Source organism: Balaenoptera musculus, chromosome 1, assembly GCF_009873245.2.
Source record: "Balaenoptera musculus isolate JJ_BM4_2016_0621 chromosome 1, mBalMus1.pri.v3, whole genome shotgun sequence".
NCBI classification, from domain to species: Eukaryota; Metazoa; Chordata; class Mammalia; order Artiodactyla; family Balaenopteridae; genus Balaenoptera; species Balaenoptera musculus.
The window spans coordinates 175,783,010-175,927,188 of record NC_045785.1 but is presented as its reverse complement, the minus strand read 5'-3'; the positions used below and the strand labels follow the sequence as shown (position 1 = coordinate 175,927,188).

General features: G+C 39.0%; 2 protein-coding genes and 1 non-coding gene across 3 annotated transcripts; 2 read left to right on the top strand and 1 right to left on the bottom strand.

The window, feature by feature from the left end:
• The first annotated feature begins 33,406 nt into the window (after positions 1 to 33,406).
• LOC118886999 lies at positions 33,407 to 33,513 on the top strand. Its single transcript, XR_005017849.1, has one exon. It is a non-coding gene; the product is annotated as a U6 spliceosomal RNA (small nuclear RNA).
• Positions 33,514 to 53,276: 19,763 nt separating this feature from the next.
• Positions 53,277 to 85,092, top strand: LOC118883316 (serine/threonine-protein kinase MARK2-like). The gene is made up of 2 exons (XM_036830069.1): positions 53,277 to 54,057; positions 84,953 to 85,092. Exons 1-2 carry the CDS (start codon positions 53,277 to 53,279, stop codon positions 85,090 to 85,092), a joined length of 921 nt encoding a protein of 306 aa, XP_036685964.1.
• A 4,272-nt stretch (positions 85,093 to 89,364) lies between these two features.
• On the bottom strand, positions 89,365 to 105,065 carry RGS13 (regulator of G protein signaling 13). The gene is made up of 4 exons (XM_036832281.1): positions 105,001 to 105,065; positions 101,705 to 101,766; positions 89,983 to 90,149; positions 89,365 to 89,550 (listed from the first exon to the last, which is right to left on the bottom strand). Exons 1-4 carry the CDS (start codon positions 105,063 to 105,065, stop codon positions 89,365 to 89,367), a joined length of 480 nt encoding a protein of 159 aa, XP_036688176.1.
• Between the last annotated feature and the right edge of the window lie 39,114 nt (positions 105,066 to 144,179).

Genomic DNA, 144,179 nt, shown 5'->3' with positions numbered 1-144,179 from the left:
TTTAGCCTCAGGCAGTGCTGACCTGCCTGGTAGGATGACTGGGTCGTCTGAATGAGTTGATTCGAGGGGATTCTGTTAGAGAGCATCTCTCCCCAAGTGCCCTCCTGGCTTTTAGAGTCAGCACTTAAGTTCTTTCACTAATGGTTAAAGCAGTTCGTCTGAAAACATATCTATTAAAATACGGATCCCTCAGTCCCCATGCCCTCCCAAGGTGTATTGATAACTTATGTTATCATCGCTCCTTTGAATCTTGTATTATTTAATTCATCAGATTGCCTTCAGTTAATTTACAGAGACTCTGATAACTAGGACTGATTGAAAGAAAGGCAGAAATGTGCTTCCCGAACACAAGGCTCTCTGCATTGAAGATCTAAGATGCTGTAAAATGTAGCCTTGTTCCTTCAGGAGGCTGATGCGTGGAATTAGAGGTATTAAAAAACACCCCAAACCCCAAACTGTTTCTTCCACGGTTTTGTCTCTTGCCAGTTCTAACGTTCAGTGTTACAGTTCCCAGCTGCAAGACTGGGCACTGGAGTTGAAAGCTGTTTTCATTGGTAAAAGATGATAAATGCTTTCCCATATCTATATTTAGGTACGCTTCATATAAATTTTTAGATTTGCAAAGGGTATGCAAAGGGTATGCTTCATATAAATTTTCAGATTTGGTCCTGAGCCATATCTATACTGAAGGAAAAGAAAATAATGAATGCAGGTCAGAGAGGACCCATAATTCTGTACATCTACTACTGAACTTTTAGTTTAGAATAATAGAGGAATTTCTACCGAGACCCCAGATGACTCATTTATCTCAGTATGATGTCTGAAGAAGGACATATATGCCATACTTTAATATTTATTGTTAATCACAATCAAAAAGAATATATTTTAAAATCTGAAATGCTCTACATGGAAGCTTGTATTAGGTTTTGGATTTGAAATTTTTAAGAGTTCTGGAATTTTAAAACTGAAAACTTCCATTAGTTTATTTTTTAAAATATTTCAAAAGATATAAACTATACATTGGAATCTTTGGTATACCCTAAAATCACCTTGAGTTAAGTATTGTGAAATTTAATTTGGTCTGCTTATCTAATTAATGAGATCTGATGATAGCTGGCTTGTGTTCAGAGTGATGTAACGCTGAAGACATTTTTTTCAAGACTAGGCACACAATTGACTCACTAAGCAATTTCTATTTACCGTTGTGTTATTCTCCTCTACTTAGAGACCTCAGTAGGCCAGACATGTTTAGTTTCTTAGGTAAAAGTAGGGTAACTATCATATTTTCCATTGAAAGTCAAAGAGCCCTGTGCATCTATCTGAAATGGAATGAGACACAGCAGAGACATGACTGATTTATGGTTTAGAAAATCTAAACAAGCTTCTAAACAGGTCAGTTATTCTAATTACCATCTTGGATTTTATTTTTGGAAGTTTGTTGTCAAAGGATAAATTTCATAAATTTACGTGAATTACTTTTGATAAATATGCAAAGTCAGCAACCTCTGATTACTCCCTGTTATCGATAAAGTCCAGATTATTTTGCCTTTCATTCAAAGTTCCTCATAATGTGGCCTCTGCTTTCTTTTCCAGTATTACATCCTAGTAAACTTCAGTGCACACCTTCACTCTCGTTGCACTGGTCCAGCACACGACATGTTTGTCCTTCCTCTATTGCTCCATCCCCCCGGACTGTGACGGTACCCCGTCACCTCTGCCCACTCATATCCTAACCATCTTTCAAGTTCCTGTTGAAGTCTTCCCTCATGTCTGAAGTTCTCTTTGAACTGCTCTGTTCCAGTGTACCTCTACTCCATTTCCAAGTTCTTATGACCTTGTCTACATTAGTGCCCACTAAGTGCCAAGCATTGTGCTAAGAGCTTGTCTACATTAGTGCCCACTAAGTGCCAAGCATTGTGCTAAGAGCTTTTTCTTACTTAATCCTCGAACTCCATGGGAAAGGTACTCTTCTTATCCTCATTTTGCAGGTGAGGAAGCATCTCAGGAAATTTAAATGAAAGCCACCAGCTAAAATTGGTGAAGCCCGAATTCAAATACATATTCTTATCTACTAAATAATGTTATGTTACATTAATAATTAACCTTTCATCCATTTTAATCTCTCCCCCACCCCAGACTGTAAATTATTTTGGAATTTTTCAGTGTTACAATGATATTTTCAACCTCTCTGACGCTGACCTTCTCCTGCACGTGGTTCCTAGCATAATGATCTACATTTGGTTGAATCTCGATAAATACTTTTTCATTAAAGAAAGAAAAACATATATTAATGTACTTTTACCATAGATTTATATCGTTTCCTTACCTTTTTTGCAAACATATACTTTTCTCTGTAATAAACAATGATTTATTAAGATACCTCAGTGATGTGAGATATTCAGTGTATAAGTGCCTTAGAAATGTTACCGAATTTTTAACCCCAGGAACATTGAGGTATTCTCAACTCTGGGGCACTTTATTGATATAGTCATATGATAGACTTTGAATGTATACAACAAACCTTGGACAAAATTTTGTTTACATTGTCGTATGCCAACCAATGTTTGTTGAGAAAAAAAAAAAAAAAGAAACCGTTTCCATGGAGAAGAACTAGGAATCAGCACAAGGGGAAGAAATGTCCATGGAGTCCTCAATACCTTGAATATTTCTCTCAGTCTCTGTGGTTATGATTTCATCACTTTAGTGTTGAGACATGGAGGGGTGAGTGAGTGGGCAAAGCTGAAGGTGAAGAGAAAGAAGAAATGGACATTAAAGATGTCTATATACTATAAGTTTACTGTGTTTTTTCATTAAAAGGTCTTAGTTTTTCTCTAGTAGAAAAAGAAAATTGAATAAATGAATGAATGAGAACTAAATCTACAACAGGGCCTTGCTGCCAAAGATATTAAACATGGGATAATGTCTGTGCATGTAACTATTTTTAGTGTCCATTGCTAAATAAAACCTTGATACCATGCTTATTATATCATCCCTTTAAAACCTATTAGGAACAAAATGTAGGAACAAAATGTATTCATCTGAAAGTTAAGATGGTTATAGCTATGGTATCACTGAAATACTCTATAACAGCATGTCAGCATATCATCACACGTGGTTAATCTTATTTCCCCAGAGGACAGTGTGGCTTCCTGAGTTCCAGGGTAACTATCAACAAAAAGGTGTGTGTAAACAATAGCACATAGCATTACCTTGGCAGATAGAATAATCTTCCCTCGTGGGTCTGATTTCTAAACAATTTTACTTTGAGGCTTGGTTATAAATTGGGTGGGTGGGGAGAACTTTTTGCCAAGATACATTTCCAAATTGAATGAATGTGTTAGGCTATTTAGAAGGTCTAGGGGAGGGGTGGGGAGAATCAGTTTTTAAAAGCTATCATGAAAATAAATAAATAGATAGATAGATATAAAAGCTACCATGGCAAGGCGTTTCACGCACACACAAACATGCTTAGTGTCTTAATTTCAGCTCCAGAGTTAAAACATTAAAGTCTCTTAAAAGATTCTCATATAACAATTTGTGTTGAAAATGCTTTCTGGCTAGTAATACATTATTTGTGGATGCATCATTAATTCACACATGGACTACTAACTCTACTCAAATGCCAGAGATTTCTGTTGGATTACTTCTAGGTCGTACACATCATTGTCAATAATTTTAGAGGTAAAAACTAGCGTGTCATCTGGCTAGATATGAGTTAAATTGATAAACCCATGGTAGTGAAGGAAATCATATGCTCGAAGAAACAAGGTGTAGGTCTCATTTATATTCACTGGGAGTGGTTAAGCTCAGACCCTTATCTCTGGTTCCTGTTCTTAATCCTCTCTGTTTGCACCATCAGATAGAAAATCTTCATTGTTAGTCCTCCTGCTGAGATGACTAGAAACTTCCTCATTGAGGGCACTAGAGTGAAACCTTACTTGATTATGGGAATGCCACCTGACTTCCCTTGGAAAGACATTATGATAAAGCAAAAATTCAGAATTCATTAATAAAATGAAATTGGATATGTATTCTTATTCAAATGCTTTCCTCTCTTAAATAATATTTAAAACTAATGTTTCCTTAAATATCTGTTCAAACTGCTTTTTGAAAAGGAGGGTCCAAATATGTTCAATGAATTCTATTTTTATTTTCACTGAACAGGCCCACTGTAAATAGAAATTGTATGTGATTGTGATTAGCTATTTCTTAATTCATGTAGAAGAAAAACTTTTCAATTACCAATACATATATATTCAATTCTTTGAACTTGAGTCATATACCTAAGAATTAAACTCATAATTATCTGTCATTACTTTTGTTTTAGATTAATATTCCAAGGGTTTTTCCTAAACATATTTACCACAGTTGAAATTTACAGGCCCCTTGTTTTTGTTTTTTTTTTTTTAAGTTGATTTTAATTTTTTACTGAAGTATAATTGACTTACAATATTAGTTTCAGGTGTACAACATAGTGATGCAGTATTTTTATAGATTACAAAATGATTATGATAAGTCTAGTTAACATCTGTCACCAAAGTTATTACAGTATTATTGACTATATTTCTTATGCTGTACATTACCTTCAGTGACTTATTTGATAGCTGGAAGTCTGTAACCTCTTAATCTTCCTTGAATACTTCATTTATCCCTCACACCCTCCCCTCTGGCAACTACCAGTTTGTTCTCTGTATCTATGAGTCTGTTTCTGTTTTATAATGTTTGTTCATTTATTTTGTTTTTTAGATTCCACATATGAGTGAAATCATATGGTATTTGTCTTTCTTTGTCTGACATTTCATTTAGCATAATACCCTCTAGGTCCATCCATGTTATTGCAAATGGCGAGATTTCCTTCTTTTTTATGGCTGAGTAATATTCCATTATGTGTGTCTATCTCATATCTTCTTTATCCATTCATCCATTGATGGACACTTAAGTTGCTTCCATATCTTGGCTAGTGTAAATAATGCTGCAGTGAACATAGGAGTGCATGTATCTTTTTGAATTAGTGTTTTTGTTTTCTTCAGGTAAATACCCAGAAGTGAAATTGGTGAATAATATAGTAGTTGTATTTTCAATTGTTTTGGGACTCTCCATATTGTTTTTTGTAGTGGCTGTACTAATTTACAGTCCCACCAACAGTGTATGAGGGTTCCCTTTTCTCCACATCCAATCAGCACTTGTCACTTGTTTTTTTAATAATAGACAGCCAGCTGTTCAGACACATGTGAAGTAATATCTCATTGTGGTTTTGATTTGCATTTCCCTTATGATTAGTGATGTTGAGCATCTTGTCATGTGTCTGTTGGACATCTGTATGTCTTCTTTGGAAAAATGTCTATTCAGGTCCTCTGCTCATTTTTCAGTTGGGTTGTTTTTTGATGTTGAGTTGTATGAGTTTTTTGTCTATTTTGGGTATTAACCCCTTATCGAATATATCATATGCATGTATTTTCTCCTATTCAGTAGGCTGCATTTTCATTTTATTATGTTGAGGTATGTTTCTTCTATACCCATTTTGTTGAGAGTTTTTACCCTACATGGGTTGAATTTTGTCAAAAGCTTTTTTTGCATCTTTTGAGATGATAATACGATTTTTTCTTCAGTTATTTAATGTGGTGTATCACATTGATTGATTTGCAGATAAAGCCATCTTGATCATGGTGTATTATTCTTTCAATGTATTATTGAATTCAGTTTGCTAATATTTTGTTGAGAATTTTTGCATCTATGTTCGTCAGTGTTATTGGCCTATAATTTTCTTTTTTTGTGATATCTTTGTCTGGTTTTGGTGTCAGGGTGATCCTGGCCTCATAGAATGAGTATGGAAGTATTCCTTCCTCTTCAATTTTTTTGGAATAGTTAAAGAAGAATAGATGTTAACTCCTTTTTAAATGTTTGGTGGAATTCACCTGTGAAACTGTCTAGTCCTGGACGTTTTTTGGTGGGAGTTTTCTTTTTTTTTAACTGATTAAATTTCATTAGGGTAATTGGTCTGTTCCTGATTCAGTCTTGGAAGAAGGTCCATTTTTACGAATTTGTCCATTTCCTTTAGTTGTCCATTTTATTGGAGTATAATTGTTCATAGTAATCTCTTATGCTCCTTTGTATTTCTGGTATTGATTGTAAGGTTTCCTTTTTCATTTCTGATTTTATTTATTTGGGCCCTCTCTTTGTTTTTTTATTCTTGAGTCTAGTTAAAGGTTTATCAATTTTTTAGATTTTTTTCTAAGAAGCAGTTTTTAGTGTCATTGATCTTTTGTTTTTGTAGTCTCTGTTTCATTTAGTTCTGCTCTGATCTTTGTTAGTTCTTTCCTTCTACTAACTTTGGGTTTTGTTTGTTTTTTTTTAGTTCCTTTAGATATAAGGTTATTTATTTGAGACTTTTCTTGTTTCCCGAGGTAGGCTTGTATTGCTATAAACCTCCCTCTTAGAGCTACTTGCCCTGCATCCCATAGATTTTGGAACATTATGTTTCATTTTCATTTTTCTAAAGATATTTTAAAATTTCCTCTTTGATTTTTTCATTGACCCATTGGTTGGTTTGTAGCATATTGTTTAGACTCCATGTGTTTGTGTTTTTTGCAATTTGTTTCTTGTAGTTGATTTCTAATCTCATATTGTTCTGGTTGGAAAAGATGCTTTATGAGATTTCAATATTCTTAAATTTGTTAAGACTTGTTTTGTGGCCTCACAAGTGATCTATCCTGGAGAGTATTCCATTTGCACTTGAAAAGAATGTATTTTACTGCTTTTTAATGGAATGTTTTATATATATATATATATATATATATATAAAATTACTTGGTCTAATGCATCATTTAAGGCCAGTGTTTCCTTCCTGATTTTCTGTCTGGATGATGTGTTCATTGATGTAAATGGAGTGTTAAAGTTCCCTACTCTTGTAGATTTTGCTTGTTTGTAAAACTTTTTATCTCTTCTTCAGATCTGAATGATAGCCTTGCTGGGTAGAGTACTGTTGGTTGTAGTTTTTTCCCTTTCATGACTTTGAATATATTGTGCTACTCCCTTCTGGCCTGCAAAATTTCTGCTGAAAAGTCAGCTAGCAGCCTTGTGGAAGTTCCCTTGTATGTAACTAGTGCTTTCCCTCTTGCTGCTTTTAAGATTTTATCTTTCTCTTTAATTTTTGCCATTTTAGTTATAATGTGTCTCGGTATGGACCACTTTGGATTCATCTTATTTGGGACTCTTTGTTCCTCTTGGACTTGGATGTCTGTTTCCTTCCCCAGATTGGGGACGTTTTCAGCTATTATTTCTTTAAATAATAATAAATTTCTTCTGCCCTTTTTTTCTGTCTCTTCCTGCTGGGATCCCCATAACGTGAATTTTGTTAGGCTTGATGTTGTCTCACAGGTGTCTGAAACTATCCTCATTTTTAAAAATTCTTTTTTCTTTTTTCTGTTCAGCTTGGGTGATTTCCACTACTCTGTCTTCTGGTTCGCTTATCTGTTCCTCTGTTATCAGTCTACTGTTGATTCCTTGTAGTGTATTTTTTATATCAGTTATTGTTTTCTTCAGCTCTGTTTAGTTCTTCTTTACATTTTCTAACTCTTTGTTAAACTTTTCACTTCGTTCATCCATTCTTCTCCGAGTTTGTTGAGCATCTTGATGATCATTACCCCAGACTCTTTATCAGGTAGATTGCTTACCTCCACTTCACATAGTTCTTCTTCTGGGGTTATGTCTTGTTCCTTTCTTTAGAACCTATTTCTCTGTCTCCTCATTTTGCCTAATTCTGTGTGTTTATTTCTGTGTGTTAGGTCAGTCAGTTACATGTCCCAATCTTGGAGAAATGACCTTATGTAGGAGATGTCCTGTGGGGCTCAGCGGCACACTCCCCTCTTGTCACCAGAGCTGTACACTCTTGGGGTGCCCCCTGTGTGGACTGCATGGGTCCTTCTGTTGTGTTGGGACTGACTACTATGGGTGTGCTGGTAGGTGAGGCTGTCCCCTGGCCCAGTTGACTGCCAGGCCCTCCCTTGTGCAGTGGCTGCATGCCCACTGGTGGGCAGGGTTGAATCCCATCCAGCTTGGTGTGCAGCCCCGGGGGGGTGGATCTCATGGCTGGTGCTGGCCCATTGGTGGGTGGGGCCAGGTCCTACCACAACCCTTGTCTTTGAAATTTCATCCCAGGATCATTCAACAAATATCTGTGACCATTAAAGGCCGTGGTGGATAGGCAGATTTTCACATTTTGGCTTTGTTATGAGTGACTTTGCCATATTTGGTAAGAAAGAAGTAAAAAGAAACCTTGAGTTTGCCCTTCATTTAATTCATAAAACAAAGAAAAAAATTTTAAAAACCCATCCAAACTGCCTTTTACTGAGTACGAGGCTATCCTTCAGGATTTAAAGCAGTTTCAGGTTTGATCATTCATCCTCAGATATCCTGTGTTAAGGTTAGGTGGTATCCAACTCACTTAAAAGCTGATGAAAGTCATATGACCCAGCAAGTAAGCTGGCAGGAAAGAGCCGTTTTTAGACCTCATCTGGTGCTTCCATATACTTCATATACTTTAAATGCTGACATTTTTTTACCTATGAGTTACATAAACAAAACCTTAGATCAACGTGTTTCATTTGACGCAATCCTTAAGAAAAATGTCAGTGGGATAGATTTTGTGAAAGAAGAGTAATGCAAGTATGTATGGTGATGGTAGAAAGATATTATTTTGTAGAACAGATTTATTACAGCAGAGTTGGCTGACAGAAGTATTTCAATGAAGCAAACTAGTAGGATTTCCGTACTGACTTCTATTTTTCCTTGAAATGTGATGAGATAAAAACTGAGCATCTGGTAACATGCTGGTGACACAGTGCCTAGTGTGGCTTTTGTTTACTGGAGCACCAGTGGGAGTTTTATCTGTGGGATATTGTCATTCCAATTTAGCAGTTTGTTTTGTTTTTACAGTATGTTCCACCATCTCATTTCGACCACCAGCTGTTTCTGGGTTCCTCCTTCCTGTCTCCTTTTGTTTATATTCTATCTCAGAAGAAGTCAAAACTCTGAAGCTTTCCTTCCTTGAGTGAGAATGAAGTGACAAATAGGTCCAAAGCAAAAACAGACCTCACCAGAGTAGGTCCTGTGTCAGCCAGGTTAGGGAGCCGATAAATTAGAGAGTCACCCACATTGTGTGATTGGAGAAACTACTGAGCAATACCCTCTGCTCAGAAAAGACACCTAACTCATTGTTCTGTCATAGTGCCTACATCCCAGACATGAGATCTATTTCTTTAAATCGAACTTCACATTCAAGAGTCTGTTATTGAAATGTAGTTACTCCTGGAAGGAGTTGTTTGTTTGTTTGTTGCTTAACCAACTAGCTTTGGCCTAGTGGAGACCTGAGAGCTCTTTGAGAGTAAAACATTCTAGGAAAAGGGAGGTGATTGCCTTGAGGGACTATTTTCATGATTCTTCTATGAATACTGTAACTGTTTTTAATTAGAATTTTTTCAGTGGCTCTGAGAAACACCTTGAAGTCCTTCTACTCTGTTTTTTTTTTAAAGTGTTGCTTGATTTTTTTTTAAAGCAATTACTTTTCCAAGAATGAAAGATATGATATGTGACAGAAAATGAAATGGGAGTAGTCAAAATAATTTCACCTAATTCACAGTTTAAGGAAGTCTTACCCATTGTATTGCCTTTTAAATGTCATGTCACAAAATGAAAAATTAGAGCTACTTTACTTGGAGAAAATGTCCTTATTAATTTGATTTGGATTTACTTATAGATAGGAATGACTAGAGTTGATTTCTTCAGAGGATTGACTGCTTTGATTTTTGTATTGGCATCTGCCAGGCCAAGAAGCTTAACTAATACTTTCCTGGTGTGTTAAATGCTTTGTATTTCTGTTACTAGTTCCCTCAGTCATTTCCTTACTGGAAATCAAAAGTGTTTGGCAATTACAGAAATAACTTATCTGATCACAGTCTGCCTCATGGGCTTGGGTAGGACAAAGGAAACAGTGACCGTTTTCCATTTAATTTTGGGAAACCCACATATGATAGCTGTTGCTATGTGTACATTAGGAAAATAGTTACCTGAAGCAGACAACTCACCTTGGAGAGTTTCTAAACTTACCCAAAGAGCCTATTCTAAGAGATCAAAAATTTAGCAGTTGCCTTAAGATAGTTGTCACTTCCCTAGTTTTAAGTAAATTACTACCTCTTCCAAAAGTTGATTTCACGTAGCTTTACTGCCTAAAATTTGCTTTCTCAAAAGTGACTACAGTTTATTTTTTAAATGAAATTGTTACATGACATTAATCATTTTCAATATTATCATAGCTTCTAAAGTGACTCATGATTAATAGTGGAATTTAAATATCCAACTGAAAAATCAAAGTGTGAAATTCTGGATGAAAAACAAGTTTTAAAAAGAATGCTGTGGTACTACCCTGGTGGTGCAGTGGTTAAGAATCTGCCTGCCAATGCAGGGGACGGGTTCAAGCCCTGGTCCGGGAAGATCCCACATGCTGCAGAGCAGCTAAGCCCATGCGCCATAATTTCTGAGCCTGCGCTCTAGAGCTCGCGAGCCACAACTACTGAGCCCATGTGCCACAACTACTGAAGCCCGCACGCCTAGAGCCCATGCTCCACAACAAGAGAAGCCACCTCAATGACAAGCCTGCGCACCGCAATGAAGAGTAGCCCCTGCTCACTGCAACTAGAGAAAGCCTGAGTACAGCAATGAAGACCCAGTGCAGCCAAAAATAAATAAATAAATGAATAAATTAAAAAAAAAAAAAAGAATGCTGTAGTTGTAATGGTAATGATCATGGTGGTGCTCATGTTTGGAAAAACTATATATAGAAGCAACATTTAAATCATTGATATTTTTGGTATATACTTAAGAAAGTGTTTAGTTTTTGTAAAAGTACATCATTTGGATTTAAAATAAAACTATTTTTAAGAAAGTTCTACTTGTTATAGATTTAAAAACCCAGCTCTTTAGCCAATGTTCTAAGGTATACTTATTTGAATAAATGAATTATAAAGTTTTTGAAAAGTCTATCGATTGATATTAATATCAGTATATTAATAGGGCTAGACATTCTATTATTTTATAATGCTCCTGATTTTAATACCGATTTCTTAATGATACAGGACAGATGTCATTTTTATGACAATTCACAGTTTAGGAAGTTATAGCCAATTATCTTTATAGGTATATATACTATATTTTGTTTCATTTCTAGAAAGTGTAATTGGTTCCTGAGTCTAGAGTAAGTTTATCTACATTTGAATCTGGGCTGTTGCACTTAACCTAAGTGTCACTTCAAACAAGCTAAACTGTGGCTAAGTTTTCTCATCTGTAAAATGGGTTGACAATAGTACCCATTTGATAGGCTTACTGTGAGGAATAAATGTATTAATTGGCAATAATGAATTACCCTAAGCTCTTCCTGTTGTGCCAGATACATAGTAAGAGGGCATTAAACAATTATCATTATTACTTGGTTATAAAGACTGTATTACCCAATAATGCTGGAGTCATAGAGATCTGGGTTTAATTCCTAATCCTAGACTTATCAGTTAAGTGACCTTGGACAAGTTAGTTAACCTTTTTGATCTCAGTGTTAGCATAAATAAAATAGGATTGTTGTACCTGGTAAGTTTATCTCATGTAACTTAGCACATCTTTTGGATAGATTAGATATGATAAATGGCAGCTCAAAAAGGAATGTAGTTTTCTCCTTTTTTCGTTTCTAATTTTACTGATTTGCGTCCTCTCTCTTTTTTTCTTGATGAGTCTGGCTAAAGGTTTATCAATTTTGTTATCTTCTCAAAGAACCAACTTCTAGTTTTATTGATCTTTGCTATCGTTTTCTTCATTTCTGTTTCATTTATTTCTGGTCTGATCTTTATGATTTCGTTCCTTCTACTGACTTTGCGTTTTCTTTGTTCTTCTTTCCATCGTTGCTTTAGGTATAAGGTTAGATAGTTTACTTGAGATTTTTCTTGTTTCTTGAGGTGAGATTGAATTGCTATAAACTTCCCTCTTAGAACTGCTTTTGTGGCATCCCATAGGTTTTGGGTTGTGGTGTTTTTGTTGTCATTTGTTTCTATGTTTTTTTAAATTTCTTCTTTGTTTTCTTCAATGATCTCTTGGTTATTTAGTAGTGCACTGTTTAGCCTCCATGTATTTGTGTTTTTTACAGTTTTCTTCCTGTAATTGATTTCCAGTCTCATAGTGTTGTGGTAAGAAAAGATGCTTGATATGATTTCAGTTTTCTTAAATTTTCCAAAGCTTGATTTGTAGCCCAAGATGTGATCTATCCTGGAGAATGTTCCGTGTGCACTTGAGAAGAAAGTGTATTCTGCCCCTTTTGGGTGGAATGTCCTATAAATATCAATTAAATCTAACTGGTCTATTGTGTCATTTAAAACTTGTGTTTCCTTATTTATCTTCTGTTTGGATGATCTGTTCATTGGCGTAAGTGGGGTGTTAAAAGTCCCCTACTATTGTGTTACTGTCGATTTCCCCTTTTATAGTTGTTAGCATTTGTCTTACATATTGAAGTGCTCCTATGTTGGGTTCATAAATACTTAAAATTGCTATATCTTCTTCTTGGGTTGATCCCTTGATCATTATGTAGTGTCCTTCCTTATCTCTTGTAACAGTCTTTATTTTAAAGTCTATTTTATCTGATACGAGTATTGCTGCATTCCTATACACTAACAACAAAAAATCAGAAGGAGAAATCAAGGAAAGAATCCCATTTACCATTGCAACAAAAGGAATAAAATATCTAGGAATAAACCTACCTAAGGAGGCAAAAGACTTGTACTTAGAACTAACTGTGAAACACTGATGAAAGAAATAAAAGATGACATAAACAGATTGTGAAATATATCATATTCTTGGATTGCAAGAATCAGTATTGTGAAAATGACTATACTACCCAAAGCAATCTGCAGATTCAGTGCAGTCCCTATCAAACTACCAATGACATTCTTCACAGAATTAGAACAAAAAATTTTACAATTTGTATGGAAACACAAAAGACCCCAAATAGCCAAGGTAATCTTGAGAAAGTAAAACGGAGCTGGAGGAATAAGGCTCCCTGACTTCAGACTATACTACAAAGCTACAGTCATCAAGACAGTATGGTATTGACAGAAAAACAGAAATATAGATCAGTGGTACAGGATAGAACGCCAAGAGATAAACCCACGTACATATGGTCACCTAATCTATGACAAAGGAGGCAAGAACATAGAATGGAGAAAAGACGGCCTCTTTAATAAGTGGTGCTGGGATAACTGGACAGCTACATGTAAAAGAATGAAATTAGAACACTCCCTAGCACCATACAAAAATAAACTTCAAATGGATTAAAGACCTAAATGTAAGACTAGACACTATAAAACTCTTAGAAGAAAACATAGGCAGAACACTCTTTGACATGAATTGCAGCAAGATCTCTTTTGTCCACCACCTAGAGTAATGAAAATAAAAATAAAAATAAACAAATGGAACCTAATTAAACTTAAAATTTTTGCACAGCAAAGGAAACTATAAACAAAACAAAAAGACAACTTACATAATGGAAGAAAATATTTGTAAGTGAAGCAATGGGCAAAGGATTAATCTCCAAATATACAAACAGCTCATGGAGCTCAATATCAAAAAAACAACCCAATCCAAAAATGGGCAGAAGATCTAAATAGACATTTCACCAAAGAAGACGTACAGATGTCCAAGAGGCACATGAGGGGATGCTCGACATCACTAATTATTGGAGAAATGCAAATTAAAACTACAATGAGGTATCACCTCACACCAGTCAGAATGGCCATCATCAAAAAATCTACAAACAATAAATGCTGGAGAGGGTGTGGAGAAAAGGGAACCCTTTTGCATTGTTGGTAGGACTGTAAATTGGTACAGCTACTATGGAGAACAGTATGGAGGTTCCTTAAAAATCTAAAAATAGAACTACCATATGACCCAGCAGTCCCACTACTGGGCATATACCCTGAGAAAACCATAATTCAAAAAGACACATGTACCCCAATATTCATTGCAGCTCTATTTACAGTAGCTAGGACATGGAAGCAACCTAAATGTCCAACGACAGATGAATGGATAAAGAAGATGTGGTACATATATACAATGGAATATTACTCAGCCATAAAAGGGAACGATACTGGGTCATTTGTAGAGATGTGGATGGAACTAGAGTCTGTCATACAGAGTGAAGTAAGCCAGAAGGAGAAAAAGGAACATCATATATTAACACATATATGTTGAATCTAGAAAAATGGTATAGATGAACCTATTTGTAGGGCAGGAATAGAGACGTAGACATATAGAATGGACATGTGGACACAGTTGGGGAAGGGGAGGGTGGGACGAATAGGGAGATTAGGCTTGACATAAATACACTACCATGTGTAAAACAGATAGCTAGTGGGAATCTGCTGTAAAGCACAGGGAGCTCAACTTGGTGCTCTGTGATGACCTAGATGGGGGGGGGGAGGGGGAGAGGGACGTCCAAGAGGGAGGGGATATAGCTATACATATAGCTGATTCACTTCATTGTACAGCAGAAACTAACACAACGTTGTAAAGCAATTTTACTCCAATTAAAAAAAAAAATGTAGTTAATGGCAGAGAGTAAAATAGTTGCAGATGACACCTATAAAATACTGGATTAAAAAAATCTATAGAAAGACACTGCAAATCATTAAAAAGTAAACAAAAACATGTAACTGTAAGAGTTTTTGAAAACCTGTAGCTGAAATGGCTAAGAATTGTGAGTTTGCAGCTTGTAGTCCAAGGGCAATGGCCACCTCCCACAGATACGGTTGTGGAAAATGGTGCTGGAAATAAACTGCAGACTTACCAGCTAAATATACCAAGATTAGAATTTGGAATTGGGGAAGCAGCTAGAAATTTAAAGGAAAATCCTGGTAGCATAAGACCCACAGAAGCGAGACACAAATTCAGAGCATAAACTGTCTAAATCCATGGTTGACTGCTGAGCTACATATGTACAGACACGGGCTTAGTGAAAATTAAGCAGACACTAGAGAGAAATCTACTTCTGAAAAATATAAGTATATAGATCCAGATCTGTGAATTGGACACTTTTCTTAACTGAGTGCATTTTTCTACTCTGCACAGCACGGGTGGCAGAAAGCTGAAACTGGATGGATTTGGAATATCATGATACAAAGTCCAAAGGTTAGCAGAGCTGCTGGAAAATAAGGAGGGATCCCTAGAGTCAAGAATTCACAGAGAGAATGAGCCCCATCCCTGCCTAAATCTTCGGTTTATTAGAGAGTTTTATAGAAACAGGGAGACTTAAAGGGATCAGGCTTAAAAAAATAAGCTGTAAGAAACTACAGGTGTGTAGGGGAAGCAATATTTTTGGTTAGAAACCAGGAAAGTTAACTGTCTGGTAGAATAAAACTTCAGTAATTCTCAGAAGAACAAATCAGAACTCTGAGTAGCTACAACATATTAGCTACAATATCAATTTTCAACCAAGAATTTACAAGACATGCAAAAAGACGAGAAATTGTGACCCATACTTGGGAATAAAAGGCGGTCAATAGAAACTTACTCTGAGTTGGCCCAGGTGTTGGATTTACTAGATAAAGCCTTCCAAGTAACTGTTTACGTTTTGAAAATTAAAAGAATGTTCAAAATATTTAAAGGAATATTTATTTATTTAACAGAGGAATGATGACTATGTAAAATTATGCAAGTTCTAGAGCTGAAAAATAAAGTAACTGAAATTTGAAAAATGCTAGATGGGCTTAACAGAAGATTAAAAATAGAGTAAAAAAGAATTAGTGAATTTATAAAAAGATCAATACAAATAAAATAATCCAAGAACAAAGGGAAAAAAAGATTAAAGAAAACTGAACAGAATCTCAGAAACCTCTGAGACATTATGAAGCAGTCTAACATATGGAATTGGAATTCCAGAAGGAGAGGAAGGAGAGAAGAACCAGAAAAATTGAGGAGATGGCCCAAACTTCTCCCAATTTAATGAAAAACGTTAATTTAATTTACATTTCAAAAAACTTAAACCCAAAGCAAGGTAAACACAGCATGTTACTCCTGAACACATCATAGTCATGTTTTATAGGGGACAACAGTAGTAGTAAGAATAGAGGGTACACGGGGAAAAAAAAGGAAAGATGAGTGTAGATGTCTGCCTGCCCTCCTCTAGTTTCCTTGGTGTCCAAGCTGATTGACACTTGTGAGCTACTTAATAATATTTAGGGTGGAATACCAGGAGGATAGTTACTTTGGATTCATTACCTCATTTACATCATATATTAATTAGCTGAAGTCAATTAACTTCAGTCATAGCTGAAGTCAACTCCTCTCTCTCTGCACATGTACACATATGTGTGTACATACATCTGTGTATGTGTGCGTTTGTATATTATTGGTAGACTTTCGGAATTGTGATAATTCCTTAAATTGTGGAGAAAATTTATATATGTATTTAATATATAAATATGCTTATATATTTATATACATTTCCTCTATAATTTAAGAAATCATCATATTGATCTCGGAGAGGCAGCAGTGAGCAGTGGCGTGAAGCGAGACCTTAATTCTGTGCCCAGGTATTGAACTTGGGTAGCCTGGATGAAGACCAGGAGTCCTAGCCACTAGACCACCAAGGACTAGTGGCTAGAAGCTATTTTTCCCTGGCTCTTGCCTCCAGTGAAAAATGCATTTCTCATGTAGGCAAAAACTGTAAAAACAGGTACAAAGTTTATTATTAGAGACATAGCACAACAACAAGTGGGAGAGCACACAGAGAAACAGTTTGTTTAGTTAAGACAGAAGCAAGGCAGAGATGCACCCCCAGAGAGGAAGGGTGTGGGCACCCTCCCTAATGAGGAGAAACATGGTAAAGAGGCGGTTAAGTCGTTTATGTAGGGAGTCCTTCTGGGTCTTTGTCTTCCTTCTGGCCAATTGTCTTGTTTTGTCCCCGCTGGCCAATTTGTTTCAGGACCCTCCCCCTAGGTGCGCACACACCTCTCAGCCAAGATGGATCTCCAGGCAAAGGTGTCTGGGAGAAGCAAGACTCATTATGGCCTGGTGTTGTCCCCTGACTTTTGACCCCCCAAGGAGCCTTTCTGCATATGTGCAGTGTCTCCCTTGCCTCAAGGAGGGGGAGGATATGTGATCTCTTGATCCTTTACTCAAACAAGGTTTTGCCCCTCTCTGTTCCTGCCATGACTGTTATCTTAAGGTGTCTACAAGCGACAAAGCCTGGCTATTTATCCTGTTTCTGTTGTTACTTCCATTTGAGAGGGCAAACAGGAGGCTGATTGTAAATGCCTAACCTGGAGCCCACCTATCTCCTGTCTCAGGAAATGCTTACAGGAGGCGAGTTGTAAGTGTCCGGCCTGAAGCCCATCTTTCTCTTGCTCCAAGAAATGTAAACAGGAGGCCATTTGTAAATGCCTAGCCTGGAGCCCATCTACCTCCTGCCTCAATATTTTCTAAAGTTTACTGAAAATATAACATTTTTAAAAGAAAAATTGACATTATTAGTAAAAACTAAAATCTGTGAAAGGCTGATTAGTCATTATTTAAGCTATAACTATATGATTTTGTATCAAAAAGCCACAAAAGTACAAACACTGACAGTAATAGAATAGTCTATGTTATAAAGTTATTGTGTGTTTAAAGTTAATTGTGTGTGTGTATGTGTGTGTATGTGTAAATCTAGGGGTATTAGTACAGCAACTTTAAATATTTTTAAAAAATCAACTAGGACAATATTTAAAGAAATGTAAATATTTAGGAACAATTAGAATTTCTTACTCAACCTTTTTTCTAACAAATATTTAATGTTGCTTTATATGTAGAGGATGCTGTGTTGCGATCTTTGTTTTTAAGGTTACTAAATCTATAGTGGAAAAAACATGTATTCAAAACAATTAGGAAGGTTCAAAAGTATGCCTAGACAAATATTTGTTTCAACTTGAAGTCCTTAGAGCACTTGTATCAGAGAGAGTTACCTGGACCCTTATTAAAAATACAGATTTCTTGGCTCCAGTCACTACCTGTTTTTTGAATCCCAATCTCTTGAAGTGTGATTTTGGGGTTGTGGATGTTGAAAGACACCCGAGATGGTTCCAGTACTCACCAAAGTCTTGACCCCATGATTCTAGAATAGTAGAGCAGTCTTAGGTTACTTGTAGCTGGGACTGTTTTGTCTGCATGATTCTTCACCTGGACCTTCAGTGGAAGATTGGATCTTAAGAGGTTGAGATGAGAGTAAAGGATATTCCAAGAGGATAGAGGGATGTGAATAGCCTGAAATTTTATCATTTTGAGAAAGAGTGAGTATTCTGATTTGTCTCGGGTATGATGTATCAGAAGGATAAAAGTTTAAAAAATACTGGGAAATCAAGTTGGTGTCATTTTAAAAGGGCCTTTAGTTTTTTCCGTAGATAAAAAGGAAAGCGTGTATGTTACACCTGCTGACAATAAACCTCCAAGATCATAGACTAGTTTTAGAACTACTTAATCACCTTTATTGTCTGAGGCATTGTTAAAGAGGAAAACCATAGGCCCAAAATGGCATCACTTGTGCTAAAGCCCATGCCAACCCTAAGTTTAATACCTATACTAATTACAGTTTCAACCTTCACCAGAAATGTAATCTTAATCGGCCAGTCTGGAATTTTCTGCTCAGCCCCAATGAGGTCATCTGTCATGTGGGTCTTCTCCATCCCTCCCTCCCTCCCAGGAAGAAGAGGTAATCTGCATGATAAAACCCTTGTCATTTACTTCCCCCAAAAAAGAAGTTGCCCTGGCTCAATATAACCCTTTCTTTTCTTTTGCTAATGACTTCCTTGCCCCACCCTCATTTCTAAAAAATCTTCCATTTCCTACCATGCCTTGGAGGGCCCTTCTGTTTCCTAGATGGGATGCTGCCCGATTCATGAATCACCTAATAAAGCCAATTAGATCTTTAAATTTACTAGGTTGAAATTTTTTTTTAACACCATATATACATGTACCACAACCTTTTGCTATCTTTGCTCCCTCTTTTTTTTTTTTGTTAAGGTATTTTAAAATAAATACTGAATATTGTATTTATCCCAAATGCTTCACTGTACATATCAAAGAAGGAAGGATATTTTCTTACATAACCATAGTACTGTTAAAAATTAATGTACTTGTCTCATATTATCAACAATTTCCCCAGTTATACCAGATTGTTTTATTCAGCTGCCTTTTTCTCCCCCAAAACAAGATCCAGTTAAGCACCACTCATGGCATTTGGTTCTGAAGTTGCTTTTAATCTAGAAGACTACTTCTCCCTGACCAAGTGCCCTTCTTTTTCCTCTGCATGACAACTTCTGAACTGTAACAGGATTGAAGAGATCTTACCTCCTTTTCCATTTTTCCAATCATTTAATTCATTCACTCATTTACTTTCTAAAAATTTTATTTATTTTTATTGAAATATAGTTAACATACAATAATATGTTCAAGTATACTACATAGTGATTTGATATTTGCATATGTTATGAAATGATCACCACCATAAGTCTAGTAACCATTTGTCCCCATACGAAGTTATCACAGTATTATTGACCATATTCCTTATGCTGTCTATTATAGCCCCATGGCTTATTTATTTTATAACTGGGGTTTGTACTTCTTAATCCCCTTTACCTATTTCGCCCCCACCCCCTAAGGCCATTCCCTCTGGCAACCCCCAGTTTGTTCTCTGTATCTGTGCAGCTGTTTGTTTTGTTATGTTTGTTCATTTGTTTTGTTATTTAGATTCCACATGTGAGATCGTAAGGTATTTGTCTTTCTTTGTCTGACATTTCACTTAGCCTAATACCCTCAAGATGCATTCACATTGTCACAAATGGCAAGGTTTTATTTCATTTTATCTTTTTCTGGCTCAGTAATGTTTTATTATATACATATACCACACCTTCTTTGTCCATTCATCCTTCAGTGGACACTTAGGTTGCTTCCATATCTTGGCTGTTGTAAACAGTGCTGCAGTGAACACCGGTGTGTATCTCTTTTCGAACATGGGTGTGTATTTTCATTTCCTTTGGATGAATACCCAGAAGTGAAATTGCTGGGTCATGTGGCAATTCTATTTTAAAATTTTTGAGGGAGCATACTGTTTTCCATAGTGGCTGCACCAATTTACATTCCCACCAACAGTATATTAGGATTCCCTTTTCTCCACATCTTTTTATTTGTTGTCTTTTTGATGTTAGCCATTCTCATTGTGATTTTGAGTTGTATTTCCTTGATGATTAGTGATGTTGAGCATCTTTACATGTGTCTGTTGGCCATCTGTATGTCTTTGTTGGAAAAATGTCTATTCAGCTCCTCTGTCCATTTATTAATTGGGTTATTTGTTTTTTTTGATGTTGCATTATATGAATTCTTTGTACATTTTGGACATTAACCCCTTATCGGATATATTGTTTGCAAATATCTTCTCCCATTCAGTAGGTTGCCTTTTCATTTTGTTGACCGTATCCTTTGCTGTGCAAAATCATTTTATTTTGATGTAGTCCAATTTGCTTATTTTTGCTTTTGTTTCCTTTGCCTGAGAAGTCAGATCCAAAAAAAATTGCTTAGGCCAATGTCATAGAGCCTACTGCCTTTGTTTTCTTCCAGGAGTTTTATGGTTTTGGGTCTTTAATCCATTTTCAGTTTATTTTCGTATATGGTGTGAGAAAGTAGTCCAGTTTGATTCTTTTGCATGTAGCTGTTCAGTTTTCCAAGCACCATTTATGGAAGAGGTTGTCTTTCCCCCATTGTATATTCTTGCCTCCTTTGCCATAGAGTAATTGATCATATAAGTGTGGGTTTATTTATGGGTTCTCTATTTCATGCCATTGATCTACATGTCTGTTTTTGATTACTGTAGCTTTGTAGTATAGTTTGAAATCAAGGAGCATGACAACTCCAGCTTTGTTCTTTCTCAAGATTGCTTTGACTATTCAGGGTCTTTTGTGTTTCCATACAAATTTTAGAATTTTTTGTTCTAGTTCTGTGGAAAATGCCTTTGGTATTTTGATAAGGAGTGCATTGAATCTGTAGGTTGCCTTGGGTAATGTGGTCATTTTAGCAATATTAATTCTTCCAATCCATGAGCATGGTATATCTTTACACTTGTGTCATTTTCTTTTCTTTTTTTCTTTTTTTTTTTTTACATTTGTGTCATTTTCAACTTCTTTCATCAGTGTCTTATAGTTTTCAGAGTATAAGTGTTTCACCTCGTTGGTTAGGTCTATTCCTAGGTATTTTATTCTTTCTGATGCAGTTGTAAGTGGGATTGTTTTCTTCATTTGTCTTTCTGATAGTTTGTTATTAGTGTATAGAAATATAACAGATTTCTGTATATTGATTTTGTATCCTGAAACTTCTTATTTCACTTATTCTAGTAGTTTTTTGGTGGCATCTGTAGGATTTTCTATATATAGTATCATGTCATCTTCAAACAGTGACAGTTTTACTTTTTCCTTTCCAATTTGGATTATTTTTATTTCTTTTACTAGTCTGATTGCTGTGGCTAAGATTTCCAATGCCATGCTAAATAAGAGTGATGAGAGTCGACATTCTTGATCTTAGAGGAAAAGCTTTTGACTTTTCATCATTAAGTATGATTGTAGCTGTGGATTTTTCATATATGGCCTTTATTATGTTGAGGTATGTTCCCTCTATACTTACATTGTTGAGATTCTTATCATGGATGGATGTTGAATTTTGTCAAAAGCTTTTTCTGCATCTATTGAGATGATCATATGATTTTTATTCTTCAGTGCTTTAACATGGTCTATCATGTTGATTGATTTGCGGATTTGAATTTTCCTTGCTTCCCTGGCGTAAATCCCACCTGATTATGGTGTGCGATCCTTTTAATGTCTTGTTGAATTCAGTTTGCTAATATTTTGTTGAGGATTTTTGCATCTAGGTTCATTAGTGATACTGGTCTGTAATTTTCTTTTTTTGTGGTGTCTTCGTCTGGTTTTGGTATCAGGATGATGCTGGCCTTATAGTTTGAGTTTGGAAGCACTCCTTTCTGTTCAGTTTTTTTGAATAGTTGGAGAAGGATAAGTGTTAACTCTTCTTTAAATGTTTGGTAAAATTCCCCTGTGAAGCCATCTGGATCTGGCCTGTACTTTTGTTTTGGGAGGTTTTTTTGTTGTTGTTTTTAACTGATTCAGTTTCATTACTGGTAATTGGTATGTTCATATTTTCTATTTCTTCCCGGTTCATTCTTGGGAGATTTTTTGTTTCTAGTAATTTATTGATTTCTTGTCATTTGACCATTTCATTTCCGTATAATTCTTTGTAGTACTTTCTTATGGTACTTTGTATTTCTGTGGTGTTGGTTGTAAGGTTTCCACTTTCATTTCTGCTTTTGTATGGGCCCTCTCTCTTTTTTTTCTTTTTTTTCATTCTTGATGAGTCTGTCTAAACTTTTATCAATTTTTAAAATTTTTTCTAAGAACCAGTTTTTGGTTTTATTGATCTTTTCTACTGCTTTTTTAGTCTCTATTTCATTTATTTCTGCTCTGACCTTTTAATTTGTTTTCTGCTATTCATTTTGGGTTTTATTTGTTTTTCTTTTTCTAGTTCCTTTAGGTTTAACTTAAGTTAAACCTAAATCTTAAGATTAGATTGTTTGAGATTTTTCTTATTTTCTGAGGTAGGCCTGTATTGCTATAAACTTCCTTCTTAGAACTGTTTTTTTTGTGTTTTACAGATTTTGGTATGTTTTGTTTCCATTTTCATTTGTCTCAAGATATTTTTTGATTTCCTCTTTTATTTGTTGACCATTAGTTGTTCAGTAGCATGTTGTTTAGACTCCACATGAATGTGTTTTTTTCTAGTTTGCTTTTTGTACTTTGATTGGACTATTTGGTCCAGTACATTTAAAGTAATTATTGATAGGTATGTACTTATTGCCATTTTATTAATTGTTTTTTGGTTGTTTTTGTAATTCTTTTTTGTTCCTTACTTCTTTGCTTTCTTCCCTTTGTGATTTGATGACTATCTTAGTGTTATGTTTGGATACCTTTCTTTCTCTCTTTTTTTTTTCCTTATCTATTATAGGTTTTTAGTTTGTGGTTGCCATGTTGTGACTCACATATAACAACATGTATAGTTAATATTTTTGTTTTGTGTATCTCTTAACTACTTTTTGTGGATAAAGATGATTTTACTACTCTTTGTCTTTAATCTTCCTACTAGCTTTATGAGTAGTTGATCTATTACTTTTACTGTATATTTGCCTTTATCTGTGAGATTTTTCCTTTCGTAATTTTTATATTTCTAGTTGTGACCTTTTCTTTTCTGCTTAGTGAAGTCCCTTTAACACTTCTTGTAAAGCCAGTAGTGTGCTGAACTCTTTTAGCTTTTGTTTCTCTATAAAATTCTTTACTTCTCCTTGAAATCTGAATGATAACCTTGCCAGGTAGAGTATTTTAGGTTGTAGGTTTTTTCCTTTCATCACTTTGAATGTATTATGCTACTTCCTTCTGGCCTGCCAGGTTTCTGCTGAAAAGTCAGCTGATGGTCCTGTGTGTCTTTGTATAGGACTTGCTACTTTTCTCTTGCTGCTTTTAAGATTCTCTCTTTATCTTTAATTTTTGCCATTTTAATTATAATGTGTCTTGGTATGGACCTCTTTTGGTTCATCTGTTTGGGACTCTGCTTTCTGGACATTAATGTCTGTTTCCTTCTCCAGGTTAGGGAAGTTTTCAGCTATTATTTTTTCAAATAAGTTCTCTGTCCCTTCCCCTCTCTCTTTCCCTTTTGTGATTCCTATAATGTGAATGTTAGTAGGCTTTATATTATCCGAGAGGTCTCTTAAACTATCCTCATTTTTATTAATTCTTTTGTTTTTCTGTTCCGCTTGGGTGGTTTCCCCTACTCTGTTTCCCAGTCCTCTGATCAAGTCCTCTGCCATCTAATCTACTGTTGATTCCTTCTCGTGTATTTTTTGTTTCAGTTGTTGTATTCATCAGTCCTTTTGGTTTATCTTCATATTTTCTAACTTTCTATTGAAATTTTCACTGTGTTCATTTATTCTTCCGAGTTTAGTGAGCGTCTTTATGATCATTATGATGACTTCTTTATCAGGTAGATTGCTTATTTCAACTTTGTATCTTTTTTCTTTTTTTTTCCTGAGGTCATATCTTGTTCCTTTGTTGGAACACATTCCCCTGTCTCCTCATGTTCCTGATTCTCTGTGTTTGTTTCTATGTGTTAGGTGGGTAAGTTGCATTTCGCAGTCTTGGAGAAGCGGTCTTATGTAGGAGACCTCCTTTGGGGCCCAGGAGCACACTCCGCTCTGGTCACCAGATCCGTATGCTCTAGTGTTGCCCGCTGTGTGGGCTGCTTGTGCCCTTCTGTTGTGAGGCCAGCTGCTGTGGTTGCAGTGGTAGGTTGGGCTGAAAGCCCCGGCCCAGTTGGATGTAAGGCCCTGCCTCCTGGAGTGACTGTGGTCCCACTGGAAAGCGAGGTAGGCTTTCTTTGTGGTTGGCTGTGTGCCTGGGAAGCATGGGGCTGCTGGTGGGTGGAACTGGTTCCCTGAACAGCTCTCTGTGTGGCCCATGTGAGCCTGGGGCTTCTGCTGGCCCACTGATGAGCAGGTAAACTCCCTGTGCCAATAGGCAAGAGGGAGCATTCCAAAATGTGCTTGACAGTGTCAGTGTTGTCATGGTAAAACAAGCTCTTAAAAATGGCTCTGCCAGCATCTGTGTCCCCAGGGAGAGTCCCAGTTGCCTCTTGCCTCTCTGGGAGGCTCTCCACCATCAGCATGTGGGTCTGACCCAGGAGCTCTTTTCAGACTGTTGCCTCTCCACTGGGACTTGGGGCATGTGAGATTTTGCATGTGCTCTTTAAGAGTGGAGTGTCTGTTTTCTGTAGCCCTCCAGCCCTTCCAAGTATAAGTCTCTTTGGTTTTCAAAGCCAGATGTTCTGGGGGCTCGTCTTCCCGGTGCAAGACCCCTGGGCTGAGGAGCCTGATATGGGCCCAACACTTGGCTCCTTGGGGAGGACGTCTTGGGTTGTGATATTCCTCCCATTTGTGGGTCACCGACCCAGGGGGTGTCGCTCCTGACTATACTATGTCTCTGCCCCTCCTGCCCTCCTTGTTGTAGTTCTTTCTTTATGTCTTTAGTTGTGGAAAATCTTTTCTGCCAGTCCTCAGGTCGTTTTCATAGATAATTGCTCCGTAAGTAGTTGTAATTTTGCTATGCCTGTAAGAAGGTGAGTTCAGGGTCCTCCTACTCTGACATCTTGGCCACTCTTCCTCATTCAGTTTTTAAAGAATTATTTGTTGAGCCACTTCTGTGTGCCAGGCACTGCACTTAAAGCTGCACCTATAAGAGGATAACAGTGTCTTCCTTATGGTGTATCAGGAGTTATTTTAAAGGAAGCATATCATTTTATTAATGAAAATAAAAGTTCTGAAAATGTTATTTAAAAAAATACACAGACACAGGCACACACATACCCACATGCTAAACAGATTGCAACAAACTTTTTTTTTTAATAGATCTTTATTGGAGCATAATTGCTTCACAATACTGTGTTAGTTTCTGTTGCACAACAAAGTGAATCAGCCATATGAGTACACGTGTCCCCACATCCCCTCCCTCTTGAGCCTCCTTCCCATCCTCCCTATCGCACCCCTCTAGGTCATCCCAAAGCACCGAGCCGATCTCCCTGTGCTATGCTGATGCTTCCCATCGGCCAACTATTTTACATTCGGTAGTGTATATATGTCAGTGCTACTCTCACTTCACCCCAGCTTCGCCCTCCCACCCCGTGTCTTCAAGTCCATTCTCTATGTCTACCTCTTTATTCCTGCCCTGCAACTAGGTTCATCAGTACCATTTTTTTTTTTAGACTCCATATATATGTGTTAGCATACGGTATTTATTTTTCTCTTTCTGACTTACTTCACTCTGTATGACAGACTCTAGGTCCATCCACCTCACTACAAATAACTCAATTTCGTCTCTTTTTATGGCTGAGTAATATTCCATTGTATATATGTGGCACATCTTCTTTATCTGTTGCAACAAACAGAATATAAAGTGGTTTGTATTTCCTAAAACTCTGTTTCAGAGTTTATGATACATAGCCGCAACATTTCAACTACATGAATCAAATGGCAGGATTTTCTAAGTTGAAACTTAAAAACAGAAACCTGTGGTTAGGACCCAGAATGAGATTCCTCTAACTAATTTAGGCATCAACAGTTGGAATTTAGACCAAACAAATAATACAGCAAGCAAGACCCATTCAGAAATGAGTATCATACAAACACAGTTCTGTTCCAAGTGTGGGAAAGTATCAGGGCGTTGGGAGATTTCCTTTTGTTCCTGGAGTCTTACTGAGCTTGAGAAGAAAAGCCAGTTGAGGAAACCTGCTAGAGAAGAAGGCAGGCGCTGATTCAGAGGAGGAACTCTATTTTTGCCCTCGTATCATCTCCTTTTCATGTAGAGACCTCTTAGAAGAAGTTCCAGTGTGCTCAGGAGTGCCCCGCAGCCTCACCGCACAGGGAGCTCTTCCTCCCCTCATCTGTCTGGACCTTTCGGGGGCTGCCTGGGGAATGGGCAGTAGGACGCCTTCCCTGGGAAGGTTTTTAAAACTGGAACTGAGAAAAGTAAACCCGTCTCTGAGTTCCTAAAATGTAGCATGTGCGGCCTATGGTGTGTCAGCAGCGTGTTTCCCAGCACGGTTTCAGAGGGGAGGAAGCCGCTCTGCAAAGAGAAGGAGAAGAGGGAAGCTGTCGTGGAGAAGAGCGAGGGGGCAGGCTGGGGGTGTTCGAGGGGGCAGGCTGGGGGTGTTCGAGGGGGCAGGCTGGGGGTGTTCGAGGGGGCAGGCTGGGGGTGTTCGAGGGGGCAGGCTGGGGGTGTTCGAGGGGGCAGGCTGCGGGTGTTCGAGGGGGCAGGCTGCGGGTGTTCGACTTGTCTGTGGTTCTGCTGTGGACGAGGCTCACCAGGCACCGTCCCGTCCACGTGTTCCTGAGAGGCACACCTTCCTTAAGTTCTCTTAGCATAAGTCCTGTTAAAAAATCCAATCTGAGCTGGGTTTGTATCCCCTGCAACCTAGGATCCAAATTATTTTATTTTCACCTATTTCTCTCCAGTAATTTGGATGTTAAATTCAAATTAACATGAAAGAAATACTGGAACAATAATAGCAATGAATCGTGCTTATAGTATGCCTGGCACTGTTTTTTGCACTTTACTTATATTAACTTATTTAATCCTCAGAATGATCCAGTGAAGATCCTGTGGTAATATCTCCCTTTTATACATGAAGCACAGTGAGATTAAAGAATTTTTCCAACTTTATATGTATATATTAGCGCCAACATTCAAACCCAAATGGCCTGGCCCTGCCACGCTGTAACCACTACTGCCTCTGCCTCTGACTGGTGTGCTTCTTTCCTTCCCTCCCAGCCTTCTGTCTGTCCCACTCTGGCTGCAGTGTCATCTCACAATTATTAAATGAGCAGACGGAACAGAAGTGCCTGTTTTGAAAGCAATAGCCCTATTTCGTCAGTTCATGTGTTTGTGATCACAGCTGGGCTTATTCTCCTCTGCATTTATGAATTCTGTCACTCCTCACCCAATGGCGTCTGGATACAGACTGTTCAGTCTGGGAGGTACAAGATAAGTTGGGCACAGAACTTACTCTGAAAGCAGTGCCAAGTAGCTGTGTGACTATTCTCAGATTTTAAGGTCAGCTCATCATCTAGGAATTAAATTTCACTGGGAAGATAATGTTCTCAGAACGTCTGGGACTGGTCTGTTCTAGATTAAGACATTTTCCCCATTGTTTACAGATATTTTAGCCTCGCAGAAAGCTCATCAGTCACACACACAGACACATGCACACATTTATCCACCCGCCTCCCTCCATCAACAACTGGAAATTGTCACAGTTCGCGCATCACCAGAGATTTGCGGTGATGTCCCTGCCATCTTCCAGTCAAATCTGCGTGCTCTCGTCTGCATCTTGTGGCCTGGCCTTCTGTTGCCTGATGAATTTCATCGTTATCATGTGGTGCTCTCTGTGCTCACCATTCTTCACTTTGTATAAGGTCATCATTTTAAAAATATATGATCATAAAAGGTTTGTTTCAAACAGTTCTGTTCCTTGAATATTAAAGTGTTCAATCTCTAGGTAGGTATTCTGGTATTCACAGTGTCGTTGAAGATGTAATGGCTGAGAAGGTTTCTTTGGAAGTGATCTTCAAGGATGGGTGTGTGTGAGGTGGCTAATAGGGTGGGGTTAATGCTTGTTGAGTGAGTTATTTTGTGAACCATCAATGGGCCTGATTTTCCTGGGAACTTCTGTTTCTTTAAATACTTGTCAGATTATTAGTGCCTCTTGTTCCAAAATGTCATGATCATAGTATAGTGATTGCTTATGCGTGAGTGTTTTATAAAGAGTTGCTTTTTATTTTTAAAGACTGTCTGTGTGGAAAAATCTGCTGAAACCCTTCTCTCAGTTAAGCCATATACAAGACTAAGGATTTTGACCATAAGGCTGTGTTAGAATCACTCCCCATAATGAGAAGAGTCACTGATAGGATTGGTTGCGTTGGAAAAAAGGTTGAAAAACAGTGCTTCAGGAAATAAGATGATTCTTAGTCAAAGCTGGAAGATGAGGGCCAAGCTGAAATTTAATTAAGGCAACCAAGGTTAAGTCTGAGGTAGTTAAATATCATTTACATACAAAAGAATCTGTAATTATATAGCCACCTAATTGAAGGAAGAAATTTTGAATAAAAGGTATGCAAAAGAGGACAAGGAAGCTTTTGGGGGTGGTGGATATATATGTTCATTGTCTCGATTGGGCTGATGGTCTCTCTGTTGCATAAATGTGTGAGAACACACGTATGAACGCATTTAAGTGTAAATTTTACACTGTAAACGCATGCAGGTTGTTGTATGTCAGTCACACCTCGATAAAGCTGTTAAAAAGAAAAAAATCGTAAGGATCCAAATCACAGGGAGGCTTTCAAGAAAAGTGCTCACCAGCGAGTCCTTCCCTCCGCCTCCGCCCTCTAGCCTGGGAGGTGAGCCAGGTTCTATCCCACAGGGGAGACTTGTATTAGCCCCACAAAGAGGAACGTGTGATAAATGCAGCGGAGGGTCCACCAAGAGGGAGCGTTTTTAGAGCCACCGCACATTGGGGACTGGGGGGAAATTGAGAGATTCTCTAATACTCTAGGAAAATAGATGTACAGTTTCTAGTGACTTGTCCAAGAGAGCGCAGCTATTGATTGGAAAACTAAAGAAAGCAAGTGATTTTGGAGAGGGGGTCAGTGAGCTGCTCTTGAAGGCAAGCTGAGCTTGGACATGTGTTGCCGTGGGGACGTGCCTCGCAGCCAGAAGAGGAAGGTCGCGAGGCATAGAAGCAAAAAGAACAAAAAGCATATGGACAAGACTTTTAGTGACAATACAGAACATTGAGAACAGCAGTGAGAGATACAGTTGGAACTGTTTCCTTTTTAAGGAAAGTAATGAATTGAGTGAACTTTCCATGACCAGCTTCTACAGGGAGGATGATTGTTTTCTTATGTGACACAGATCACTTTCTACTCAAAAGTTCTTATTATTAAATAACATGTGGTACCCCTCAATTCTTATTAATACTTTTGGAAATGCAGAGTTATAAATACAACCTAAGACAAAAAAAATCTTACAAAAATTTGACTGTAATGAAGATACATTTCTAGTTATTTTAAAATTCATTTCAGAATTTTATTAGTAAAAGTACAGACTCTGTCCTAATTATAAATTATAACATAATACTTTCAGCTGAATAACAAAGGATTAAAATGTTTTTTGAAAAACATTTCAAAATAAAAATAAATAACATATGTATGGGGTATCTGTATATATGAGGAATTTGTCTTTTTAACTTGAATAAACCAAGTTGCAACACATTATGTAATACTTGCATAAATATTTCATATAAAAACCTAAATATATCTCCATTTGCATTTATATGACTATAAATGTATCTTTAAAAGGACTGAAAAGATTCACATCAAACCATTTACTTCTGAGGAAGACAATGGGATTGGATGGGCCACCTACAAAATCTGATTCAAAACGTTTCAACATGGAGAATGTCTCCAGGTGTTAACTGTGTATTTAAAAATATGTTTCAAAAAGATGCAAAAACAAATATAGTCAGTAACAGACTAAATATTTTAGTGTCTTGAAGCCTAGAAATGGAAAATTAGAAGTGACTATTCTAAAAATCTATTATAAATGGATTAGTTAGTAAGTGGAATTGTAAATATATTTATATATATATCTCTTCACATAGTGGAGAGTAAGCTTATAGATCTCATTTTTCCCAGCGGCAGCACAGGCTAACAATACAAATGAGTGAACAAAGTGAACAAAGAATTTAGATAAATGCATAGATGGAAGACCCGTACTGCCTTATAAAGGAAAGTCATGAGATCTGGGCTGTATTCCTAAATCATAGAAGATTATATTTTCAGGGCTGAAACACTGAGTCGCATGATAACTGCATATTTCCCAGGACAGGTGTATCCATGTTCTTCAGGTGTGACCTTCTCAGGCTTTTCCTGGAGCACCTGGTGTCCTGTCTCTTGTGCCCTGAAAGAGTAGGAGGTCAGTTTCACCCTCTGGGAGTTCTGAGCTTGGCACTCTTGCCATCCCTTCTCTCTCTGATGATCAGATCACCTGGGAGGGAACCTGCCCTTCCTGTGATTGTAGTGTATTTGGTCCTTATTGTCCCCATAGGTCTTCAGTGTCTTTAAAGGTATGCTTTTTGGTAATTTATTTGGCTTTTTCTAGTTGTTGCAAGAGATGCCTTGCCGTGACCTACCACATCTTTCATGGAAGGGAAATCCTGCAGGCTGTGCTTAAAACCTCACCTTGATGTCGTGTGTAATTACCGACAGCGTATCTGACAGGAAGTATTTCACCCATAATTTTTCTTTGCCTGCAGCTGGGAGCACACGGCCTATGGGTTGGATTTCCTCGGAAAGAGGGTGTTGTCTGTGCCCTTCCTTCCGGGCGGGTGTGTACTCTCTGCGGGGCTGCCTTCTCACTGTCTGCCGCAGGCTCCGGCACACCCCGGCTGTGCCGTGCCCAGCTGCACCACAGCCTCTGTCCACTGCCTGGATCCTGGAGCCGCCTCAGTCTGTGCCGTTCACCTGTTCTAGCCCCGAGAAAGTAGTGTCCATCCTGCCTTTGTTTCAGCATCTCTGGGGGGGGTGATCCCATCATCTTGGAATTCCTGGAATGTTGTCATCGTGGTCCAGCTCCATAGAGACTTCTAGTTTATGTTTTGAAGGTTATTCAAAGGGACTCTAATAACGTATTTCTTTTTTATTCACCACTTCTCTTCCCTTAACCTATAAACTCTTGGTTTGAATCTAGTGCCAGGAAAAATTCTGTTTCTTTAAAGAGTTGGCATGTTTTTTACTGTGCAATTATGGCATAATGGCAGCCGCACAATTTATTATTCTCTCTCTGTCTATCTGTCTGCCTGTCTGTCTGTCTATCTATCTACCTATCTATCTCTCATCTATCATGTATTAGACCTTAGTACGAGGGTATGCAGAACCTCGGTGGCAGCAATGATGTTATCTTGTAGTCAGAATGTTTACATCTTCTTTTTAGTCCTCGACTTAAACATATTTTACTTTTCTTAGTTATATCTTTCATTGTAATCTATTTTAAATCCTTTTGGGAATAGGAGGGATATAAGTCATTTGACACATAAAAGTAATTTGTGTAAGAATTAAACATTACACTTCTTAATATAAATTTGAGTTTGCTTAATTAGCATGCAGAGCAACAATAATTATGAATATTTTAGAATGCTAATCAATAGAACATTTTCTTAAGGCTTATTTGATTATACTATTGAATTCTGCTCACACATATAAATCCTTTGTAATTCATGAGGCAGACTATTCTTACACCAAAACAAATAGAGCCAACATTTATCATCTGTTTATCTCTGAATGCATCATTCCCCTTATTGTTTAGAATAATCTTGGGAGATAGAAAGTATCCTTAGGAAAATTGAGAGAAAATTGAACAGCGTGTCTTTGAGCTCAGGGTTCCACAGTTTGTTGCATTACATTTTAAATGGAGCCAAGATTACTCACTATTTATACCTTTGTTGTTAGACAGAGATTGCTTTCTATCATCATTTGTTCAGAAACAGAAGACATCTGGTAGTAGATTGTGCTGAAATCATTTGGCTGGGAAAAAAAGGAAAAAAGTATCCGTTTAACAGCCTGCCAGATGGTTGACAAAGAATGCCTTCACTAATTTGTGGGACAATTTTTCTTAAGTACTGGGCTGTTCCTGAGAACAAAATGCTCAAATGAGCAGAGAGCTTCAGACAAAAAATGTAGCCATACTGTGATGATTCCATAGGCATTACCCAACTTTTCATTCCTCGATTAATTCACTTTAGAGCAGAGGTTTTCTGAGTGAAGGGAGAAAGGAGTACGTTGGATTTCAAATCCAAAATCTTGATAATACTATATTGTTACTAAATTTTAAGCATCAAATCCTTCCCAGTTTTCACACTTACCTGAAAGGGAATGTGATCTAAGATTGACACAAGCACATGGTTATCCAGATCAGACAAAGTCCCTTTTAGGATATTTTGAGATTGATCATATGGTCTCCATGTGCATCTTTGGCTGATGCTATCTTTTTATTCACCCTGGATTAATTTAAAAGGGAGAATCATATTACAGATAAGAAGCTGCTCTTTTCCTTTGTCTTGGCAGGAGCTAAAAAGAAGTACCTTGTTGTTTTTTTTGAGAGCCTTAATTCTAGATATTGTTTGCTGGGTTTCTACCCTCGTGGATTTTAGCTGCTCTGGAAGCTTTGTCGTAAAAACCCAGACCTGTCCTGCCACCTTCTGCATGATGCAAGGCAGAGTCAGGGGCTTTGGTGTCAGAGCCAGCCAGGATCCCGTCTTTGTCCTGACAATATTGCTATAGGCTCTGGGGAAATGACCTAGTCCCTCTAAATTTCAGTTTCACATAGGGTTGTTTTTGAGGATTAAATGGGAAAGTATGTTAAATGTTCGGTAAGTGGTAGCAAGAGTAAGGATGATAATAATTATCTGCCACCATGATAAACACCCATCCTTCCCTGTTTACCTTCTTTATTAAAATGCATAAATATTTCTTCTAGTAAACCTCTAAACATGGTTTCTCGCTCCTGTCTCTCTTCCATGAACACAGATTTAAGTGTCTATCCTGTCTTTGTCATTAAACGCTGTCTATGTCTATCTCAGCTTGGGCTGCCATAACCAAATACCACGGACTGCATGGCTTTAACAACAGGCATCTGAGCTCGCTTCGGCAGCACATATACTAAAATCGAAATGATACAGAGAAGGTTAGCATGGCCCCTGCGCAAGGTGGACATGCAAATTCGTGAAGCGTTCCATATTTTTGAACTGCTTTGTAATTAATCAAGATTAATTAATAGTTAATTAATATCAGCACTTCCGTTTTTACCCATAAAATAACATTGTGCCCCGCAAACTGACATTTGGGGTTTCAGCTGAGAATGTGAGCCTTTTTAAAGCAGGAAAGAAGAAGATGTTGATGTAAAAGGAAGTACAAAATGAATTGAGCTTTTTTTTCTTTATAAATTAAAAAATACAGAAAAACAAACCCCCCAAAACTCAGAAATTTATTTTCTCATAGTTCTAGAGACTAGATGTCCAAGATCAAGGTGCCAGCGTGATTGGTTTCTAGTGAAGGCTCCCTCCTTGGGTTGAGAAACTGCCACCTTCTTGCTGTGTCCTCATATGACAGAGAGAGTGAGAGCAAGCTTTCTAGTGTCTCTCCTTATAAGGGCACTCTTCCCAGCATGAGGGTCCCACCCTCAGGACCTCTCCTAAACCTAATTACCTCCCAAAGGCCCGTTCTCTAATACTGTCACGTTAGGTTGGGCCTCAGCAGGGCCATCCTCCCTTTACCTTGTAAGTTCTCAGTGCCCGGTGCAGGGCTGCTCAGGGGACAGGAAGTCACATTGTACTGTTGCCTAATTAAGTGACTGGTTCAATCTCTGAACTTCTCAAAGTGACACAGGAGCTCCACTAGTGTGAACTGCAGACATGCTAAGTCAGAAAAATCCTAAGGTTCCAGGATCACCTGAAAAACTAGGAGACAGCAGCACCACCACTGTTCTCAGAAAGAATAACACTTTCTCTGGTGGCACTTCCGGGGAAATGATTCCACTCTAGGCAGTAGAGCGTGGTGGTTAAAAACACAGACTACAGAGTTCAGATGGCCTGAGTTTAAATGCCAGCTCTGCCACTTTGGAGCTGTGTGAACTTGGGCCTCAATTTTCCCATCTTTAAAGTGAGGATAAGTAGCTTTCTCATAGAGTGGTTGTGAAGATTAAATGATGCACGCACACACACACACGCACACACACACAGTCTCACACACTCGGTGAGTGCTTAGAGCAGTCTCTGGCACACAGTAAGTGCTATGTAAATGTAAGCTGTTGTTATTATTCATTTGGGGAGACAGGCCTGTGAATGTGTGACCCTGTCATCTGCTTTTCTGTATATCTACAGGTGGACCAGAGCCCAGGATACTGATGCCAGCATGACTCCCACTGATTAAGCACATTCCTTTTTCTTTTTTTCTAAATTGAAGTATAGTTGATTTACAATGTTGTGTTAATTTCTGCTGTACTGCAAAGTGATTCAGTTATACATATATACATTCTTTTTTATATTCTTGTCCATTATGGTTTATCACAGGATATTGAATATAGTTCCCTGTGCTATACAGTAGGACCTTGTTGTTCATCCATCCTATATATACTAGTTTGCATCTGTTAATCCCAAACTCCCAATCCTTCCTTCCCCCACATTCCTCCCCCTTGGCAACCACAGATCTGTTCTCTATGTCTGTGAGTCTGTTTCTGTTTCATAGATAGGTTCTTTGTGTCATATTTTAGATTCCACATATAAATGATATCATATGGTATTTGTCTTTCTCTTTCTGACTTACTTCACTTAGTATGAAAATCTCTAGGTCTGTCCATGTTGCTGCAAATGGCATTATTTCATTCTTTTTTCATGGATGAGTAGTATTCTATTGTATATATGTACCACATTTTCTTCATCCATTCATCTGTCAGTGGACATTTAGGTTGTTTCCATGTCTTGGCTATTGGGAATAGAAGCACATTCCATTCTTGAGCATCTCTCATCTTCAGTCTCTTCGGACAAATGAAAAGGAGTTAGTATTCATCTCTAGGCTCTCGGCTTAAAAGGAACGTGTGTTTATCTGTTTTACTTGTCTGTGAAGTGGTGAGGGCATACACACAATTAAGGAATTTATCCAGGGGACGATATTTGATTTCAATTTATCCTACTTTTATGAGTTTTGCCTTTTTTCTTTCTTTTTCAAGAATCTATACAGCCAAGCCAATTTTAGTTATTGATGAAAATACATACTGTTATCATTTTAGGTTGTTAGTCAACACACTCTGGTCATTTACTTGCAAATGTAAAATTTAGGGATGGGGAAAAAAAAGAGTTTGATCTGGACTGTTACAAAAGTCTGTGTTTTATTGACCTCAGCTCTAATTTTGAAGTGAATATGTGGATGACTAAGAAAGTGGAATTAAATGCTGTTTGCCATTCCATGTGGTTTTTCCAGTTGAGAAGTGGCCCAGCAGAATCTGTGCATTGTGTGATTATGTTTTTAATAACAATAGCTACCTTTCATTGAACACGAAAGGTACCTTTTGTTGATAAATAGTTATCATGTGCAAGGCATTTTATATATATATATATATATATATATATATATGTTGTTTTTGAAAAAGACATTTTAGCCATGCCAGGGTATCTGCTTAGGATGTAGGGAGTAGACTTTACCCCTTTTCTCTTATATCTGTTGGAGTTTACTTGCTACCCTAGGGGCAGAGGGAGAAACCCTCCATTATGAATCCATCTGTAACTGTAAATTTGCATAGAAGTAGAGGAGTTTCCTCTGAGGAAAGGGGCCCATAATGATGCCTTTCTTTTGGAATCCAAAGTTGTTAAACATTTTTAATTAACTTACGTAGCCTTCATTTTTTCTTGCCTGCAGGGAAGAACAGTGACACTCTTGAGAGTGAATCCATCCCTACCAGAGTATATGTGTCTAGTGGGTGAGGTTCTGTCTCAGGGCTGGAGGCTAAAGGGAAGCTCTGGTTGTGAGACCGTGAATTAGCTGACTTCGGAAGCACATAATTTCAGTCCAGACGCTCTCACCAAGAGCAGTGTGTGTGTTATTGAATAAGAGACTTTATCCCATTTGGCACCCAGGCCAGTTTTGTCACAAAGTACTCCAGTCTGAGCTTGTCTTTTAAACAAGGTACATTTATCAAACCTTAAGGAATGATGACAGTCTAAGGATGTTGCTAGGAGTTGTACCCCAGCTGTGGTGGAGGCACCCAGGACCCCAGTTTCAGTGACTGTGGCACCAAAGGCAACAGGAGCTGTTGCTCTTTAATCTTTAAGAAGAAGAGTGCTCTCATTCTTACTTGGGTTAATGTTTTGGGCATGTTAAAATTTTGGAAGAGGGTCAGGCATGTGATTGTGCGGTCCCTTATGGGGAGTTTGGCCAGCCTCAATTCTCAGTCATGAAGCTACAATGACCCAGGGATCTGCTGGAGCAGTGATATGACATTTACCGATCAATAGGCCATGAAGAATTGGACAAATTGTTGATATTTTGACATATTTGTTGTAGGTTGTCGGTATACAGTATTTTCCTCAATTTTATGATTGTTTCAATTCAGTAACATTTAAGTATCATAACTGAGGTAAAGGAGAAAGAACTTTTATTGATTTAGTGCCAGAATAATTATGATGTTGAAATTAAACTGATGTTCCCTAAGAGAATGATTGTCTGGGTAGGCACACCTCTCATATTGTCTATTTATTAAGACACAGAGTGCTCTTTGAAACATTTAAAAATGCATTACACCCAACAAACAGAAGTTCAGGACCAGATGGCTTCACTGATGAATTCTAACAAACATTTAAAGAAGAATTAATACTAATCCTCCTCAAACACTTCTAAATAATAGAAGAGAAGGGAACATTTTCAAACTCATTTTTCAAGGCCAGCATTACCCTGACAGCAAAACTAGACACTACAAGAAAATAAAATTATAGGCCAATATCCCTGATGAACATTGTTGCAAAAAAATCTTCAACAAAATATCAGCAGACTGAATTCAACAGTACATTAAAAGGATCATACACTATGATCAAACTGGATTTATTCCAGGGACATGAGGATCGTTCAACATCTGCAAATCAGTGTGATATACCACGTTAACAAAATGAAGGATAAAAATCATATTGGGCTGGCCAAAAAGTTTGTAACATCTTACAGAAAAACCCAAATGAACTTTCTGGCCAACCCAATACAGTCATCACCATAGATGCAGAAAAAAAATTTGACAAAATTCAACATCCATTCATGACAAAAATTCTCAACAAAGAGGTATAGAGGTAATGTACCTCAGCATAATAAAAACCATATATAACAAGCCCACAGGTAACATCATACTCAATAGTGAAAAGCTGAAAGTATTTCCTCTAAGATCAGGAACAAGACAAGGATGCTCACTCTTACTACTTTTATTCAACATAATATTGGAAGCCTTACCACAGCAATTAGACAAGAAAAAGAAATAGAAGTCGTCCAAATTGGAAAGGAAGAAGTAAAACTGTCTCTCTTTGTAGCTGACATGGTATTATACATAGAAAACCCTAAAGACTCCACCAAAAAACCTGTTGGAACTAATAAACAAATTTGGTAAAGTTGGAAGATACAAAATCAATATACAAAAATTAGTTGCATTTCTATATACTAATAACGAACTATCAGAAAGGGAAATTAAGAAATCAGTCCCATTTACAATTGCATCAAAAAGAATAAAATACTGGGTGTAAAGTTAACCAAGGAAACGTAAGACATCAATGAAAGAAATTGGAGGAGACACACATAAATGAAAAGATACTCTGTGCCCATGGATTGAAAGAATATTGTTAAAATGCCCATACTGCCCAAAGTAATCTACAGATTCAGTGCAATCCCCCTCAAAATTCCAATGACATTTTTCACAGAAATAGGACTAAGAACCCCAAAATTTGTGTGGAACCACAAAAGACCCTGAATAGCTAAAGTAATCTTGAAAAAGAACAAACTTGGACATATCATGATCCCTGATTTCAGACTATACCACAAAGCTACAGTAATCTAAACAGTATGGTACTGGCACAAAAATAGACACATAGATCAATGGAACAGAATAGAGAGCCCAGAAATAGACCCATGCCTGTATGGTCAACTAATTTATAACAAAGGACCCAAGGATATACAGTGGGAAAAGGACAGTCTCTTCAATAAATGGTGTTGGGAAAACTGAACAGCCACATGCAAAAGCATGAAACTGGACCACTATGTTACCCCTGTTGACCTGAAACGAATAACTGCCAGATATTGCTCTAGCAAAGATGGGTTTATTTGGGATCACCAGAGAATTGTAATTTGGCTTCTGCAACCATGGTGAGCCATATGCAAGTCCCCACACAGCAAGGGAGGAAGAACACTTTTATAGAAGGGAAAAGGAAGTAAGGAGGGTGATAGTAAACAAAGAGTTCATGGCTTTTCACTGGCTGCCAGGAAAGAATAGGGGTCTTTCTTCCTGTTGGGCTCTGCTCTCATTGCAGGCCATGAGAGCTCCCCATTCTAGTCTCCCAACTCTATTTAATTGAGGTTTCTGTTTATTCATTTTGTATACTCCATACACAAAACTGAACTTGAAATAGATTAAAGACTTGGATGTAAGACCTGAAACCATAAAACTTCTAGAAGAAAACATAGGGGATAGGCTCCTTGGCATCTGTCTTGACAATGAGTTTTTCGGATTTGACACCAAAAGCAAAGGCAACAAAAGCAAAGGTAAACAAGTGGGACTACATCAAACTAAAAAGCTTCTATACAGCAAAGGAAACCATCAACAAAATGAAAAGACAACCTACTGAATGAGAGAAAAGAATTACAAATCATACATCTGATAAGAAGCTAATATCCAAAATATACAAAGAACTTATACAGCTCAATAGCAAAAAAAAAAAAAAAAAAAACCAAAACAAACACCCCCAAACCCAGACAATCTGATTTTAAGAAGGGCAGAGGACTCGAATAGACATTTTTCCAAAGAAGACATGCAGATGGACAACAGGTACATGAAAAAGAGGTCAATATCACTAATCATCAGGGAAATGCAAATCAAAACAACAATGAAATATCACTTCTCACATGTTAGAATGGCTATTATCAAAAAGAGAAGAAGTAGCAAATGTTGACAAGGGCTTGGAAAAAAGGGAAACTTTGCACTGTTGGCGGGAATGCAAATTGGTGCATCCACTGTGGAAAACAGTATGGAGGTTCCTCAAAAAACTAAAAATGGAACTGCCACATGATCCAGCAATTCCACTTCTGGGTATTTATCCAAAGGAAACAAAACATTAACGTGAAAACATCTGTACCTCCCTATTCATTGCAGCATATTTATAATAGCCAACACATGGAAACAACCTAATTGTCCATTGGTGGGTGAATGAATAAAGAAAATAATGGAAAATTATTCTTTAGCCATAAAAAATAAGGAAATCCTGCCATTTTGACAATATGAATAGGGGCCTTGAGGACTCCTAAATGAAATGAGTCACACAGAACAAGATACCATAAGATCTCATGTATATGTGGAATCTAAAAACAAACAAAAACTCTGAACTCACGGATACAGAGATTGGTAGTTGCCGGAGGTGGGGTGGAGGGATGGGTGAGATGGGAGTAGGTGGTCAAACTTCCAGTTATCAGATAAATAAATCCTGTAATTTACAGCACGGTGACTGTAGTTAACAATACTATATTATATATCAATATTTGGAGGTTGCTAACTATGCATTGTTAAGGATGTTAACTAAATTTATTTAGGTAATCATTTCCCAAAGTGTACATATATCAAATCATTATCAAATCATTATGTTGTATACCTAAAACCAATACAATGCTATGAGACAATTATATCTCAATTTAAAAAAATCCACGTGCCATCTCTCCAACCTCTTGCTCCCTTTCCAAGGCTGGTGACAAATAGCAATTGGTGCTGGCGCAAAGCTAAAGAGAAATTGTAAAAACTATTACGTTACCTTGGGATGAATTGATAAGTTTGAAAATCATGCTAGGAAAGAAATCATTCCCTTTTCGGAGCTTTAACAGTAGACTCTGATACAGAGTCTTCTGTCCTGACTTTTCAGTTAGAACCTGAATGTAGGGTAAGTAACCACCGCTTCCTCATTTGTAAAATGGGTTTTCTTGTTACCACCCTTACTTTATAAGGATTTCCTAAGGAGTCACTAGACTGCTATTCAAACGAAAGAAAGCTGGAAAAGTTGCAGGAGAGGAGTTCCATGTAATTATTACAAGCATCTTTCTGAATCATACTCTGCTTGTTGCATTAAAAAAATGCATCACAAATATTGATTTAGGATACCACTTATAAAAAAGCTGTTTAATCTTTGAGAAGAGCATAGAGTGCGCCCATTCTACCAATATGATTGAGCCTCGCGAAGCATCCTCTTGTCCCGGAGTACACAGACGATGATGTGATCACTCTTGTCCCTGAGTTCCCCACGACGGTACACTTAAGTTGTTTGCTTGTTGAAATAACAAGATCTAAATCAGTTAAAGTGTAGTGCAGATTTGACCTCCTCTGGTTTGCAAACTTAACCACATAGAACATAACCTGAGCTGGATCTTAGACACCGTGGTTTTTATGGCAAGACTTGTAGGATAGACATGAAAAAGATACATGCACCTAACTAAGTAAAGCAAACAACCTAATTGGCAGCTGGGAGCAACTGGTGTTTCAAGCCTAGTTGTGTTCTTTTGTGTCTACTGAGCCCATGATACTTTGACAAATGATTGTAGTAGAATATATATTAATTCCAATCTCTCTTTATGGCCACATGTATTGAAACAATTGAAAATCTTAAACATTTGTCTTTTTGGAAATAAATGGAAACAACCTAGTGTCAGATAGTGGAGAGAAATGTCCATTTTACCTTTCAGCATCTTGGCATGCATGCAGCTGAGAGGGTCCTGGCCGGGGACTGAGCTCCACGAGAGGAGCTGCAGCCCTGACCTCTGTCTGACATACACCACGCATCCCTGTTCCTCTGTATAACCTGCTGGGTGAGGAATCATTCGGTAACAACACTTATTTACTTAACACATAATTTTGAGTACCTGTAACGTGCCAGTCATTGTCACAGACGTCAGGGAGCACAGTGAATGGAAGTCCCTGCCTTCACATGCGGTGAGACAGACACTAAGGAGATCAGTACATAAGGAACCATCAGATGGCCCTAATGCTATGAAGGAAAGTAAAGCTGCTTAGAAGAACAGAGAGCCATACTGGGTGCTGTTATGGATCAGGGGTCAGGAACATTCTCTCTGTGGCGGTGACGTCTGAGCAGAACCCTGGAGGGCAGGCAGGAGCGGCATGGCCACCTGGGGACCCAGCATTCCAGGCAGGAGGAGCAGCAGGCGCCAGGACGGTGTTTGGTGAGTCTGAAGAAACACCAGGAGGTGCCTGTGCTGAAGGCAGAGTGGTGTTGGTCTCAGTCATCCTCGTGAAAGTAACGACGAAAAAGAACCCAAGTTACGCCCACAGGTCCATTTCCTTCTATACATTTATTTATTGTTTTTAAAGTTGTGAGTAGACAGTTTGATGAGAGATCAGCATTGCACTGTTTCAGGCATTTTACTAGTGACTTCATGTGGGCAAGCTCCTTGAATATTCAGAACAACCCCATTATTACCCTCATCTCTCCATGCATTCGGAAGGACCGAGGTGTGGAGGCTTTACGTGACTTCCCCACGGTCCCAGAGCTGGCGGCTGGCGGAGCCAGGATCTGCCCAGGCAGCCTGACTGCAAGGGCGGTGCCCGGGCCCCTCGGAGCTGGCTTCACACCAGGCCTCTGTGAGCCTGAGACCTTCAACTCTGCACTGCCTAGATTCCTTCTTGGAATATGGAAAAAGGGACGCTTTGGGCCACAGCCTGAAAACGGATGCGGGGGACAGTTTCCAGCCTTGGTAATTTTGCTGGGTGCTTATTCTGCCTATCTTTCCCTGTGGGGAATTAAATGATCCCTCTTAGGGGAAAAAGCGTATAGCTTTCTACAGCAAGAACTCTGGCTGCAACTCTATGTTATATGTATGGAAAAGGGCCGTGATATAAATTAATACCAGCTTGAATGCACTTTGGACCGTTCGTTGTCAGAGTCGGAGGAATAAACTTCATTGGTCAGAGTGTGCCCCAAGGTGTGGGCACAGCAGACTGGGGTCCAGGAGCCATCCTTCTGCAGGGAGGATAAACACACAGTACCGGCAGAGATCGAGGGTTGTCGTGAATAGGTTCCTGCATCTCAGAGCAGAAGTGAAGCTCAAAGAATGGCCCAGCTCTCTTAACATTAGATCAAGACTGGTTCAGAAAAGTTAGCTGCCAGGAATTAAAAATACACTGTGCTTATGATAAAATGCCTGTTGTTGAAAGCTGACATTATGGGCACCTGCTGGTGAGATCAAGATTTCTGGTGCCTGTCAGCCCTGTGGAGAGAATGGCAGGAATGGTCTATGAGGGCTAGATGTCCTATGCCGACAGATCCTCTCTTTGGTCCTTACAGTGTCTGAGGCAGAAGCTCTGATTTTAAGTGTTCACAGCACTGCCTGACTGGACATTGGGGGGTATTTTCAGATAGCACTCTGTTATTTCTTATTTCTGAGGAAAGATGCCTTATTTGAGACATCTTTTTAAGTGCCGTGGTGGTTTTATTTTCCCTCAAAGGAAATAATTAAAATCCACTCTATTTTTGAATCTGGAGTGCCATTGGAAGTCACATTCACTGATTTTGGCAAGCATTCTCCTACTGTTAGGACTTTCCATTTGCTTACTTGGTACTTTCTGACATGAGAAACAGGAAAAGATTTGTTATTAAGTAAACGTGTTCTTGAGTCATGTGTAGAGCAGTAAGTAGCATACATTTCAGAAAGCGAAGAATTTGTAACCGGGCCTGACTTGCTTACAATAGATAATAAACGACACAATTAAGGGCAAACAAATACCAAAGATGAGGCATGTTAAGTTTCAGCTCATAACAAAGAGCTTTCTTCATATCAGTGATTTGAGGAAGGCTGTGTCTGGCTTCTTGTCTATTACTTTATAGGCATGACCAAAGCTGAGAAGATAAACCAGATATTGATTACAAGCAATACTTCCAGATATTAACCACAAGGGACTTTACTTATAGATCATTTGAATTATTTTTCCATTATTGATTTGGAAATAGTGATGGTATTAATTCAACATTTTTATTGTTATGTTACTTTCCCTATTAAATGCCTCTAACATTTTGGCTTAATGTATTCAAAGATTAATTATGATAAATTCCAGGAAGCTGAAAAGATGACTAGTTTCCATCTTGATTATGGTCTCTAGTGTTGAAACAGAAACTTGAGAGGATTTTAGGATTAGGGATTAACCAAGATGGCGGAGTAGAAGGACGTGCTCTCTCTCCCTCTTGCGAGAGCACCAGAATCACAACTGGCTGCTGGACAATCATTGACAGGAAGACCGTGGACTTCACCAAGGAGGATACCCCACGTCCAAGGACAGAGGAGAAGCCACAGTGAGACGGTAGGAGGGGCGCAATCAGAGTAAAATCTAATCCCATAACTGCTGGGTGGGTGACTCACAGACTGGCGAACACTTATACCACAGAAGTCCACCCACTGGAGTGAAGGTTCTGAGCCCCACGTCAGGCTTCCCAACCTGGGGGTCCAGCAACAGGAGGAGGAATTCCTAGAGAATCAGACTTTGAAGCCTAGTGGGAATTGATTGCAGGACTTCGACACGACTGGGGGAAACAGAGACCCCACTCTTGGAGGGCACACACAAAGTAGTGTGCGCATCGGGACCCAGGGGAAGGAGCAGTGACCCTGGGGGAGACTGAACCAGACCTACCTGCTGGTGTTGGAGGGTCTCCTGCACAGGCGGGGGGTGGCTCTGTTTCACTGTGGGGACAAGGACTCTGGCAGCGGAGGTTCTGGGAAGTGCTCCTTGGCGTGAGCCCTCCCAGAGTCTGCCATTAACCCCACCAAAGAGCCCAGGTAGGCTCCAGTGTTGGGTTGCCTCAGGCAAAACAACCAACAGGGAGGGAACCCAGCCCCACCCATCAACAGTCAAGTGGATTAAAGTTTTACTGAGCTCTGACCGCCACAGCAACAGTCAGCTCTACCCACCACCAGAGCCTCCCATCAAGCCTCTTAGATAGCCTCAACCACCAGAGGGCAGACAGCAGAAGCAAGAAAAACAACAATCCTGCAGCCTGTGGACCAAAAACCACAGTTACAGAAAGATAGACAAGATGAAAAGGCAGAGGGCTATGTACCAGATGAAGGAACAAGAAAAAACCCCAGAAAAACAACTAAATGAAGTGGAGATAGGCAACCTTCCAGAAAAAGAATTCAGAATAATGATAGTGAAGATGATCCAGGACCTCGGAATAAGAATGGAGGCAAAGATTGAGAAGATGCAAGAAATGATTAACAAAGACCTAGAAGAATTAAAGAACAAACAAACAGAGATGGACAATACAATAACTGAAATGAAAACTACACTAGAAGGAATCAATAGCAGAATAACTGAGGCAGAAGAACGGATAAGTGACCTGGAAGACAGAATGGTGGAATTCACTGCTGCGGAACAGACTAAAGAAAAAAGAATGAAAAGAAATGAAGACAGCCTAAGAGACCTCTGGGACAACATTAAACGCAACAACATTCGCAGTATAGGGGTCCCAGAAGGTGAAGAGAGAGAGAAAGGACCAGAGAAAATATTTGAAGAGATTATAGTCGAAAACTTCCCTAACATGGGAAAGGCAATAGCCACCCAAGTCCAGGAAGCGCAGAGAGTCCCATACAGGATAAACCCAAGGAGAAACACGCCGAGACACATAGTAATCAAAGTGGCAAAAATTAAAGACAAAGAAAAATTATTGAAAGCAGCAAGGGAAAAACGACAAATAACATACAAGGGAACTCCCATAAGGTTAACAGCTGATTTCTCAGCAGAAACTCTGCAAGCCAGAAGGGAGTGGCATGATATATTTAAAGTGATGAAAGGGAAGAACCTACAACCAAGGTTACTCTACCCGGCAAGGATCTCATTTAGATCTGATGGAGAAATCAAAAGCTTTACAGACAAGCAAAAGCTAAGAGAATTCAGCACCACCAAACCAGCTCTGCAACAAATGCTAAAGGAACTTCTCTAAGTGGGAAACACAAGAGAAGAAAAGGACCTACAAACCCAAAACAATTAAGAAAATGGTCATAGGAACATACATATCGATAATTACCTTAAACGTGAATGGATTAAATGCCCCAACCAAAAGACATAGACTGGCTGAATGGATACAAGAACAAGACCCATATATATGCTGTCTACAAGAGACCCACTTTAGACCTAGGGACACATACAGACTGAAAGTGAGGGGATGGAAAAAGATATTCCATGCAAATGGAAATCAAAAGAAAGCTGGAGTAGCTATACTCATATCAGATAAAATAGACTTTAAAATAAAGAATGTTACAAGAGACAAGGAAGGACACTACATAATGATCAAGGGATCAATCCAAGAAGAAGATATAACAATTATAAATATATATGCACCCAACATAGGAGCACCTCAATACATAAGGCAACTGCTAACAGCTATAAAAGAGGAAATTGACAGTAACACAATCATAGTGGGGGACTTTAACACCTCACTTACACCAATGGACAGATCATCCAAAATGAAAATAAATAAGGAAACAGAAGCTTTAAATGACACAAGAGACCAGATAGATTTAATTGATATATATAGGACATTCCATCCAAAAACAGCAGATTACACGTTCTTCTCAAGTGCGCATGGAACATTCTCCAGGATAGATCACATCTTGGGTCACAAATCAAGCCTCAGTAAATTTAAGAAAATTGAAATCATATCAAGCATCTTTTCTGACCACAACGCTATGAGATTAGAAATGAATTACAGGGAAAAAAACGTAAAAAAGACAAACACATGGAGGCTAAACAATACGTTACTAAATAACCAAGAGATCAAAGAAATCAAAGAGGAAGCCAAAAAATACCTAGAGACACATGACAATGAAAACACAATGATCCAAAACCTATGGGAAGCAGCAAAAGCAGTTCTAAAAGGGAAGTTTATAGCAATACAAGCCTACCTCAAGAAACAAGAAAAACCTCAAGTAAACAATCTAAACTTACACCTAAAGAAACTAGAGAAAGAAGAACAAACAAATCCCAAAGTTAGCAGAAGGAAAGAAATCATAAAGATAAGAGCAGAAATAAATGAAATAGAAACAAAGAAAACAATATCAAAGATCAATAAAACTAAAAGCTGGTTCTTTGAGAAGATAAACAAAATTGATAAACCATTAGCCAGACTCATCAAGAAAAAGAGGGAGAGGACTCAAAGCAATAAAATTAGAAATGAAAAAGGAGAAGTTACAACAGACACCGCAGAAATACAAAGCATCCTAAGAGAATACTACAAGCAATTCTATGCCAATAAAATGGACAACCTGGAAGAAATGGACAAATTCTTAGAAAGGTATAACCTTCCAAGACTGAACCAGGAAGAAACAGAAAATATGAACAGACCAATCACAAGTAATGAAATTGAAACTGTGATTATAAATCTTCCAACAAACAAAAGTCCAGGACCAGATGGCTTCACAGGTGAATTCTATCAAACATTTAGAGAAGAGCTAACACCCATCCTTCTCAAACTCTTCCAAAAAATTGCAGAGGAAGGAACACGCCCAAACTCATTCTATGAGGCCACCATCACTCTGATACCAAAATCAGACAAAGATACTACAAAAAGAGAAAATTACAGACCAATATCACTGATGAATATAGATGCAAAAATCCTCAACAAAATACTGGCAAACAGAATCCAACAATACATTAGATCATACACCATGATCAAGTGGGATTTATCCCAGGGATGCAAGGATTCTTCAATATACACAAATCAATCAGTGTGATACACCATATTAATAAACTGAAGAATAAAAACCATATGATCATCTCAGTAGATGCAGAAAAAGCTTTTGACAATATTCAACACCCATTTCTGATAAAAACTCTCCAGAAAGTGGGCATAGAGGGAACCTACCTCAACATAATAAAGGCCATATATGACAAACCCACAGCAAACATCATTCTCAATGGTGAAAAACTGAAAGCATTTCCTCTAAGATCAGGAACGAGACAAGGATGTCCACTCTCACCACTATTATTCAACATAGTTCTGGAAGTCCTAGCCACGGCAATCAGAGAAGAAAAAGAAATAAAAGGAATCCAAATTGGAAAAGAAGAAGTAAAACTGTCACTGTTTGCGGATGACATGATACTATACATAGAGAATCCTAAAACTGCCACCAGAAAACTGCTAGAGCTAATTAATGAATATGGTAACGTTGCAGGATACAAAATTAATGCACAGAAATCTCTTGCATTCCTATACACTAATGATGAAAAACCTGAAAGAGAAATTATGGAAACACTCCCATTTACCATTGCAACAAAAAGAATAAAATACCTAGGAATAAACCTACCTAGGGAGACAAAAGACCTGTATGCAGAAAACTATAAGACACTGATGAAAGAAATTAAAGATGATAGCAACAGATGGAGAGATATACCATGTTCTTGGATTGGAAGAATCAACATTGTGAAAATGAGTATACTACCCAAAGCAATCTACAGATTCAATGCAATCCCTATCAAATTACCAATGGCATTTTTTACGGAGCTAGAACAAATCATCTTAAAATTTGTATGGAGACACAAAAGACCCCGAATAGCCAAAGCAGTCTTGAGGCAAAAAAATGGAGCTGGAGGAATCAGACTCCCTGACTTCAGACTATACTACAAAGCTACAGTAATCAAGACAATATGGTACTGGCACCAAAACAGAAACATAGATCAATGGAACAAGATAGAAAGCCCAGAGATTAACCCATGCACCTATGGTCAACTAATCTATGACAAAGGAGGCAAAGATATACAATGGAGAAAAGACAGTCTCTTCAATAAGTGGTGCTGGGAAAACTGGACAGCTACATGTAAAAGAATGAAATTAGAATACTCCCTAACACCATACACAAAAATAAACTCAAAATGGATTAGAGACCTAAATAGAAGACTGGACACTATAAAACTCTTAGAGGAAAACATAGGAAGAACACTCTTTGACATAAATCACAGCAAGATCTTTTTTGATCCACCTCCTAGAGTAATGGAAATAAAAACAAAAATAAACAAATGGGACCTAATGAAACTTCAAAGCTTTTGCACAACAAAGGAAACCATAAACAAGACGAAAAGACAACCCTCAGAATGGGAGAAAATATTTGCAAATGAATCAACGGACAAAGGATTAATCTCCAAAATATATAAACAGCTCATTCAGCTCAATATTAAAGAAACAAACACCCCAATCCAAAAATGGGCAGAAGACCTAAATAGACATTTCTCCGAAGAAGACATACAGACGGCCACGAAGCACATGAAAAGATGCTCAGCATCACTAATTATTAGAGAAATGCAAATCAAAACTACAATGAGGTATCACCTCACTCCTGTTAGAATGGGCATCATCAGAAAATCTACAAACAACAAATGCTGGAGAGGGTGTGGAGAAAGGGGAACCCTCTTGCACTGTTGGTGGGAATGTAAATTGATACAGCCACTATGGAGAACAATATGGAGGTTCCTTAAAAAACTAAAAATAGAATTACCATATGACCCTGCAATCCCACTACTGGGCATATACCCAGAGAAAGCCGTAATTCAAAAAGACACATGCACCCGAATGTTCATTGCAGCACTATTTACAATAGCCAGGTCATGGAAGCAACCTAAATGCCCATCAACAGATGAATGGATAAAGAAGATGTGGTACATATATACAATGGAATATTACTCAGCCATAAAAAGGAACGAAATTGAGTCATTTGTTGAGAAGTGGATGGATCTAGAGACTGTCATACAGAGTGAAGTAAGTCAGAAAGTGAAAAACAAATATCGTATATTAATGCATGTATGTGGAACCTAGAAAAATGGTACAGATGAGCCGGTTTGCAGGGCAGAAGTTGAGACACAGATGTAGAGAATGGACATATGGACACCAAGGGGGGAAAACTGCGGTGGGGTGGGGATGGTGGTGTGCTGAATTGGGCGATTGGGATTGACATGTATACACTGATGTGTATAAAATTGATGCCTAATAAGAACCTGCAGTATAAAAAAACAAACAAACAAAACAACTAATACTAAACTTTCATTGAGTTATTTGTATGGAAATATGTTAATATAAATGTTTCAGACATTACATGAAATTTCTAAAAATCTAAAAAAAAAATATATATATATCATGATCTTCAACTTCAAGTCATTGCAATTTAACAAATGTTGCAGTGCTTACTACATGCAAGGCACTGTGCTAGCTGGTTAACTTCCCTCCTCCCCCACACTCAGTGTTGTCAGACATGTGTCAGACATGGTCCTTTTAAAAATCCGTTGTTGCTTTTCACTTGCCTCTCAGAGAGTATTAAAGATATGAATCGTGAAAAAAAAAAAAGAAGACACTGATTTTCTGAGACAAACCTCTTGTACAAAATAAATTGAGAGATAATAAATCTCTATATAAAAATGATTGTACACACACACACTTATATGCCCACAAACACATATTTACTTTTCATTTTAAACAAATCGCTAGGAAAATAAGGGTTGAAGGAAAAGTTCCTTGCTCCTTTACAAGGTAGGCAAATCAACATAGGGTAAAAATAATACCCCAAGTCACCTAATCTATTTTGGAATAGTAAAACCAAAAGAGATGAAGAATCAGTTTTATCTTGGGGAAGTTGTTTCTGATTTTAAAATGTAAGCACAATACACATGATGATAAAATGGACTTCTCAACTCAGAATAAATGAACTTTTATGAGTGTACATAACTCTAAAGTAATGATAATGAAGTAATTCAAATAAAGGGAAGGTTGGTGTGTGAGATGTCTCCAAAATTTTTCATAATATTTGGTTTTCCCTTTACTTAGGACTTCTTTTAAACAAGGCGAAAACTTAAGGTTTTCTGGCCTGTTTTGGACAAGTTGTTATGAATTTTAGCATCTCATCTTTAAATCTCTATTCTTGAACTCCAAATGTTTCCCTCGATTACAGTGTACAGTAATAAACAACTGCTACTCTCTGCTTGTTCCCACCCACTTGTACAAGTAAGTCTGTAGTATTTCAGGACCTCTGATTTGGTTTTCAAGAGGCTTTTTCTTGTCACTGGCTCTCCTTCATTTCTGCTGACCCAGGCTTCCAAGAGTGTGAGGGATAATGGGATACACTGTCCAAAGAGTTTGATGCCTCTCTTTTTATTTGTTTTGCTCATCACTGTATTAAAAACATAAAATTCTAACTGAGTAAATTTGAAGATCGAATTGGCTTTATTCAATGATTTATGAATCGGGCAGCATCCCATTGAGCAAGTAGAAAGGAGCTCTGTGGAGCTGTAAAAAATGCAAGAACTTTACAGGCAGGAGGGGGCAGAAAAGGGAAGTTTCTAGCTAAGAGTGGATTGTTTCAGGCAGGGTCACCTTCCTTTTGGGGGAAGGTGGGGGGGTCACCCCTCTAGTGCTGACCAGGTAATTCCAGATCTATTGGTGAAAGGTCCCATTCCTGAGAGAGGCTGAAACTGCAATTATTAAGTCTTGGTTTGCTGACGTGGGACTTAGCACAAGTGACTCCATTTGGGGTTTGTTGTTTCTTTACTAACAACTGTATCTCATTCCTAGCTCTTAACCCCAGTACCTAGATACTTGCTGGTGAATGGATGACCAGACCAGTGAATTCAGAATTTCAGAGAAGTTCTTTATAATGAGAGACAGGCAGAGAAATGGCAGTTCTACCACCCAGTAAGTTTTGAACTCTTGCAGGTCTGATGCCCAAATCAAGCGTGGGAATGTGAACAGTGAGACTGAGTGAAAACACAGCAGTTCTTTGTGTTTCTGTTAGAGAAACACTGGTGGGAGACAGAGGACAAAGGAAGGAGACACAGGACTGGAGTGACCTCAGCTGGGGGCGGGGTTTCACAGTGTTGGGTGCTGCAGAGAGGTAGTCAGCAGGAGCAGGGGCTGTGTACATCATCAGAGGCATTTTTTATTTTATTTTATTGTTTTGATTGACGTATAGTTGATTTACAATCTTGTGCCAATCTGCTGTATGGCAAAGTGACTCAGTTATACACATATAGACATTCTTTTTTTATATTCTTTTCCATTACAGTTTATCACAGGATATTGACTCTAGTTCCCTGTGCTGTAGAGTAGGACCTTGTTGTTTATCCCTCCTATATATAATAGTTTACATCTGCTAATGCCACACTCCCAGCCCTTCCCTCTCCCACCCCCCTCCTCCTTGGCAACCACAAGTCTGTTCTCTATGTCTGTGAGTCTGTTGCTGTTTCATAGATAGGTTCATTTGTGCCATACTTTAGATTCCACATGTAAGTGGCATCACATGGTATTTGTCTTTCTCTTTCTGACTTACTTCACTTAATAATCTCTAGTTGCATCCATGTTGCTGCAGTCATCAAAGGCATTTTAGAAGAGGCTCTGCTTGCCATAGCTTCTGGCAGCGTTGCTTCCTACAGTGGAAAGAAGAATGTTGTTGATGGGAATTCCCAAAGTTAGGCTAAAGTGGGGGTGAAGTAACTTTTCTAGGTGAAGAGGTGATCTTTTTTTTTTTTTTTTTTGATTTGTATGTGTGTGTTTTATTATATATTAGTCTCTTAAATCAAATAGAAGACAAAAAGTGGAGCTACAAACCAAAGTTACAACAGTACTAGCTTTTCTCGTCGCCCGTCTGTCTACTTTTACCAGAGGTCTTTATTTCTTCATAAGGCTTTGAGCTACTGTCCAGGGTCCTTGACTCCAACCTGAAGAACTCCCTGTGGCAGGCGGGTCTGGTGGTTAAGAACTCTCTCAACTCTTGATTAACTGGGAATGTCTTGATTTCTCCCTCATTTTCGAAGGAAAGTTTTGCTACATATAGGATTCTTGGTTGACGGTTTCTTTCCTTCAACACTTCAAGTACATTGAGTCATGCCATCTGGCCTCCGAGGCTCCTGATGAGAAATCTGCTCAGTGACCTTCCTGGCAAACCTTCTCTCAGCTTCATAGACTTTCATAATGTACCGTATCATGTCTTATGCAACAGAACATTTTGTATAGTATCGTGAAGTCAGTTAAGTTGTAACGTTATTTTGAGGCCAGAATTTAAGGAAAAGGAATTGAACATTTCAAGTGTAGACATTATGAGGTCTTTAAAATTATTCCACATTTTCAAACTAGAAATAAAAAGGCCACTGAAGTATCCTGCAGATTTTTATTTATAACAAAGTGAATACCAATATCTAATAACACACGTAAAGAAAAATTTCTTTGGGATCCTTTTTCCTAAGTGTAAAGGTGCCTTGAACTCAAGAAGTGAGAAAACCACTGTGGTGTATCCCCAGTGGTGATGGGTCCATTTCTTGCTCTGACCTCAGAGTGCACCATTGTGATGTACTTCACAAAGCCCTATGAAAGAGAAAGGTGGGCCCAGGTTTTTGGTCCTTAGAGCCCAGGAAGCTGCTTTTGGTGACCTGACGGCCTTGGACCTACAGTTAGCTTGTGTTTTCCTTGTTTCTGCCATTTTGTTGATTTTCGTTTCTCTTTTCTCTACTCTTTTTTATTTGTGTCATTGTTCTTTCTACAGTTAGCATAGTGAGTATTGTTGGTATAGTTAATACTTGATTAGCATAGTTAGTGTAGTTAGTACTAGTTAGCGCTGTTGGTACAGTTAGCGTAGTTAGCGTTGTTAGTAGAGACAGCATACTTAGCCCTGTTAGTACAGTTAGCATTGTTAGTTAGCGTAGTTAGCGTTGCTCGGTAGTGCTGTCAGTCAGTGTAGTTAGCAGATCACCAGGATGCAGGGCCTCACAGCCAAATCTGCTGGCAAGAAGGCTCATACTGATGACTTCCAGATCCTCCACACCATTGGTGAAGGCACCTTCGGTAAAGTGAAGTTGGCCCGGCACATTCTGACCGGGACACAGGTGGCTGTGAAGGTCATAAAGAAAAGGCGTCAGAGCTTCTCAAGTGTCCAGGCACTTTTCCGGGAAGTGTGCAGTCTGAAGGCTCTGAATCACCCCAATATTGTGAAACTGCTGGGGGTGATTGACACAGAGGAGACATGTTTCGTGGTGATGGAGTACCTCAGTGGGGGGGACATGTACCGCTATTTGAAGATCCACGGCCGTATGACAGAGGCGGAGGCCCGAGGCCCGTTCCAGCAGCTGGTCTCCGCCCTGCAGCACTGCCACCGGAGGGGCATCGTGCACCGGGACCTGAAGCCACCGAGCCTCCTCTTTGATTCCAAGATGAATATCAAACTTACAGACTTTGGCCTCAGCAACAAGTGTGATGACATTTTCCAACTGGACACGACCTGCGGCACACACCCTTATGCTGCCCCGGAACTCCTCCTGGGGCAGAGCTCCAGCGGCCCTGCGGTGGACGTGTGGAGCTTGGGAGTAGTGCTGTACACCATGGTAACTGGGTCCCGGCCCTTTGTGGGAAAAGACTTCCAGGAGCTGCGGAAGCAAATCCTACAAGGGCAATACCCCATCCCACCTTATCTGTCTTTGAAGATAAGGGATCTGTTACAAAAAATGATTGCCCTCAACCCCAGTGACAGAGGCACCTTACCTGACCTCAGGAGGCATCCATGGGTCAACATGGGCCGGAAGGAGCCACTCCAGCCACCCTGTGAAGAGGACCTGGAGGTGACAATGGTGAGGACTCCGGGCTTGACTTGCGACCAGATCCAGGACACTGGGACAGGCAGTGTGAGCTCCAAGAAACCCAAGGTGGAGGTCTCCATCATAACTCTGAAGCCCTTCTCTTGCGGGGACCTCTGTGGCAGTGAACTTGAGCCTTCTCCAAGCCCTGTGGTGTCCTCCCTGCAAACCAGGTGGCTCTACCACAGAAAAAATGTGCCGCTGCAGGAAGACCAGCAGGCAGGGCAGAAGACCGGTGAGTCTGCCTGTCCCCCACCCAGCCTGGAGGCGAGGACTGCCACCCCCAGCCCAGCCCCCCAGTGTAGCACTGGGACATCCACCTCCAGCAGCAGCAGGATTGGAGCCCCAGAGGGAAGCAGCTGCCCCCTGGGTGTGTCCAACACTGGAAGGTCCTCCCACGCTGGGCAGCCTGAGAGTGTGTCCTCATCCACTCTCTCTGGCCAGAGCCAGAAAAAGCAAGGGGTGGCTGGGAGAATCTGGAACTTTATTTTGAAACATCTTTGTTGCAAGCTGCCCAGCATGAGGCGTCATAATAAAGTGAGCCCATGTGAACCCCATGGATGACCGAGGCAGGAAGGTCAGGCCGCCGCGCTCCCTGGGGCCCGGTGCAGGGGAAGAGGAGTGTGCTCTCTGCACGGCCTTCAGAAGCATCGTATCCAAGACCCTGGCCAGCTCAGAGGATGGTCCGGAGCAGCCCGGGCGACTGAAAGCGAGGCCACCGTGGCTGCAGGTCTGCCCCTCAACCCCCACCTGGGTGAAACTTGAGAGACTGGACTGTCATTCCTGGGGCACGTCTCCCCTCCCCCACTCTTCTGTCTTCCGTGTTGGTGGGGGAGGGGGATAGTTCTTGTTCCAAGAACTCCTTGGTTCTTCCAATTCTAGTTAATAAACTTGATGCTCCAGAAAAAAAAAAAAAAAAAAGAAACTTGAGAAGTTAGTTTTACAAAAGAGAATAAATAAAAATATTAATCATCTTCTAAATATTTGATTGGAAATTATATCAAATATTAATGAGACCCTTCCATTAATTAAAACATTCTTATTATTTTTGAATTATCAGATTTCATAAGATTAATGAAAAGTTTTCTATACATTTTCTATGTTAAAAATGGGTACATAATAACTTCTTAGAAAGTCTCATTGTTGTTGTTACCTCTCACATGTTCGGCAAACTCAATCACCAATATAAATAGGTATGTAAAAATAAATAATAAAGACTTCTGGGTAGCCAAGTACAGTAACACAAAATCCACATGCCCAGACTAAAGTCCTCTTACTCATGGGTAAGTGCTCTGGCTGTCATTTACAGGCATTTTCTTTCCATTTTACACTCAGAACTATGCTTCTCTTTTTTATCCATCCCTCGGAAGATTAGAAATGGGAAATCAAAGCAGAGAGAAAAGTGAGGTGACAGAGGCATGTACAGTGCCTTCAGTAAAAAAGCAATACCTGAGAGCTAAGTGGGAAGGAAAAGGCAAAATGATAGTAATATTATTAACATCTATCTGTGATGATATGTATAGATCTGCCTACACACCTGTGATGATTTTAGGTGTCAACTTGACTAGGCCACAGTACCTAGCTATTTGGTCAAATATGAGTCTAGATGTTTCTGTTGAAAGTATTGTTTAGACGGCATTAATGTTAAATCACTGGATTTTGAGTAAAGCAGATTTTACCCTCATAATATGGATGGGCCTCATCCAATCAGTTTAATTAAAGAGAAAAAAACTGGACATCAGTTGAGGAAGAAAATTCTGCCTGCAGACTGCCTTTGGGTTTGAACTGCCATATTAATTCCTCTCTTGGTCTCCAGCCTGCTGGCCTGCGCTTCAGATTTTAGACTTGCCGTTCTCCACAATAACATGAGCCAATTCCTTAAAATAAATCTCAGTCCCTCTCTCTCTATGTATATATACTATTGGTTCTGTTTCACTGAAGAACTCTGACAAATTTCTATCTGTCCGTATATATGTCTATCTATGTATCTATCTCTCTATCTACCTACCTACCTACCATCTGTCTATTATATATCTGTAGCTGTTATAAAAGCCAAAACAAGTTTGAGGAAGGTGTCATTTAACATATACATACTTGAACCTTGAAAATTTTGAAGAATCTGCTTCCCCAAACTACATGAAGTGGTCTGAGTAGCAGAAGGGGTCCATGGTGGACACCAAGATGTGCTTCTCAGAATCCTCTTCCAGGAAGGACCCTCTACCCCTGTTCCTGCTGTACTGAGGGTATACAGTCTTCAGCTGTCATCCCTTTCTCAGATTGGCTCAGCCACAGACATCTCTCTCACCCTAGGTCACACACTTTCCAAAGTAGCCCACATCCAATGACATCCTAATTGAGGCAGGGTAAGAAGTCATTTTAGCTCCAGAGCGCCCTGTGAGGTTGGCTGACCCTCACTGAGCTTCTGCTGACCTTCCTCCTTGGCTCAGTCCTGCTCTTGTCTCCTTTACACCGGTGTTGATTCCAAGACTCTTTATTAAACACCATATACTCTAAACTTCATCTCAGAGTCTGCTTTCTGGAGAACCTGAAGGAGAACCTATCTCTTAAACAGAGAAGTGTGGCCCATTTCTGTTCTCAGATTCCCCATACACCTCTTTTATTGTTCTTTACACTCTTAGGTGGGGTTCACACAGAAGCAGACCCTGCGATAAAGTTGTGGGTGCAAGTATTTGGGAGGTGATTTGAGATGTGATTCCAGAAAGCATCGGTTGGGTGGAGAAGTGGCAGAGAAGGGAAGAAAACAAAGGATGCCTCATTACTTAGGTTACTATCAATACCATAGGTAAATGGGGCTCAATTACTCTGAGGAAATTTAGGAGATAGTATAGAACACACCTTAAAATTAACCCCACCCAAAGGCAAAGGAGCAGAGGTATTTATCCACCACCTCCCATCAGATATTGGTTGAAAGCTGCTCCTGGGTTAACTCCAGGAACTAGAGAGAGAGGGCCAACCAGGATCTGGCAGCCAAAGGAAGCCCGGAGGCAAAGTCAACAGATGATTACATCTTGAAACTGTTCGGACAGCGTTCAGGGGAATGGTGAATGTTAAAAGGGTATGGGATGGGCACCTACAGCATCTGCTACAGTTATCCATCTCAAACCATAGTTCTTGTTCCAGAATGGAGTGAACCGTATCTCAGAGAGCCAGGAAATACTCAAGCTAGAGTTCCATTCCCTCTGATTCTCTTTTTCATCAGTTGATGAGGGTTTTTCTGTATTTGTGCTGCTACTAGCTATTGTTTCATCATACTTTTGTCTTGTTTATGGTATAAACTTTATGCCCTGCTCCTTCTTCAGGGCTTTGCCTCTTGAATTTCAAAACCCAGATTTTTGGAAAATGAAAAACTCTTCTGTCTCTTAAGTGCCTGGCTCTTGAAACAAAAATGTTTGTCTTTCAAGACGATTTTTCATGCTGTAAATTTAAAATACATTTATTTAGCAACTCAATTAACTTTTTTTTTTTAAGAGGTAGAATTTTCCCACTCACTTATTGATGCCATAAATCCAACTAGCAGGCTGGATGGGTGCCTCAGGGCAATATGAAAATAATTTAACAAATAGAATTTATATTAATTATCTCCTAATATACTTAACAAACATGAGTGGGAAGAAAAGGTAAGAAGAAGTAGAAGGGGCAGTGTTCTCATCTTATGGAGCACAAGGTTAACAGGTACTGTTTAAATTTTTAAAATCTAGGCTAAAAGTATGATTTCTTATACCTTTTTTCAGATCTAGAGAACTCTTCTGTGAACTTAGGTATTTAAGAAATATTTATTTTAATGCCTAATATATCAATTCAGTTTATTTTTATTTCATTAAATCTAAGTATAATTAAATAATAATTTCTATTTAAAATGTCATGTATGCAGAGTCCCATTTTTAAAAAGCCTGTGTATTTATCGTCTATGTACTTTTCTATCCTCTCTTCAATGTTTATATATAGAAAAATATCCACAGTGCAAGTCAAAATATATTCAGAAAATGATTTCTACATGTTAGGATTTTAAGGGATTTAAAATTTTTTTGCTTTGTACTACATCATTTTATTTGATTACTTATGATGAGTGTATACAGTTTTGATGAAAGAAATGTTATTTAACCTTAGCAAAGACAATCAAAATAGAACCTAAGGGGAATATATACCAGAATATGCTTGTAGTGTTTGTTCTCCACAGATAGAAACTCAAACGAGTGTCAGTTGCATATTACTATTTAAGGAATACCATCATATGAATGTTAACTTGAATTCATTAGAAATTTTGCTTTTATTAAGCAGAAATTTGATTTTTTTCTGAGAGTATATGAATGCAAGCATTTTTTAATCACAGATGATTTAATTCACTCTTAATCAATATAATCCGGTTGACTGGGTTCTCAGACCTCTGAGGTGTAGTTTTAAATCTGTACTTTATTACTGGCTCTATTTGAAGGAGCTTTAAAAATGAAAATATATACACATATGCCCATAATGACCACATCTCCTTTGCTTAAGAATACAATGGTATTTAAGGCTACTTGAACAATTAATGATGAAGAGAATGCCAGTGGAATGAATGCTTTGTAACTAGGAAGCCCAAGAGCAAATTGAAGCACAAAAGGATAATAAGCAACACTACATCCTGAAAATATATTCTCTGAGCAAAAATAACCCAAAGACCAAATTTGTCAGTAGAATTCCATGAGGCTGATGATTAAAAAGAAATAAAATGTTATTCTACTGCTCTTGTAAAAATCTTGATATATGACAAGAATTTTAGTTTCCCGTAGAATAAGAATGCTTCTAAAGGGCTAAGGTCACACACACTGTCTTTACGTGCTCCAAAACATATAGAAAATGCTCAAAAAATACATGCTTCTTGCATAACTGAAAGGCAGCAGTTCACCACCTTTTTCCCCCCACCTCATAGATATCCTCACTATCTACGAAGTGGTTGCAAACTTTCCTTAGGTTGTTAACCTGGTTGAAAATTTTTAAGAAGAATTTTGAAATAAGGAATTACTGAAAAAGAATATCTCAATTTGCTTCTTTTGTGAGTTCTCACTTCCAAATCATCTTAATTTTCATTTGGCACATGGTTTAATCTTGTGACCCTAAATTTTTTGTTTAGTTAGCTTCTTTTCATAGAGGACACAAATAGAAGGAAGGTAGGACTCAATGATTTGACTGCCAGGGAATTCCCAGTTTTGAACAGTCTTGAGGTGCATTTGTTAATTATATTTGTCATTGAGATAATATCTTACCAGTCAACAAATTGCCTTTCTATTCCATTAATTTGCTGAATTCTATGTTGGCAGTTTAATGTTTGGAAAGTAGTTAGAATATAATATTTATCTTTTGCGAAAGGATAGTCATTCAGAAATTTAAAACTGTTTACAATTGCTTAAGTTCAAATCACGTTCAAAAGAATTCTACGGTTTAGCTGGTTCATGAGTCACATTCTATTTAGATATTCTTCAGAGTGGATTCTAAGACCATGTGGGATTTTTAGCGTCATTTAGTTGAAGAAAATAGTGACAGGCGCAGGGCTGCTAGGGTCCAAAGGACCCCTTTGTGTGAGTTAGTCACAGGCACCTCCTCTGGTGCCTATAGGTACAGGGCTTGGGGGATCGCGTCAGGCTGGCTTTCAGCCTCCGCTGACTGCCTCAGCCTTGTGCCTTTGTACAGAGAACAACCGGTAGAACCCTTTGGAGTGGCCCTGACCAGCTTCATTTAGAAACGGAAAAATTGTGTTCTCACTGTTAGTTGACTCCTTTGATCATTTGAGCAAACTACTTTAACCATTAATGTGATTTTATTTGCACTATTGTAATGTCTAAGATAGATTAATTATGTGACACTTAAATCAGTTGCTTTATATACAACTATTATAATCAAGAGAGTGAACTAATAGAAAGTGTCAACTTTAACGGTCTAGGTTTTGTTTTGTTTTTCCTTTAATAATTTATTCCATCCACTAATGAATTACACACAGTCAATTGAGAATTTTGACCATGGTAGAGCCTTACTCATAAACATCCATCCTGTGTGACTAGAACATGGTGCCAGTGAAGTTTTGGCCTCTGATTTGAACTCATGTGAGTGGGTGCTCTTCATTATTTTCAACAATCATAGCAGTAAGTGCTTACCTTAGTCAGTTTGTCAAATAAATCCTACATGGTAATTCAGTATCACTAATTTGGTAAGTTATGTTTAGTTTCACTTACAACTAATTTGTTATGCAAGACTTTGTAGATAAATAACGTTGCTTAACATTCTTTCTATGGCATGTACTATAACATAGGTCGTGCTATGAAGCAATGGATTTGTATTTAATTTGTTTATTTAATTTTGGCAAGAAACCAGAAAGTCATGCATATATACTTTATAAGGTCATAGTAATAAAAACATTTAAAAATACCATTTTATCATAAAGTCATTCAGGAAGATTGCTTGGGAATGTACTTTCAAAGAAAACTCAAATTCAGATCTACATGAGTAAAAACCTATGCCAAACACTGAGGAGTATAGATTTTAGTGATCCAATTATATCAGTTTGGGTATAGAGATCCAAACTATTAATGATCCAAGAAAGTTGCAAAGGGGTATGTTGTTCAAGCTGCTTCCAGTGTTTCTAAAAGTCTACCAGAATCATGTATTTACCTGCAATATGATTTCATGGATTAACTGAAATGTCAAGCTATTCTCACCTTGATGAAAAATACACTCAGGTACACACACACACACACACACACACACACACACACACATTTTCTTTAGTATACAGGAAAATAATACATGCTTTGTTTGACAGATCAAGCAAGCAAGCAAATGCAGTTAGCAACATGTACTTGGAGTGCAATGTAGGGGATAAATAATAAGGGAGTACATTGTAGCAAAATAACTGGGAATCCCTAATCAAGTCCATGCTTTGGTATACACAGTGTCATAACTCTCCTCTTTGGTTACATAAACCTCATCCAATCAGAATATTTTTTTTGCTTTTATAATGTGTAGACCTGTACAAATTACACAGCTTACTTTTCAATTATGTGCTTATTTTCTAGTTAGTTTTCAGGGTATCAGCTTCCCCCATTTTCCCTGTTGTTCTTTGGATATGCAGTGTAGTAATTTGCTAGGGCTGCCATAACAAAGGACCTCAGGCTGAGTGGCTTAAACAACAGAAATTTGATTCTCACGGTTCTGGAGGCTAGAGGTCTAAGATTAAGATTGGTTTCTTCTGAGGCCCCCCTCCTTGGCTTGCAGATGGCCACGGTGTCCTTAACGCCGTCTTCCCTGTGTGAGTGCACATCCCTGGTGTCCCTGTGTGTGTCCAAACTTTCTCTTCTTATAGGGACATCAGTTAGGTTGGATTAGGGCCCACTCTAACTCAGTCATTTGAATCTCATGTAACTTAATCATCTCTGTAAAGGTCCTGTCTCCAAATACATTCACACTCTGATGTTCTGGGGGTTAGGACTTCAACACATGAATTTTGGGGAGACAGAGTTCAGCCCATAATATGCATTAAATCTACTTTGATCAACTTGCAGTAATATTTACTGCATGACACTCACAATGGTATGTGTATGTTGTGTGTTACTCTGTGTGTGTGCGTGTGTGTGCGTGTGGTGGTGGGGGGAGAGGGAGAAAAAAAGAAAGAAAGAAAGAGAAAGAGAAAGATGGTTCCTGCCCTTTTCTGGGAAAGGAAGACATATACAGGTTTACTTCATTTAAGACTTCCCAGCACCTTGTTTGTATCTTTTTGTGATGCAAAATCTGCCTGCTACAGTTGATTGTTTAGATTGTAAATTTTTGAGGAGAGACACTGTCTGAATCATTTTGTTTTCCCTAGTACTGGCCTTTTACAGAGAAGACCCTCAATAAATGTTTACTGGATTGAACTAGACCTAATATAATTTAAAGTGGTATATAATAGGTACCATGGCAGAGATGCAAGCAAAGTATAATGAGGAAAAGAAGAGGAAGACAATCATTCTGACTCAGGGAATTGAGAAGAGTTTAGAGTTAGAGGACTTTACAGCAGCATTTCAAGATGCAAGTAAGGACAGGAGAGAACAAAGGTCATTCCTTGAAAGATAAAGGAAGGAGTCTTAGGTAATAGAAAGTATGTAATTGGAATAAAGATTAATTCACAGTAGAGACCAAGGGAAAAGCAACAGACTGGGAGATACAACTGAAGTGTGTTGGATCCACATAGAAAATGCTCTTAAATACCAAAACCAGGTATCTGAATCCTACTCTTTGGATGTTGGGAGCCATTGCAGGTTTGGGGAGGAATGAAATGGCCAGATCTTAATTTTGGGGAGGTTACTGTAGCTTCATGAAGGATAAGGAAGTGGGGAAGAGGTCTAACTTCATGGAAGGATAAATAGTAGAAACCATGGTGAAGTGAGGTGAGAAGTGATGAGAGATAAACTGGGGAAGCGTTAATGGAAACGGTGAGAAAATGAATGCAAGGATTAGATGAGATGGGAATGGAAGCACGGATTAGATGAAAGTAATCAGATGAGCAGACAAGCTGGTTAGAGGAGGAGAGTAACAGAAGGGGCTGATAGATGATCTGAAAGTCTGAGATTTCAAACATAGGCAACTGGGCGTATGATGAGGCCATGAGATGGAATTTCTAATACAGGAGGAGGACTGCATTTGGGAGGAAGATGAGGAGTTTGAAGTTATGAGGCATTTGATCTGCTTCTGGGAACATTCATATTAAAGGGGTCCACCTGAAAACCGGACATGTGGATTTGCAGTTAAGGAGAACGCACAAAATGAGAGACGTAGATTTAGGACTGTGAAGATAGGTGACTGGAGATGCAATTGTTCAGAAGGTTAAAGGGGAAAGCACTGAGCTTTAAAAATATTTAAAATAGTTTAGGTAGACAGTTAAACTCTGTGTGTATATATGTGTGTAAGCGTTCACGTGCAAATAAGTGTGTAGGAATACACATGAGGTAATTAATACAATAAAGGTTAAAAAGGAGAGAACAGTGTATACTTTCAAAGTACAGATTTGTGGTTTAGTCAAACCCATAGTTAAAGGTGTGAAAGACAATAGATCTATCTGATCCATTTTCAAAATAAATCAAGTAGTTAGTTATGCTGCATTCTACTGCAACTGTATCAAGTTAATACTAATTAAAAGTTAAAATTTTAAGTCCAAGGGGCTCCAGAAATCTCTGTGTAAGGCTTAAATTCCATTATGTCAGATTCATAAACTAAAAGCGTAGGTAGAATCCTGTTTTAATTTAGTTGATGGTTCAGACTTAAGCTATTATTGCTAAAATATCCCTGGTGATGGGGGGAGTAGAATTGTTTATGTATGCAAAGGCATGGCACATGTAAACAATGTTTCTGCCTAGAAACTTAAGTCATAGTCTGTCTTTCTGCTTCTTCTGTGAGCAATGACTATTACTCTGCAACTAGAAACCTCCAAATATGAGGGTAACATGTTTAATATTGAGATGGAAATCTGTGAGGGGTGTGTTATTGAACTAGTTCTTTATAATCAGACAAGCTAAGCTTTTTGTTACTGTTATACTGGCACATTCATGATTGTGGAAATGGTCTTGTTCTGTAGAACCACAGAATAGTTGTTACATACAATATAGCAGGTGGGTTTCCTAAAGTGCAATTTGACCTGTGTCCTAACTGATTATCCTCATTGTTCAGTAAAGATTTACCCTGACTTTTATGGGGCTTGCCTGCCCTAGAAAACACAAAGGATCTAGTCTGAGACCCGAGCTTAATTCTTAGGAGACACTTCAGCTTTCTGAGTTATTATTTACTTATTTATAATGGAGATTATCATAAAGATAGTCTCCTCGTTCAGGAATGGCTCTGAAGATCAGATATGTTCATGCAAGATGATGTAATGTTATAGGGAAACGTTGAGTGTTAGAATTAATGCTATATGATACTTGAATTTAGTTAATGATTTGAAACTTAAATGAGGATACTTGCTATTTTCTTTTTCATTAGAATACCCCAAGTTTCTGTGTTTTTTTTAATCCTGTTTTGTGTATTACTCTGTGATTACCTTTTTAAGCTAGTGAATTAATTTTTCTGAGCTTTATCAATTCATGTAAAAAGCAATATTGGGGGGATTTGGGGAATGGTTAAAAAGGATACAATGATTACAAAAGTGCACTAAAAAAAACACAGAGGAAGTATAGAATTTTGAAGATATAACAATTGACTGGTTTGTGGTGGAAAGTTGCCATGACTTCAGGTGTTCATACAGGTATGATTTAATCTCCCCAAGATGGAGTTTCACAATCTATATTTAGCATTTTTCTTCCTGGCAAGGATTTTAGAAGGTTGTCACTCACTTTATTTTCAAAATAAGATATTAGTACTTCATGTTCTAAAATCCTTCCAGGATAGGAATCTCTCCAGGTAGAGGAAGTATTTAACTGTAAATAATAGATGTATTCATCCTCAGCCAAGTATGTGGATTTTGGCTAAAATGCACCCATGTGTCTATTAAAAGTTGTATTATGGTAGATCCCCGATATGTGACTTCTAGCATACTGCTTTATAAGTAGTTAGGAAAAAAAAAAAACAAAAAAACTTTACTTAAATATCCAGGGGGTAAATTTCCACTGGGAAATAAATTTCTCAGGATAAACTTTAAGACTACGTTTAATTAGGGTTGAAAAAAAACTAAAAAAATACTACATAGTGATTCCTCTAGGTATTTAGACTGGCAGAGTAAACCTTTCTTGCTTTGAAGACCAAATAGTTCAGTTGGTTTTAGCATGGTGCCAAGAAAATCGAGTGTGAATTTAGCCCAGGCCGGCCAGTTAGCTCCGTAATCCTACAGAATGACATTTTTCAAGTGCCCGTTATTGCTTTAGCAGGAACCAGGTGAGAAATGGGGACAGATTTGCAAAATTCTTCCTCCTCCTCTTTCTTGGGAAACTAAATATAGCATGTTGAAAAGAGGTCACAGATTTCATCTTTGTACATGACAAGGTATTTTTCAGTATGTGAATTATAACATTTCCCATTAGAAGTTTAAATGTCCACTTGAAACATTTTTTAAGGCTCTTTAATATCCTTGAATCTACAAAAAGTTGGACTTCAGGTAGAATTAAGTTCTGCGTAATTTAATTGTTATTTTATATAGCTAAAATTATTTTACATTATTCAAATGATAGTAGCTAAATAAGTTGTAGAACTTAAATATAGAAATTGTATAAAATATATAAGTTGATAAAATTGATAATTTGATTAAAATGTAACCTCCGTTTAGATAGAATTAACTGAATACATCCCCTGAGCACTGATACTGGAGAAGATTTAATGCTGCACTAGAGGAAATATTTGCCCAATGGATGACCCATCTTCAACTCAATCATTAATCTGAAAGTAATAGTTTTCTTCCTGGAAAACAACATTAGCTCTCTTTCCTTCGTAGGGAGCTGAATAAAGTACTCTTTCTTTCCTTTGGCACAGAGAGTAGTTGCCTCGCCCAGAGCTCAGAATGCCATGTAAACAGAGGAAGAGGTTTAGCCCATGTGAGCCTCTGGCATAGCATGGAAAGCATGCAGCTGACGTTTTGCAAAGCTTGTTAGAGAAACAGTCCCTCCTCAGCTGTACCGCAAGGTGGCTGAGCGCACAGCTTGGAATTAGACATTTCTGCATCTGCATTCCAGCCCGCCATCTCCCATCTGTGTGACTTTAGAATTCACACCGTACCCGCCCATAAGCCTCGGTTTCTTCAACTGCACAGTGGAGGTAAAAATACCTACCTTGCAATGTTCTGTAAGTATGATATGAGATAATAAAAGTAATAGATTTAACAAAATGATTAGCAGGTTTTGAGTAGTCGTTATGAGTAAATATTATTAGAATGTAATCATCTCATACTTGAACTTTCAGCACATGAAAAATTAAACTGAAAATAAAGATCCTTGCGCTCAGTAAACCAACATTCCATGATAGACTAGGATGGCACAAAAGTAGTGAAATATTCATTAAGGAAAAAGAAGACGCTAATAAAAGAGAACTCCAGACCAGAATGGAGACTGTTCTCTCAGCCATACTAGTTAAAGTGTTTTACCAGTTCCACTGTGAGAAAGTCATGCAAGTTTATTCAGAACCTCATTTTTATCCATTGAATACTTATCATAAGTACTATGCATGGATACTATTTATTTGCTTAATGCATTCTAAGATACAGTAATATCTCTATACATATCCATATACATCTTACTCAGGCTAGGGGTTATTCATTCTTTGCATTCTCAAATAAGGTTTTGGTTACCTCATAAAGTGCCAAAAATTTTTTTAAATGAACCTTTTGGAATGATTGTACATAGATAACTGAACTAGATGGACCCTACTGGCCAGTACATTCAGGCTCCCTGTGCTGAGAGGGAGGAAACTGATGAGCAGCTTGAGTAGCTTAAACACCACAGACTTGGAGTCAGATATGCCTGAGTTTGGGTTCTGCATTTTCCACTTAGGAAGTTAGACAATATTCTCAAATTCCCTGAGATTTCATTTTCCTCTCTATAAACTTAATATAACGACCCCCAACAGCAGTTGTGAAGATTAGAAAAGGCCATATTATTTAAAAAGAGACTTTCTTTGGGGAGAGGTGTCTGGCTGTGATGTAACATTGCAAGGTGTTTGATGTAAGAATAGAAAAAAAGGAAGAGAAAAAGAGTGAGACGATCAGTGACATAGTTTATGTTTATCTACAAAAAGTAGATAGTTCACAGACACATATGTATGTTTTCCTGATATATTTATTTCAGTTTGGGAAATGTTTTTTGCACTGTTAAAGACTTTTGAGATAAAACAAATGTGGAGATATAAGGTATTTTAATAAAATGTTGTCAAATGTTTATCTCATTTCTATTTTAGGGAAAACTGTAAAATCTTCCTTACATATTATAAATTGGATTCAGGTAGAACTACTTTTAAGTGATTTAACCTACATGGATAATGTGTACACAGATATACCACTGCATTTTCATGGTGCTTTTATTGATCATTAATTTGTTATAAGTCCTATTATGTTTATTAAGCCTTGCTGAGAACAGCCACTGTTCACCTGACTTTGTGTTTTGCCAGCATTTGCTTTTATAATGTTCTTGATGTAATATGATAGGGTTTGTTTTTAGAAACCTAGGAGAGTTAAAAAAATTTTTTTTAGCTAGTAGTTCACAAAAAATTATTACCTGTACCTTTTCCTAGTACAAACAGTTTCATAGATTGCCACATAAATGGACGCTCCCACATGAATTTTTTAAAGAACTCTGTCTTCTGTGGGCCTTGATCTTTTGAGAATTGCAGGACAGCTCGTACTCTATATTAATCCACACGAACAATATTTTAGCCAGTCTAACTACTTGTGATTTTGTGACTATTTAAAGAATAAATGACTTTTGTATATTGTGGTTTAATAGTTTAATTCTGTTAACAGGAACCAATTAAGTTGCAAATTTTGGTACCAGAATCTCTCTCTCTCTCCTCCTTCTCTCTCTCTCTCTCTCTCTCTCTCTCTGCTTTAGAGTGTAAAACTTCTCCAGAAAAAGAAGTCAGGTCACTATGGACATAAAGAGTGGAAGTTTTTATGGAAGGATAACTTCTGTTTAATATTAAGGTAGAGGTTTCAAAGTCTATTCTTACAGGACCCGGCGAGTACTATAAATGAAAAAAGTGGGAGGAGTGGGAAACTCTAAGATAACCAGAGCTGTGGGGGACCATGGGGATCTGGAAACTGCATTCCCATAGGTCAAACAAATTGCTTCTGAGAGCTTCATGTGGTTTTTGAGGTGCTTGTAGCTATCTTGTCTCAAAGCGTGGGTCACGTTTGATTAGGAGAGCAGAGAAGGTCAATTCTAAGACAGGGACCCACCATAAGCAAAGTGGGTCCCAGTCTTAGAATTGACCTAGACATCCTATAATACACAGTCCATCCCCCTCTAGGAGAATTATCTAGTCCAAAATGTCAGTAGTGCCAAGGTTGAGAAACCCTGCTCTAGATGAATGTGTGTGGTGGGAAACAGGGAAAGAGAAGACGTTATATCCTGCAATTTACTGTCAAATGCTTCGGCATAGAAAGTGCTAGTTAATTTAGTCTACACTCTAAGGTCGACATTTCAGATACCGTAGTCAGGAATACGCACGTTAGGAGTGGTTAGTCGGTGTATGAAAGACTCTAAACAGAGGCCCCGGGGCCAGAGGCCCAGGCAGGCAGAGAGCTTCACTGTCTTTATTTCAATTAATATCAGTTGCCTTATTAATTTGTATAGTGGATGTTAGCTATTATAATCCATGAAATGAGGGCTGATCAGTCGAGAAACGTTGTACAGGCATGGCAGCTGGGGCACAGACAAGGCCCAGAGATCCCACTGACCACGCGCTGTGGATGACACGCTGGGCTCAGGTTTCTGCACCTGACCTGGGCTCGGTTGTTGAGCAGAGGATACTGTTGCTCAGCCCTGACCAGGTGAGTTGCATCCTGCCATTAGAAGAGTGTAGAGGGTGGGGAAGGTGGGAAGATGCTGGTCAAAGGGTACAGGCTCCCAGTTATAAGACGAATAAGTTCTGAGGACCTAGTGTACAGCATGGTGATTGTAGCTAACAATGCCCTATTATACACTTGAAAGTTGCTAAGAGAGTAGGTCTTAAATGTTCTCACCCCAAAAAAGAAATGGTAATTATATGATGTGAGGGAGGTATTCGCTAACACGATGGCAGTAATCATTTTGTAATATATAAGTGTATCAAATCAACCTGTTGTACACCTTAAACTTAAACAGTGTTGCATGTCAGTTATATCTCAGTGAAGCCGGGGAAAGAAAGAATGGTGTAGAATCTGCTTTAGGTAAATTTTCTATACAGACGCTGTTGGAACACCAGAAAGGATAGAGAGATGGGCCTCCACCAGGCTTACAGCACAGGTGGCGTGGTGGTTTTAGGGTCACATCACTGCATCGGTGGCAGAGGCAGCTTTCAGTCTTGCTTTCATTTTGGTGTAACTCTGAGTGACAGAGGGAGAGAAGACCTATAGCTTTAACTCCCTCTAGCCATTGGTTTCTACTGAAAACTACCAGAAAGAATCCATGGTGCATTAACAATGCGTTTAGGTTGTTTTAGCAGAGTCAGGTTACAGGAAACCTTGAGAGTGAGGCACAAGAATGTGTTCAAGCCAGGAACTTGATGTGATGGGAAGTTGCACGTAGGGGATAATTAATTACTAATGTCTAAAATGAAGAAGGGGAAAAATTGATGGTAAGAAAACCAGTGGGAAAGCTCTTAAAATGATAAGACAGGAGGTATCAGATGATGAGATTTAAGATTCTGTTGGAATCAGCAGCAATTGAGAAGGGACAAAATCAGAGAGACACATCCAGGCATGAATAATAACAATAGCTAAAATGTATAGTTCTCTGTTTTTTAGTTACCATGCTTACCCCTTTTCATGCATTATGTTACTTAAACCTCGGAATGGCTCTAAAATTCTAGACATTATTGTTACCCCCATTTTTAGGTGAGAAAAGTCAAGCACAAGAGTTTAAGTGACTTCCTTAGGGTTACAACATTAGTAAGTGATGGGCCAGAGCATTTGGGATTAGCACAGGTTTGCCAGGTGAGCCTGGTGTGGTGGTGCCAGTTTCCAAAATGGGTCTGTAGAAATGGAGCCAGTTTCCATAGGGAAGGGAAGAGGGTACATGTGGGCTCACCAGACCTGAGAGGGCAGAAGGTCGTAGGAGTTGTTGGCTCATGGAAGATCCGCCAGAGGACCCGTCAAAGCTGAGCCAGAGTAGACACAGCCCAAGTGATAATTTCACGAAGTTAAAGTGTCTGGTGTTCCTGGATCTGCGTGGGTTTCTTGAGTAGATTTATTTAACTTTCAGTGCTTCAGTAATTCTAGATTGCAACTGCTGATGAATTTTGGTTTACGAGTTAGACCCTTTGTCCTCCAAAGGCTTGTGTCGAGAAAACATTTAGTCATGATTCGTAAACATGCATATATGATATTCATACCTACTAAGAGGCAACATTTACTAAAACCAGGGCATGGCTTTCTACTGATTGTAATCCCAGACCATTTGGGTTAACTAGAACTCATAGTTTCTAGATTATTGTCTTGATAGCTTCTATTCCTTGATTTAATGCTTGACCTCACAAACTCAGAGGGAGAGTCTGTCTTCCTTAGGATTTTAGGAAGGACAACAGAAGGTTAATCTATATATATATATTTATAGATTAAATTACTTAATCTGTAGATCCTTCCAAATTCAGAATGGAAAAATGGGGTAAACCACTCCATCCCACCTTTCATCCTCAGGTCCAAGCACTGAAAAGCCAGTGGATATTCTCAGGGATCCTTCCTGTATTGTCTTGGAGACTTTGCTAGACATTTTACAAAGAACACTTTATTATATTTTTCTCATGAATGACCCCCTCTTCTTTTCACTTCCCTAGCAACCTACACTTCTTTAAAAGATTTGATCCATGCAGTATCTTTTTGAAGCTTATTTTTCTTGTGGGAGCAGAAGCTTCTTGAAGCTAGGGAACTTGTTCACAATATATATGTTTGACATACTGCAGGAACTGAGAATTGAAACAAATTCCACTTCCTGTGTTAAATGATACTGGGACCAAGCAAAGTGTATTACTTTTGTTTCATTCCAGGAAGCTAAGACCACAGACCAACTAAAATGGTTATCGTATGAACACGAATAGCTTGCTCCTCAGAACTGCCTCGAAAACAGCTTGCTTATCAGCCCTCATCTCGAGACCTCACTTTACTGTGGCCACCAATCCCAAGTTACTCTGTCCTTAATTCTACCCAATCCCAATGACTGCTTCTCTGCTTTTCAAAATGACCTTGAAATCTTTTGGCGCGGGTCCTATAACCCTATAAGTAACCGTCCTTAATTTTCTCCCTTTGGTGATTCTAAGATTTTGTCAAGGTAGTGTTCTTACTTGCTGCAGTAAATTTAAGAAAATTATCTTCTTTGGATCAATAAGTGTTTTTGATTGTCTTCATGGGGGCTTTCAATTGAGCTAACAAATCTTTATTAAATGGGCAAGAAATAACTATTGATGTTTCCACTTAATAGATGTGCATGCTAAAGCTCAGAAAAGTGAAGTACTTAATTAAAGTAGGTAGACTGTGGGTTCAAATTCATTCAGTATTTCTGCAAAGCACTATTTGCACATGGCACTTTTGAGTTTTCTTTCTTCCATCAAGGTTGCCTTGAAGTTGTTTGAACCTGATTGAGCCTAGGTTATTGGGGGGAAAAGAAAGAGGGTGAAGTGTGATTGTACCCTGTACATTGTCTTGACCACCTCCTTTGGGGGGAAGACCTAGACTTGGGGGTGCCTGTTCTAGCGGTTTGTATGAGAAACATGAGATATTGAGGAGCTCATGTGTCCAGCGAAAATATGTAACTTAGACAATGATGAAGAGGGGGTAGAATTAAGCCTCTCGTGAACACTTTCTCAGCAGGGGTGATCTTGCCCCCAAGGGGTGAAAGCAGGTTCTTGGGGGATCAAGAAAATCTCAGATGTTACAGGTCTGTGGCCCTATAAAAGGCCATAGTACATAACCAGGCGTGGTGTATCTGAGGTATTAAAATTTCATGGGGAGGGGATGATTAGGAAAAAAAATCTAAAGGGGGGTGATAAAAAAAGGTTGAGAAACACACCTCTAGTGATGGTTTCTTCTAGATGGCCATGATTCAAAACCCCTCACATGCAGTTCAAAGATTTCAAAGCTCATACTGGATCTGGTGCCGCCACTCGTGGACTCACAAAAGGCATTTGGTTGTTTAAAAATAAGCAACATGATTTAAAAAGGCATCTTAAGGAGAAAGAAAGAAACGTACATATGGTGGCTGGGATCTCTTAGTACCTCCATAGGTTTGGTTCTGTATGTTATCAATTCAGAAACTAAAGTGTGTGTGTGTGTGTGTGTGTGTGTGTGACAGAGAGAGAGACAGAGAGACAGACAGAGAGAGACCAACTTTTCTGAGACAGAGGGCTCTGAAAACTTAGGGTCCCCTAACATGAAATTCCCTTGGTTAAGAGTTTGTGGGGATCTAGCATCACTTTGGCAAATTGCATAACAAGCTATGAGTGAAGCAAGTCATTAGAGACCACAGTTTCCTTGCCCTGGAAAAATATGACAAGCCCTGCTATTTACTGTCCTCTATCACATTAGCAAGATGTACCAGTCAAAACTAATCAGTCACAGCTGCTGGAAAGCAAATAATTAACATGTCTCATTATATTATTCATCCTCTCAGCTCACAGAGAGTGGATAATGGGGTCTCTGTGTGCTGCTTGACTGTTTGCATTTAATTTGAATTGTAATCAGAAAATTCTCAAGAATTCTTAACACATTAGATGGCAGAAGATACTAGCCTGAGCTTATTGACACAGGGTCTACTCATTTCTTTGTAAATAATCAGAGTTTCCAGGAAATATTAGGTAATAAAATAGATACTGTCTACATAAACATATTTACTAAAATAAAATTATCATGAAAATTGGTCCTTCGAACACTTTGACATTGTGTAGGTGTGATATCAGAGAGAAGACTTAGTCCAGAATGTAATGAAGACCATAATAATCTGGGTTTTTATGAGGTTATTTTGCTTTTGCAAGTGGGGGCCATTCTTCATCGCGGTGCGCGGGCCTCTCACTGTCGCGGCCTCTCTTGTTGCGGAGCACAGGCTCCAGACGCGCAGGCTCAGTAATTGTGGCTCACGGGCCCAGCTGCTCCGCGGCATGTGGGATCTTCCCAGACCAGGGCTTGAACCCGTGTCCCCTGCATTGGCAGGCAGATTCTCAACCACTGCGCCACCAGGGAAGCCCTGTGAAGTAACTTTTATCCACAAATACTACTTTTATTTTGTTTTAGGGTAATTTTAGGTTCACAGCAAAATTGAGAGGAAGGTACAGAGATTTCCCGTATGTCCCCTGTGCCCACATACACACAGCCTCCCCCATTATCAGCATGCCCCACCAGATGGTACATCTGTTACAACTGGTGAACCTACACTGACACATCAGAATCACCCAGAGTCTGCAGTTTACATTACGGTTCACTGTTGGTGTTATATATTCTATGGATTTGGATGCTGTATGATAGGATAATGCCACATGTCATTATACAGAGTATTTTCAGTGTCCTAAAAATCCTCTGTGCTCTGCCTATTCATCCCTCCTTCTTCCCCCGACCCCTGGCAACCACTGATCTTTTTACTGTCTCCATAGTTTTATCTTTTCCAAAATGCAATATAGTTGGAATCATACAGTATAAAGCCTTTTGGGATTGGCTTCTTTCACTTAGTCATGTGCACTTAAGGTTCCTCCATGTCTTTTCATGGCTTGAGAGCTCATTTCTTTTTGGCCCTGAGTAATGTTCCATCATGTGGATGTACCACAGTTTACCCATTCACCTACTGAAGGACATGTTGATTGCTTCCAAGTTTTGGTAGTTATGAATAAAGCTGCTATAAACATCTGTGTGCAGGTTTTTGTATGGGCATAAGTTTTCACTAATACTGCTTTTAATCCCTAACCTTTCTCCTCATCAGCCCTACTTCATGCATTTTGCAGTTGCATTTTTGGACCATTGCATTGTTGAGAAGTTTGCAAAATGACCAACTGAGTATATATTAAAAACTATTCTTAGTATGTATTATTTATTTATTTATTGTAGGCTCCGATTAGATAGAACCTCCCAAGAACTTATTTTAAAATATATACTTTTATATATATTTTATATTATAAATATTAATATATTTTATATATTAATATATTTTATAATATATAAATATATTTTATATATATTGTATATTATAATATATATTAAAATAACATGTTAGGGATTGACAAGTGTTGTGAAGAATAATAAGGTTCAGGGGAAGAGAAAGAGGTGGTGATGATAATAATGTTACTTTGTGTAGAGTGATCAGAGAATGTCTCCCTAAGGCATTTGAGCGGAGAACTGAACTGAGAGTGTTCCAGGCCCAGGGATTAGCAAGTGAAAATGCCTTGGGGTAGAGGGAGAAGAGGATGATGAGTTCATAGAAGAGCAAAGAGACCCCATGTCTGGAGTAGAGGGAAGGGTGATGGGTTTTTGCTGGTGATGTTAGAGCAGTAGAGAATGGTAGCAGGAAGATTAGTTAGGCTTGATGGTGAGGTATCGGTGGATCTATTAGTCTATGGCAAGGATTTGGGGCATTTTCCTTGAGTGCTATTGAAATCACTGGAGAATTTTGAAGAGTGACATAATCTGATTTTTAAAAGAATACTCTGGCGTGTGTGTGCGTGTGTGTGTGTGTGTGTTGGGGAAAATGATGGAAATGGAAAGGTGGACACTCTAAGGCCAGCTAAGGGTCTACTGCAATAGTCCAGGCACAGTGTGTCAGTCGCTTGGTCAAAGTAGTGGCTCAACAGGATTCAGGGTATAATTCAAAGGAAGAGATGACCAGATTGACTGATGCATTGCATGTGGGCTGTGACAGAAAGAGCAGAGTTCAGGAAGATTCCAAGGGTTGGGGCCTAAATTTATGGCCCATGAATTGCATTGATGATGGTTGCTGTGGGCACTCAGAGGTGAGAGAGTGTTCTAACCTGGGATGATCATGAGGACTTTGGGAAAACATGGTGGGATTTGAACTGGATATTGAGGGAGGAACAGGGTTTGTTTAAAGCCAAGAGGAAGGGGGCAGGAATTTTAGGCCAGTGAAACAAGCCTGAAACAGGGAAAAGCGCAGAACTGGGAAGAGGCAATGGTGTTTCCTGAGATGAGGGAAACTGGGGAGGAATAGGTTTTAGAGGAAGATCAAGAATTAATTTTTGGAACTATTAGTTTTGAAATGTCTTATTAGACACCCTAACTATTTAGAGGTCCCTTAGTATTTCATCCTCCTTCATGTGTAATAGTTCTTTGTCTATAGGAAGCAATAAACCGGGAACAGATAGTATGGTACTCAGAGCACTTTACAGTCTCTTTGTCTTCATCTTCTTCAGTTAGGTTTCACTTGCAGATGATTTCACCAATTCCAGATCCAATTAGGAGGTTTTAAAAAATCACTTCTCTCTCTCACAGTGATTTAGTTGACAATAATTATTTTATTCCATGTTGAGCTTTTTAACTGCCTAGTTGTTTTTCAGAATTATTGCTAGTTCTGATATTTAGAAACCTTTGTGTAATATTTATCATTATTTATTGCAGAGTTCTTGTTCATTAGGTTTTCTATTAATGTGATTTAGTGTTTTTTTTCCCTGAAAATTTATGTCACTTCGTTAAAGCCATGAAGCACCCTTAACACCATCCACTTCTTACTTCTGGAGACCATTGCAGAGGGCCTTCCCATTGCTCTCAGATGATCTAGATACCGGAATGGAGATTGGCTTTTAATAAAGAATACATTTGCTAAAACCATGACATCAAAAAACAGATAATAAAATTTTGTCCATCTGAGGAAGTCCTAGATGTGAATTCCTACAACTAGAAGTCCTAGATGTGAATTCCTACAACTGGAAATTTAACATTGAGGATTAAACAAAGTTATGGTTTTTCCACTTCTAGCTGTGTGGCTTAGAGCAAATGACTTAACACTTCTCAAGACTCTAAAGTCTGTCTTATCTGCTAAACAATAAAGGTAATAATAGAACCAAATTCATAAGTTTATGTGAGAGTTAAAGGAGATAATCCACATGAAGTGATTTGCATAGCACCCGGCACATAGTAGATGCTTAATAAATTATTATTATTATTGTTGTTGTTGTTGTTGTTACTATAATCATCACCAAAGATAAAATACCATATCAAATGTGCTTTTAGCATTTACGCCTTTCAACCCACTGATGTGGTCTCTGGTGGATATAAAGGTGGAAAACATATTTAGTTCACTCCAAAAATTTATACTCTAATTGCAGAAATATGAGTACTATTCTTGAAAAGAATATGATAATAAAAATTTTAAGAAGTAGTTCAATAAAGATAAAAATTATGGCAAAATGGCACAAGATTTACGGCCCATGGATTTCATTGATAATGGTTGCTCTGGGCATTCAGAGGTGAGAGAGAGATGGCTTTCTAGCCAGGGGTGATCATGAAGGACTTTAGGAAAACATAGTGGGATTTAAACTGGATATTGAGGGAGGCACCGGATTTATTTAAAGCCAAGAGAAAAGGGGAAGATATTTCACGCAGGTGAAATCTAACAGGGAAAAGTGCGGAACTGAGAAGACCCAAGTGTGTTTATGGAAACAGTATTTATAAGAGAGCTATGATTTCAGTCAAAGTAAAGCAGATTTTTCTGATGAGTTGTTTGCTAAAGTTCTATTGGCAAAATAAAGTATAAAAACTAGAAAGCGAAGGGAATAGATATAACTATACGACATAAACTTGAATTAAAATTTCCCATGCTAAAGACAAAAAGTTTGGAAAATTTCAGTAAAGAGTGATTCTAAGTGCTCCTTATTAGAGACCTCTTTATTTATTTTTCTAACAGCATAAACATTGTGCTTGGGTTTTCAAGACAGCCTTTGAAAGTAGGAAAAGTCTGTGCTTGCAAATAGAAATCTTTTAAGATCTTTGGCATCCCTACAAGTTTCAGGTCTTTATTTTGGAACTCCAAAGCCAAGACTTTGACCATTTGCTTTTCGTGCTCTTTCTGCTTCCTTGAGCTGCCTCTGTTTGCTGCTGACAAAATAGGAGAACATGAAAGTAAAAATGTGTTTTTAAAAATTGAGATGCAGTTGACATATAACATTATATTAGTTTCAGGTGTACAATGTAAAGATTGGATATTTGTTTATATCGTGAAATGATCACCATAGTAAGTCTACTTAACGTCCATCACCACATGTAGGGACAAAATTTTTTTTTCTTGTGATGAGAACTTATAAGATTTATTCTCTTAGCAGCTTTCAAATATACTGTAAAGTATTATTAACCATAGTCACCATACTGTACATTACATCCCCGTGACTTCCTCATTTTATACCTGGAAGTTTATACCTTTTGACCCCTTCACCCGTCTCACCCATCCCCCCCACGCCCAAATGAAGAATCTTGGTTAATATCTCATATATTATTTTTCTGCTACAAATGCTACCTACTAATGAAGGTCAGATCAACTGAAATACAAAAACAGTAACAGAAAAGATAAAATAACTGGTGATATTTAATGCAAGCAAGAAATTTCCATATTTTGAACCTGTAAAATCAGGTGTACATATTTTAATGATTAGAAGTTTTGTGCAAAAGGATCACGTGTTTGAAGACTATCACTTTATTTTCTATTTCTATCATTTTTATAGAAGTATAGTTGACATACAATATTATATTAATTTCAGGTGAACAACATAGTGATTCTACATTTATATCTATTACAAATTGATCATAACAATAAGTCTAGTAACCATCTGTCACCATACAAAGTTATTACAATATTATTGACTATATTCCCTATGCTGTACCTTACATCCTCGTGACTTATTTGTTTTATAACTGGAAGTTTGTACTTTTTAATCCCTTCACCTGTTTCACCCAACTTCCCACACCCCGCCCCTCTGGCAGCCACCAGTTTGCTCTCTGTATCTGAGTCTGTTTCTGTTTTGTTTTGTTTTTTAGACTCCATATGTAAGTGAAATTGTATGGTATTTGTCTTCTCTGTCTGACTTACTTCGCTTGGCATAATACCCTCTAGGTTCATCCATGTCTCAAATGGCAAGATATCTTTCTTTTTTATGGCTGAGTAACCAAATCTTCTTTATCCACTTTTAAGCACTTAGGTTGCTTCCATATCTTGGCTACTGTAAATAGTCCTGCAGTGAACATAAGAGTGCATTTATCTTTTCAAATTAGTCTTTTTGTTTTCTTTGGATAAATAACCCAGAAGTGGAATTGCTGGATCATATGGCAGTTTTTTTTTAAATTTTTTGAGGAATCGCCATACTGTTTTCCATAGAGGCTACACCAATTTATATTCCCACCAGAAGTGCAGGAGGATTCCCTTTTATCCACATCCCTGTCAGCACTTGTTATTTGTTGTTATTTGTCTTTTTGATAATAGCCATTCTGACAGGTGTAAAGTGATCTCATTATGGTTTTGATTTGCATTTCCCTGATGATTAGTGATGTTGAGCATCTTTTCATGTGTCTTTTGGCCATCTTCATGTCTTCTTTGGAAAAATGTCTATTCATATCCTCTGCTTATTTTGTAATCAGATTGTTTACTGTTTTTTATACTGAGTTGTGTGAGTTCTTTGTATATTTTGGATATTAACCCTTTACCAAATACATCATTTGCCAGTATCTTCTCCCATTCAGAAGGTTGCCTTTTCATTTTATTGATGGTTCCCTTCATGGTGCAACAGCTTTTTGGTTTGATGTAGTCCCATTTTTTAATTTTTGCTTTTGTTTCCTTTGCCTGAGGAGACAGATCCAAACAAAATATTTCCAAGACTGATATCAAAGAGCATACTGCCAGTGTTTTCTTCTAGGAGTTTTATGGTTTCAGGTCTTAAAATCAAGGCTTTAATCCATTTTTAGTTTATTTTTGTATGTGATATAAGAAAGTGGCCCAGTTTCATTCTTTTGCATGTAGCTTTTCAGTTTTCCCACCACCATTTATTGAAGAGACTGTCTTTTCCCCCCTGTGTATTCTTGGCTCCTTTGTCATACGTTAATTAACCATATATACATGGGTTTATTTCTGGGCTCCCTATTCTGTTGTTTCCATTGATCTATGTTTCTGTTTTTGTTAATTTTTAAATTTTTTGTTAATTTCCATTACCCTGTCTTCCAGATTGCTGATCTGTTCTTCTGCATCCTCAAATCTGCTGATGATTCCCTGTAGTATGTTTTTCATTTCAGCTATTGTATTCTTCAGCTCTGATTGGTTTTTTATATTTTCTGTCTCTTTGCTGAAGTTCTCACTGAGTTCATCCATTCTTCTCCAAAGTTCAATGAGTATCTTTATGAATATTTCTTTGGACTCTTTACCTGGTAAACTTTGTATCTCCCATTTTGTTTAGTTCCTTTTCTGAGGTTTTGTCTTGTTCTTTTGTTTGGAAGTTATTACTTTGTCTCCTCATTTTGCCTAACTCTTTGTGTCTGTTTCTATGTATTAGGCATGTGAGGTATATATCTCTCAGTCTTCAAAGAGTAGCCTTATGTAGAAGGTGTCTTGCGGGACCCAGTGGCACAGTCCCCCCTGGTCACCAGAGCCAGGTGCTCCAGGTGTATCTCCTGTGTGGACTGTGTGTGCCCTTTTGCTGTGGTTGGGCTGTGATTGCTGGTGGGCAGGGCTGGCCCTCAGGCCAGCTGGCTGAGAGGTCTGCATGCAACTGCTGTGGGCATGCTGATGTGTGGGGCTGGCCCCCAGTGTGACTGGCCCTGAGGCCTTGCCATGGCTGTTGTGAACATGCTGTGGCTGGGGGCTGGCCCCCTGGAGCAGGAGCTGCTTTAGAGGGGCCGCTGATGCTGACAGAGTCCACTTGCCAGGCGGGGTGGGGTGGGGGTGGGAGCTGCTTTGGAAGGGCCAGCTAGGATGGGCCTGTTAGCGGGGCTGGTCCTCAGGAGAACACCAGGGTGGGTGCATGGTTTTAGCCGAGATGATGGCAAGTGAAAGAAGTGGCACCTGCCGGTGCCAGGCCAGGTAGGTAGAAAGAGAGCACAACAAAATTGCAGAAGCGCCAGCGCTTCTGTCCCTGAAGAAGGTTTTACCAGATCCCTGTCCCTCCAGCACAGGCCCTAATATTAGTCAACAGATCTCCTTCTCATATAACCCAGGCACTTTCCAAGTTGCTTCCTCTGTGCTGAGACGCAGTGAGAGTGAGTCTGTGCACGAGCCCTTCACGAGCGGAGTCTCGGTTTCCCGCAGCTCTCTGGCTCTCCCAGATGTAAGTCCCACTGGCTTTCAAGGTCTGACATGATGGGGTTCATCTTCCCTGTGCAGGTCCCCTGAGTTGGGGAGCCCAGTGTGAGGCATGGACCCCTTGCTCCTCAGGGGGCATCCGTGGTTGTGATGTCCCTCCTGCCTGCGGGCCACTGCACCGGGTGTGTGGGTTGTGACTAGACGGCGTCTCCTCCCTTTCTTCCCATCTCCATGTGGCCTTTTCTTTATATGCTTAGTTGTAGAAAATCTGTCCTGCTAGTCTTCAGGCTGCTCTTAGAGTTGTTCTGTGTGTGGTTGTAGTTTGGTGTGTCCCTGGGGAGAGGTGAGCTCAGGATCTTCCTACTCTGCCATCTTGATCCACCAGGCGTGAAGACTGTCCCTTTAAAGGGATGACAAATTATTAACCTTTGGCTGGCCTTTTAATTAGAAGTTTATGAGGTAAATAAATGGATAAAGGGCATTTCTTGTGCAAGAAGCCCCACAGTAGAGAAAAAGCACATAGGTTTAAGGGGCTTATAAGCAGTGTATAATGGCTGGACCCTACAGTTCGTATGGGAGGTGTGGGGGGGGAGAGAGAGAGCACGAGAGAGCCAGCAAAGGACGAGATGAGAGCGGTTTGCAAGGTACGAGCTCTGAAGAGACACGTATCATGGTAGAGGCGGTGAGGAGTTACTGAAGAACCGGATCGCATTTGGTAGACAATGTTTTTGGCGAGAATCACCTCAGAGAGAAGGGTGTTTCCATCATTCAGAAGAGAACTGTGGTAATCCAAGCAAGAGGTGGGAATGGAAACCATAACTAAGGCAGTCATGGTGCAAAGCTGAAGACAGCTTCATGAGACGTTTAAAGTAGAACGGATGAGACTTGATTCGTACTGGTCTCGGGGGCAGGCGAGGAATGAGTCTTGGATGACCTCCGGGGTTCTGGCTAAGGTGACTGGAGAGCATCATTTACCAAGCAAATATTTATATATTAGATGTGTGAAACGTTTTGCCAGGCTCTCCGACGGGTTGTAGGCACACAAAGGTAACTGAGAATTTAGTGGAAGAGGTAGACAAGTGAACGTACAAATATATTACAGTTGGTAAGTGACGCCATTCATCCTCATAAGGAATCCAGGAGAAAAAGAAAGCAGAGATGAATTATAAGGAGAAAAAGTGGCATTCAGTTATAGACACAAAAAAGATCAGGAGAGCTCTGGAACCATGAGTGGGAACTGGAAATTATACAGAGAGGCAGTCAGGGCGAGAGGGACAAGAATCAGCCTTGGCATCAGAAAGACCTGGGCTTGGATTGCTGCCTGGTTCCATCAGTTGTTAGGTTTATGACTTCAGGTAAGTAACAGTTTCGTCATCTGAAAAATGGGATGCAGATCACCCACTTTTCAGAGTTACTGAACATGGGTGATGATAATGTATTACGTCTTTAGTGCAATAACTGACAAAGATGGTGAGTGTACATGGGGGTTCTGAAGTGTGGTGGCATTGCACAGTCCCTGTCTGGAGTTCAGGTGGAGATCTCAGACGGGGGGGTAGATGATCGGTGACGCTGCAGTGGGTGAGAGACTGCTCCAGAGAAGTCTAGCAAGCAAGAAGGGCCATGGTGATTTCTTAACATCGTCCTGTTTTCTGAACGGGTACTCATTTCAGAAAACTCAGATTATTCAGTTCAGTTTATCTGAACAATTTCCTTGCCTTTGGAAAGATAGGGAATTACTGAAGACAGTAATATCTTTTAAAATTAAGTCTTTATGGGTTTTTTTTTTCTTAGAATGTGCATCAGAGTGCACATATCAATAACTGTTGCATATTGCATAGAAAGAACTTTCTAAGTTGTCTGTGTTTAGGATGATGACTGACCATCCTTACAAGATAATTTGAATGATGACAATATCTCTTTTGAGATTTATTAAGAAAATCAGTCATTACTCAGTCACAAAAGAGTCTCCTCAATTTCAGAGGCTAATTTTAAGCATGTGACTGAAAGGAGTTGCAATTTTGGTCTTTAATCAGCAAAATCTCATTTGATTTATGGGAAGAGAGGTTATTTCAGAGTCAGAAAGCTCTTAGTTTTAGTCCTGGCTTGGTTTCTTGGTTCCTTGAGTGAACTTGGACAAGTTTTTAATCTCTCTGAAGCTTAGTTTTCTCAAGGTTAAAATGTAGTTAATAATAACTTCTTTGCACATTTATTGTGAGACTTAAATGAGATAAGAAATGCAAAATGACTATCACAGTGCCTGGCACCTAGTAGCTTCCAAGTTTTTTTTTTCTGGAAACAGAACCTCAGTATCTTTTTTCTTTTTCCTCTTCTCAAAGAATAAGCATTGATGACACTTTTCACCAAAGCTTTAAGCTAATAGTAACATTCATTTGTGGCAACTCTAGAAACAAACTGCCACCGTGAGACATAGAAACTGAGTTAGCACGTACAGTCCAATTTTAGGATTAGTTACTTGGGATGTAACTTGTGTATAAATCACCAAAGGGCTGGGGTGCTATCAGACAGCCTTACATCATGAAAGCAGACTATATTTACCTTAACTGTCTTTTATTATTCTTCTCACTAGCAAAGGCCTGTGAGAAAGAACTCAGTTACCATTGCTGCCAGAAAAACACATCCAAGTGTCTAATAATATAGCTAAATACATTATTAATTAGAAGCAGCAAGATGAGCAGTAATCCTGTCAAGAAGTCAAATTATACAGTAGGTTTTCCCGCCTCTTTCTGTGTACCATTCCTTTTACAGGATAAGTTTCAAACTAAGTATGTTTATAGATCTGGCAGATTCCTTTCTTGTATCAAAAAGTTTCCTTTCCTTATTAAGAATGGAAGCTCTCTAATGAAGGGTGTTTATCATTATAAGCACTGCTTATTTACTATCATAGCACTTCTGCATGCGGCTTGTTTCTTCATTTCCCCCTCCTCCCTTCTAGCGATTGTCATCTGAGGCCGCTGCTCCCTGCGTTTACAATACTGCTTCTTCTGTTTCCCCTTATGTATTTCATTTTATTGTTCTCTTGTATCCCATCTACAGATTTCCTCCATTTTGATTCTCACATGCCGTTATTCTCTAAAATCCCATGCTCTGTCTTAATAACTACCTTTTTAGGCTCACGGTGACCTGCCAGGTATAGTGGTCTGGGAGTCTGAATCCATCAACTCACTTACTTCACGCCGTACCTCTGCAGGGCAGTTCCTGTTACCACCTGCTACTGGATTTCTGTTCGCATGCTAGAACCTCACCACTCAACCACCGGCCCATGTGATCTTTGGGTCTCACTACTCTCCTTCTCACATATCGGGGATAAAAATTCATCCTGGTAGGATTGTTTTGAGGCTCAAGTAAAATAGTGAATATCAGTATTTTTCCTGAACTCTGAAGACTTTATTGATTTTTGAAAATGAGTTATTCTTTCTAAGGCGTTCTGCCCATAAAGTGTTAAAATTCGAAAATGCCACTGGTCAAATCCTTTCTATAAACACATTTCTTTATACTTAGATAAATGATCTAAGCCCTAAGTGACGGGTTCCTAATTCTAAGCAAAACTGACCATGACAGTGGTAGGTGCCAGATGTTGGGTGGTGTCTTCAGAAAGTGGCAAATGCTGCTGCATGTATGGCCGATAGATTTTTAAAAAATGACCTCAGATGAGAAAGATGCTGCTTGTGAAAATAACTAAAATACCCTCATGATTTCCTACTTTATTTTCCCTAAATTTCTTGGCCCTAGAGTCTAGATTCTTTCAGCACTTTCTTTCTTTGGCTTTTAGTGTTTCTAATGACATTTTCACTCTCTGCCCACACCTTTCCTCCAGGCTCTCAATCTGAAGATTTAGCCGTTGGTACTGACCGGCCATGGCCGTGGTCCTGAGCCTGGACCTCCTGCTCATTTTTCATCCAGGACAGCGGTGACAGCGTGGGATGCTGCACGGTAAGTACCATGACCTCCAACCTCTCGGCAGGCTTGGCTCCTCTCCTGTCTCCCCCCGCATCATTTTCATAAACATGAGCTGACTACTCAGCATGTGTGTTTCAGTTCCTGGAGTAAACAATGTATTTGCTAACTAAAGAGAGGAGGTTTCATCTTACTACTGGAACTTGGGCATCATTACATCAATCAGTTGCCTGGTAATTCTTCTTTCTAGCAGAAACCTAAGCATCAGCGATGTTTTAAACCAATCTGTACGAGCTTATTAGCAGCAGTAACTAGCGGTGGCTATAATAGTGACCTTCCGCATTAAAACAGTCTGTGTAGGCAATAGCGCTTTACATTTGAATACGTATTTTAATATATTAGGTTATTGTGCATTTTACTTGCCATTTAGCTTGTTTGTGGGAGGCTGTACTTATCGTGGTGAAGGTATGAGAGTCAGAAAGATCTTGGTTCTAGCCGAGAGGCACTGAAAAAGTTATTTAACTTCTCAAAGCCTTGGAGTCCCCAGCCTCGATCAGGGCTGTCAGGAGGGAGGAGCACATGAACTTTGCAGGGAAGCTCCCCTGACGTCTTTCTCCAGTTGTCCACATCCTGCCTCTGCTGCTGTCTATCATGTTAGTTTCTTTTCCTTTCTTTGTAGCACTTGTCATAATCTGATGTGATATTCTTTATTTGGTTACTGTTTTGTTACACAAGATAATGCAAGCTCCGTGCGGGCAGCCATGTCTTCTGCTAGGTTTGTTGGTGCATCTCAGGTTCTCACCTGAGAACCAGGTCGGCATTCAGAAGGTGCTCTGAAACTATTTGTTGAATGAATGAATAATGTATTCAGACAGTTAGCACAATATCCACAGAGGAAAACTCAATAAACGATCATTATCGTTACTGCAAATATCATGATGAGCTTACAACGCGAATTTGAGTCGTTAGTATGTTATTTTTTTCTCTAAGGTTTGATTGAGTGCTTTGGGTTTCTACCCTCTGTTTTGCAGTTTCCCTGTAAGAGCTTCTCTGGTCAGTGGCTCAGCCATGCTAACAGCTCCCAGACCTACACCTCTGCCTCTGTCTGGAGCCCCAAGTACGGCGTGTAGACACTCACGCACAGCAGGTCTCCCCGTCCTGCTCACCTTCCCAGGCTGCCTTTCTCCGCTCACGGCATCTGCACCTGCCCTGATGCTCAGATGAGAAGCTTTGCATCAGCCTCGATCTCTCCCGTATTTCCCTTATCTGACCAGTTCACAGTTTCTCCCTCAGAAATGTCTCTCTTTTCCTCACTTGCCTAGCTCTGACTATCATTGCCTCTCATCTGGACTTTTATGGCACCTAACAGTATGATTAAATTTTATTGACCACAGTACAGACGTGATATGCATTTAAATATACAACAGCCTATGAGGAAGATGTTACTAATGTTATTGTTATTATCATTTTACAGATGAAGAGAAAACACGGTTCAGAGAAGTTAAGCAGTTTCTTAAATTCTCAAAGCTGCTGTTGGATTTGAACCTAGATCTGATTTCAGAGCCTCCACCATCTTTTAAATCTTCCTAATTGCCGCAGAATTTCCCTTCTTGAGCCCTTGTTTCAATCCACACTGCCTTCTCCTTTCCCCTGAATGATCTGTTAATTACTCTTCAAGAATCGTCTTACACAGCATCTCTCCTCCTCTTTCCAAGTTCTCCAGGGTGGAAGTAGATGCTTCTGCTGGGATTCCACAGCACTCTGTACACACGGCAACCTTGGCCGTTATTATTTTGTATTTTAATTATCAGCTCACACATCCTTGAGAGAAGAAACCTCTAATTAATGTCCGTATTTACAATATCTCTACTCAGTAGGAGCTGGGTAGGTTTTTATTAAAGGAATGCTTCTATAAATACTGTTCATTGGGGAATTTAATGCTTGCTCTTTTATTTTTATAGGAATGCTATTCATTTTTTTCTACTAAAATGTAAACTTAGCAGTTGGGAGTAACTGCTTTTTTAAAAAAAATCATTCAACATCTGTTTATTCAGTGGGAAATAGTACTTCAGAATAGCCTGAACAGGCACAGTTTTTTTTTTTTCCTGTATACTTTATTTTATTATTATTTTTTATTGAGGTATAGTTGATTTACTATATTATATTAGTTTTCAGGTGTACAACATAGGGATTCAAAATTTTTATAGATTATACTCCATTTGAAGTTATCTTAAAATATTGGCAGTATTCTCTGTGCTGTTCAATATATCCTTATAGCTTATTATTTTATATACAATAGTTTGTACCTCTTAATACTTGCTTTTTAAACTAACCCCTCCTTCCCCTTTTGGTTTTCTGTTATCAACATAGGGAGATTTTAATAAGAAATCCATTTCCATTTGTCCCCCAAGTTCCCACTCCTGTTTGCTATGTGGTGACCTCTATTTACTCTAATATCTTTGTTCTCTCAGCCTCTTTCTCTGTGCCACCCCGTATGCCTGTATTCTGTTTTCCCCAAGTTTTGCTTTCTGCTAAGCAACAGGTAATGTGTCAGCCCCAGTGTTTCACTGCTCACTTAAAGCTTGAGTTCAGATGCCATTTTTCATCTTTTATGACCATGATGGAAATTTCAGGTCCTAGATATGGGAAAGATATTTTGGGGCAGTAGGATCTTATGATTTTCTTCAAATCACACCCCATTATGTCTTTGAAGAAAGCTTCATACATATCTTTTCTGTAATCATCCTTCCAAAATTGGTAAAAAGTCCTTTGCAGTTGCCAAAACTGTGGTGTGACTGATAAGTTATAAACAGGAAAGTGCTCATCTCTGCCAAGATGCTTGAATCTGAGTTGTATAAATCTCTGTCGCTATCTTTTTTTGGAGAAGATAAGACTTTATTTTTATGAGGAAACAATGAAGGCTTATCTTGTACATCTCCAGAATTTGAAAATGTATATCTAAAAATGGGGAAAAAATCATTAATATATCCAGGTTCTGATATCAGAACTCTAACAATATGTTTTTAATTTATTCATCTGAAAATATAAGGATAAAACAAATATCATGTAAAAATGTGTTAATGTGAATATAACCTTGTAGCCATTTGATAAATACAATCAATTTTTGAATTGTTTTAATAAAATGAAATATTTATTAATTTTTAAAAATCCTAAGAAAAACCAACAGGATTTAAGATAGTAAGTTAAAATAATCTGAAAACTATTTTAACTGTCAGTCACATGAAACACATACTTCCACATAGAGTTCTTGAACAGCACTTTAAGTTTAAATTCTCTGTTCCTAAGTAAAATTTACAACTCCCTCAATTTGTGTTAAACACAGAATAGTTCATTATCCACTTTCCCATGAAAACATCAATTTTTGGAGGAATTCCTCTTCAAAATGAGTCCAAGCTTGAAGGAAATGATGAATACCTTAGTAATGGGATGTAAAGCACACTGCATGTGGCTCATTCCATCAGCTAGCCCCATTTCTTTGCTTTATAGATGAAGAAACTGAGGCCTACTGGTACTAGAGGTACAGAGAGAGACATGCGGGGCGTGAATAGGCGCTAATCCAGTTGCTTGGTCCAAAGCTTTTCGTTTCTTGTCACCATGTGGCACCTTGCTTCCCCAACATGAGGTGAACGTGCTCTGAGGGCTGGGCAGAGGGACTGTATTTGGAAGGTAAAATCAGCACATAAGCAAAACTGAAAATTCTAGACTTATCCTGTGTTGGAGTGCAAGGGGAAAAATAAGTAGCAAAGGATGTTGGTTATTCCATTTATTAGTTACATCAGTGTTTGGCTGATTTAGTATAATTTGCATGAGAAGGGCTCAAGGTGTCCTGAAACCATGTGTCTCGAGGCCATGGATGTATGACCTTTCTGACTTGCCCATGCATATACTCATTTGCTGATGGAGTGAGATGAGGAGACTATTTGAAACACGTGGAAACATTTTTTTTTCTGGCATATTGTGCCTAGGGATCATTATCAAGTTCAGATATCTAAGACTTAAACCTGTATTCTTATACTGGTATTTTTAAAAGAAATAAATTAAATTCAGTGGATTAGATAAAAGTGGACTACTGTGGTAACACCTTCTACAAGTAACTAGAGCCCCCATTAATCAGCTTTATACTTTTTAACAAAAAATGTTCTCTTGCACAGCTAATTCTCTTTCCCAGAAATGAACCCCTAAATATTGATTCTATATTATAATAATTCTTTGTTTAATGAGAATAATTCCAATTAATATTTCTCTTCATGTGATACAGCTTAGGTTTATAGGCATTTTAAAATAGCAACGCTATTTCAGTCAAATTTGAGACCTGAGAAACACTTTTCATACTAAAACTAAAAATCTTGATCAAAAATTTCCTACAGTTAATTCTTTGGAAAAATGATATTAAATATTTTAAGTATCTTATTCTTTATCAAAAGTAAAGAATATTTATCCATTACTAAGGAACATTTATCCTATGCTATGTGCTGAACAAAGCAAGTGAAACAGACATGAGGTCTTTCCTCTGGAATATTCTGACAGATTCCAAGAAGCTTCTATGACAGGGAAGATAAAAACAGTCTTTTACCGGAAAAATTACTTTATCAAGTCTTTGAAAAAAATCACGTATTTATAAAGTTTTTAGTTTATATTTGTATTTATTGATTATCAAGACCATCATGATGGATTCAAATTGTGAGGAAAAAAAACCTCAAAATACAGGAACCAAATTTTCTACCCTATAGCAATATAAGTATGAAAATAAATGAGGAAATTCATACATTTAAATAGCTTAGACTCATTTGGAATTTTTCACATGTAGAAGGTATATGCAATATAGAAGTTCAGTTATGAAAGTAATAGTAGGAAGATTTTACAGGTAAAATATCTCTCAAGAACACATCTTTTTATATGGCTTATGATATAATACAATTGATTATACTTTGAGTACCAAATTTGTCTACTAATTAAAGTTATTACGAGCACTCTGTCTAAAGAGTACATTCACGCTAGAGACAAAACTCATATAACTACAGTTTTTAAAGAACTGATCTGTGCATTATGACAGAAAAATTTCATTAATAAGAAAACATCCATCTAGTTGGATTTCTACAGTAAAAACTTTATCACACTGGTGTCATGAAGAAAGACCTTCCTTCTCCTTATATGTTAAGTGAGCTATGTAGATATGCCATAAATTGTGTTATTCATGTTATAAGAGTTCTGTAGTCCATCCTTTCAAGATCTGTTTCTCTTTGAGAACTAGAAATCAATTTATAGTTTGATTTCTTCTATTTCATTCCTACTCCATTTCTGATTTTTTTTTTTTTTAATGTTAAAAGCACAAAGCCAGGACTTTCAGTATACCATCTTCAACTTAAACTTTTGAGTGGTGGTCAAAAATTGTTGTTGGGTTGAATAGTCTTCAGAAGTTTCTGGTACATTTCTGACTTTAGAAACCTGGGATAGGAATCCCTTTCCATGTGCATATGCACTATTTTTTGAGCCTCTTCAAAACACGTTTGAGTGGGTTCTTGAATATTCTTGATGATGGTTTCTCTTGTCGAACTGTCAATGTTAATCTGAAAAGTGAAATTACATGTAGAACATAAGTAGGCATAATTGAAGATGAAAATGGAATGGAAAGGTTTAATTTTTTTCTTCCTCTCCTTTTCAGTGGAATAGGGTAATTTTGTTTGCAGTTTCATTGGTATCTTAAAAGACTGATAAGAGATAAGCTACTTGCTTTTGAAAAAGTAAACATCCAACTCAACATCCCAGATTTAAAGTCTGGCCTAACTTTCCTACTTAACTGCTGTGTGACACTGAAGAAGTTAAATTAACTTCTCAGATTCTCAGGTTTCTTATCTGTAAAATAAGGTTAACAATACTGACTACATAGCACTATAGGAGGTACTGGATGTAAAGTGCTGGCACATACGTGTGCTTGACAGACACTAACGCTTTCCTGGGGTGTATGATTTCCGGTTGCCGGCATTGTCAGGTGTGGTTACCTCTCTAGGGGACTGTGGCTGGATGTAAGTCCTATAAAGCTTCTTGGCCCTAGAAGTTCTGCTCCTCTGTGAGGCAACTTTCTTATAGGTTTCACACGCCATCCAGAATTTAATATTTTCATCACTGTGCTCCGTCTTTAAGTATGCTGCATAGACTACCGGACCATCTAAAAGTAGAGGAAAAATCAGTTTATTTTCCTGGGTCAGCATCCTAAAAAAATCTGAACAATATGTAATGCAGTTTAAAACTAACATCTGAATCAGAGCTCCCAAATTATTTAACAAGTGAGTATTATATAATGATACACACACACACACACACACCCCCCACATCTCAGTTACATCTGTGCATCTGAAGCATGTTTTGAAAGTGCCAGTTAGTGGTGGGATCATTCCTTCATTCCTTTATTCCCTGTTACTCAGAGCAAAATGCCCACTAGTGTGGCTGGGTCTAGGATGGAATAGGTCACAAGGACCCAGAAACAGGACTTAAATGGCCTCAGTGGGAGAGAGCTCTGATCATGAAACTGACATGAAAAATCTAAAACCTCAATACAAACTGGAGGGTAAGAGCAAGGTTTAGAATCTAAACAGGCAGGTCAGGGTTGAAAGGAAAATGTCCAGACCATGTAGAAGTGATAAACTGATCAGGCTGTATAGCCCGGGGTGTTTCTCGTATGCAATTAGAGCAGGAGAACATGGGTAATGAACAATTCAACTTCATATCCATGGTTTATGGTTCACAGCAGAAATGAAGGACGAGGCAGGGAATGGAATTCGGACAGGGTGTTGGAAACTGCCTCAAAATCCAGGACGGGACCGTGAGGATGTGCAGAACAACCATTAAGTGACGCTTGATGCCAGAGACGGTCATCCTCAGCTCTGGTCTTTGCTGAAGTGGGAAGATAGGGGCAAACGTGTGGGAGGAAGTTCCCCGATTGAGCCACTATTTTGTGGGCACCAGTGTTTGAAGAAGAGGGTTAAGTGAGTTTTCACACATCTGACACATTAATCAGAATCTTTGGGGGGATCAAGTATTCTCAAGATTCAAGATGAACCCTCTGAGAAAAATATTAAACTTCTTTTGGTGACTACGAAGTCTCTTGGCATATCTGAGAAATTGAATTGCTAAATGATAAGACAATGTAACTTTCCAATGATAGTGACAGAAATGTGTATGTAGGTGCATTGAACACGTGATGAAACATAGGATTTTGACTGACAATATCTTAGTATTGTTAACTGTTACAAGAAATAATAGTAATCAGAGGGAATAGCAATGGTGAGTAAAATCATATTTTCCTAGGTCTTCACATTAGAGATTGGATCTAATGAGTTTCCTAGCACCGGAAAGCCAGGCTCCTTGACTCCTTGGCTTCTACTGCTCTGCCAGCACTGATACAAACATAAAGACAACAATTAAGGTATTTTGTATTCAAGAGAAAAACTCAAACAGAGGCAGATTCTAATAACACCTTCTAAGGAGGTATTAGGGTTGGGGAAAGCTGGCGATCTGCAAGAAATGTGCTATCCTAGGAAGACACAAAATTAGAGCTTGGTTCATTAGTATCATGGGAGCAAGGGTAGCCTTCGCGACATTGGGTGGGAGAGGGTTCAAAAGAAGCATTGTTTGAATTGAGAGGACAGACTAGATGTGGGTAGGGCTTGTGTAAAAATGTAACAAGGAAAGGATATGGATTTGGTATTTCTACCCAATGGGGGAATATATTTTACCTTACACTTAAAACAAGAAGTTTGTTTTCACAGCAATTCACTTTAAGATGTGCCTCACCTCATCACAGACACAGAAAGCTGGGGTCAGAGAATACAGATGTAGCAATTGGTATTCCTATTAGAGAAACAGCTGAATGGGTAGGCAAACCAAAAAACAAAACAAATCAAAACAGAAAGCCATTTCTGGCGTAACAAGTGAAGCTGGAAGCCAATAATTTGCAGTGTGTATTGAAAGAACTAGAATCCTATTTAAGAAAATAAAAAGCAATTTTTTATACTTTGTACTTAGAGAAATTTTGACTGAGTGCTTCATTAGGAACAGAAAATAAGGCTCCTAAAATAAATGAGTTATGGAATAGGAAAAGAAACAAGCTACCAGACGAAATCTACAGATCCTGGAATGAGACTTAGCCACCAGGCTGCTTGCATGGGTTAAGCGGATGGGGTAGGGAGCAGGTTGGGGGATAATTTGGAAACCAGTGTTAGATTACATGTTACAGTATTCCGAATTTGTGTTTATATTTATGTTTAGCTTAACTGTATAGTAAAATGTTTAGGGATTCTTATTCTAGAAGCTGCCTGCATCTGTATCTGCCTTCTTTAACTTCCCTCCTGATTGAGTGGAGGAAGGGTCTTTTGGGGCTGGCCGAATGGTTCAACAGTTCTCAACATTCCCAAGTCCTCTGCTGATGAACCCATCCGTGTGTTGCCACATATATTTTTATATAGATACCCAATGTGGTAGACGGTGGTATTGTTCTCAGTTATTCCTGCCCTTCTTGGAGGAGGATTGTACTTTCATGTCCCACTTATTTCAGCCTTGCTCATTGGACTTGTGTCAGCCAATGACACCCATGCACAGTGTCACGTGCAGGTCAGGCAGAAGGCTTCAGGAGGACTATCAGGGGGTTCTGCCATTGCTCCCCACCCCTCCAAAAAAATTACGTGAGAAGGACACATTCCGGAAGAGCTGCTCCTGTAGTCTGAAGGCCAGAATAAAGACCTGCAACAGAGCTATAGTTGACCCAGTCATTGTGTAGCATGAACAAGAAATGCACCTTTCTTGTAGATTAGTGAGATTTTAGTACCACGTATTACTGTATCATATCCTAGTGAAAGCTGACCTGGACCACTTGAACTTGTCTGATATTACTGATAGGACTCTGGTGTGGAGAACAAGTAGCTCACATGACTGGCATGTTTTATAGAATTTTATCTTCATTAGGCTAATTTTTATGTAAGTTAAGCAGCTGAAAATATTTGTACAAAAGTGTTCCAGGGGGACTTCCCTGGTGGCGCAGTGGTTAAGAATCCGCCTGCCAATGCAGGGGATTCGGGTTCGAGCCCTGGTCTGGGATGATCCCACATGCTGCAGAGCAACTAAGCCCGTGTGCCACAACTACTGAGTCTGCGCTCTAGAGCCCGCGAGCCACAGCTATTGAGCCCACGTGCCACAACTACTGAAGCCCCCGCGCCTAGAGCCCGTGCTCCGCAACAAGAGAAGGCACCGCAATGAGAAGCCCGCGCACCGCAAGGAAGAGTAGCGCCCGCTCGCCGCAACTAGAGAAAGCCCGTGCATAGCAACGAAGACACAACACAGCCAAAATAAATTAATTAATTAAATAAATTATAAGAAAAAGAAAGTGTTCCAGGAATCCGAGCAGTTATTAAAATCAGAACTGAATTGCTCACTGTAGAATTTCTGTTGACTCATACAACAAGGGGATTACAAGGTGGGAAAGCCTTTTCCAAATTAGGCGATGCAGCCCAGTGTGGCCCGTTCTGAGGTTTTAAATGATGCTCCTTTCTGAGCACTAACGCTCCAGAGACCATGATTCTGCTTGAGCAGAGTAATAGGGATAAACAGGAGAACTGCTCATTAAACTGAGAAGATGGAAGAACTAGCTTTATGTCACACATAGTGTACGCTTTTTCCTTGAAGAATGAGAGTGGTGCCTTTGGGACTCCCTAGTGTGTTCTTACAAATTAGTCACTGAAATTAGTATTTCTGTGACACACAAGGTGACACATGCTGGTATCTTGATGTAAATAGAAAGGAAACATGACATTCCTCTTGTCTGAGTCAGAATGGTGGCCCATCTATTCCAGGATTGTTTTCTGCAAGGCAGCAAGGCTCATGGCATGCATTAAATCCTAAAAATGGTCTGTGTGGCAGTCTGCCACCAGAAAAGTGTCTAAAACTGTGTTAAATCCATTTTATTTTTAATATGTACCACTGGGGAAAATGAATTCCATAATTCTACCAGCCTCTGTGTGAAGTTTTAAAATAAGTCTGTTTTATTGAAATTCTCTGGTTTGGCTTGTATGATATTAATCATTTCTGGTTTTTCTCCTAACTTCTCTTTGCTGTATTATTATAAAAGCAACTTAAATACAGAAATTTGTTAACAACTTGATATTATTTCCTTTCACTCTTTCAGTCCTTTGTTCATGTTTAACTTTCTACCTAAACAGTATTCATTCGTCTTCACAAATACAGACACACTCTCAAATTACCTTACTGGCATTATACAATGAAAGCAATTTTGTATCACTCTTTCATACTTAATATGGTGTAGCAAACACTTTCTCTTATTTACTCTTTTTTTCCCTCCTGTTTACTCTTAAAGGTCATGTAATAGTCCATTGCAGGACTACTACACTGTATTATATTTAGCCGTGCTACCATTATCGAATATTTAGATTATTACCCCTTTATATGTTATGACGTATTCTACATTGACCATTTTGGTTTATAAATCTTTGCATCTCTAATTATTTCCCTAGAATTAAAAGAGTAGAATTACTAGATTGATGATGTAATATTTTTGGAGACTCTTGATACCTATTGTAAAATTGCTTTCAGAAATATTTCATTGTTTTTCATTAGTAATAGCAGTGTTGACATGTCTACACACTCCTTCCTTCCCAATCAGATTGGGTAAAACCAGTGACTTGTAATTATTTAAATTTGTGTTTTAAAAATATTAATGCTTAAACATTTTTTCTTTATTCCAGACCATTTCTTTTCTTTCTGTGAATTTCAAATTTTTTGTCCATTTTTCTTTTGCGTTGTTACTGTTTTCTTGAATTTCCAGGTCTCTTTGTATATTAAAGACACTATCTGTTTTATTTATGGCATTATCTTCTGTTTTACTTTTACATGTTATTTTTGTTTATGATTTGGGGGGAATATTTGTAAAATATCTAATCTGAAAAAGCCTAAGTTCATCCATCTGATCTGCTTTCAATCTTTTCTTCACTCTTATTAGAGAAACTTCTGTAAAACAAAAATCTGGCCATGGCCCTTTATTTATAGCCTTCAGCCTTTCCCATTGCTCTAATGGTAAAACCCCTACCTCCCGGCAGTGGCTGCAGGGCCCATGAGGATACCGCACTGTCTGCCTCTCCAGCCTCATCCTGTCATGCCTGAACACCGTCCTGATTTGCGCCTTGCTCCTCCCGGCCAGGTGGTGTGTTACTGCCATGCTGCTGTATATGCAGTTCCTTCTGTGTGGCGGGCTTCAGACCCTGATCTAAGACTCAGGTTTGGTATCTCAGTTTCTGAAGAAAATCTCTCCGAAGCCCCTGTCCCCACAGCAGGTTAGATAAGTGCTTCCTGTCAGTTGACAAGCAGCACCTAGTCCACACTTATTTTCCTTCTCATTGTATCTCCCTCTGTACCACAGTCTGTTCTGTGTGTTGATTTATTTCTCTTACTCTCCCCTCGCCTGCCAGCCCTTTGAGAACGAGCACTGCAGTCACTCACCTTTGCATGCCCCACACCTACGTGCTGCCTGACGGGTAACGGGTACCCAGTAAAGAAATGTTTGTCAATCCAGGCTTTTGGATCCCTCGTGCTTCTGTATTTTAAAGAGACTCTCTGTAGGTTTTGAAAAGTAAAGAGGCAGGCTCTAATTATTCAGCATCCAGGAAGCACCAAAGACCAGAGGATTATAGTTGTTACTTTTTGGTTTCTTGAGAGCGAGACAGAAAATGTACTAACTGAACACTGAGGTCTACAAAAGGCCAGGTTTGTTGTTGTTCTGTTGTTTTCCCTGCAAGGTGAGGACATGCCTGAGAAGTTAAAGAAGACGAAAGTGCTAGCGGGAAAGGTGAGGCATGGCAGCGTGGGGAGTAAGAGGGATGGCGAGGGGAACCATGGCAACAGCTGTGGGTAGCAGCGCTGAGAATAAAGGGTGGTGTAGGGAGCTGCCAATCCCCAGTGAGCAGCACAGAATCTCACAGATGAGGAGAGCCGAGGGAACACAGAGGAGGGGACAACAACATCCGTCAGTGACTTGTAGTGTGCACTCTCTTCCGTGATGCAGCTGCTCCGTGGTGTGGAGCAGCCCCGGTGCCTTCAGCACTATGATCATCCTACACTTCCCATCTGGCATTTCCAAGGCTGTCCACGGTGACTGTGATCACTGAGAAAGGGAGGGAAGCGTTCAGTACACTTAAGGATGATTTTGGCCAAAATTAAGATTGATGCAAATTCTGGGATTCAGAACCCTTGCCGATCCAGAAGGGCTTAACTGTACGTCTGCTCTTGTGTCTGTGCCGGAGTGCACACAACAGGCCATGGAAGAATACACAATTGTGCTTTCTCACTTGAAATCATCACTGCAAATTTTAAAATGGGCACTCAGCATTACCCTGTCATCCTACCATCCTCCCCTAATATCGTGGCTCTCCAACTCTCCAGAAACTATTTCCTATCCCGTCCTTTCACAATGCCAACTCTTCCTCTCCTCAGCTGCTGATGACCCTGCTTCAAACTTAGCTGAGAACACAGGTTTGATTAGGTGGAGATTCCCTCACCTTCTCTCCACCAAATCAACCAACCTACCTCCACTGGTACCTGCCCTTTTCTGACTCTCCTCTTGAGAGGAAAGGATCCCAGTTGCTTTTTGGGTGGGCCAAACAGTTCATTTGTGGCTCCCACCTGATTTTGCTTTCCCTGTTGCCTTGCACTTCTCCTTTGCTCTTAAAGTCGCCGCCACTCTCTTCTGTGTCATCCGCTTCTTCCTCTCTAGTGGTTGCCATCGTCTGCAAATATGCTGCTTTATTTCCCAAGTAAAACCAATAACAACTACTGACTCTTTACGCCCAGCGTGGACTGCATTCACGCTTCCTTCCAGCGTCTGGGCTTTTCTCTAATGAACTTCACAGCAAAATTTATGTAAATAATTCCCTGTATCATCTGCCTTGCTTCCTCTTGTCCAATCCATCTCCACCTTGCCCCCAAGGCTGCTCTTACCTCAGCACAATTGACTTCATGTTGCCACACCTAATGGTCGCTGTTCCTTCCACATCTTACCTGACTTCCCAGCAGCCTTAGACACAGTGCACACCTCCCTTCCTGAAACGCTCTCTTCTTTGCCTCCCGTGATGATATGCTGTCCTGGTTATTCTTCACTCACTTGATGCTCCTTTAACATCTCCTTCACAGACTCCTTCTGTTCTCTGGATATGGAAATATTGGTGTGCATCTAAGCTCCACGTCTGGATCTCTGCTTGCCTCCCTCTGAACTGTCCCTCTAAGTGAGCTCACAGGGCCTCCGCTTCGATTAGCATCTATATGCTAATTACTCCAGGTTTTGTCTTCCCTACTGAGTTCCAGTCTTAACTGGTTTATTGAAATAGCCTTCTAACTAGTCTCTCTGCTTCTTTTCTTCAGAAGAGAACTAGCGCGTACTTTTATTGATTTTTTCTTTTATTGACTTACGATATTAGTGTCAGGGATACAACATAGTGATTTGATATTTTTATAGATCATACTCCATATAAAGTTATCATAAAACATTGGCAGTATTCCCTGTACTGTACATTACATCCTTGGGTCTTATGTGTCTTATACCTAGTAGTTTGTATCTCTTAATCTCCTCCCCTCCCTTGCCCTTCCCCATCCTCAGAGGGTATTTCTCAAAGCACATTAATGCTTGTTACTTTGCATTTAAGGTCGTTCATGTGGCCTATAAGGCCCTGTGCTCCTGTTATGCTGAATTTCTTCCGGTTAATTGAAGACACTAACCTCATTCATATCTCAGGGTCTTCTGAACATGGTTTTCCTCTGCTTGGGCCGCTCTGCCCCCAGACCCCAGTATGGCTGGCCGCTTCTCATCATTCAGTTCTTAGCTCAAATTTTACACCTTCCGACAGTTTGTCTCTAATCATCCTGTTGAATTTCCCTCTTACTCCTGTCTTTCTTTGTCATACGACCTGGTTTTATTTTCTTCAAAGCACTTATTCCGTTGTGGAATTAATGAAGCTATTAGTTGGCTTTCCTGTTTGTCTCTCTCCTCCCTCTAGAGGGTGCACACGGGCTGAGCACAGTGACCCTCTAGGCCTCTTTCAATGTACTGTCCAGTGCCAGGAAAGTCAGCCAGACACGTGGAAGGATTGAATGACTCATCCAAGGGCATTAGTTGCCGTTTTAAACTTTTTTTATTTATATTAAGCATACTTTACTCGAATATTAGTGGGAAACCTCTATCCTCATCTTTTGAGATTTGGCCAAAAAATATTATTTATGTATGAGCCTTCTGCATTCTTTTCTGGCATTCTTTTCTGATATTTTAATCAAAATCAAAAATAAAATGTTGATTAATCAGAGTTTTGATTTTAATTATTTTTTAGTCTTGACCTTTCCAGTTTGTAGAGTCCTCAGCTTTTAGGTGATCATTGGTCTTCCCTGGTATCGCAGTGGTTAAGAATCCGCCTGCCAATGCAGGGGACACGGGTTCGAGCCCTGGTCCGGGAAGATCCCACATGCCGTGGAGCAACTAAGCCCGTACACCACAACTACTGAGCCTGTGCTCTAGAGCCCGCGAGCCACAACTACTGAGCCCACACGCCACAACTCCTGAAGCCCACATGCCTAGAGCCCATGCTCTGCAACAAGAGAAGCCGCCGCAATGAGAAGCCCACGCACCGCAACAAAGAGTAGCCCCCCCTCGCAGCAACGAAGACCCTATGCAGCCAAAAATAAAATTAAAAAAAAAAAAGTTATTACTACTTTTATGCCCATTTGAAAATAATTTTTTTCCTAAAATCTTGGATGTTTGGAAACTTGAAGGACTTTCTATCATCTGTAAACTTGGAACTTCTGCAGGGTACTTTCTCTTTAATTCATTGTGGAGATTTTTTAATGAGACCAGTCTTCACACCAAATTCCGAGGAATACTACACACTACATTTCTTCATTGAAAGAAGCAGTCATTTGTCTTTACTGTACTTCCTTCTTTTAAAACCGTTTCCTGTTTGCTTTCAGTCAGAAAGCAAAGTACTTACAGTCAGAACTCTTTATCATTTTACAACAATCTGAGTCATTTAAGTCCCAGCTCAAAATTTGCCTTTTGTGAGAATCTTTGCCATGTGGGTTTCTGAACTACATATTCTTAGAAATTGTTTTTTAATTTGTGTGGAGGCATCTGTGTGTCTTAGCTAGAGGATGAGTTTTACTCCTGTGCTTGGTTAATGTAAACGCAGTCTATTCTCTGGCACATTTAATGTTTGTATTCTTAGTTTTATCTTTCTGATTGCATGTCCCATAGAATGATTTGTTTTATCACCTTTTTATTACATGATTGTTGAATTCTTACATGAATTTCACAGTAATTCACTTTCTGGTAAGATTAGTACCCTGTTTTTGGTGATTTTTGTGAAGAGCAGTATGCTGTCTTCCTGTCCTCATCTTTTCTTTAGACTTTACTTATTCTTATGATGCTAGATCTCTAAATTGCTAATTCTAGCCAAGATCCCACTTGAAAATTTTTTCTGAGTAATTAACTTTATTCACTCAGTTTATGAGGCTGCCAGGATTGGCACAGAAACTTACACAATAAGAGTTTTGACCTAAACTCTTACACAATGGCGTTTTGATCTTTTCTTACTAATATTTGTCTTGTATTTATTCATTGAACATTTACTGCATGCCCATTAGGTACAAAGCACAATTTCGGCCTCTGGGAGGTAAGATGAAAGGTGGATGAGAAGTGATCTGTGCTCTCAGGGAATTTACAATCTAGTGAGAATGCAGCTGCGGAAAAAAACCCAGTACACAAAATTGCCATAATTAGAAGCAAAGTAAATAATGATACTATCAAATAGAAGAGAGAGAGAAAAATATTTCCAGGAGGTTTCCAAGAGGAGAAAGTGGGACTTGAATTTTACCTTTAAGGATGGGCAGAGGAGACAGAGAGGCAAAAGCCTGGACCAGGAGTGTTGGGCCTGTAGAAGATAGAGCAGGCATCACAGGGGCAGAAGGGCATGTCACGTGTAGGGACAGAGCTGGAGGTAAGTGTTAGGAAGTGCGTTGGGTTAGGTATAGAGTCCTGCAAACCAAGTTGGAGACTTTGGACTTTTGGGTGGGCAGCAGAGAAAAAGGAATGCTATTCAAGACAAGCACTTTATTTCTAAGAGAAATAACTCTCAGTCATTGTGTGTCTCCTCTGTACCAGGCATTGAGCGAGGGGGTGTATATTTAACCTGCACAGTGATGCTGAAAGGATACATGATACTATGCCGTTTTGCAGATGAAGAATAATAAACTCCAAGAGGGAGATTAATCTGGCAGTGCTGCACAATATGGATTACTGGGGGTTGGGACGAACTCTGAATTATTAACAGAGGATCAGTCAGGATAGCCAACTGAGCATACACTTTAGTCTCTTCCTCCTATACCAATATCCTAAAATTGACCAAAAGGATACATATCTTAAAATTTGCAGTCATGCTGGCAAACCGGATCACAAACTATGAGGTACACCTGAAAAGTGAGAGGCGGGGACGGTGGCGTCAGAGAAAGAAAGCGTGGCCTTCAGTGCCCACTGGGAAGGGCTGCTACCTGAGGTGGGCCCTCAGGTGGTGACAGAGCCTGGAGCTGTGTGTCCCAGCACTGTGGGTGCCGTGGAATAAGAGCCAGGCCGGCTGGCTAAGGTGTTTCAGTAGGAGTAGCCAGGGGTCCGCACCTGTGCCATGGCCCTCCAGGCCAGGTGGCGACAGCTGTCTTTGAACCGGGGTGGGGGTGGGGGGTGGGGGTGGGGCCCTTGAGTCGAGAAGAGCAGGCAGCACCCCAGAAACATGGCGAGCCTTGGGCGACGGGAAGCACCCTGCCCAGAATAACTGCTGGCACCCCTGCCAATTTAAACCTGGGGTATCACAGCTAACTCCCCTCCCACAGTCAATAGATGTAAACAGATTAAACGTTCACAGAGAGGCTAACAGGGAATCTCAAATTAAAAAAGGTCTAGAGCAAGTCATTAGCAGACATTTGAGGGGAACAAACTGCATTTTGAAAGAAGTACCAAGTTCAGCAAACAGGAATTTTCTTTGAGTGTGCCCTAATTTTTCTCTGTACCTGTCTTCTGGTGTTTATCATTTCCTACAGCCTCCCAATTTCCTACCCCAGACACAGTTGACTGCTCCTTCGTATGTCTTGTGTTGAGCCTCTGACTTTATCTTCCTCACATCCACTGCTATCATCTTCCATTTATACCATCTGAATTCTGACACATACGTAACTAAATATGGACTTATATGAAGTCCCACTTAAATCAGACACTGATAAAGTTAGAAGCAAACTTTGAGGATTTTTAGAATATCAAAACTCAAATTTATTCTTACTTCTCAAGGCACTAAGAAGAGGAAGTTGTTAGTTTTTTTTAAATTATAACTTTAGAAAGCTACAGGAAGGCAGTGTATTTCAGTATGTGTTACTACTTAAACATATTTTCCAAGGGATTTTACACATATACTTGTGAAGAATAAATATTCACAATGACTAATCTTGCTTTAATTAACACCAAAGAAAATAATACTGGTTGACATGGCAAACTATTTTCAGGTTTCTTTTTTTAACTTTGGCAGTTGCCGTTTAGAAGGCTATGAGAAGAGCAGCAAGCATACATCATCAAGTTCCCTCATTTTCCTCCAAGAATAAAACTGACTAGTTATTAAAAAATGATATGTACATGATACTCACATTTCGTAGCCATCAACTTTTCAAAAGACTGGGCCCACTGTAATGCTTCCTCCAAAGTAAGGCTTTGAAAAGAAACAAAAGGTGCTCATTGCACTAAAATATTCTCAAGCTTTTTCTGAACTAAATAGAAATATGCTATCTTGAAAATAATGCCAAGATATAGTTATACTCTATTTGTGTGTAGTTTGGGATGGAAATTTATTTCCCAGTGATCTTTTAAGTTTTATTTTTACTTTCTAAGTGATTAGAATTATAAAAATATAAAAGTAGAAAAAACATGAAAATCTGATAAAATAAATTTAAAAAGATAAAGAACCAGAGTTTTACAATCTCTGTGGCCCAGATTACCATTGTTAATATTTTGATGTATTTCTTTTTAGTTTTTTGGTTGTATGCATGTTTGTGTGCTTTTAACCAAGAAGTAATCATTCTCTGCATATGTGTGTGTGCATACTTTATATGTGTGTGGGGTGTGTATATACATGTATATGTACACACAAGTTTATATATACCCTTTTAATAAGCCTTTTATGTCTTCACAATTTATAGTGTTATAATTTATAATTGTAAATTTATTTATTTACTTTTTTGATTAAGGAAATATTTATTCTTTTATCTCTAGATGAGTAATTGTAAATTTATAATCACTGGGAGTCAGTATCATTTATAGTGACCATGAAGTATTCTACAAGGGGGCATTCCATAGTTTACATAATTATTCTCAATGAGTGTTTTGATCATTTCTAATTTTTCACCAATAAAAACAAATAAAACCCAGCTGTCATTGAGGCTTGCCATGCCAGCGGTCAAGGTAATTCCTTAAGAGATTAACAGAAGTAGAATCAATGCTTCTAAAAGGGTTACACGTTGTATGCTGCTGCCACCAGCCATGTGTTTGCTCATTTATCTATTAGACTCTTAGAGTTTATCCACAAAACCTATTGGCATGCATAACTTTGTATTTATTATGTATAAATATTTTCTTGGTCAGTTATTTGCTATATATTTTTTTACCTTGACGGTTTTAGTTTTTATCATTGTGAATAATATGTCAAGTTACATTTGACCTAAACAGTATGAAAAAGGCTATTTACCATTTTGAAAATATCTGTGGAAGATACTGGCTTCGAGACTTCATTTCTTTCATTTTGGTGGGCTTTTTGAGGTGAATTGGTAAGCGACTGTTCTTCAGAATCACTTTCTTTCCCTCCTTTAAAATACTCAGTGCGTTCATTGCCATTCAGTTTATGATACTTTCTTACTTTTCCTATTTTTAATAACCACATCTAATCAAAAGCCACTGTAGATACAAGCAAGCACTGCCCATTGGCTATCACCTGGTGTAGTTAGCTCAGTACTCAGTGTTGAGGGGACAGCCGCCGGCATTAGCAGGTACTTAACACAGTGAAAGAAGATTAGTTAAAGAGGTTAAAAAGTAACCTGGGACATAGAAAAATATTGGGAGTCCTAAAAAGGTCAAATATCCTTTGTTTTCTGAAAGTTCAGGTGGTACTTGCTAGTTCTAGATGGAATGTTTGCTTCAGCACTGAGGCTTAACAGCGCACTGCCGTTGAGATTGCTTTCAGCACACATTTCCATGAAACCGTGTCAGACTCGTTGTTCCTTTCTCATATTAGAACTTTAAAAACAGAAACCTAAAATCACCTTTTCCAGTCCAGCAAAACGAAAAGTGCTTGGCAAGGTGTCCTGCAGACCTAAGTGTCATATAGGAAAGAAGAAAAGCTACAGTGTGAGAGGAGATACCGTCACTGTCCTGGGTTAGCTCAAAGTTTGGTGTTGGTGATTGTTGGCAAGGGAGTACCTGTGCCTCTAAGGGTCATGAGTTTATGGAGATGCATCGTGATTGGGCTAATTATGGTTGGGGGTGAAGCTGTGAAGTAAAATTTAGTTTTGGTTTAATCCCATTTCTGCTTGTAATTTTTTCTGAGTATTTCACCAGTTTCATGCTGTCCCGTGGCTACCGGTTTCCCTTAGGGTAACTCTAAACACCTTTGTCCCCTCATCCCCTGGAGTTTCTAATAACAGACTCCACTTTTGCGTCCCCTCCTTTCTTCTGGACAGAGAGAGAGCAGGTACCAAACAGATACGGGAGCACTCTGAGACATCGCAGCATTGTGGAGAGAGGAACGAGGAGTGTTTGGAGTCTGACAGTCCTGGGTTCTGATTCCTGTGCTGGACTTAATAGCTTTTGGTCTAACTTAAAATCTCCAAGCTTCAGTTTTATTATCCAGAAAGTTACCCCAAAAATTAAGTTAGGTCAGGAACATAAAGCACTTATCAAGTGACTGTTATCTCCTGGTTGGTGAGGAATGTGAATTCTCTTTCCTTGGCCTTCGCCGGCCCTGACGGTGGGTGTCAGGGCAGGTAGAAGGAAGGCAAGCGTTGATGTGATGCTCTATGGGAATCATCAGCAGAAGAGAAGGAAGCTCTTCCCAAACCAGCCTTCTCGCCTTCCTTCTCCCACGGGCCTGGGCAGTTCAGCAGCCTCAGCTGGTCAGTTGAAATGCTGAGCTTTGGGTCTTCCTGTCTCTCCCACCCACCACTGGAGCCTCCGCATCCTCCAGACACACAGTAGCTGGTTAGCGTTTTTGGATATTTGGAAACCTCAGGGCGGGAGCCTGCACACCAGGAGCTCCGACTGTAGCAGGGATGTGTGGCCGCGACTGAGTCTCCACGCAGACGAGGTCAGGCTCTCAGGTTAGCCCAACAGGGATCCTCGGCCTGGGGATTCTTCAAGGTGAGCAAATCCAGTCAAACGGTTTGTTACCCTCCTCAGGCATTCCGCTTTCCGTTTTAGTATAGCCACTGGCCCCATCTGAATGGCTTCATTCTGAGTTATGGCAAAATGTAGAAGAGACCTGGGAGCTTGGTGAGCATTCGCTTACCCCTCCAGTCTCACCTCTTGCAACCACGGATGAAGGTCTGGCACTTTGTAGATAGAGGGTTTGAACCATGTAAATATTTTGGATCAAAGAATCTCATTTTAACATATAAAATTTTAACAATATAAGACTTTAAAAAAACCTAAGAATATTTGTTCATAAAAGACTCTCTAAAAACATTAAACTTGCTGAATTCTCAAGTGTAAACCATGAATAATGAAAACGGAACCTTAGTGTAACGCATGATTGCCCTTCTAGTGGAATTACTCATGTGTAAATGCAAATTTTACTTTCTGAGCAAAATATATTAAGACAGCAGTTGAATAAACATACACCTACTTATCATGTGATAAATATACATTATAATGGTAATAGAATTTACATGCTACTTACTTTGAAGGAGGCCTCTTAGAGTCATCTCTGCACATCTTACAGATCCAACAATTCCGCCTGCTCATTTTTCTAAAGAAACGCAGCATATACTTAGTATAATCTAGTGATTTAAAATGATTATATATTAGAGTCAACTTCTAAAGAACAGACAAAGTTATAAATCATACAGAAATAAGGATGGGTTCTTGAAGTTAATGGAGCACAGCCACTGGTGGGGATGGGAAGGAGGGAAGAGAATAAAATGACTCATCTCATAAATATTTTATAGGGATATAGGTGCTTTGAGTTGTGATTTTAGAACTCATCTGGCCCACCTGTTCTCTAATAACAGCTTTCAAAAAATACAGCTGTCTGAAAAAGATCTTTCCACGTAGGAACTCCCAGCAATGAATTCACCAACTCCCAAGTCTTCCCACTTTGGATAACTCTTATTTATAGAAAGCTCTCTCAATATACTGAACAAGAATTGGCCTCTTTGTAATTAACCAAACAAAATAGTGTAAACAGCCAAATAAAAAAATAAGCCTTTTTAAGGGCGAATTCTGAGTGGAGTGTTGCTTACCTGGCTTTCCCCACTCTGGTCAGTGTAACTTTGACTTTAAAATTCAGGTAGAGGTTAGTCAGCCCAGGCTTTATCGACAATGTATGGCATAGAAGGTTTTTAACTCAAGACTTTGAGAAAAAAACTCAAACATTTGTTAAAAACGATTAAATCCACACTTTACAATGAGAGCCGGAAATACTTTGCTAAATATATATTCACACTTATCTGCAATGAGTTATTCAGGATAAGGAGTGAGTTTTATATCAGTCTTTATTGGCTCATGGGAAACATCTGTTGAACACTTGTTATGTACCAGGTTCTGGCTGCCGGGGGTCTACATAGGTCCTGTCTTTCCTCTTCCCATCCTCACTAACAAGCAGTGAATATTCACGTGGTGGGGACTTTGCAACAGGAAGTACAGGGGCCCATGAGTACACATGGGAGGAGAACCTAACCGGACCCGGGGGTGGTTAGAGAAGGCATCCCGGTAAAGCAGTAGCTGAGCTAGAACTACAGGGTGTGCAGGAATGTGCTGAGTGAAGGAGAGAGGCAGCTTGGGCCCAGGTCAGGAGGCAATGGGTCGAGTCCTCATTGAGGAAATGAAAGGGATGTGGTCACTACATGAGTCCAGAGTATGGCAGGGAGAGAGCTCGGAGAGAAGGGCTCCAAAGTGTTCACTGCAGCGAGAATGTGGCGGGAGGCGAAGCCATAAGGGTAGAGGCAGAAGTCAAGCACGATAGGCCTTACACACCATCAGTTTCATAGTAAGAAGCTGAAAAATCATTGAAGGTTTCAAAATATGGAATAGACGTGTTAGCATTTGAAACTGGTTTTGTAGTAGAATGGATTGTAGGGTGGCCGGGGTGGAATGAGGGAGACCAGTTAGGAGGTGACTGAAGGAGTCCAGGTGAGGGATGTTACAAGCTTCGGTGAGGAAGGTGGCAGTAGCAGTGGCGGGAAGGGGATAGATTTCAGATGTTTTAGCGGAGGAACTATCCGAACTTGTTGATGTATTGACTCTACCCGGTGGGAGAAGGAAAGGAAACAAGTTCAGGTAGAAGAAATTCAGCCTCAAGGTAAACATGGGCAGTTTTCATAAAACATATAAGAGAAGCCAAAAGAAAAGATGAGATGGTCCAGGAGACAGTATAAAACAAGAAAAGCGGGTGGCTCAAGACAGATGAATGAACACACACGTTTAAGAGAGAGACTGAGAAAGAGGGCCCTGCAGGAGGAAAATCAGAATAAGATGCTATGACAGAAACCAAGGGAGGAGTTATCAAAAGGAAAAAAAAAAATGGCTAATTGAATGTTAGGACCTGGGTAGAGATTAAGAGAGCAAAGGACTGAAAACATCCCTCAGATTTGTTAACAAGAAGGTCATCTACAACCCCAGTGAGAGTGGTTTTAGTGGAGTGGGGAGGGCAGAAACAAGCAGCAAAAAATAAGAGGAAATGGAGACCTGGCCTGCACATCTTGGGGACATCCTTCATAAAGTCTACACTGCGAGTGATTCAGCCTGAAGTTGGCCGTGGTAGCCATGGACAGAGGGTGAAGACATAGGAGAAAGAGGGAAAATCCGTAGAATTTCAGGTTTCTGAAGACTGAGGAGGAGGTGGGATTCAGAAGGGGGGGTCGGACTTTGGAGATGTCCTAGTGGAAGCATAGGAGGAAGTTCCTGTCCCCTTGTCATTGGAAGGGGCAGGGAAGGCACAGGTGCAGGTCTAAGTATATTTGCAGGTTTGCGGATAAGAACTTATGGGTGCTGTGGTCTGCTGGACTTCATTTTCTGTGTGGGTCTTTGCTGTGAGGAGAACCAAGGGACAGGAAGCTACGTGCATCTACAGGATGGAACAAAATTAGGACTCTTGAGTGCAAATATAGAGTCACTCTAGTTTAAGCAAACGGGAGACTTTATTCTAGACTCACACTAGTTTAAGCAAAAGGGAGAGTTTATTATAGGGAATATGTTTGTGCAGGTAGATTCTGGACGGCCTTCAATGTTGGGCTCTACCCTGTTGGTAGGGATAACTCATTGAGGTCTTTCAATAATAGTGTGAAGAAAATAAGTCTTTTTCTAGAAAGACAAATCTGACTGAAGATGATTAACACTGAAATAATTGAGGCTGAGAAAACTGTTTACAGCGATTGGCTGTCCTTAACTGATCCTGTGTGTAATTGCACCCTCAAGTTTCAAGATTCCTCATCTCTGTAATCACCTCTAAGATGCGGATTATACCCGATGGCTCTCTGCTTATCTTCTAAGCGGGAGGATGGTAGAGAACTTCTTTCTTTCATGTGTCATTTCTGTCAGTGTCGCTGGTCATCTCTGTCTTCTCCTGGGCCTGGACTTGTCCCCCAAGCTCTACTTTAACAATCGTTTTTATATCTCATTGTCTCCTCACTTGATCTACTGGATCTATGTGCACGCATTGGTGATCTGTGTATCTAAAGTTCATGTCTGTTTATAAGTCATCATATTTTCTTTTATAAATTCAACGCACCTGTTTGACAAAAGCAGAGCAGTCTTAGTGTGCAACACCCACGGAGGTCAGCAGCACAGTGAAGGTAAAGTAATTTCTGGGTGCACTAGAGTTTTGGGGAGTCCCGCAGTTCCTGAGAGGTGACAGGGTATATTAAAATAATCCTGGGCTCTGAAGCCAAACAGACATATGCTTGAGTTCAGGCTCTTACTAGCTGTGTGAACTTGGGCATATTAATTAAACTCTCAGTTTCCTAATTTCCTCTTCTCTAAAACGGAACTGTACATATTAGAAAAACGCATGTGTGCGAAAACCTTCTGTTCCAGTTAATGTGATCGTCCTTCAGCTTCTTACACTCTGTCCCTCAGGAAATATTTCCTAAGCTCTAGTGTATGTACAGGAAGCACACGTTCTGTCAGACTGCATCCCTTTCTCTTTTTAAAGTTCAGCTCAGACCTCATAAGTTCTTCCAATTAATCTTATTCATTCTTCAGTGTGTCAGCACACTCCCTGCAAATCCTCCTTCCTTCGTTTGCGTTTGCTCTTGTGTTCCTATTTTTCTGTTGTTCACGTATTATGGTAGTAGCTGAGGTTCCAGCTTTATAATTAGCTAGGTCTGCGGCAGAGCTTCAGACACATGTGGCATGTGTATCCTATTGAAGGGATGGGGCTGCCAGGAAGGATTCGTTTGGCCAGAAGAGCCCTGGCAAGCTTGAGGGGTAGAGGGGAAGGGACGAGAGGACAGCCCAGCCAGAGCTTCCCCTTGTGTACAATTATGCAGGCTGTCCCCCAACCCGGATGCCTGGTCTGGAGGAGAGAAGGGTTGAGATCCACCCACACTTCCCTTTCCAGGCTATGACCCCCAAGTGGGGTTTCATCCATGTGATGGAAAGACTACTTTTTAAAATTCCAGCAAAGGCTCCATAGAGACGAGTAGCAGCCCTGTACTGAGCTACGTGACTGATGCAGAGGGAGGTTCTCTGGCCCAGGTGGCTCATTAGTTGGAAAAGGAGTGGAATATAAATATAAATATATATAATATACAAAAACATATACAAATATATAAAAATCATGTTATTTATATTTCTGACTTTACTCTTACTAGAGTGTAAATTTCCTGGTGTTATGTGCAAATGCTATTTGATAATCATGTATAAGTAGTTGTTTACATGTTGTTGTATTCTGAGTCAAACATTCACAGATTTATTAAATTATGGAATGCCAATAGAATATAATGACATAAAAGCATCAACAATTAAATTAAATACTTAGTGACAGAATTGGGTACCAGATGTATTCTGCATAGAAAAATTAGATCACACAATAGTCTTGTTTTATGAACTTCTCTGGTTTTCTAGTCCGTTGAGAAGTGGACCTTGTTGGCTGCTGCCCCGGTGAGGGGAGGCCTGCTGCTCATCTTCTGAGGCTCCCGGGACCGCGCCTCCCTTGCCCACCTGCATGCCCTCTTTCAGTTACTGCTGGATTCTCTGTCACTATGCACCGCCACTTTGCTGGAATATCACAGAACACTCCCCACGTCCTCATAATGCCTCCAGCGTTGAAACCAAGACATAAATGCACAATTATTTAACCCAGTTTCTGGTAGTAGAACAGATTGAACTCCTGAGTTTATTACTTCTTCCAACTGACACTGCTAAAATTATAGTAAAGGAATGTATAAGGCTTAGACATGAAGGAAAAGGCAGATTAAACAAGGAGACAGAAAACACAATATTTCAAACGAATTCTGGAAGATGGAAAGCAGACAAAGTAATAGAAATTAAAATTCTCATACCTCTAAAAGGAGAAGAGAAAAGGCAGCCTTTGGAATTTCATCTGACCAAATGAAGAAAATATAATTCACAGTGTGAGGACAAAGAACTTCCAAAATAGCTAGTGGTTTAAAAGGAAATGTCTGCAGTCCTGCGTTCAACAATATTTATCATTAAGTAGTGCGTCCACATCTACAGTTACCAAAATATAGAGTGACAGAGTGAAACACTTTCATATTTACAGTTGCAGACTTTTAAGAAATATTTTTGGTGATTCCAAAAGGAGTAAATTCTAAAACAATTTTAAAGTATAGTTCTTCACAATTAGAATTTGATTAAAATTCCTGTTGATAAACTCATATTTATTTTGCTTAGATTTTTTTAAATCCAATTAAGAACATTTGCAGTGAAATTATACCTTTCAAATTAGAGCACACATGGTCATTTACTGGTAAAAATATAAATGAGCCTCAAATATGCCACAGAACTACAATTCTGTTTTGGCAAGAAAAGAGTCTCCTGTGAAAGAATGACTTAAACTGATAAGATATAGAATTGATTTAAATTGGAGAAACTCACCAAGCTTCACATCAACAATAATCATTTTTTTCTCATATTGGTGGTATGATATGTGGAAAAATTCCATTGACCTAAAAATAAAATAATAACAAAAACAAACACAAAAATTATTGTGTGCTTCCTGGAGAATGCATATTTGGCAAAGATTTCTATAAATACCCTGCCTTACATTTTAAGCAAATATTTTTTCCACTTTGTAAGTGCTGGATTATGGTTATCTACATTTTTGATTTATTAACTCCTTATTTAGAATTTTATTAGTTTCATGCATTGATATCATAAAAATTCCTATACTTTTTATTTGTATTTTCCATTGCTTTTTCTTTAAATATTTTATCTTATTTAATATTATGTATTAATTTACCTAGCTTTTTTTATTTTTCAATATCCTCGTGGTAAAACTAGTGTGCGCCGTTACTGTCTAAGCATAGAATATTTGGAACAAGTTTAGGCTTCCGTATGATTTTACCTCCAATGTTTCTTCCTGATTATTTTGAAGAAAGAATATATTTTATCTATGAAAGCCAATTCTTAGAGTGGTTATAAATGCATTAGTTATTAATTGAGTTAGATATATAATATGCCAGGAATAGATTCAAGTTTCCTCTAACGTTTAAATGAAATCTTTCTCAAAGTGATATGAAAATAAATGAATTTTCTTAAATTGAGCCTTTTGACATATTTAAATGTTCTTATTATCCTGGTAGGCAATTGATATTCTGTTCATATGTAATGTTGTCATTTGAATGTGTTTATTTTATAATGTGACATGTCACGTAAGATTTAGAAAAACCTAGAAAAATTTTTTATTTTGGTGAGATTTTGTCTGTCATAGCACACAAAATTCTTGCCTTTTAAAAAACAAGTAATTTGGGCTTCCCCGGTGGCACAGTGGTTGGGAGTCTGCCTGCCAGTGCAGGGGACACGGGTTCATTCCCTGGTCCGGGAAGATCCCACATGCCGCGGAGCAGCTAAGCCCGTGCACCACAACTACTGAGCCTGTGCTCTAGAGCCCGCGAGCCACAACTGCTGAAGCCCATGTGCCTGGAGCCTGTGCTCTGCAACAAGAGAAGCCACCTCAACGAAGAGTAGCCCCCTCTCACCGCAACTAGAGAAAGCCCGCGCGCAGCAATGAAGACCCAATGCAGACAAAAATAAACAAATAAAATGAATAAAATAAAAAATAAATAACTTAAAAAAAATAAAAGTGAAAAACAAGTAATTTGTGCAATAGTTGTGCTTAGGCATAACATTAAAGAATGAAGAAATTTCATAAAATCAAGTTAATACTTCATAGAAACCGTCTAACGACCTACACTTGAAATCAGTACAGCTAATTAAATGATGGAACTAATCATTGGTAATGCGTAAGTTTTGAAACAAACAATTCTGAAGTTCCTGATTTCATAATGTATCTTTATCTAAACATATACACACACATGCACACAAAAAGCACATGAAATGAAAGACCATACTCTACTCTAAAACTGTAATATTTCCTTTACTGCTCCATTTAGAAGCTTCGTTTATACACGAGTGACTTTAAGTATTCAAAGCCTAGGCCACACAAATGTGTGTTTACTACTTCGTTTCTTTGTTTTCCTTAGAAGAAACCTGCTAACACTTCTGCTTTTGAAATAAACATCCACTAGTCATTTATGTCAAGCGAACATTATTGTATTCATCAACTATTTTATAGAACCTCATACTTACAAATCTGTGCTGTAGAGTAGTCCACCCTGCTAAATTCTGTTTCCTCCCTGTATGATCCTTTTGAAGTCAGGTTCTGAAATTCCCTGAGACGCCCAGCATCTTATTTTTGCTGGCATAAAGGAACTTGACTGTCTCAATAATTACCTTCGATGGCACTCTGGCCTCTGTACCGAATGTTCTGTTTTTACACACGTATCTATGCAAAGAGAGGTTTTGTTGAATATGGAAATCAGTGCTGTGGGATGCAATGCGTTGCTGATAAAGAGGTCTTATCTAACATTATCAGCCCATCTGAAGTGATCAGATGATTGGAAGCGGTAGCTCCATGAAATCTTCAATGTAGTAGTCAGCCTTTTTTCCCCCAAATAATTCATTTTTGTAGTTTTAGAAAATGTATAGCTTAAAGTAAAATCCCCCTTTAAAAAAACAGACAGGGAACTGAATACCAATAAATCGGCTACCACAGCAAACACTTGTTATCAAATTATTGAGAACCATTAAACTCAATCTGGAATAGTCAAATTACTAAGGACTTGTAACAATTGAAAGATCTAAAGAGGCCTGTTTTCTAGCTAAACCTTTCTAGTTCTTTCAACTGGTCCTCATAGGGCAGTTTTTGGACTTCCCTTCATTCTCCAGTTTGTTAAAACACCTGTGAAAATCTTAACTGAGCACAGTGCTGCGGATGAGGACTGGTGGAATGCAGAGGCTGGTGGGATTGCCAGTGCCCTTGTCCTGTGCCTCCTGTAATTGTGTGTGGGGGGCGGGGGGAGATGATTGATAAGAGGGGGAGAAACAGAGTGGTGGCGGTGGAGGAATGCTAAATAAAACAGCAGCAAAGATCAGGCTGAGGTTGGTGGAGTGTTTCTTAGTATTTAGAAGCCTGATGATGTAGAAGAGTACCTTTACGTGTATTCTATGATTTTGAGGTTTAAACCCAGGGAAATTGAATCTGTCAAGCTTAAGGGATGAGTTTGGGAATAGAAAAGGCAGACAAACTTCAGGAAGCCAGGAGCTGAATAGCTGTAGCAATGGTGCAGGAAATAAAGGGTGGGGTTTGGATTAGTTGGGAAGGATCCAGGTTGTTTGCTGAACGCAGTCATTTTCGTTGGCTTCTCGTTGTCTAGTTCCTTCCCCAGCTCCAGGCATTTGAGACTCTCTCCAGGCATTGAGCCTGGGATTCAGGAATGACTCCTCTTTCTCACGGTTTGGGTGCAAGAAGCAGACAGGGAAGATTCTGAAAGTAACACCCTGAACGAGTGGCAGTTTCAAAGCCTATTTAACAGAACAAAGCTGGAGCATCTTCCTATGGAGTGAAAACTGGGTGTCAGCAGGGGCTGGGAAACAAGCCACAGAGGGAAGAGTAACAAGATGGGTAGGTAGAAGGCAGTCCTGGAAGAATTCCAGAACAAGGTGTAGATGCTTTTGGCAGATTTCTTAGCATTTGTGGTGTCTCTGGAAAAGGGTAGGTCAGGACAATCGATGGGGTTGGAGCATTGTAATCCTTGGCGCCTAGGCAGCTGTGACTGATTCAGTGATGTCAGGGCAGGTGCCAGTATCCTTGTGCTTTTGCTGGTGCGGCTCTGGAATGCCCTTGCCTTTGAGAGGCTGTTTTTTTTTCTGATTAACTTCGATCTGCACATTCTGCATAATCACTTTTACTCTATTTCTGTTTCAGCCAAATTAAGTCCAAAGTAACACAAGTTCAAATGTGCACAATCAGTGAATATTTAATATTTTTGTATGGTTAAAATCTAAAGTGAACTTCATATGAACAGAATAAAGAAATATTGGATAATTGGTTATTGATGGTGGTGGTTGTTTAAGAAATAAGCCTAGTATTTACAGTGCCTCCTACTTAAATAGTTGTTGCCATTCGTTCGTACAGTAGCACTTTATAATATATTCTGGAACCAAAAGAAACCTCTAGTGACTTGACTAGTAGGCACTGGTGAGTTCTTCAGTGAAACGTATCCAGTAGTCGACAGTGTGTGGCAGTGTTTTCATTCCCATATAGGAGAGATTTTCCCACGTGTCCACAAATATAATCACCTGCTTTGAGACCCTGCAGAATGGCTGCTACACTTACTGCTGTGGGAAGTTTTCTGTTCAGATTGAAGTACAGACTTTTATTTTCTACCCGCCTACAGAGGTATATTTCTTTTCAAACCAAATTTTATAATCATATTCAGCAGCTATTTCTAGCTGTGTTCGCCCAATACTTAGGAAAACTCATTTAGAATGTTTTCATTTCCTTTAACTAAACTGAAAATTAAGTGGTTAGATAATAAATTATGAAAACATTTACAGTGATGCTTAAGTACTGTATAAAAATGCTAATAATTCCTGTTTACTAATCTAAAAAGACAGACAAAAAGAAAAGTGTACTGGAACAATCTGTCAAAGACAATCTTGGATGATGTGAATGTCACATCGCCTCTTTAGTCTTTAACAGAAGCTTTTTTTTTTTTTAAAGCAATTGTTTTAGCTTTACATTCTTTCATTAAAGGATTTAAAAGTATTTTATTCAAGTTCTTACTTACAAAGACACAGAATTTTTACTGAAAAGTTAGGAAACATTTGAGTTCTGTGTACCTTGTTCTGATAGTACCTTGCTCCAAGAAACCACCCAGACTACTAGTCTCTTAGCCACAATCCTCATTGTATCACCAATTAAGAGATGAGGCCCTTTTCCTGGGGTGACCAGATATTTGTGATCTGCATTTTGTGAGGATCCGTGGCCTTTCCCAGATTCTGAGACGTTCCTCTTCGTTTCTGGGTGGATTTCCCCTTGTTCCACCTGTGCCCTTGGCTCAGGATGACCGGGGCCGCTCCTGCTTTCCTTTAACTCTGCCCCCTTAGCCTTGCACTTGGTCCTTTCTGCCTGCACTTCCTTCCCATGTTGCATCCTTGCAGAGCAAGGATCTGTCGTGATAGACTCAAGGTCCCCGTCTTAGAGTGTGGCCCTACATCTGCCATGAGACCTGACTCACCTCCTGGTCTTGTCAGCTCTGGCTTGCTGCTGACTTAGACACAATCTAACTTTGGCTTCTCCCCTGTGTGAGCTAGAAGCATAGTGACAACATAAATTAGAAACAGTCAACTGAGCACCCGACACTGTTGCCAGGACAAAATGCACTTAAATAGCAATTAAAACTAACTATCAGTTTTGTCTGCATTTATTCAAATGACTGACTCTAAAGATGCCTTTGTTACAGTCCTGGTTCTGCCAGCCTATAAAGCTCAGTCACTACCGCCCGATCATTATAGTCTCCACGTGACAGCTGCTCTGAATCCATTCTCTGGGCCTTCCCAGGAAATCAGTAATGCTGTCGGGGTCCTGATCTCCAGTTCGTTATTACAAAGCAACAGCAGCCCTAACTTGGTTTCCCTTTCTCCTGAGCACTTAGTGGTCTCGTCCTGTCCTTTCCGATTAGTTTCCAGGGAATCAGTTAGAATTTTATTGTTTTCCCCACTGTATTTAAGGCAACATTAACTTAGCTCGGAAAGCAATGTTCTTTTCCTAGAAAAAAGAAGACAGTGCACAGCTGTTTAATTTGGACTGGGACGCATCTATTAGCTTTTTTCTACATTCACATCGTTGATCTGGTTATCTCTGCTTGGGGTTGAGGGTACATCCCTTTGAAGATTTGCATAGGCTCTGTCAGGTGGCCCCAGGCCCTTCCAACCCAGGACTACTTTGTTATTTTTTGACTTGGGGTTGCGGGGGCTGGTTCCTGGACCACACAGGTAGGGTAAATTTAAATGCTAAATCCAGGAAAGCACACACCTGGTATTATGCTGAATCCAACATGCTTGCTTCATCTTGTCCTCAGTCTTTGCAGGTAACTGGTTTTCCAGTCTACTCTCTCAGTGAAGATGCAGCACTTTGAGGGTCCTTGGCTCACCTTCCTACCTGATACAGCCTGGGATCTCTTTTTCTGGCTTTCAAAGGACTCCTAAGAGCCAGCCCTCTAGCTGAGTTCAGCTGTACATTTCATGCTGGTTTATGGCTCTGCTCTGGTTTTCCTTGGGGATTTCTGTTACTTTTTGTGAGCTCAACTATGCATTTAAATGGGGGTATTTGTTATATATATATATATATATATATATATTTCTAGCATTTCTAGGTGTCTGGTAGTGAGAAGATCTTTCAAGATATGCCTTGTCTCCTATAATCCATATTTTCTTTTATATGAAATGTGATATATTTATTTTTTAACAAAGTCAAACGCAGTGAAATATCAAGGAAGCTGGAACTCCAGTAGTCCCTTGTTATCACAGATGGAAACCACCATTATGTGCTTCTTTAAGTGAGAAATACCTTAGACATACTGGGCCCACTGGACGTGGTTGCAAAGCTGAGGCCTGTCTGGTTTCTCGTCACCTAAACAATTCACTTCACTGCCCTTATTCTTTATATAAGCCTGGCACTTTCTGCGAAGTGTATGAATTTTCAGCTATAGATGGGTGGAACAAACACACCTGGGCCATATTTCCTATGTTTTGTTTAAAAAAAAAATTTTTTTTTTTTAAATCACAGAGATTAAAATGGCTCTTCTGCAGATCACTATTTCAAAACTTGCTGACAATCTGGAAACAAAACAGATCTGTCCCCAGGGCAGTGGTGAATGGTGATGAATAGCTCCATCCCACTCCAGGAGGTCTGTGTGGTGTCCAGGGACTCAGGGAAACAGCTGGCTAGGTAATGGCTCAGGGACAAGGGCAATCTGAGAAGAAATAGGTCCTTGAGTTGGTTGGTAGGCAGTACAGCAAAGGGTGGAGAACTTGGGGTCAGCCTGCATGGATCTCCCTCCTGTACCAAAGGAATCCCCTGCTTTTCTCACCCATGCTTCAGCTGCATATGTGGACAGAGCACCGAGACTGGTGTAGTAGATGCTCAGTAAACATTAGAACAATTAATGAATATATTCCCTTTCCAGCAAGATTCATCGAAAATAAAAACTACCGTTAATGTTCTTTTTTTTTTTTTAATTTTTACACTTTATTTATTTATTTATTTATTTATTTTTGGCTGTGTTGGGTCTTAGTTTCTGTGCGTGGGCTTTCTCTGGTTGCGGCGAGTGGGGGCCACTCTTCATCGCGGTGCGCGGGCCTCTCACTGTCGCGGCCTCTCTTGTTGCGGAGCACGGGCTCCAAACGCGCAGGCTCAGAACTTGTGGCTCACGGGCCCAGTTGCTCCGCGGCACGTGGGATCTTCCCAGACCAGGGCTCGAACCCGTGTCCCCTGCATTGGCAGGCAGATTCTCAACCACTGTGCCACCAGGGAAGCCCCTTAATGTTCTTTTGTCCAATTTTCACTTACGATTAAATCGTGGAGTTTAGGGAGAAGGATTATATTGCACAAGTTTTCCTATCACAAACCTTCCTTAGAGAGAGTCCTGTGTCTTCCCTGTAGCCTTTTTATAACCTATAAATTAGTGTAGTAGTTAATGAGAGATGTCAACAAATGCTAAGCTTTGTAAGTATAATTTACTCAAATATGTATTTTTATGAAGCATGCAAATTTGAACAATGGAGTCCTTATGAGTCTCTCAAATAAGGAACTAGAATAAAACACAAAGCAAACGTTTGTCTTTGGATCTGAAAAATAATAAAATGAAACTACATTGTAAAACCTTTGGAAGGACATGATAAGCAAGCAAAATGAGTTAAAACATGTTTAATTTTTATGGAAAGCAAGGAATTAAAAAAATGGCAATCCCAGACCTTTAGAAGTCTACTTTGATGTGCTTTCCTCCATTAAAAAAAAAACAAAACATACTTTTCCTCCCACAAGTTTGAATATTTGGGGTTTGCTTTAACAACTGTAAAACTAGTCATTCAGAGAAATGTTTTGTTTTGTTTTTTAAGATATAGAAAATCTATGCTTAAAACATTTTTACATAAAGGAAAAGTAATTTGGCCCAAAGAAAATTATGTCCAAAGGAAAATGAGCAGTATTGCCATTATAAAAGATATAATCCTGGGGTCCTAGAATCCTGCAAGGCATTCTTAATACAGGACATCAGAGCAATAGAGATTATTGAATGATTTTTATAGATGAAGCCAAGGAAAGGGCCCAAATAGGAATTAGACAAGGGAGACTGAGACACAAGAAAGTATGACTTTAGGTTGGAAAAGAAAAATTTGGGGCTGTCATCACAACATCCATTTTTCCCAAACATACTTTCAAATAATACAGAAAATAATATATAATAAAACATGAAATTTGTTTTAACTTTACTGAAGACTTTCAAATACAATAATATAGGAAAGATGGCATTTTTTTCAGGTTAGTGGACATTTATCCCTTCTTATTGCTTTTCTAAGTAGGCAGAGGGTAAACAAAAGTGTGAAAATTATATTAATTGGTTGTTTTCTTCATGCCTTTGCTGAACAGCTTTGTGAAAGAGACTTTTACAACAAGGGTGAAATTTCTGTTTTTAAATATTGGTATTGTCTATGTAAGGAGTTGAAGAGCTTGTACTAGAGCTGCTTCTCCAACCGCATTTTAAAGTAGAAATTCTATCCCAGAAATTGAGAGTTTAAAGCAACTTTGGAGATAATCTAGTTGAAAGCTTTCATTTCATTGACAAAGAAAGCGATCTCTTTTGCATTGTTCCAAATCACACTGAACTCAGGCCTCTTAAGCCCTGAGCTCTGTGCTCTTCCTACATCCCTTTTCTGATTTACTTCTGATTGAGGACTAGAGAATTGTACATATCTTACATTTTTATTTCAGTTTTTATGTAGTAACCGAGAGTTTTCAGGCACACGTGTCTAGATGTCTACCCCTCCCCCCCCCCACTTCTTTCTTTACCAGGAGGACATGTGGCACAGATGCTATAGTTATACAAGTCCTGCCCCATTCTTGCTGCATTATATTCACTGTAATTAATTCATTTCGTATTGAGAACTTGGCGTCTGCACTGGATTGTTACTAACATGGTTTCATGAGTTGAATAAATAGAATGTAATGCTTCTAAATCTAAGTTATCTGTCTCAGGTGATGCAGTTTGGGCATCGTTCTTTGACGAAACACAGTATATGCTGCCTACTACCAGAATATGTAAAATATCTGACAGAAAATATAGATTACAGGATGATTATTCATATTGAAAACAGTGGTTTATTTTACAAAAGAATTCTTTAAGGATTCCCTTAGTGAATTCCTCTAGTTTAAATTTCTGAAACACAGCTGATGCTCAGTATTTCAAGAACATAAAGCAAAACGTACTTGAGTTCAATGACACATGAAAAACACCCAGACTTTTCTAAATAACGCCAGCAATTCAAAACCCTGGTTATACTGGATGATGTGAACAATGATATACAGTACTTAATAATATACTTCTTATTTTATTTTTGCTTTCTGCCAAGGCCCTGGGTTGTTTGGTAGGATGAATGATACTATCTGGAGATTAGAAACGGATTTAAAATTGCTGAATTGCAATGCCTAGAAATACCCTGGAGAGTCAAACATGCCTGAGAAAAGAGGGTGAAAAAAACTATTATGAAACAGTGGTAATTAAGGAATATTCCACTTAGGTCTGTTTTGAGTCAAGTGGTACTGCAAAGGGGCTGCGTGGCTTTATTTTTAGGCTGAAGTTTATTGATTCAGGTTGAGACCTCTGCTAATTGGCAGAGCTGTTTGTTCTTAGCTGACAAATGTTCATTTGGTTCTAGAGAATGAGAAATTAACTGTTTCGTCTGTCTTCCTGGAGAAAGGAGACGGATTACTCTGCTGAGGAGACTTTCTCCAGGCTTAAGCCCCATGTCTAGGCGGGCCACAGGCAAGGTTACTTAACAGATGCTGGGATTCACACTGTCCACACACACAGGGTTCCCCTGGGCCGATCAGTGACGAATTCCTCAGGGCAGTGCAGCCAGGGTTCCGGAGGCCAGCCGGGGTTCCGGAGGCCACGCTTGAAATGAGGATGTGGGAATTAGGACCTTCCAGGTGACACAGCGCACAATTCATCTGGTGAGTTAACTAGCCGACTGCTTGGTCTCTGAGGGGCTGTGACAGGACGCAGATGTCAGTGGTGCGCGGGACGAAGGGATTGGCAGACAGTCGCTGGGGGCTGCTGTAGTGGCGGGGCGGCAGTCCAGGTGGAGGAAGACACAGAGCATGCGTCTTTAAAGGTGCTCAGAGCTCAGGAAGAAGAGACACAGGGCCCAGGGCTTGCTTTAATGCTCTGCTGTCATGGTCTTAAAATTCTTCACAGTTGGTTTTTTTTGTTTTGTTTTTAATCAAAGGGCTTTTTGTTTTCATTTTGCACTGGGCCTCACAAATTCTTTAGCTGGTCTTGCTGGAAGGGGAGAGAAAAGATCAGGAGGTAGAGACCAGAAGGCAAATTTTGTGCAAATTCCAATCTGGGCTGTGGAGAATTCTGTTCTCTATAATGGGGTTTAGCGAGAAGGCATTTAAATAATCCTCCTAACAAACATCATGATGTGGATAAGATGTCTGGAGGGCATTTGCCCCTGGAGTTGCTGAGAGGGGAGAGGCCGCGTGGTGCAGCTGATGGTGACGCTTACGGTGGAGTGAAGGGCAGCTTCGAATGTCACGTGGCGGGAGCAGTCAGGTTAGGGGGGGCGGGGGGGGTCTCAGAGGAGGAAGCGCAGCAGTGGCCGCTGGGGGAGAGGGCCATAGCACGGGCCGTCCAAGTGGCCTGGGCCGCTGCGGTTGACCTAATTAGGAGGCCTGAGGAGTAAAGACAGTTTGCAGCGTTCCATGGCCTTTGACTTGCTCGGTGCTCAAGAGAAAGTCGCTTGACTTGCAGTGTCTCAGATTCCTTATCAGTAGAAGGATGTTTTATCCTAGCTGCTCTCAAACACTAACAGTTTAGTGTGGTAGCATCTGTCAAGTGCTTGAACCCTGGGAGATAGGCACGTTCGTTACCAATGAGTACAGTGGCCTGTTCCTGGCACCAGAAAGTGAGTTTGGGGTCGAGCAGAGCTGCCTCGGAGGATATGGTTTGAAGAAGTTTCGGAGTTCAGGTGTCCGACTTAGCAGTTGTCCAGGGAGACAGCTTGTATGCACTGGCCACCATCCCCTCCCCCAAAGCTCCTGCGTATTATCTAGTGGTACCTCCTCACCAAGTGAAGTGTGGGGTCAGACCGGACATTCATTCTCTCAGGTACTGTGGCTGGGCCCTGATTAACCTAGAGGATTCGTAAAAATAATAGCCTGGGGCCTCTCAGGGGTATTACAGATAATTTAGTTCAGCTCCTTAAATTTGCAAATGACAAAATCAGAAGAGAGGAAGGTCATGGGTGGCCCAGGTTGCACAGCTAAGTGTGCAGAGCCGTGTCCAGCGACCAGATCTTTTACTTCTGGTCCAGGTAATTTCCCTGACACCGCACGTCTTCTGGGCAGTCAGGTCCGTAATCGCTATATTTGAGGAGTTCTGTTGCATTCTGTGTTTACAAATGTCCCAAGGTTATTATGGAGTGCTTATTAATCAGAGTAAAAATAATAGTGATAAGTACCATTTACACAGGGCCTGCGATGGGCACAGTGAGCTCTGCACTTCACCCAATCCTTTCAGCCACCTTTAGAGGTAGATCTTATTATTTTCACTTTTCAGAAGTCAGGACGCAGTGTCATATGGCTCTTAATTAGGTAGATTTTAGGTTTCATCAGCCTTCTAGCAGTTTTTAGCGGCTGTTCATCTCTGATAGGCTCCAGTGCATTAGTGGGGGCCCTTCCATTCCATCCTTCTCTGCTGAGAAAGAACTAAGGTGTGTATTAATTCATGGTATTTAGTTTCATTATTATTTCCAGTTGATGAAGATTTAATCCAGGTGAAAGAAATAGAATAGGAGAGCTACAAGGGTGCCACTTTATGGAAATATTATGGTGACGTGTGTATTCTGATTATAAGAAAGGACAATATTTGAAGTCAGTTTAAGCAGACCTGCCTAGAAATTGAAAAGAAATGGAAGGCTTTTCTAGGTTGTGCTTGCCCAAGATGTTCAGGATTTAGGCCACAAGTCAGAATGTGCATATTCACCCCTCTGACGGCTGCAGAGCAGAGAAGAATAAAGAGGAGTGTGGTGATGCCCCCCATCTGGGGAGGGTTGGAGACATGGCGGGCCCCCTCCTGCAGCTCTTTGCCAAACCCGTTCAGAAGCAGAGGACGTGGCCCCTAGACACGAACTCAAGGCCCTCTGTCACCGCTGTCATTCATGTTAAACAGCAAAGCCAGCGGCCTTCATTTACCTAAACTCGTGTTGTTTTTTCCCCTGTAAGCTTTTCGGTCGGCTAAGGCTGCTGTAAGTACAGTGAAGTGTGAAATAGCCACACAGGTTCCTGTCTGATGAGTGGAGTGCAGGTTTCTCATCACTCCCCAGGGGCCACTTACAATGAGAAATTGACCTTGTGAGCCTTGAAACTTTTCCACTCACCAGCCTGTATGTCTTGTATTATTTTGCCTTTTAAAATTAGCATGCTATTTTAGAAAATGAAGAAAGCAGGCTTTAGAAGCATCACAGGGCATCTGCTTTGCGGAAACTGCTAATCAGTCCCTGTCTCTTCACACTGAGTTTTAACTTATTACCAAAAATGGGAAAATATGCAAATACAATACCTGTGTATTGATTATGCTTTTATCTTGAGGTCCTTTTGTATATCTAAATGATGGGCATTTGTGTGTAGATTTGACTCCTGTTTCTCCATGTGACTGTGCTTGTGGATTCTGGACTGTGGCATGCCCTAGAAGTCATGGTGATTCACCTAGATGGTACCTGGCACCCTGTACTGTGCCCCCAGCACTGGACCATGACATAGATTTTATGTCAATAACAGCCATACTTTGTAGGTACTGAGTTTTCTCTGCAGTTTGAAGGTATCAGAAGAGTGACAACGTCTGTTCTGATGCCATCGGCGCCCCTCATTTGTGCCCTACGAGCATTCTGTGCTTATTTCTGCGTTTACTGGGCTTGTCACAGGCCTGCATTTGCATATGCAAGGGCCTGGCTCCTTCACTAGACTCTAAGCTCTTTGAGAGCAGGGCCCGTGCCAGTCTTGTTCATTATTGGGTCCTCAGAGCAAATTAGTGCAAAGCCTTCAGTGGGCACTCAAATAAATATTTGTTTAATTGATTTGATACCTTTAATTCAATATTATTAGTACCTTTAATGTGCCAGGCATTGCAAATCATGTCTTAAACACATTTTCCCATGTAATCCTCACAGTAACCATTCAGGGTTGTTGTTGATCTTCATATTACAGATAAGGAATCTGGAACTCAGGGTAAGCAGCCTGCCCAGGTCATCCAGCTGAGCTGTATAATTTGGAGCTGGGTCTGAGTGACTGCAAATCACTCACCTTCTCTGCTACACCACACTGCTCTCTGTGTTAGAAGGTAGAGTGATATAAAAATCACTCCAGATGCTGACGGAAGCATGCAAAACATGAGAGCTGGGGAGGTGTGTGGATACACTGGCAAAAGGACATTGGTAAAGAGATGTGTCCCCTTCGAAATTTTCACAGAGAAGTTCTTTTCATTGAGGAGAAGTATTTTTTGCTCCTTAGACAAGGAAACTAGATAAGGCATGTTTGTTCACTGTTTCTGCCATTTGAATTGATACACATGGATATTGTAGTTATAGGTAAGGATGGCATAACCGTTACTATTTGATTTAATTGATGTTATTGAGCCCTTTCTAATTCTCAGAATGATACTGGGTGAGGTTGAGGGCTGGGAGCAGAATGGAGAACACAAGGTGGTACAAAGTACCTCTTATTTTCACAAGCTTGTAGTATAATGAGGAGTAAGAAAAATAATCAAGGTACTATTATAATAAAAGAGGACATAATAAATGTGGAAAAAGTGGTTCAATATAGAAAGGGTATAAAAGGAATAAATTATATGTGATTGGTGATAGAAATATATTATGGAAGGGGTGGTATTGGGATAGTTCTTGAAAAATGGGTGGAATCTAATAATTGGACATTTGAAGATGATGAATGACATGGTCTCTGCTTTTAAGAACAGGTAAGACTCCTTGGCAGAAATGAGTACCGAGTGAGCATCAATTGGTCCAGAGAATAGTGGACTAGAGAAAGCAATTTCCATTGCATCATTATTACAGTAGCTGAGATATGGAAGCAACCTAAGTGTCCATGGATAAAGAAGATGTGTTATATATATATATATATATATATATATATATATATATATATATATATACACACACAAGGGAATACTACACAGCCATAAAAAGAATGAGACCTTGCCATTTGTGACAACATGGATGGACCTGGAGGGTATTATGCTAAGTGACATAAGTCAGATGGAGACAAACACTGCATGATTTCACTTCTATGTGGAATCTAAAATACAAACGGACATACACAACGAAACAGAAACAGACGCATAGATACGGAGAACAAACTTAGGGGTGCCAGAGGAGAGGGGAGGTGGGAAGGAGAAACAGGTGAAGGGATTAAGAGGTACACACTTCCAGCTATAAGTCGCAGGGATGTAATGTACAGCATAGGGAATATAGTCAGTAATATTGTAATAACTTTTTATGGTAACAGATGGTTACTAGAGTCATAGTGGTGATCAGTTGTATAAAAGTATCAAATCACTGTGTTGTACACCTGAAACTAATATAATAATTCAATTAAGAAAAGAAATAATTATGCAAGGTAATGTTGAAAAGATAATGTGGGACTGTGTCTTTCTAGGGGAGATAGTAAAGACTTCCTGTATGGGTGACCAGCAGCCCAGGAGCCTGCGTTTTAGATTGTGCTGATCTGGCCCTTAAAAGTTTGTTCCAAAAAAGGATCCAAAGGGGGTTCTGGAGACACATAGAAAACTCAGTTAACGTAAACTCCTCCGGTTCAGTGACTCAGTCTTCACGGGGACTGAGGATGCTTGAGTATGGAATCCACACTGTCGGGAAAAGGAAAGGATTTTTCCCTAAACAACGCAGTGTATTGTTACACTTCTCATCAGAGTTGGCAAAGGAGAATCAGGCAGCATTTGGGTTAGATTATATTGAAATCACGTCAGAGACTGAATAATTAAAACCACTTTAAAGGGAAGTTTGATTTCCCTCTTGCAACGCGCATATGACTCTGGCACAGAAACATTTTTCAAGTTAAATTATGTTTCATTCTCCATTTACGATTTGTCATGGTAAATAATCCTTTCTCAAATGGCAGTGTCTTGAACGTAAAACATAGCGGGTGCTGTCTGAATATAGGCAGTCCGTCCGGCATGGGATCAACTAGCTTTTCCTTAGATGAAGATTGTAAAGCTAATAAAGTAACATGCATAAACCAACACTAGGAATGTTTCCATGCTGAGGATGGCCAGAGACAATTTTGCTAATAGAAGAAAATGGGATGGATAGTGAAGATGTTAATTAGCTGTACTATGGCAACAGCTTTTTTTTTTTTTTACAGCCCTAAGCCTTCACCATTCTACATGTCTACAGCTCAGCGTTGCTGGCTATGAAAATACAAATCATATAGAGACCTATTTTATTAAAAATTTTCAACAGTTTTATTGAGAAATAATTTATATACCATAAAATTCACTCATTTTGATCGTAAAAGTCAGTGATTTTACCAAATATGTACAGTTAGTCAACCAACGCCACAGTCTAATTTTAGAACATCACTCCCCGAAGATCACATGTGTCCATTGTAGTCTCTCCCCAGCCCCTGGCAGCCACCAGTCTACTTTCTGTCTCTATAGATTTATCTTTTCTGGGCATTCACAGTAAGTTATCCTTGATTGAATTTTGTGAGTTAGAGACTATGGGGAATATATATATATATATATATATATATATATATATATATATTTCTTTAAAGAGTAAGGCATATTTCCTGTTTCTTAAAATCTGACAACTAAGGAAGGTGAGACTAACATTATTCTTTCAAAAGTGAATCATAAAATTAAAGGTTATATTCTGTATAGAGACCAAAGATACTGAACTAAAAAAGGGCAAGAGCTATTCATGTAGAGATGCAGAAATGAAACAAATAAATTAGACACCAAGACAGTTCACCTGAAATGTCCAATTCATTTAGATAAAAATGTTTGATTGACTAATGTGATAATCTCTCTCTTTGTTTTTCAGTGAGGAAATAAATATTTATTAGGATCATGTTAAGTCCATCCTGAGTTGTAGGTGATCTTGGTTTTAATTGTTGGACATATTGGCGTAGGTGTTTTTCTGAGTTGGAAGGCCACCTAGTGCACATCATATTGAATCCTATCCTGGCCATATGTGTACGTGCAGAAAGCCTGCTTGGCAAGTACTGAGAATTCCCGGGCTGCCGGTGTCATATCACACTCTACCAGTGGGTTGTCCGTGCAGAACAGGGTCCCTGTTCTCTCTCGCTGTGGCCAATACTTGGGGAGGCTATTCTTTGTCAGACTGCACGTGTTTCAAAGAAAGTGGGTGTCTTTTTAAAGAAGAGTAGATTTATTTTAGACTTCTTGGTCATATTTCTAGATAGGAGTGCTTTATCTAATGTATTAGTTTGCCAGAGCTGCTGTAACAAAATACCATAAACTGGGTGGCTTAAACAACAGAAATGTATCGTCTCACAGTTCTGGAGGCTGGAAATTCAAGATTAAGGTGTCAGCAGAGTTGGTTCCTTCTCAGGGCTTTGGGGGGGGGGGGATCTGTCCCACAGCTCGCTCCTAGCTTCCGGTGGTTTGCTGGAAATCCCTGCCATTCTTCGGCCAGTAGAAGCATCACCCCAGTCTCCGACTTCATCCTCGCAGGGTGCTCCCCTGAGGGCATGTCTGTCTGTGTCCAAATTCCCCCCACTCCAGTATGATTTTATGTTACCTGATTGCAAGAGCAACAACCCTGTTTCCAAATAAGATCACATTCCGTGGTACTGGGGGTTAGGACTCCAACATCTGAACCTTTGGGGGACAGAATCCAACACATAATATCTAATAATAGTAATACTAATAAGCAAGCACATAGCACAGAATGTGCCAAGCCCTTCCAAACATTAACTCATTTAATCCTCATAAAAACCCTGTGACATGGGTACTATTATTATCTCCTCTTTATTATTTATGTATTTATTTTAAACATCTTTATTGGAGTATAATTGCTTTACAATGGTGTGTTATTTTCTGCTTTATAACAAAGTGAATCAGTTATACATATACATATATCCCCATATCCCCTCCCTCTTGCGTCTTCTTCCCACCCTCCCTATCCCACCCCTCTAGGTGGACACAAAGCACCGAGCTGATCTCCCTGTGCTGTGTGGCTGCTTCCCACTAGCTATCGATTTTACATTTGGTAGTGTATATATGTCCATGCCACTCTCTCACTTCGTCCCAGCTTACCCTTCCCTATCTCTTTGTTATAGATTAAAAAAAATTGAGGCACCAAAAGGTCATATAGCTTGCAAAAAAGAGACTTTTGGGTTAGAATCCAGGCTGTCTGGCTCCAATGTACATACTCTTACATGCCAAAGAACGTGGTGCCACCTTCTAGGTATTCATAATCTGTCCAAATGGCTTTTATATTATAAAATTTCATAGGTGATGGAGAGTTTATGACCCTAATCTCTTTAGGTGGCATTATGAAGGGAATTATATTCCTCCTCTACAGAGAAATATAGGTTATATAGATTGAGAATGGTCCTTGATTTCCCTGTTAAAGAGAAAATATGTTAAGCTGATGAACTGACTCATAACATGTATACTCTTCTATTAGGTTAAACCGTATGAAATTGTCTTTTTATAAGGTAATAATTATAGTTTATTAATAATTTTATATGATTCAAGCTATTGTCTTTACTCATGTTTAAAGCCAGCTGTTTTTGGCTTCTAAGACTTGTCTCTTCTGCAGATAAAGCAGACAGTTCATCTCATTTCTTCAGAAATCTCTTTACCCTTCTGTCCTCTGCTGCCCTAACTTGTCCCAAACATTAAGCCTGCAGCCTTCTTTGTTTCAGGGAAGGATGATACACAACACACAGGAAGAACAGCAACAAGCAAGTACAATTCAAATGCTTAAATCAGAATATAAAATATAGATTTTGAGGATTACTTCTGTCCCCAGATTTAATAAAGTTTCTCAGTACCCCAGAAGGAAAGGAGAGTCTGAGTAGCAGTGAAAACTTTCTGAGGAGATGAGAGTTAGTTACCGAGCAGGGCCTGCGCCTTCCTTCCCTAGGCTGATCCTGGAAAGGATAGACAGTTAAGGATGATAGAAATGTGTTCTGTTTTTTGGTTAGTGCCATGGAAAAGAGCAAGATGCCACACTTCTCCTGGGACCACGTGGTCTGAGTCACGTTATGGTAATAAGTCTCATTGGTTTATTTCATAGGAAGTCTAAACTTACTGATAGACAGTTTCCCTTGAAAAAAATGAAGGTTTTTGCACACTTAAATTTGTTGACTGACATAATAGCTACATGAAAGAAGTATGATTTTGAATTTTTAGATCTTAAATTCAGTTTTTTTCTCTTTATTTTTACACGAAATAAAAGGCTTTTTTAAAAAAAATATACATAGTTGCTACGGGCTGAAGTTTCAATAATTTCTGGGAAGAATTATATTTATAATTTTTGTTTATGAACTGTACGGTACTTTATGAAGTAGATAAAATATTTTCAGATCACTCTGACTTTATTTAGCAAAATTAGGCACTATATGAGGATGTGGGATTACACAGATAAATAAGACACAGTCTCTACCCTTGATTGCATTTTGTGTATTTTTTTATGACTTTAATCTCTATTTGTGACAACTTAAACAAGTTTACAGATAAAAAAATAAGCTCTGGATATACAAGCTGATGGAGGTGACTATAGTGAATAAAGAGAAAAGTAACATGAGTTTTACTTGAGTAAACTTGAGTTAAAGTGTTCACAAATAAATACCCAAAATAAGCAATAGTGCTCTCTGATTATGATCCATGAATGACACATGGAAGTTCTTAGGTAGAAAGGTTACCAACTTTGGCGTCAGAAAGAGACGGATCCTTTTTCCCAGTTGAGTCATCAAATTAGCTGTGAGATTACAAACAAGTTACCTAACATTACAAATGCTAGTTTCCTAAGGGAAACTGGAAGTTATTATCAGGATTAGTAATAACTGACACATCTCAAGTTCCTAATGATTGGTAAATTTTATTGATACTTTAATTTTGCTGTTATTATTTTTCCATGATGCCAATTCAGTATATATATATTTTCCACTTTTATTGAGAAATAAATGATACATCACTGTATAAGATGTAGAGCATGATGGTTTGATTTACATATATTGTGAAATAATTACCACAATAGTTTCAGGCAGCATCTATCTTGTCATGTAGGCACAATTAAAAAAAAAAAAAAAAAGAAAGAAAAATTATTACCAGGAACCATATCAAGGAGTTTTATTCCTATATTTCTTCTAGGAGTTTCACCGTTTCAGGTCTTACATTTAAGATTTTAATCCATTTTGAGTTAATTTTTGTGAGTGATGTAAGATATGGGTTCAGTTTTGTTCTTTTATATGTGAATGTTCAGTTATTCCAGCACCATTTATTGAAGAGACTGTCTTGTTTTCATGGAGTATTCTTGACTTCCTTGTCAAATGTAAGTTGACTGTATATGCTAGGGTTTATTTTTGGGTTCTCAATTCTGTTTCATTGGTCTATTTGTCTGTTTTTAATGCCAGTACCATACTACTTTGATGACTATGGCTTTGTAAGTACAGCTTGAAATCATGAAGTGTGATGCCTCCTGCTTTGTTCTTCTTTCTCAGAATTTCTTTAGCTATTTGGGGTCTTTTGTGGTTCCGTATACATTTTAGGAGTGTTTTTTTTCCTACTTCTGTAAAAAATGCCATTAATATCTTGATACGGATTGCATTGAATTTATAGATGGCTTTTGGTAGAATCGACATTAATATTAATTCAATCTATAGATGGCTTTTGGTAGTATCGACAATAATATTAATTCTTCCAATCCATGATCATGGAATACCTTTCCATTTATTTGTATCTTCTTCAGTTTCTTTCATCAATGTCCTATAGTTTCAGAGTAGAAATCTTTCACCTTCTTAGTAAATTTATTCCTAAGTATCTTATTGTTTTTGATGATATTGTAAATGGGATTGATTTCTTCATTTCTTTTTCAGAAAATTTGTTGTTAGTACATTGAAATGCTACGGCTTTTTGCATGTTAATTTTTATCCTGAAACTTTACTAAATTGATTGATTAGCTCTAACAGTTTCTTTGGTTGAGTCTTTTGGTTGATTTTTATGTATAAAATCATGTCATCTGCAAATAGAGACAATTTTACTTTTTCCTTTCCAATTCTGATACCTTTTATTTCTTTTTCTTGCCTGATAGCTCTAGCTAGGGCCTCTAGTACTATGTTGAATAGGAGTTGTGAAAGTGGGCACCCTTGTCTTGTTCCTGATCTTAGAAGAAAAGCTTTTACCATTGAGTATGATGTTAGCTGTGGGTTTGTCATATATGAGCTTTATTATGCTGAGATATGTTCTTTCTGTGCCTACTTTGTTAAGAGTTTTTTTTGTGAATGGATGTTGAATTTTGTCAAATGCCTTTTTTTGCGTCTGTTGAGATGATCATATGATTCTTTTCTTTCATTTATTAATGTGATATATCACAAAGATTGATTTGCATATGTCAAACCATCCTTGCATCCCAGGGATAAATCCCATTTCAGCATGGTGAATGATTCTTTTAATGTTCTGCTGAATTTGGCTTGCTAGTATTTTATTGAGAATTCTTGCATCTATATTGATCAGGGATATAGACCTGTAGAAAATATTAATAAAATTTAGAAATTGTAATTCTAATTTAATAGAAAGGGAACGTAGAATTAAGAAATAAATTTGTCTATTTCTGTGTAAAGTTAATAAGAAAGTCTGTCTGGCAAAAGTGATGGAGGAAAAAAAGAGATCTGTCCTATAACAATATTAAGGATGGATAAAGGTCAGGGTTACAGATCTACTGATCCAATAGATATTAAGCATAATCATAGGCAAGTACTATCAATGCAGGAAATAAATGGTCAAATTTCTACAAAAATGTAATTTATCTGAGCTGACTGAAAAATGAATAAAAAATTTGAATAAATCTATATTAAGGGAATTGGATGGAAGGGTTGAAAATCTTCAGCGCACAATCCCTTCCCCCCTTCACTTACACTCACAAACATACAAATCCATTACCAAATATGTCATTAACAGATAATCCCAATACATAAACTTTTACAGAGAGTAGAGAGTCAGTACCCTTGTAAACACATTTTATAAGACTAGTAAAACCTCTATATTGAAACCAAGGAAGACAACATGAGAAAGGAAAATTGTAGGTTCATCTTTCTTAGGAATTTATAAGCAAAATTCCTAAGATATTAGCAAATCCAATCTAATATTGGGTAAAATAACACATTAGGATTAAATTGGGTTTGTTCCAGAATGCAAGGAATTTTTACTGTTATGAAATTTATTAGCATATTTCACCCCATTAATAGATAAAAGCCCTATGATCACCTCCATAAATTTAGAAAAATCATTTGATAAAAATATGCAATACTCATTTACAATAAAAATTCCTGAAAAATTAGTAATAGAGGAGAATTTCCTTAATCCTATGAAAAATTTCTACCAAAACTTAACAACAAATGCCATAGTAAGAGTGAAACATTTAAAGTATTGTCATAAAATGTGGCTATCACTTTTTCTATTCAACATTTTGCTACAGGCCATATCCGGTGCAGAAATTAAAAATAAGAATAATTATTAGCAATGAAGAGACAAAATTATTCTTTTTATTTTATGGTAGGATTATCTATTTAGAAAATTCAAAGAATGATACAGGGAAATTATTTGACATTAAAGAAAGTTTAATAATGTTGTTGAAATACAAGATTAACATGTAAAAATAAACTGCTTTTCTTTATATAGTGTAAACAATGAGAAAAATATAACTTAAAGCATAACATTTATAATAGTGACAACAACTATATAGAACCTAGGAATAAATTTAACAAGAAAAAGGAAAGAAGTTCTAGAGAAAATATAATATATTTTGCAAAACAAATAGAGGACCTAAATAAATAGGAAGCTATGTTGTGTTCATGAAGGAAAATATTATAAACATATGAACTCTGCCCTTATTAGTCTGTACATTCCATAAAATTCCAAACAAAGGTACACTAGAGCTTTTTCCTTTGAATTGGACAAGTTCTGGACATAAATTCATATGTAAAAGGAAGGCTCAAAAATAGTGAATGCACTTTCCTGAAAGGTGGAGAGAACAGATATCTAGATTTACTTAAAGTTATAGAAATTAAGAGAGTACAATATCTGTGCAAAGAAAGACAAATAGAAAGAAGAACCAGGACAGAACATTCTTATTCATATGGAAAATAAAATGACAGAGGAGGAAATTAGCAGAAAATATAGATTATTCAATAAGTAGTACTGGGATAATTGATTATCCACATGTGAAAAAAACCCATAAATTTAAACTCCCAACCTCACTGTATACACAAAAATATGGGTTCAAGACATAAATGTTAAAGCTTTAATTTAAAAAAAATTAATGGACACTATTTTTATGACCTTGAGCTAAGAGAAAGATCCTTAAAATCTAAAAGTATAAACCTTAAGGGAAAAGATTAGTAAATTTTACTGTTAAAATGAACAACTTCTGCATAGATTGCAAAATGATATATACTTGTATATAAAATTTACATAATATCTAAAAACAGGCAAACTAATACACATATTATTTATAATTATATGTAATAAAGTATAAAGATATGCAGGTAGATTATAAACCGCGAATCTAGATAGTGAAGATACAGGGATGGAGGATAGGCACACAGGGTCTCAATTGCGCAGTGTTCTATTTTTACTAAATCAAATATGACAAAATGTTAAAATTTACCAAAAAAAAAGTGGTGGATCCATGAGTCTTTGATGTATTATTACTTATAATTTCTCTCTGCTCAGAATAGGTAGTAATAAATCTTTTTAAAGAAAATGAAAACTAAAATAACAAGAGAGAAAGTGAAGATATGAAAAGTGGTCGAGGAGGTCTAGTTGGGGGGAGAGGGAAAACTATAAAATGAGTTCAAACGGGACTGGGGCTTTCAGGTGTAGAAAATGGAAGACTGTGAGGAGACTTGGTGGAGTTACACAGAATTAAGAATCTCATGGATCAAGTGAAAAAAAGATCTGTTTGTTAAATACCAAGTAAAGGATGCTAGTGGTTCCTTCGTCATTTTAGTGAAGTAAGTGGAGGAAACATTCAAAGCTAATATCACTTCATTCAACAGCTAAAGAAATTATGAAACCTTTATTCAAGGTTGAGACCATACATGAATTCAATTTTAGGGACCTAAATTTTATGACCTAAAAGAAAATTCATGTACCAGAAATGCTGATGTGTATTAAGCCTTTAATCCTGAGTCAGAACAGAGCACCCAGATACTCTGGAGTGTTAGGAACAGAGGTCAAGATGAGGAAGACCACGTGACTGACAGTAACTTGTAGTAATTTGGTGACTCTCAAAAGTCATCTAAGTTCTAACCTTCTTATATTACGAATTATGGAATTACGGCACGGAGAAGTTACAGAGTTTGCTCAAGGTCACAATAGCTAATCAGCAGCTCAGTCAGGCCTGTAAATCTGTGACTTGTACCCCTGTAATTTTATGTTAAACAATTCTGCCTCATATTCCTATACTTTTGGAGGGCTGACTGATTACAATGCATGCATTCATTCTGAACTTGCGTAATTTTATTGTCTGTATTACTTTTTAACTACGATTGATAGCTGATATCAAGAGATTTATGTAAGTACAATTTTTAAAGGTGGCCTTTCTTAATTAGAGCTCTCCTGAGCATTTCTATCTTTGTGATAGGGAGCATTTCTATCTTTCATATATTTATTTTCTTCTTTAAATGTGCCGGAATCCATAAATGGAAACATTATGTCTGCATTTATGGAAAAAAAAAATCGTTTAAACTGATCAAATTGGGGATTTCAAAATATGCCTGTTAGCCACTAGGTGTCACCATAACGCACTGTAATTAAAAGCCAATATGATAATTTTGTAGAAAAAGTCAATAGCAGCACTTCTCCTGAAGCATTAAGTGACACCTTTAGAGGGCTAGCTGCATAGCTCTATTTTTTTCCACCCCTGGGATTCTGTATCTAAGCCCTAGGTTAGATACAGAAAAATTAGTTAGCAATGGATTTCACATAGTTATTTTCATAGTCTATGATTATAGTACTGAGAGGATTTTAGTGACCAAAGCAGTGTGTTTTAGCAATGTTAAATAATGCCGCCGTTTGTCTTGTCTTGGGATTCCACTTGTCATGCACGTGTTATTTCCGAGAGGGGGAGTGCAGGGGTGGCAGGGCTGCTGAGGAGGGGAAAGGTCACCTGTGGAGGTTCTGCAGGAATGGCAACTTCGGTGCTTAAGGGGCACATAATTGTGTCTGGGTGACCAGAAGCCAACCAGGCATCTATTTTCTCCTACACCAGTTTGCAGCAGTACACTTTAACCTCTGTGAAGGCTCGTTTTCTTCAGGTAGTATACTCACTTTTGGTTGAAAATGAAGATGTTAAAGAGTTTTTGGAATGGATCTGTCACATCCATTATTGACTTTGGTTTTTTAGTCCTTTGTTTCAAAAAAGAAAACGAGGATAGAAAAAGACATTTTTGGTTCTCTTCATTTCTGCCATGGTACTTGTTGGTGGATGTTTGTCATTCTGTTTGATTTCTAGGCATCTGAACCCCTCGAAGACCCCCTACTTTATAAGATAGAGCCCACCTCCCACTCTGTAAATGAAAATTAAAAATGTTTCAGACTCCCTGTAGCAAGGACGTGGTACTTGTCATGGCACCTGCTGATCAGATGTACCTGCACATTGACCAGTGTGAATCCGAAGTTAGTCACGTGGAAAAGAGGAGCTGCAGATCCTTGCAGGGAGAGCAGTGGAGGACGGCAGCTATAATCTGTTCCCGGGGCAGCGGTGCTGAGGCATCTGGAAGCAGCACCGCGGGCCTCTTCCCCGGGGGTGTGGTGGTGATGGCCAATGTGTTGGACAGTTTTGCAGCAGGATTTGGAATGGAGTTTCCAACCTCTGGGCCCTGTAGAGATTATGAGAGCTACCCAATAGCCCTCTAATACATAACTTCCTTTTATGCTTAATTAGGTTTTTGTTTTGTCTTATTTTTGCTTACAACAAAGAATTCTGACTTACATACTTAAAGTTTCCAAGGCAGTAAAACATTGATGCTTATATTGTGATAAAATAAGGCCTATCACCCTTTCTTACCACATTATCATAGATTTCCTCTTAGCTGACAGTAATGAGCTGGATAAAATAGTGGTGCTGGTAGTAGGGTGTGTACATGTGCCCTGTGTGTGTGTCTGTTTACAGCAGGAAGAGATTTCTGCCAGTAGAGGCCAAGGATCCAGGTCCTGCCCTTGGCGTTCATTTATTTGTTTGTTGGAGCTCTGTATCTTTCCTTCATCTTGCAGAACAGTACACACGAGTCATAGTACTGTAGCCAGGGGATGTCACAGCTCTGACGTAGAAAAACAGAAGAACATAAATACGGAAAGGCATTGGGTAGCTACCCTGGAGCAGTCATTAAAGTCCCCAGTGCTGGTAGATCCGTGCTAGACCTATTCTACACGCCCAGGGCACCGAGCCTCTGACCCCCAATTAAAATATCTCATACTGTCTTCTTTTTACTATTATTTCCATACCCATTGCCATATTATTGGAAGTTTGGATGTTTTCCAGAACATATTGGTTATGAGCTTTGGGGTCTGGCAGACCTGAATTGAAATCTCAGCTTTGGCAATTTTTTGCTAGGTGATCTCAGGCATGATTTATGTAAACTTATATAAAAATGGATTTTTAATTGTACAAGTAATACACGAAACCATTCTCCCGATGAAAAGTAAACAGTTATAGATAAGGCTGAATAAAGCTCCTTGACACCCCTGCAGTGCCACAGTGCCTGACCTCCCCCCCCCCACCCAAGTAAACACTGTCTACCTTTTCCTCACCTGCAAAATGGGTGTGAAAAAAACCTGCTAGACAGGCTTGCAGTGAGGCTCCCTCACTTGGGAAACTGAGTTAAAATCCACCTGCCCAGGGAAGCTGTCCCCAGTCTTCCAACCCAAGTCAGATTTCCCTGCTGTCTGCTCTCATGACTCTGTACTTGTCATAGCAGTTTCTTAGCTGTAATTTATTTTCTTGATTACAGCAAAATGTCATTTACGTAGCACGTCCAGGATTTGGTCTGTACAAGATTGATGACATCCAGAGTTTAGATAACCTTAATCCCAGAGAAAAATAGAGCAAGAAAAAAGATGTCTTGGGGAATTCCCTGGCGGTCCAGTGGCTAGGACTTGGTGCTTTCACTGCCGAGGGCCCGGGTTCAAGCCCTGGTTGGGGAACTAAGAGCCTGCAAGCCATGTGGCGTGGCCAAAAAAAAAAAAAGATGTCTTGGCATTCAGTGTATATATTCCGTGCCAAATGTGTATTTCATATCTGTATAGAAATATGTATATTTGCATTCTCGTTTTCCTCAACAGTTGAGTGAATATGGATTTCAGTCCATTAATTCATGTATTTAAGAAACTGAAATTTCATATCCTCTAAGTAAATTTCAAAATCTCTGGTTGTTCTGGGGGTTACCATAGAACTGTAGCATCAGGGTAGGTAGGGAGTGTTAAAAGATAAAACAAGGCATATTAAAAAAATTTAAGAGTTTATTTGAGCAAAAATTGGTTCAAATTGGGCAGCATCTAGTCTAACAGATAGAAAGGAGCTCCAAGGAGCTGTACAAAATGAAAGACTTTTACAGGCAGAAGGGAACAGGAACAAGGAAGTTATATTTGGAAAAAAAGCGGATTGGTTATTGCCAGGGCCCTTTCCTTTAAGGGATGGCATGGGTCTATCAGGCAGGCGACCTCACTAGTGCTGATCAGGTGACTCCTGATTGATTGGTGTAGGATTTCATTTCTGGGAGAGTGAAAATTAATTGTCTCGATTTGGTGACATGGAGCTTAGCAAAATTGACTCCATGTTGGGCCTGTTGTCTTGTTTTTAGCAGAAGAGACCACCTGGCCCTAGTTTCTGTCCTCTGTCCATCCTGGCATCCTTCCACACTGCCCTCTGGTCCTTGGTGGTCCAGCCACACTGATGGCCTACTCATCCCCGGGCCTGTCTAGTCCTCAGTTGTTGGTCCAGGCAGGTCACTGCCAAGATCTCCTCATCTCTGGCTGCAAGGCCTTTCCCGTCCAGCTCTCCAGCTCTTTCCATGCTCCTGCATGACTCAGGGAGAGGGGCCTTCTGACGCTTTCGGAGCCGGCTGCGTAGAGACCCCAGGCGGTTCTCCTGGGCTGCTCCAGCATCATGCAGGGTGTGGGGAGTCCTGGCCAGACATGCTGCTTTTTCAGACTCAACCCAGCACACACCTGGATTCCCCAAACCACTTGAGAGTTTGTAATATCCCTCCCCCACCATCAACCCTACTTGGTAGGTTGGGCCCTTTGTACTTACTCTTTGTTCTTCCCAGAAATACACAAAGCTCACCTCTTCACTTCCTTCAGCTCCTGGGGGCTGTCTTATCACAGGGACTTTCCCTGAGCACACAAAGTAAACCTCTCTGCCTCCATATTCTCTATGCCTTTAATCCCATCATTTTTTATTTTAGCATTTATTGCCCATCGTTTCCCTTTTTTCTCATGTTCCTTTTCTTTCTTTCCTTCTTTCTTTGCTTCCACCATTCTTTCCTCCCTCCTTCTTTCTCATTATTATTATTATTATCTCTCCCCATTGGAATATTGGCTCAATGAGGTTATGACTTTTCCTGTGTCGTTTTTTATTATATCCCAGCACTTAGGATTTAGCACTTCACGACCCATAGACTTTCTGAATGAACAAACGAATGAATGGGTAATGAATCATCTCATTATTATATTTCCTTTAAAATATAATTCACTTTTTTCTGTTTTATTAGAACTAACAGAGGTTTTTCTATTTATTTTATTTTCTTCCAGTTAACCTTTCCTGGATTCATCAAATTACAATTTAGTAATTTCAGATTTTAACCTAGTATTTTCTTCATTGATTACCTTCATTGTTCATTGACCAACTGCTTTCTTTTGTGGCTATTTCTTCCTCCCCAAGGCTGGCCTTTCCAGGAGATGTTTTGCAAGACTGATGACCCTTCTTACTTTACTTCCTCCCCGCCTCTCCCTCTCTATTCTTCTGCCTTTTTACTTTACTTCCTTCTCTGATTCTGTAAAAGAAACTGGCATCCAGACCCTGATAAAATGGGTGTTTTGGGGGGAACTTAGTCCGCCATCTTCTCCGTCTGCCGGCTTTCTGAGTGAAGCTGTACTCCTTGCCTCAGCACCTCGTCTCCTGACTTACTGGCCTGTCGTGTGGCGAGCAGAGTGAGCTTGGGCTTAGTATCAAATTCACGAAGTTGTGATTTAATATATCGTAGTCTCAATTTGTTGCCTAAATAGCGCTATATTTTATTTCACAAATAGTCTTTTAAATTTATCCTTCTGACTTGAGGGTTTTGCAGAATATTATAACCACAAAAATGTGTACTTTTAATATCAAATTTTTATTGAATTGTGGTCTGTGTAATTTCTTCTTTGGGGACTTTATTGAGGACTTTCTTTGGGATCAACTTTTCTAATGTTCTATTTGGTCTTTAAAAAATGCATTTATTCTCTTTAGAAGGTATACACATATATGTGGTAAGAAAGATTTTTACCCATCACAACTCTTTGGAACTGCACTGTATTCATTTGGAAGAAATTGGCTGGTCGGCCGTAGTAGTTGGGAGGACGGTGTTGAAGAAATAGAGTCAAGGGCCAACGACATCGACATCTTTGTACTGACAGCCCCACACCCTGACCTTTGCCCTTTTCTGTCTTCAGGGTTAAAATGGCCTTAGAGGCTGATCCCATCCTGTGGGATGGGCAGCGGGTCCACATGGCGCCTCTTTTCCCGTTTCCTCTCAGTGTTTACCTGTGGAGAGCAGTTGTTTTAGGATGCCAGCTTCTCTCTCTGTAGCCTTACTGCGTTCCAGGAGGTGTGGTTTCTGAAGGTGTATGTAAAGAGAGGAGGAACAGGTGGCACCGTGTGGGTGGGGGATTGGACTCAGATTTTAGGAATTTTATTTGGGTCATAGATTCTTTCTGACTTGCCAGACAGTTGTGTGAGAACAGTTTTCTCTGCAATAGTCCATGGATTAAAAAAAATTCATATGATTCAGTGTGTGTGAAATTTATTCTTTTAGCATGTCTCCACAGATATTTTAATCAGGAAGTTTAACAGGGCTCTTAGTAATGAAATTTCAGTAATGGTTTTTCTCACACATTGTAAAAACTCTAACAAAATATTTGTTTAGGCCTTAACACCTTTGGGTCTCTGATGTGTTTATTTCTAATGGGTGTCATTTTCTTATATGGTCATACAACAGCACTAAAATAGAGACACAATTTCTGTATCAAGTCTTAGAAATAGAATATAATAGAAATAGAATTGTATTGCTTTATTAAAATTCAGAACACAACCATTTACATTACATCTATACGTGCCCATGAAAGTAGTGGGCATTGGCTTGCCCATGATTTTGATTCGTTGCTCATATGTAGATTTTACAGTGACTTACACGTGTTATATACAACTGGTAGCTTTTTGGGGGGCAGTGATGGGGCTAAATGATGTCAAATGACAAAACTGCTTCAAGAAAAATAAGTTAGCCCTCTGACATATTGTAAAGAGCGCTGGACTTGGTCTGGGAGACTTAGGATCTTTTCCTGTTTCTGTTATTTGCAGTCAGTATGACATTGAGCAAGTCGTTAAATTTCGAGTCTTATCCTAAATAGAATAATAAGAATGCCCATCTTTTTAAACTCATAATTTCTACAGATGATAGGAAGAAAAGATAACATTTTATTAATACATCAAGTATTGCTATAAGTATTTTAACTCAGCTTTTCATTGACTCTTCAAAACAATCTTTCCTGGTAAATATTATTATCTCCATTTTACAGATCATGCAAATAATTAAGTTGCCTGAGCTCACAGGTCTAGGAAGTAGGATGATTGGGATTTGAACCTCCAAGCTGTTGCTCAGTTGCTCAGTATAGGACAATGCATTGTATGTGTAGGCTTTTTGCTCACTCTGAAACACTATACAAAACTCGTAGTCCCATAATGTGAATGATGTTTTAGCCACTCCAGCGGACCATGTTTTCATGAGTCCTTGCCATGTTTTCTGATTACAAGACTGTAATCAGCTGAAGTGGCAAAGAGCGTGCATCCGTTCTGAAGCAGCACCAAAGACACAGCTGAAGATGGGATCCCCAGTGATTATCAAAATACTATTGTTCAGCAGTTAATGCTCTTTTTATTCAGTTAGAGTGGACAATAATGGTAATCTGTTGTCATTTCATAAACTTTCTTGGGAAACATTTTTATTAGTTAAGCAAATTAGGTCAAGAACAGCTGGCTAGCCCATTTTTGTATCAGAACTTCATAGACTTGAGGAAGTAGTGATCTTTGCCTACCTCAATATTGTGAGGTGATCTGAATATTTTCAAAATTATCCAAGTAGAAACACATGTTAGAATGATAAATAAAAAAGGAAGTACATTGTAGTCAAACACATCATACGTCTCTACATCTCAGTAAGGATGATGACTCTTCTGTGTGGAGTTAGATGTCACTAAAAAGCACAGGCCATGATTAAAGATAGTTTCTGTGGTCAGGCATGTGAGACCACAAAGCGGAAGAAGGCTAATCTTGAGCCACATGTATATTTTAGAAACAGCCTTAGTGCCCATTTATTTATAGCAACAAGCTTGGCCATTCACTAGTAACCAAGGCAGAGAGAAGTCATCTGATATTAATGCAACATTTTAGCTCTTTCAAGTTGAATGACTATCGTTTCAAAAGATTCAGTTTTTAGACGGTTATGTTTATTCTTAAAGCAAAAATTAAATTTTATATAAAATGTTATTTGTGTAGCATTTAAATATTGGGTTGGCCAGAAAGTTCGTTTGGGTTCTTTTTGGCCAACCCAATATGTTATCTTATATGTTGTTCATAATGTTGTCTTGAAGAAGAAAGTGTAATTATTTTTATTATCACTGTGTTACAAATGAGGGAATAAGGTCAGAGAGGTTAAGTGACTTGTCCTAGGTACATAGCTATTTATTGGCCCAATCCAGTCTCTAATCACAAAGACTGTAGCCTTAGAATAAAGTTGGAAACCATAAAAAAAAGAACTATCCAGGTCCATTTCTTTGCATACAGTCTACATATTATTGGAATGAAAGTTATCTCAAGAATCTGTTGGCAACAGATGATTCAGTATTTCATTGAATGCTATAATCGTAAAGTGAGATAGATCCTAGAGATCTAGCTGGTCATCTCATTTTATTTTGTGTTGTAATAATATTTCCTTTCTGCTAATCCATCAAAACTAAATTTTAACTGTTCATGTGTGTCAAAAAATACCAAATAAATGTAGCAAGTTTGGTCACATGATGCTAAATACTTTTTTTAATGTACAAGAAAGTCACAACACCATATATTGGAACAATTATTATAATCTCTCAAGAGAGAATATAACCTAAAGCAGTTCATCTAAAATCTGTTTTTACATTATACGGTTTATATTTTCCTCTTCCCAGTTTGTCTTTAATCTACTTAATAGACATTCTTTAGATAAACACCAACAGCGGAATAGAATTTATGCTGGAATATAATTGAAAGCTTGAGGCTAAAATTTTTCTACAGCTTTGACATCACGTAAATGATCTATTTATCTTCCTATCTATCTTCCCATCTGTATATATGGGTTAAATTTATAGTCCAATACTTCGTACTTTATTTTATAAAAACTCCACACAACTCTCCTATTTTGAAATATTCTGAATAATGAAATGCAATTAATGCTGAAATGAAATATTTGTTTATAATTGCAATGTTATTAGCAACAATTGTGTTTTATACTTGGGGGAATAGAGAAAGATAAGACTTTTTTAGGGACTTCCCTGGTGGCGCCGTGGTTAAGAATCCACCTGCCAATGCAGGGGACACGGGTTCAAGCCCTGGTCTGGGAAGATCCCACATGCCGCAGAGCAACTAAGCCCGTGCGCCACAACTACTGAGCCTGTGCTCTACAGCCCGCGAGCCACAACTACTGAAGCCTGCGTGCCGCAACTACTGAAGCCCGCGCACCTAGAGCCCGTGCTCCGCAACAAGAGAAGCCACCGCAATGAGAAGCCCGTGCACCGCAATGAAGAGTAGTCCCCACTCGCTGCAACTACAGAAAGCCCGCGTGCAGCAACGAAGACCCAACGCAGCCAAAGATAAATAAATAGATAAATAAATTTATTTTAAAAAAAGACTTTTTTATGTAGTACGGATTATAATTACTGTAAAGTTCAGAAGTGGTATACGAGTGAAATGCTAGAATATTCTTGTTGAAGTAGGACTTGTAGTGGGCTTTGAAGCATAGAGTTGGCTTTGCAGAACAGAGGTATAACGTCCTAAAAATGGGGGACAGTAAAAAAATATGGGACTCATAGAAGCAGAGAGCAGAATAGTGGTTACAGGGGCTGAGTGGTGGGGAAAATGGGGAGATGTTGATCAAAAGGCTCATAGTTTCAGTTATGCAGAATAAAGAAGGTCTGGAGAGCTAATGTACAACATGGTGCCTATAGTTAATCATATTCTATTGTATATTGAAATTTGCTGAGAGAGTGGATCATAATTGTTTTCACCAAAGAAAGAATAACTATGTGAAGTGATGGATATGTTAATTAGTTTGACTGTGGAAATTATTTCACGATGTAAATGTGTATCAAAACATCACATTGTACACCTTAAATATATGCAACTTTTGTTTTTCATTTATACCTCAGTATAAGCTGGAAGAAAAAGAAACAAATAAAAATACGTGGGAGTAGAATAAATACTGTGTGAACCCTGTAAGGAGGAGGTTGAGTTCATTCATTTACAGGACAGGCCAGGAGTTAGAATCGGTGGACTCAAGTCTGATCCAGCTCTAGAACATGCAATCTTGGTCATCCGAGAAGCGGTCAGTGTGTGAAATCAGGACATTTGCCTGGAGAAAGGAAAGTGGGTAACACTAATCAAGGGTCCAAAGCAAGTACAAGTCAAGTAGGAGAGAAGCTAACTATCAATAGAGGGTGAAGCAGCAGTCAACAATGAGAAACCCAAGAAGGCAGGAAGTTAGAGGAGATCCCTTAGTGGAGGTCTAGTGTTAGTGCCTGGGTGCATGGGGTTAGTCAAAAGTAAACCGAGTCAGCGTGAGGTACTAGTGATCAGAAGAAAAGATGAAAAGTACTCATGTCAGAGTGGACGTAAGCAGCGGGCCCAGGCCAACATACCACCAGTCAGTTTTTAACGATGGGATTTTCATGTTCCCTTGTTTTAAGCGTAGGATTGCTTAGAGCCTGGAGACAAGGTTGAACCTGCGAGTAGGGCTCCTTTGAAGGGATCCTTCAAGGGTGGGAGGGATATAGGGGGTTAGGGGCCAAACATGCCCTTTTTCTTCATTGGGTTTGAGAGCGTGAGCTCGAGTGTGGGAGATAAAGCTGGGTGTGAGCACCTTAGAACCTGGGCGAAGAGTCCGGGTTTGACGTGGTTGGTCCTCGGTAGGTTCTTCAGGGGAGCGGCCACGTCAAGGTGGCTCTCCACATGAACTACTCCGGCCGTAGCATCAAGGTGACGTGAAAAGGGAGCTTGAGCAGGTGTAAGTGTGAAGTCACAGCATACGTTAACTCTATTCGTCAGGCAGTTTCAGGTAAGTCGTAAGGACGGAAGTTTCAATGCAGTGGGTTGAAAGTGAACAGGAAGTGAGTCAAGGGAAAGCCTGGGTGAAAAGAAAATAGGAAAGTCGTTGGAGAGGAACTCACAGTATCATTTTCTTTTTCAAAGAGGGGGGACACCTGATCATTTCTATTTCCATGTGGACACTTGAAGAAAAACACTTTTCTGCTTTCAGGACCAAGA

Excerpts from the sequence above, each read along its gene's own strand:
- LOC118883316 (XM_036830069.1), top strand. The coding sequence starts at position 53,277 with ATGCAGGGCCTCACAGCCAAATCTGCTGGCAAGAAGGCTCATACTGAT. Across the intron at positions 54,058-84,952 it reads CAGTGACAGAGGCACCTTAC|GTTTGATTGAGTGCTTTGGG; the intron begins CTGACCTCAGGA and ends TTTTTCTCTAAG.
- RGS13 (XM_036832281.1), bottom strand. The coding sequence starts at position 105,065 with ATGAGCAGGCGGAATTGTTGGATCTGTAAGATGTGCAGAGATGACTCT. Across the intron at positions 101,767-105,000 it reads TCTAAGAGGCCTCCTTCAAA|CCTTACTTTGGAGGAAGCAT; the intron begins GTAAGTAGCATG and ends TTCTTTTCAAAG. Across the intron at positions 89,551-89,982 it reads AGCCACAGTCCCCTAGAGAG|ATTAACATTGACAGTTCGAC; the intron begins GTAACCACACCT and ends TTCACTTTTCAG.